Source organism: Ornithodoros turicata, unplaced genomic scaffold (assembly GCF_037126465.1).
Source record: "Ornithodoros turicata isolate Travis unplaced genomic scaffold, ASM3712646v1 ctg00000947.1, whole genome shotgun sequence".
Classification (NCBI taxonomy): Eukaryota; Metazoa; Arthropoda; class Arachnida; order Ixodida; family Argasidae; genus Ornithodoros; species Ornithodoros turicata.
Window position 1 is genome coordinate 302,791 of NW_026999423.1, and position 143,886 is coordinate 446,676.

Below are 143,886 nucleotides of genomic sequence, written 5' to 3' on the forward strand. Positions count from 1 at the left end.
CTCCACCTACGAGTGGCACGCCATCGCGCGTTTTCCATTTCACAGGGCCTTCGATCTCCCGCCGATGACACTTAGTCGTGGACATGTCCACGTCGGCATTCTTATTTACGTGCAACCCTTTCTTATATGCCGTTGCAGTGACTTTGAGTTGAGTACTGACTGACGTTATGTAGCCGAGTATAGCAACAACTTTTGAAACAGTTTTGCCAATGCTGCACATGGTGTCAATTTTTTAATGAAATTTAAATTTGGGAAGCGCTGCGAGTGGATGACTGCTGAAGGTGCCGTCTTTATTACAGCCGCAAGAAGAGGTAACACACTGCATGGGTATCGCGCCTTTGTCCGATGGAAATTATCGTGACATCTATTAGTGACATATATTAATAAAAAAGAATGAACGACGCGTTCTCACGACAAGGGTTCGCCTTGTCTAGCGTGGTGCAACCTTCCTCTTTATTGATCAAATCCTGTCTAAGTGACCAAATAATGAAGGGGCTCAGGGGATGCATATGCTACCTATGCAATGTAACCGGACAGTTTTTTGTTACTTCTTTTTGCAGCTGTAATAAACCTCAGTAAACAGCTGTAAAATAAACAGCTGTAATAAAGGCGGCACATCCAGCAATGGGCCACTTGGTAGCACTTCCTAGTACATAATTGTTTTAAAGCACACACCCTGTGCAGTATTAACAAAACTGCTGCAAAAGTTGTTGTTATACTCGGCTACATATCGCGAGTCAGTATTCCACTTCCAGTTGCTGCGGCATAATAACCAGACCACATCTGTTGGTCTCGCAACGGCATATAAAAGGGTTGCACGTAAATAAGAATGCCGACGTGGACATGTCCACAACTAAGTGTCATCGGCGGGAGATCGAAGGCCCTGTGAAATGGGAAACGCGCGATGGCGTGCCACTCGTAGGTGGAGTCGGAGTGAAGGCCGCAACGGCGAGACCAGGGCACAGAGAAAAATTCGATGCGTTCAGCCTATTAAAATAATGCAACATATTTTTGCAGCTGGATTTAGGGGACACGTTGGCCTTTGAGTAACCGCAAAATTATCGGAATAAGTATTGCAGGCGCTGAGGTATGCCAAACCAAACATCAGCAATTTTCTGCTCTCACCTAACTTTACTGACATTTGTTTCAGCAACAAAACGCGTTAGAATGGTTTTCTATATATTGAACGATAGAGGAAAGATTGCACATTAAAAGCGTACTTCATTTATGAATATGTGACTTGCCGTCGAGGAGCAATGAGCGCTAGAAAATATGCAATTTTTGTCATATCTGCTGATTTTGGCATTTTTTCTTCAGCGTCCCTTTAAAGTGGCACCGTTTTCACTCCGTAGAGGTATACTAGAGTGCCCAGAACTTACGTGTGCTAGCTATGAGGGCTGTGATGCGAATGAAGTGGCATCAGTAAGGCTGGAAAGTCGCGAGAAAAAATTACTTCGCGAAGACGGCGCCACCCTACCCCCTCTCCATCTGTGCACTGATTGATCGTAGGATGCCCCGGGAAACTGCTTTCGTCTTCACTGAAGGTCATTTACAATATATATTTTTTTCACTGAAATCAAAAAATGTCATCGGCGGACCTTGGTCAATTTAAAATGGAATTACCCAAATATGTAAGAGGCTTTGATTGACATGTCTTAAATATTTTTATTAGTGGCCAATGTAATAAAAAAAGCAGCTGGAAAACAAGACGCAAGTGAAACGGTGACCTTATGTTCGCCTTGAAAGTTACGAGCGTAAGCGTTTGTCCGGTGAGCTTTTGTCTGCGCCCAGGGAGATACACCGTATGAGCGGTGCAGTCCCTTGAGAAAGTTGTCTCATTTCAGGGAAAGAATCTGAACGCATCTGAACGCATTGTGTCGCCAAAATAGTTGTTCTTAGGCCAAACACCACAGCACGTTGTCCTCTCCTCTAGCATTACATGATAACTCATTGCAGTTATGCTCCTACATTTGACCCAAACCTGCAAACCATAAACTCCCAATTTGAGATTATCCCAGCCTTTTCTTCCAAGTTGATATGTTGTCCCTCGTTGAACCAAAAAGGAGGCCGTTAATTTTTCTTCCTACACCCTTAGAAAAATGGGTGGAGCAGCTACACCTTTTAGAAGGTAATAGTTGTCACTATATGTTGTGACTAAAAGGTTGCAAAGTTCTAGCTGCTACCTCACTCTCAAAACAACTTCAACGCATAGCACGTTTTCCCGCTTCTGATTCGGTCAGCCACGGGGGCGTACGACGTTTTGTAGTAATTTGGATAAATGATGATTTCATTTACGGCCACTTTTTACACCCTTTATTAGACGCCATGTTGACGTCGGTGTCAACTATAGAAGTTACCCCCTTTTCAAACCCTTCTTTGTTTCTTCTCCCTGATTTGAATGGGGAATGCATCGGAAAGTAAAACAACAGAAAAAAAGCAGTTATGAGGTTATCACATAGTTGTGCACGGCGTCGCTTCGTAGTTACACTTTGTCATCCTTGTTTCTTTCTACTTCTTCTCCTTCGAATAGGTACACTCTAAATAATTTTACACCTTAAAGGGTGTAAAAGAACATGTGCATGGCGCGCACCTTTTAAGGTGTAACGGAACACCCTCAAGACATCAAGGGTGTAATTGTGTGGAAGGGTGGAATGGGGGGGGGGGGGGGCGGTAACCTGCAAACCATAGAAGAGGCAGCTGGAAATTACCAAAGGGGGGAATATGTTTATTAAGAAAAAAAGAAAGGAAAGTTGAAATTACAGCTTCATTGCGAAAGTATACTGTTTCTAGTTTTTACAAAAGGCGCATACTTTGGAGTGTCATTGTGGCTATCTTGGCATCACTCTTCGATCACAGCCATGCAAAATATTCTTTAAAACGCCAAGAATATACTTTTCTCACACTGAACTTCCCAGGTATACTACTCAGCTGTACCCTGTGTGAAGTCAAAAATAGGACACTGCAGACATATGTTGCACAGCACACACATGTTATAGGTGATTAATGTGGGTATATGCGGGCATCATACATATGTGACACAATCACAGGAACTGAATAGTTATGCTTTTATTAGGTTGACATTATGCCATGCAGCATACATATCCTACATTACGTAGGCATGAATGTATTCAAACGTATCACTTAATACAGCAGTAATTTTATATTTTCCAGTCATCTAACCTTGAGGGGTTAGATGACAGTGTACCAAATGTTGAGTAACTGTGCATTTGGTCTTTATATCACAACTTGTATCACAAGCTTAAGTTCTGAGTACCACAAGCACTCCAACACTGCACAGGAACAGGAATACATTTAGCCTGTGTAATGGAGCCTGTCCCACCTCCAAATACACCCTCTGTTGCACCCTCATCACACCATCCTGACAATGTCTTATAAAAGGGTGTAGTTCACCATAGTTACACCCTCGAAAATTTTCAAGCCAAGGTTCTAGGGTGTAAAATAGGTGTAATACATGAGAATACACCAATTTTACACCTTTAAAGGTGTGAAAATATTTAGAGTGTAGTAAGCCACACGCGTGCTTTTTTTTCTGTCTAATGTAACATGTTGTGTTCACGTGGCTGTGTGTCATCCTTCCTTTTTTTTTTTTTCTAATAAATACATCCCAGTGTACGTGTCAATTGCGTATTCTGCGAATCCATTCACCACACAACAGTTTCTACGCTCTGTATAATCTGAATCCCTATCTCGGTCATGGCCATAATCTTAATTACGGTTGACGTCGAATTTTGTTTTAGTCATCCCAGGTGCACATGTGGCTGTGAACGCGTGCTTGCAAAGGAAATGCCATGTACAAGGTACTTACTGGAAAGTCAATTCTCGTCGAAGACTTTTCAGAAATCTCATTAAAAACTTACTGGAAGGGCTTACGAACAGAGATTTATGAAGGACAAAAGAAGCACATACACCTGTATGGAGTGTCCTATATAAAAGCCAGGCAGTTTCTGTAGTCTACACACATCTGAAATATCCTCTCTATACAGGTAAGCCCTTCTTTGAGAGATAACCGCTCTTTATTACTTCCTGTACTGGACTAGCATGGTTCTCTGTTTGCAGTGCTTTGCGTTGACTATTATGTGGTGTAATGCAATTGAATACATCTAATCACTTCATAACCACCTCTCCTTTGGCACAGTTCTAACCATACCACGTTTGTGATATGATAAGACGTCGGTCTGTTCCTCCCTTAAAATATCTCGACTCAAAGATGACTCTGAAAAACGAGGGCGTTGGAAAAAAGGCTCCTGTAATAGTGTCCATTTATCATCAGAAAACAGGCGAAAAGCGTATTTTCAACGTCAACGTCAAAGTTTTAGAACCCTAACCTTAGATGCGAAACGCGCAACTCATTTTTCACACGAAACAATTCATGTTCTGAGGCTGGAACACATATATAGAAGGACAAACACATACGTGTCTAATATTTCTTTCATCATTTTTCACTTTCGTTGAAACTGCACATGTCTGTATCGGAGGAAGTGAGGTTTCTACCAAAACTATTTCTGACGGCTTCAAACAAACAATCTCTTTTATTCTCTTTCTCCAGGAAAGTTTCAACGATCTCTTCGTGGACACAATGACGCCTCTACGTTTCGCTGTTGTCTTCGTCCTCCTCTTTGGTAATACTAATATGGGATCTAATATGGGATGTTGTGAAAGTCTGATCAAACCCAAAGCTTCGTTATGAGAGCTGCAGTTGTTTTCAACTGACAATTATTCTACTATAGCCGGATGAGATGTCCTAGGATAGCACAAGAACCAGTAATTTATCAAGACCTCCTGCACCCCCCCTAACACCCCCCAAATGTTCAGTGACACCCCCTAACTTTTTGACCTGTGTATCCCCTACAGAGGGTGCCCTTACGATTTCTGGTTTAGATACATGTCAGTGATGATATGTTATGATAACGTAACTATGATAATGACGCACCCCCACCCACTTTTTCCAACATCCCTCCACGCTTGGAATTCTGGGTAAACCACTGAAACGAACACACGGCGTTGGAAACATTGGCGGGTTCCGAACAACGGTTTTTGTCCCCGTCTTTTACCCCTAGCGTATCGCTCCAGGATAATTCAGCTTTAGTTAGGTTGAAACTTATGGCGAGCCGACTGAAAAACACCCATATACACCCCCCCCCCCATCTTTTCCTTTTCTTTTTCCTTGAACATGTCCTTCGCCCTAAGACAGCAGAAAGTTTTCTACACGAAGGCTTTCCTCGTCATTCGGTAACACGTTTAGAGAGATTAGGTAGTCACGTGAACAGGTGCTCAGGACGCGTAACAAGCTGTCGAAAGCGCGTGACGCAACAGCTCACCTGGTGGGATCCAAGTTTGGGGGGAACTTGAGAGTGCGAGAAACTAAAAATTCCCCTTTCTTTTTAAGGTGCATTTGTCGCCAGTGAAGCTGCACCTGAAGGACACGAGCTTGAACGTAAGGACTTTTGGAATTATTAACGATGTCACCGTATAGCCATCATTGTGAGGACGTTTCCCTTTGCAGGTCGTCAACTTGAGGTGGAACTCTGCGCTTGTCTTCCAAGTGTTACCGATTGCCCTACCAAAAGTTGCACAGTGGCGAGCGGATGTATGAAATGCGCCGATGCCTCGCTATGCCTTTGTATTGATGTCACTTGCCCTGGGAAAAGATGCACAACGGCAAGCAAGTGTAAGACATGCTCCGTCTAAGGATGAACAACATGGTTGACCGGCATCTCTTAACTACGAAATGATCAATTGCACGTATATGAAATAAGAGACCCTGGTCTTTTCTTTTACTAACATGGTCATAGGTGGCGGGAACTTTTAAGGGCAATAAATTGTACTAAGCAGCAGACATTGCGTTCGTTTATTTCTCTTTCGATTTTCTGTGCGACTGCATTTACATGGGATCCCGTGCGCCTGCACAACTGCACGCCGTGCAGCGATAACAACACGTGCAGTCTGAAAACCCAACTTTACTGCGTAACACTCTCGTCATCAACCATTTTGCCGAACGATACATTTATCGGTTCACAGAAGAGTGGAGCCTTTTTCTATGAATTATCGTATACAGTCAGATGGTCACGGAAAGGAACAAATCTACTGGAAAGAGGACAGTATCATATTCTGAACAACGATGATCCTGAGCGTAGTAAGGGCCAGTTCTCACTTGGCGACGCGGCGCACCCGTCGAGACTGATAATGTTACGTAAGGAGTGCCTATTTCACAAATTGGGGTGTGCGCCGGTTCATGTTGAATATGCACCCGTCGAGACTGACCAAGGTCAGGCCAGGACAACCTGTTAGGTATTTCACACGTTGGGGAGTGTTTGAGTTTATGTGGAATATGCACCCGTCGAGGCTGACAATGTTAAGTAAGGAGTGCCTTTTATCTATTTCACACGTTGGCGTGTGGGCCGGCTGATGTAGAATATGCACCCGTGAAGGCTGACAAAGGTTAGGTCAGGAGAGCCTTCACCTGACCTAACCTTGGTCAGTCTCGACGGGTGCATATTCTGCATGAAGTCACCAAATCCCCATCGTGTGAAATACATAAAAGGCTCTCCTGGCAAAACCTTCGCCACTCTCCACGGGTGCACAGTCTACATGAACTGACCCACTGCCACACGTCCAAATAACGTAAGAGTCTCTCATGACCTAAACCTTGGTCAATCTCGAGGGGTGCATATTCTACATGAACTGACCCACTCCGCAACGTGTCAAATATGTAAGAGGCTTCGATTGACCCGTCTTAAATATTTTTATTGGTGGCCAGTGCAATAAATAAAGCAGCTGGAAAACAAGAAGCGAGTAAAACGGTGACCTTATGTTCGCCTTCAAAGTTACGAGAGTAAGCGTTTGTCCGGTGAGCTTTTGTCTGCTCCCAGGGAGGTACACCGTACGAGCGGTGCAGTCCCTTGAGAAAGTTGTCTGATTTCAGGGAAGGAATCTGACCAAAACGCATTGTGTCGCCAAAATAGTTGTTCTTAAGTCAAACACCACAGCACGTTGTCCTCTCCTCTAGCATTACATGATAATAACTCATTGCAGTTATGCTCCCACATTTGACCCGAACCTGAAAACCATAAACTCCCAATTTAAAATTATCCCAGCATTTTCTTCCAAGTTGATATGTTATCTCTCGTTTCACCACAAGGGAGACCGTTAATTTTTCTCCCTACACTCTTAGAAAAATGGGTGAAGGGAATAGTTGTCACTATATGTTGTGACTAAAAGGTTGCAAAGTTCTGTCTGCTACCTCACTCTCAAAACAGAACTTCAACGCATAGCACGTTTTCCCGCTTCTGATTCGGTGAGCCACAGGGGCGTACACCTTTCTGTAGCAATCTGGATAAGTGATAATTTCATTTACCACCCATTTTTACACCCTTTATCAGATGCTATTTTGACGTAGGTTGCAGCCATAGAAGTTACCCCTTTTCCGTACCGTTCTTTCTTTCTTCCTATTTTGAATGGGGAACGTATCGGAAAGTACAACAACAGGAAACGAGAAACCGCAGTTATGAGGTTATCGCATAGTTTTGCACGGCGTCGCTTCGTATTTCTCACAGAGGAGCGATGAGCATCACCACCGCTAGCTTCGAAATGCGGCGCTGGGAAGCTTGACGGAAAGACAAAAGGCGCAGCGGAGGAGATCGCCTTGCGGGGAGTCCAAGAGTCAACGACTCAGGTTGCAGACGTTGCAAAATATAAGGAGGAGTAATGCTGAGCTGGTTAATCCGTACCCGTTTACCGAGCTCCCCACATTTCATGCGAGTAGTCTCCAGACATCGCGAGGAAACTGTAGGAAACGGTAAGTGCACTACATCTCGCCGCGTGTGGCTCGAAGGACGTGTTAGGACGAGTGTCGCAGTTTCCCAACTTGTTGCCGCTCAGTTTTTTGTACAGTGACCAGGGCCGCCGGGGATGGGGCCAGTGGCGTCGCCAGGGCACGCGTCACGCGATGCGGGAGCTCTTTACGTCACCCTCCGCCCCACCCATGTCCCATTAACGGATACCTTTCCGTACCAGGCGATCACCATCAATACACGTATTACACCACACTCAGAAAAAAAAAGCCTCGTAGAAGGCTCCTTATTTTGTTTTTGGCGTCATCGTGCCGCAGAGAATGGGAGGAAGCGGCAGTATTGGTACTGCGCGTCACCCCTTCCATCGCTTCACCCAGTGCGGACCGCACCCCCTGCACCCCCCTAGTGACGCCACTGGATGGGGCCCCAGGGACAGTTTAGGGGATTGGCGCAAAAAGATAAAGCACCGGCTTGGACACAAGGGGCAACAAACTTTACTCGAAACGTTCCGACGCGGGCATCCTCATCGGACAAACGCGAAACAAAATAGCACAGGTCCGAGCTCAGCTTTATGCCTTCGTCATGTCCCTGTAGCATTCCGGTAGGGGCCCATTGTGGCTGTTGCGACCACTGTTATCAGAATGAATATACCAAGATTTCAGAAATCCCCCCTCCACCTATGTTCACAACCTGCTAGATATTATAATGACCATGTCATAATCGGCCATCCCCATGAGGATCCCGTCCGCACGATCCGCTAGGGGCGCTACTAACCGGACCGCGAGATCTGCATCACGATTGGACGATGGAAATTTGAATTTTGAACGCGTAGAAGCGGACATAGGACTACCGTAGCAGACGACAGCGACAGCTCCTATGAAAACGCGTAGAATGATGACCATAATCAACCCCAGAATGAAACATCTTCTGTGGAATATCCACCGCTTGTGCAGAAATACTAAGGCAAGCTGAAGTACGAAGTATTGCACAAATTGAGGAAGCAAGAAGAGGACCGATGAGTAACACCACCGCTAGTTTCCAAATGCCGCGCTGGGAACAGGTGCCTACGACGTGGTACATGGTCGCTGTAATAAACCTCTACCCGAGAAACTTCTTCATGACGTTGGTAGACAAACCGAAACCAAAACAGATCGGAAGGGCAGAGCTGGGTTCCACGACTGGTCAATTGTACTCTGCCTCCTGTTGAAAGAAAAGTAGGAACGAAGGTCGCGTCCCTTTCAGTGACCATCGTAATCCCCTCAAGACCGATGGCTTTCGGGCACGACCGTTCGCCACTAGCTTTGAACGTAGTTGAACATTTTTTTTTTAAAAGGCGGCATTTTAAAATGGACACGTCGCAAAATTAAGGGTATTCACCTTCAGAGAGTTTTTGCCGTTGCGTGAGAACACTTTTACGAATTTTTCGCCATAGGAAATGTTGTTGCCGTTTTGTTGCCAACTTGTTGCCGTTCAGTTGTGTGCACTGTGACCGTGTGACGTTGGTTGTCCTCTGCTGTGGCAGTTGCGAGATGGACTTCTGCATGTGATTGAAAGGAGTGCATTTCGAGTAATACCACGAGTGCGACGAATGCCACAACGAACATGCATGGCTCGTGTGTGTGTGTGGGGGGGGGGGGGGAGAAACTGAATGGGCTCTGAATCTATTGGTGTCTCGTTCGCAAAACTCTGTCGCAAACATCGTGGCTGTGACAACTTTCACACAACTGAACTGCAAACTGTCGTTGTCTGCCCATGCCCCAACTCTACTTACTTCTCTTTACAGAACAACATGGCATTTAACGGCGCGGGAGACGCACGGGACTACGTTTCGAGCCACCCGGAAATCGCTGAGATCGCTCGACAAATTCCGTTCCTTGATTCCGCAACGGTGACATCAAGAATTTTCTCTGTGCGGAACGCCTTCAAACGAAAAGGCGTTGACATCGCAAAACCCTGTTCCAGGAGTAGTGAGGCAGGATGCTGGTTGCTTGAGCACGTGACATTCTGCAATCGAATCTTATTCTCCGTTGATGTTCCGCTCCACGAAAGTAAGCCAGGAGAGCTGAATGTCTCCCGAATACCATCAAATGATTGCACCTTATTATCTGAGGTTGCGTTGCTGGACTCTCTGTTCCTGATCTGCTGGCTCGTGAAACAACACCCCTGCATACAACGAATAGATCTGTACGAAACAAGCCTATTTGTCCACTTCCCGACGGCCCTTAAACTTGCCCTCGTGCACGGCTCTAACATTAAAAGCGTCAAAGCAGGCACGCGAGAGCTAAGCGCACACCACAACGTGTTTCTTGAGGGCATCAGACCCGAGAGCATGCTAGAGCATTTTGCTACCTCATGCTGGATATCGAGTCCGCGTCACGACTCTCGGAAGGACTCAAGAGGTCACCGCAGTTGAAATCTGTTGTCCTACAGTACTGTGGTGTCAGCAAAGAGGGGATGAAGCTCCTGTTGAAAGCACTTCAGCAGTGCAACCACTTGACGTCTCTGCAAATCCGTGATTACAGCTTCAAGAAAGCTGCCGCTGTGCATCTGGCGGAAATTGTGAAACGCAACAGATACCTGAAGGACCTCTTTCTGTATCACATGCCTGACGATGTATTGGAAATTATGGCGATTGCGCTCAGAGAGAACAGTTCGATCGAGAATTTGAAAATAAATGAATCTAATGATAGTGCTCGTAGTATGCCTCACATTTCTGAGGCCTTGAAGACGAACGGGACAATAAGAACGCTCGAGCTTAATAACTGTGGTGTGGGGGAAACTCGGTTCAGTTTGCTCAGGCTCTCAAAGTGAACGGAAAAATGGGTGGAGCAGTTACACCTTGCGGGTGGAAAAAAAAAAGTAAAAAAACGGTACGAAAATAATTGATTTGGACGTTCACAATTCGATTATATGTATAGGCTGTCATGACCAGGGTTGGGTACCGTAAACGCAAAAACGAGAAACGGTAATTACCGAAATTCAACAGGAAACGAAAATGGAAACGGAAACAAATTTTTTTTAGCTTCCCCTACCACAAGCCGAAACGGAAACGAAATTCAAAAGTGGTAACGTTAACGGAAACCAAATTCGCAGGACGTTTCCCAGAGTGTTTTGGCGTTACCATGAAAATTATAATTATCCGCACTATTCTTCCAGTCATCATTCATTCATTCATGGATGCGAAAGTTTTGGATGACGTGTTATTTTGGCGCACGAGCGGATACTTTTGAAACTTAAAGGCATGTATTTCCGCAACCTAGAAAGGCATCTACTAGCCAAAGAAGCCACTCATTTCACAAGTGAAGCGTGCACGCGGAAGCTCGCGACTTCCCATCCGTCCCTCTGCGCCCGCTGACCAGAATGTTTCAACAGTCCCCTCAAGTTGCATACGTAACCGCCGTAGTTATGCGGAGGCCGCCCGGCCCCGAGAGACGGATTTGCCTGCACAGGTGCAGCCCAACGCGATCCCAGCAGCCACTGGGAGTGACGGCCTCACTAGGTCTCTCTTGCCGTTGTTCCTATCTGCGCTGACTGCGATTGTAGCTGCCTTCCCTTCCCAGCTGGCTGAAGTGAGGGCCTTCCTAGCACTGAAGGACCTCTTTCCCTAGTAAGGATGGAGTTTTAAGTCGGCTACTTTCGTCCAGTGGAACGCACGCGGGCTTCGCAACAAGCTGCCCGATTTGAAACCTTTCCTCTTGAAGTACCAGACACCTGTGCTAGCTATCTGCGAAGCCTACATTCCTTCCAGCTTTCGTCTAAGTGGATACACTGTTTTTACGCTGGGCAAACCCTCTGGAAGTCGTACTATTTTGTGCGTCCGAGACGACTTTACTGCCGCCTTGGTGTTATCATATCATAACCCCTTCGATTACATTCAGTGCAAGGTACGTTTGGGAAGCACGGACTTCACAGTGGTGAGTGTATACATCCCCCCTTCCATTGCGGTGACGCCATCGCAGATCCGGGCGATCTTCACAGGCCTCATTTCTTGTTCTGGGCGATATAAATGCGCATCACCCATTGTGGGGCAGCAGGAAAACAGACAGTCGGGGGAAGATCTGGGCAGACGTTTTGGAGGACCTACTTTTGCATCTGCTTAATGATGGATCGCCCACTTTCCTCACCCGAACTTTTCATACTGATACCCTGGACGTTGCCGTCTGCTCCAGCGATGTTTTTCCACATCTCACATGGTCTCCTGGTCCTGATGGCCGAGGCAGCGATCACCTTCCCATCTTCATTTCGTTCGACGGTTGTGCAGGCCGTGCTCGCAGGCGGTGGGTCACTCTCATCAATTGGAAATCCTTCCGCAATGAATGTGCCATCCGCATGGGCGAGGACATGTCCTCGGAGGGCGTAACTTCTCTCCTTCAGGACGCCCTGCAGCGGTGCAGCTCACGTGTGAAAGTGATCCCTGGCCACCATGGAACGAGTCCCCGAGTTGAGAAGCTGAGGGCGTATAGGCGACGCGCAGAGCGCAAAGCTCGTAGATCTGGCATCCTCGAAGATATTCAAGAGGCCCGTCGTGCCGCAAAGCTTGTCTCCAAGGCCTTAGCGGCGCTGGATCGGCAGCGATGGAGGAAATTTTGTGCAAAGCTTACGCTTTTGTCAGTCCTGTAAAAGTATGGCGTGTGCTGCGGTCCCTCAAGGATGCACCTCCCTCGCGTAACCCATTGGGCGCCCTTGCTTTGGCGCAGCACAAAAGCGAAAAAGACGTTGCTCTCTCTTTTTGCCACCTTATAACAGCTGGGTCACAAGCAATGTCGACTACGGCGTTCCGGTGCTACGCATCTTCTATAACAGCGCAAGTTGCAGATGCCGCTCCAGTCAGTGATCCCGCCATGGACATGGACTTCTCGCTGACTGAACTTATGAACGCCCTTCATCTCTCTCGAGCCCGGTCTTCTCCTGGTCCTGACGACATATCATATCTGGCGCTCCGTAACTTGGATCAGCAGTCACGGGGGTGTCTTCTGTCAGCTTTGAATGCATCCTGGAGGGAAGGTAAATTGCCCGAAGCCTGGAAACGCGCACGCGTCGTTCCCTTGCTGAAACCAGGCAAGATCCCTTCACAATTGTCCTTATTTAGGCCGGTAAGCCTAACCAGTTCTGTCGGGAAGCTGTTGGAGCGCATGATACTTCACAGACTTGAATGGTGGCTCGAAAAAAGGTCCTTTTTTCCCAAAGAAATGTCGGGTTTCCGTCAGTACCGCTCAGCGCTGGATTCCATCATGGACTTAGTGTCCGCAGCACAGGAAGCAATGGTCCGCAAAAGGATAATGGTGGCTGTATTCCTCGATGTGAAACGGGCGTATGATACCGTCAGTCGCATTTTCATCCTATACATGCTTACTTGTGCTTCTTTGCCGTTAAGGGCCATGCGTTGGATCACGGATTTCCTTCGCGGTAGGTCCCTGTTCATCCGCACAGCTGAGGGAGATACTGCGCCTGTTCCATCAGACTACGGGGTGCCACAAGGAAGTGTGCTTAGCCCGCTTCTCTTCAACGTAGTTATGGCCGGTCTTAAGGACTGCATAGGGAGGAAAGTATATTTCTCTCTTTATGCTGACGACATCTGCATCTGGACCACTGGAAAATCTCGCCCCGCCATTCGGCGGCGACTGCAGTCAACCCTTAACTCCATACACCAATACCTGTTGACGGCAGGCTTAGATATCTCGTGGGAGAAGACAGACGTCATCGCCTTCACGCGAAAGAACATGCTTCCATATCGTCTTTCTGTGGCTGGACAGCAGCTCCAGTACTCCACCTCATGTAAGTTCTTGGGTGTAACGCTGGACTCCCGACTCTCGTGGAGAGGACACATAGCGGGCCTAGAGGCGAAACTCTCCAAAGGGATCGCCCTAATGCGACACATTGCTGGCCTTAGGTGGGGCTGCGATGCGCGATCTCTTTTGGCCATTCATCGAGCCTTGGTGCGTGGTCCACTCCTATACAGCCTTCCAGTATTACACGGGATTTCGCCATCCTCCGAGTCCGAGCTTCAATGTCTTTTGGCCCGTAGCCTTCGTGTGTGCCTGGGCGTGCCAAGAACAACGGATACTTGTTTAGTCATGGCAAAAGCGAGAGAGACTCCGCTTGCTATCCAGCGCTTTAATGAGACCAGCCGTCACTATCTCCGTTTGTTGGCTCATCACCGGCGGCACCCTTTACTGCTGAAGCTTTCCCGTCGCAGGAATAACAAGTTCAGGTCCTGTATTCAACAGCTAAAGCCTCACCTGCCACGTTTTCAAGTTGAACCCCAGGCGCGTTCAACTCCACCTTGGACGCTCCCTCTGCCATCTGTTTCACTATTCGTTCCCGGGCTGCAGAGAAAGGATGATGTCGCTGCAGGTGTGTCCAAGGCGCTCACACTGGATATGATGAGCGAGCTGTATGCAGGCTTTACTCCTGTTTTTACAGATGGCTCGTCCACAGAAGCCAGCTCTGCATGCGCCTATATTATTCCGTCCGAAGACATAACTGATATCTTCCGTCTCTCGCATCTGACGTCGTCAACATGTGCTGAGCTACATGCTTTGCTCTTTGCCATGCGCAAGATCCTGCAGTGTTCAGCTCGGCCATGGGTCTTCTACACAGACTCGAACGCTGCTATCCAATGCCTCGCAACAATGGGCATTCGAGGTTCTCTCATGCCCATTGTTGCTGACGTGCTTGAAACTTACAAGGAGCTGCTGGACCTGGACCACTGCATAGTATTACAGTGGGTACCTGGTCATGTCGGCGTACCCGGCAATGAAGAGGCCGACCGGGCGGCCCTGCGGGGTCATCATATAGCTTCAGCTCACTCTATCATCTTGCCCAAAGGTGATCGCCAGGCCCTCGTCCGTGCTCTCTCTGCAGACAAGACAAGATCACAGTGGCTGCATAACATTACACCCTACTCTCTGCTCCACGCAGTGGATCCTTCTCTTTCACTGTCGCTTCCTGATCGCCTTCCGCGACACTACGCATCCCTTCTTCACCGCATGCGGCTGAATGTTGCATTTACACCAGTTATGAGGCAACGTCTTGGCCGTGCGCCCTCGGACCTTTGTGCAGCATGCAGTGTGCGTGCAGACCAGCACCACCTACTTGTGGACTGCCCGGACTACCAGCAGGAGCGTGCGATCTTGCAGCACGAACTGCATGCGATCGATCATCGCCCATTTACCATAGGCAAGGTGCTGGGCCCATGGTCCAGTCCAGCTCATACACGCCAAGGTCTGCGTCACCTTTGGGACTTCCTGTCGTCAACATGCCTCTCCACCCTGCTTTGATTACCGGACCCTGATCATATCCATCATCATCTCTCATCACGTACAAGTGGCACTGGGGCAGCGCCCAGCCTGCTGGCCGGCATCAGCCCCATCTCATCATCGTATCTCTATTTGTGTGTGTGTGTGTGTGTGTGTGTGTACTAGCGGTGTATAAGATTCGTTACGAACTTTGCATTAAAGACCTTAGTGTTTGTGTTTGGTGTGGCTGTCCTTTTGCATCCATTATGTAACTAGAATATCTTACATGAAAAAGCCAAAACCAGACAGTACGAGTTCCGGATGAGGAACAGAAACCAGAAATTACCTCGGAAACGGAAACGAAATTCTTAAAAGGAAACGGAAACAGAAACTGCTACCGAAAATGAAACGGTAACAGAAACGGGAACGAAAAGCCAAGTTTTTCAGTTACCGAAACCGGAAAAAATAATATTTTCGGTAACAAACCCTGGTCATGACCAATGAAGTGGTGTCACGAGATTGGAAGCATTTTGAAAAGCTAATAGTTTGCAAACTATTCAAGAGTGCTGCTTAGATAGACGCCATGAACTGCAAGAACTTTCGCGATCGTCACACTGATCGAACCCCCCTCCCCCATATATTATGTTCTCCTCGGATTTGCACGATTTGCGTGGGTCGGTCCGTGGCAGGTAGGGGGGGCTCGAGCCCCCCCCCCCCCCGTGTTTTACACTTTGCCATCCTTGTTTCTTTCTCCTTGGAATATGGTAAGCAACACGCGTCTTTTTTTTTCTGTCTGATATAACATGCTGTGTGTCATCCTTTCTTTTTTTTTTGTTCTAAAAATACATCCCCTTGTACGTGTTAATTGCGTATTCTGCGCATCCATGCACCACGCAACGGTTTCTACGCTCTGTATAATCTGAATCCCTGTCTCGTTCATGGCCATAACCTTGTCATCTTATTTACGGTTGACGTCGAATTTTGTTTCAGTTTTTATATTCCCTGTGCACATGTGGTTGCGAACGCGTGCCAAATGCGAAATGCCAAGTAGAAGGTACTTGCTGGAAAGTCAATTCTCGTCGAAGACGTTTCAGAAATCCCATTGAAACAGAATTTATGAAGGACAAAGGAATCACGTAGCCTGTATGGAGTGTCCTATAAAAGCCAGGCAGTTCCTATAGTGTACACACATCTGAAATATCCTCCCTATACAGGTAAGCACCGAAATAACTGCTCTTTATCACTATTGCTGGCGTAACGCAATTGAGTACATCTAATCACTTCATAGCCACGGCTCCTTTGGCACAGTTCTAACTATACCAGGTTTGGGATACGATAAGTTCCTCCCACAAAGTATCGCTACTCAAAGATTACACTAAAAAACGACGGCGTTGAAAAAAAAAAAGGCTCCTGTAATAGTATCCACTTATCAACAGAAAAGCACAAGAGCCGAAAAACGTATTTTCAACGTCAACGTCAAAGTTTTAGAACCCTAACCTTCGATGCGAAACTCGCAATTCATTTTTCACACGAGACAATTCATGATCTGAGGTTGGAACACATATATAGAAGGACAAACACATACGAGTTCATCATTTCTTTCAGCCTTTTCCACTTTCGTTCAAACTGCACATGGCTATATCGGAGGAAGTGAGGTTTCTACCAAAACTGTTTCTGAGGACTTCAAACAAAGAAGCTCTTTTATTCTCTTTCTCCAGGAAAGTTTCAACGATCTCTTCGTGGACACAATGACGCCTCTACGTTTCGCTGTTGTCTTCGTCCTCCTCTTTGGTAACACTAATATGGGATCTAATATGAGATGTTGTGAAAGTTTGATCAAACCAAAAGCTTCACTTCTAGAGCCGCGGTAGTTTCCAACCCACTATGCTATCGCCGGAGAAGATGTCTTTGGATAGTACAAGAAACAGTAATTTATCCAGACTCCCTACACCCCCTAACTCCCCCCCCCCCAATGTTCAGTGACACCCCCTAACTTTTTGACCTGTGTATCCCCTACAGGGGGTGCCCTTACGATTCTGGTTTAGATACATGTCAGTGATATGACATGATTCAATGACGTAACTATAATAATGACACATCCCCTATTTTTTCCAACACCCTCTCACGCTTGGAATTCTGGGTAAACCACTGAGACTGCGACACACTGTCAACTCCTTCCTGCGTCGTCATCTGCGAGTGCATCCCTAACAGAGGCGACACAGGTAAACAGGTTTCAATTTATTTCGAGTAAATGTATTACTTTGAGCTGAAAATATTAGCAAATACGAATTATACAACTGAGGAGTCATTATTGAGGACACTCCGGATACAGCTTCACCACGCGACACACGCAAGGCCAATCACTGCACATGCAGATTTGAGGATAATCCAATAACGTCAAGTAGCAGAGGAGTAGTTGTAGTGTCCAGTCACTCCCTCGCATAAAAAGCGTTCCCCCGAGACTGGGGACACCAGCGATAGAACGTCGGACAGCCCCATCGGCGGCTGTATCATTGCACCCTTTCTCAAAAAACCCCTTCTCCTCGCAAGGCGGGACTAGTTGTAACTGCCGTAACGAACGTTTCTCAACTGTACCTGAAGCGTCAGTCACGAGAACATTTATTCATTAATAAAGCTAACGCTGTCTCGTGTAACAAACATCACAATCACATTTAGTCTCTCATACAACACACAACTGCCTCACAGTGATCGCTCAATAGATGTCATTCCACAGGCACTGGGTTTCCTTTGGGTTGAACTTCTGACATGCATCACTACCCAATCCAGCTTCAATCCAACTTTTTTTTAAACTCACTCAGTCTGTTCATGTGTGCGAGTTTCAAAATATTTAACAGAAATAAAATGTGGTGTCATACACCATTGCCCGTGTGCACTAGGATGTACTTGTTCCGGTGTCCGGGTAGAGGACAACGGAATTGACACTGGGACGGCTGCTTTCTTGCATAAATGCATGGTTTCTACCCCAAGTGCCTCATGGCCACTTGTCAGGCTTGAGGTTCACGCTCTCGCTGAGGAAACTGACGCTCTGCTGGCAGCTTGTTCTCTGGATAGTGTGTGTTTGTACTGTGGCTGAACCCAGCAGGACAGAGGTTGCATTTCTGTGGCTTCACGCCCATGGACGTCCGCCTCTAAAGCTGCAGGTTCGTGATGTGCCTCGAGTTTGCAAGACAGAGAATGCTCCTGTATGACTTCTCGTCCCACGCTGTGGCTGAATTCTGCGGGACAGAGGTCCCACTTTTATGGCTGCTCCCCCATGTGTGTCCGCTTGTGATGCTGTAGGTGCTTGCTCTGTCTGAACTGCGCAGGGTAGTCATGGCACTTGTATGGTTTCTCTCAAGTGTGTGTCCGTATGTGGTCCCGTAGGTACCTGCTCCGGCTGAACTTTGCAGGACAGACATCGCACTTGTATGGCTTCTCACCGGTGCGTGTCCTCTTATGGCGCTGCATGTCACTGCTCCGGCGGAACTTTGCAGGGCAGACGTCACACTTGTATGGCTTCTCCCCATTGTGTGTCCGCTTGTGAAGCCGTAGATGCGCATTCCGGTTGAACTGTGCAGGACAGAGATCGCACTTCCATGGATTCTCGCCAGTGTGCATCATCTTGTGGCGCTGCAGGTGCGTGCCCTGGATGAACTCTGCAGGACAGAGACCGCACATATATGTCTTCTCATCAGTACGCTTCGAAACGTGGCGTGGTTCTCGTGGCTGACAGACTGTGAGAATGCAGAGGGACACACGTCGCACCCGAAACCCTCCTCTCCCATCTGAACATTTGCTGGAGGAGTAGCAGGACACTTTTCAGACTCATTGAGACAGTGTGCAAACATGTGGTGTTTCGGTCTGGCTTTGAATGTGCATGCAAGTCCACATGACTTGCTCTTTTCTGGAGGTCGTTCCGTGGGTGGATCTTCCATAGTGACTACTGCAGTGTTGTTTAATCGAGCTTCAACTGTTGCTCTGCTGATCTCGAACCGCGCATTTGAGAAAGTGCAACCTGGAGATACTTGGTCACGAGTGCCTCTGGGCTTGTCCTTAATATGGAGGATACCGGTGCTTTCTCTTGCTCCTGAAATTTCAAAAATCGAACATCTCTAGTTCACAATAAAAAAAAACAGATGGCACCACGTTCGCTGTGCCTTTTCACGCTGTCCTCGTCAGGCTCCACAAATCATCCCCATTGTGCGCGATTGAAGGTGCAAGGTTAAAGTGGCTCCCCCTCTCTTACTTGCTGAAAGGTAAAGTGCCGGTCCTTCAAACACATGCCCTGAGCCCCATTCAGGAGAGTCATGGCCTTGTGTTTCCTTTCTTTTCGTGTATAAGTATCTTTTAGAAAAACCTGCTAGTAATTCATTAATTCACTTTCTGGACTTGGTGAAGCCCAGAGTAAGTGGAAAGGGGTATTTTGATTATCGCGACGCCCTACCACCCCCTTTTTCATTTCTTTATCCCAACAAGGGGTCAGCGGGGAGATTTCGAATGATTCGAGGAGATCTGGCAGATCGGAATGCCTTTACGATAACGGCAACAAAAATATGATAAGATAAGCACCCGATTCCTTTATAGTGATTGGATTCACGTTACTGGTCTTGAACATCACAACTTTGAGCGTGGTTCTTGTAAGGGGTGTCCGATGTGCGAGGCTGAATGATGATTACGTATAAGTGCTACGGAGGAACATTGGGTGTGAGCAACACATAGCAGAAGACGTGTGTGAGCTTTTCGAGCTGCTCATGTTTTCTCTCGTTCGCTCTTACATTGATGTCATGACAGTGTTAACGGAATTGCACCAGCACGCTTCTTTGTGTGACATAGGAGTAAACCGGTCTTCTGCTGTCTAGGAGATGTTGGTGAGCGATGTACAGATGTTCCCAGGTGCAGCGCGGACAGCAGAAGGGAGTGGGGCACAGGGGTTTGATGTGGGCACTGGGATGATTTCAGGGAGCAGTGCGCCGACATTCGGCGGAAAATTGTGGCACAGCCCATCGGTCGTTGGATTTGAACAGGCTGCTTCATAGAGTTACGCATGGCCTTTGCTATCGCCAACGAGCGGACACTCCTACCCGCTCTGTCATGCCTCTAGTCACTCAGTGTGCCACAACGCGCCTCACGTCATGTCGTCCACGTAGTCTGGCAACACGACTGCCACGGAGATACAGTGTAGGCCAGTGTCTCTCAAACTGAGAGTTCCAACCACCAGGGTGATCGTGACACATTCAGCGGAGGAGGTGGAGCGAATCGGCTCAGAAACAATAAGGAACAGAAAGATGTAAGAAAAGGTTAGCCAGCTGTAGGAGTCGAACCCACATCTTCTGGATTACCGGTCCAGGGCTCTACCAATTGAGCTAAGCTAACACCGCTTACCACTCGAAAATGTTGGAATTCCTCAAAAGTTTCGGGAGCACGGCCGGATACATTCGTTTCTCGCAGCGAGAGTGACGGGGACTCCGACAGTGCAAACTTTCATCATAGTGCAAACACGGCTGGATGATCGAGGAACATCATTGGCCAGATTCGAAACTGTCGGTTACGTGATTGCATCACTCGGCGCCTGACTGTCTGGGAAGAGAAATCTGTTGCATCGGGGAGCGATCCTATATTTTGGTCACATGACCAAGGTCAGTCCAGAGCGGGAAATGATCAGGGCACGGTCGGGAGACTACCTTATCTTCTCTTATGTTCTACCTCCTCAGTTCCCACACCGCTGGGAACCAGTCGGGCACTATCCCTCGTTCAGGAGCCGAAGCCCCCATTGCGTTCCCATTCTTTTCCCGAGGGTTCGTGCTGCCTGGGCTGTGTGCGTTCGAGTCATGTTGAATCGTTTGTTTGGGACCTGGCACTGTGCCGCACATTCATTTCATATCCTGTGTTGCATATCTTTGTGGCAAAAGTTTACGGAACACGATGAAAGATGAAAGTCACTGAAAAGGCTAGCCAGCTGTAGGACTCGAACCCACATCTTCTGGATTGCCGGTCTAGGGCTCTACCAATTGAGCTAAGCTAACACGCCTTCTCAGCGACTTCCAAAGGTGCGTCACCTGAAGGGACAAATCAACCACTCTCCCTCATCCATCCTCCTTTCACTCTTACATTTTTCTCAGTCATACACACAATCATACGACGGGACCGACGAAAGCGGCAACTGTTGAACATGAGAGAACTGACGTTCTGAGGCTGGAACAACATAGGGACAAATACATACAATGCCTCAAATTGACTAAGAAAGTAACGATGGAAAGAAGGTCCTATTTATTAAAATAACAACAACAACTTTATTTTCGACCTTGGAGAGTGGGGAGTTTCATCGCCACAGGCGATACTCTACCCCATTGCTGGATGGAATGGGGGGAATAAAATAACGAGCCCCTTCACAATAACGATCGAAGTCCGATGGTGTCCAGAAATGTCAGAAGAGCTTTGAGCGCAGAGCGTTGCTGGGCTGGATTGGGCCAGGGACCAAGCAATTTCGATAGGGAGAAAGGGCGAGAGTCCAGCTGACGAAGAGACTCGGAGAGTGTGGTTCGGGAAGGTTCGTAGTGAGGGCAATGAAGAAGAATGTGCTCCAGATCCTCAAGAGCACCACAGTGGCAGCAGGTGGGAGAGTCAACTTGTCTCAGCGGTAACGCCACTGAGCTGTAAAGGCCACATCGAGGCGCATTCAGTGGATTAATGCAGCATCTTGACGAGAGGTGTTTCGTGGCATGCGGAAAGCGAGCGTGGGATCAACTCTGTTCAACATAGAGGGGGGAAGAATGTCGGTTGTCCGTTGGCGGGAAGCCAGGGGTGTCCCTAGGCGTCGCAGAATGGAACGGCGGTCTCCTCTCAGCAGAACAATACGGGTCCGTTTCCGATGCGAGAGTGCTGCTTCTGCGGCGCTGTCGGCCTGCTCGTTCCCCACGACACCACAATGGGCTAGAACCCACTGGAGAACTAGCCTGTGGCCTGTGTAGCCTGTGCCATTATTAAAATAAGCGGCAAGTCAACTATAAATCACGCATTCAAAACCATCGGAAAAGACCGGTAACACTGAAATGGGGCGGCAATTAGATGGACAGTTTCTGTCACTGCTTTTGTAAATCACAATAACTTTGGATACTTACACGCTCTTGCCACTACGTAAACAGGTGGCTGGCTACTCCCATCGTTTTTAGTGCTTCAATTTCTGGACCCTATTTATCCCATTACCCTATTATCACTCTCAATTACAGAAGAATCCAGTATCGTCAAGTTTGTAGAGTAGTAGTTGTCCTAGTTGTAGTTCTAGTAGTTGCAGTATCCAGTCAAGCTTCTCGGCACACACACACACAAAAAAGACTGACTTCACAGTTTTTAATCTCTCATACCACACACGACTGTCTCCCTGTGATTTCTCCCGAGATGTCATTTACAAATTGTAACGCGTTCTACAATAGATGCTTGTCAAACAAAATGTGTTTGTCGGGATTCCTCTTACAAGTTGTCGGGTCTTATAGAAATATTTATCTTTTATTTCTTTGGGTTGATTTATTTGTTCATGTTATTGGTTGAAGAGATGTAAGGCTTAAAAGAAGTATTCATCATAATAAGGAGGAATAAAGAGAAAAAAAAGCAATAAAAGGCAAGGAATAAAGAGGCAAACAAGAAACAATGAAATGTATGTCGTTCATGGAAGTAAACCTTGGTTAGGAGTAGCATGGTCTGCCTGTACTTTGCACTGTTTTTCATTTTTTTACGTTTCACATGTGTCACCACCCAACCCAACTCTTTTTAGCCTCGGTCTGTTCATGCGTGCGAGTTACCAGAACCAGAAATAAAACACGGTGGGATACAGATTGCATCCATACAGCCTTCCCCCATGCACAGGCATTAGCATGTGCTTCTTCAGGCCTCTGGGTTCAGGACACACAACACCACAGCACTGGCACTCTTTCAAGTGTACTTGGTCCCTGCGCACTTCTATGGTCACTATCCCAAGTGTGTCCTGGCTACACGTTAAGCCACAAGTTCGTGCTCTGGCTGAACTAGCTCTAGCAGCAGCTTCTCTAACTTTGTTCCTGCTCCATATGAATTGTGCAGCACAGAGGTTGCACTTGTATGGCTTCGCTTTCATGTAAGTCTTCTTGCTACACTGCAGCTTTGTGTTGTGCCTCAGGTCTGCAGAACAGAGAACGTTCTTTTGTGGCTTCTCACCCCAGGGTGCCTGCTTGTGCTGTTCTGTGGGACAGAAACCGCACTTGCATCACACTGCAAGTTTGGGTTGTGGATAAACACTGCAGGGCAGAGGCTGCAATTTTATGGCTGCTCACCCGTGTGTGTTCGCTTGTGACGTGACAAGGTTACACGCTGTCTGAACACTGCAGGACAGAGATCGCACTTGTATGGCTTCTCGCCCGTGTGTGTCCGCTTGTGCTGCTGCAGGGTCCCGCTCTGGCTGAACTCTGCGTGGCAGACATCGCACTTTTATGGCTTCTTATATGTGTGTGTCCGCTTGTACTGCTGTAGTAGCTCACCTCGGCTAAACTCCGCAGAGCAGACATCGCACTTGTATGGCTTCTCACCTGTGTGTGTTCGCTTGTGCTGCCGTAGGTATCCGCCCTGACTGAACTCTGCAGGGCAGACATTGCACTTGTATGGCTTCTCACTTGCGTGTGCTCGCTTGTGACGTGACAGGGCTGCGCTCTGTCTGAACCCCGCAGGACAGAGACTGCACTTGTACGCCTTCTCGCCCGTGTGCGTCCGCTTGTGACAGTGTAAGTACCTCCTCTGGCTGAACGCCGCAGGACAGAGATCGCACTTGTACGCCTTCTCGCCCGTATGCGTCCGCTTGTGACGCTGTAAGTACCTCCTCTGGCTAAATGCTGCAGGACAGAGATCGCATTTGTATGGCTTCTTGCCGATGTGTGTTCGCCTGTGATGTGACAGGTTTGCGCTCTGTTTCAACTCTGCAGGACAGAGGTTGCACTTGTATGGCTTCTCGCAGGTGTGTGTCCGCCTGTGCTGCTGTAGGTGCCCACCCTGTCTGAACTCCGCAGGGCAGACATCGCACTTGTATGGCTTCTCACCCGTGTGTGTCCACTTGTGACGCTGTAGGTTCCCCCTCTGGCTGAACTCTGCAGGACAGAGGTCGCACTTGTATGACTTCTCGCCCGTGTGTGTCAGCTTGTGATGCTGCAGGTGAGAACTCCGGCTGAACTCCGCAGGGCAGACATCGCACTTGTATGGTTTCTTGCATGAATCTGTTTGCGTGTGCTGCTGTAGGTTCCCGCTCAGGCTGAACTCGGCAGGGCAGACATCGGTCTTGTATGGCCTCTTGTCAGTATGCTTCACCATGTGGTTCTCGTCACCTGCAGACCACGAGAATGCAGAGGAATAGATGTTGCACCCAGAACTCTTCTCTCCCATCTGAACATCCGTTGGAGGAGCGGTGGGAGACTTTTCAGACTCATTGTGAGAGTGTGCAAACATGTGGCATTCGAGGCTGGCTTTCGACATGCATGCAAGTGCACATGGCTTGCTCTCGTCTCGATGACGCTCAGCAGGTTGGTCATTCATAGTGAATAGTGCAGTGCTGTCGGGCTGCAGTTCAACTGTTGTGGTGGTGATCTTGAACTGCGCATTTGAAGAAATGCGCCCTGAGTATTCTTGTTCACAAGTGCCTCTGGGCTTGTTCATAATATGGTGCGTATCAGTACTTTTTCTTGTGTCTGAAATTTCATAAATAGGACATTCTGAGGGCATACCAGTCCAGGCGCATCTCTGATTCTCGATCTTTGAAAAATTAGATGGCACCACATTCGCAATGCCTTGTCACACTGTTCACGTTCCAACTCTACAAATAATCCCTATTGTGCACGATTGCACAATGCAGAAGCACAATGTACTGAATGTCGAGTGCAATAGGGGTGGACGGCATGTGTCTTATCAATGTTCTTTAGTTTGACGGGTCTGTGCAAGGCTTTCCACCTACCCGGCCACCCCCTTGCAATTCACTTTCAGAACATTGTGCTGTTTGGACTTGCACCACTCTCCAGTATTTGCGAGAGATTAAGTGTAGTTCAGACGGAACAAGCTGAACTCGATTGGGGACTCGTTTTTCTCGTATGAGTATTTTTGTTATTTTTGTTTTGGTGTCATATAATTGGGTTACGCTTATTTTTCTCGAGTCAGTGATGCCTGTACTCAGTTGTGCAATTTTTAGTATATCTTCATGTTGCTCGAATACCTCAAAGCTGTACAAGTGCATACTGTGTACTATGCTGGTGCACAAATGTTATCGCTTACTGCTGATGATAGTAACGGGCAATACACCCAGAGATGAAATTATGAAATAGGAGTCGCCATCTATGAGTCCGAGCGTTAGTCAAACGCCAACTGAAAATGCCATGAAAGGGTCATGGAGAAGTTATTACATACGATCAGAGCTCGCTTGTCAGGATGGTTTCTCGAAGGATGTCAACTTGCTGTCCTTGCGGTTCTATAACATGCGACGGCATGTTTTCAGATGCGCGTTTCAAGTGCACACACTAATACATAAAAGGGAAGTTGATCTCGCTCATTTTTTAAACCTATTCTTCAATTCGATCTTGATACAATTTGATATAAACTTTCGCACTCCTGTCACGGGCGAATTAATGGAAGTTCACTGTGTTATCAAGTTTGCTGCCAAAGTCGAATTAACTGAAGTTTATTGGGTTATCAAAGCCACTCGTCCTCATCCAGTTCCCCTTTCTTTACAAAGTATGGTATAGTTTTCCGAAGTCAGCTCAAAATTTAGCACATCTTACCACTTTTCCATTAAAGGTTCCACGCTGGGACCGCAACACCACAGCAAGAAACTGCAATTCACGGCAGAGCCATTTATGTTTGCATTAATAATCGAACTTTCCCGCCAGCAATTGCCTGCTGCTGTGTGGCAAATTGATTTATATGGCCAACAACATAGGGCACTGCTGAGCTCGCGTGTAACAGAGAGGGATCACTTAGTTGGGGTCATCCCGCGGTCGCGCATTGCGGGTACACCCGCATTTTACCCGCTGCGGTCGCGAATTCCTACCCGCAATTCATGACGATATGCGAGTAACTGCGGGTATCCTCGAGTATACTCGCACTCGCGCTCAGCTCTACATATTCTTTCCTGAACATGGTTTACACTGGTGGTGACAGTAAAGCAAATTTGAGCCTCGTCCCAAACGATTTGCGGTATGTTTTAAGTGCATGTAAGTGCATATTTCATACGTTGATGCATATTTCCCCCCCTCGTCCCATATGACATATCAATCTGAACCACATTTCGCATTGCAATCCGCCGATTAGACACTTGGCATCGTGACGTCTTCTTGAGATTCCGTCCCTGCTGAGTCCACGCCACTCTGATTGCGCTGAATGCAGACTGCGTCCTCTCTATCTGCAACAGAGAGTATGACGCGTTCTCTTGGCTCCTATCGTTCGTCCGTCGCTTTTACGTCGTTTCCTTACGATGCCAATACCTACGCCTTCAATTTCAGGCCTCTACAAGAGATGGACGACAGAGAATCCAGATTTGTGCACCGACGGAACGGCATTATTCCGCAGGATGTGCGAGAAGAAGGTAAGAAAGCATGGAACATTCAACTATATAGACGAGCAACACTTAAGTTTCATCCCTTAATGTTTACAAGGCATGGCTTTCATGCATTAGGGGGGATTACGAACGAGTATCTTTCGAGCAAATAAGCGTAAATGAGGCTCGCCTTGCTACACAATGTACGCGCAAAGACGTTTATTAACGACACAACATCAATGTCGTTCTTTAGTTTTTATTTGCTTCACAGAAATTCATTGTCACGGCTGGTTATGTTTCCTGACCCGATTCTTCCGTTATTTTTCTTTTTTTTCTGTCTCTTATAGGTCAGTGCAGAGAGGAAGTCCCAATTGGACCAGCATGTGAGGTCTCACATTTCTGAAAAAGCGAAGGGGAGCAGAACTTCAACAACTTCTACATCCCCACCCTGCGAGCTCGCGCCTTGAGAGTTTGACGAATTTTGTGCGGAAGACCTTTCTGAAGACTTTGTCGCATCTAATATATTCCGTGGTGCAAACTCGAAAATCCGATGTTAAGAAAATGCCTCGAGAAGTATACTCGCACGAAGATACCGGCAGAATCAACTCTCCGAAAGAAATACCTGCCTCGTTTGTACGAGAAAGCCGTGAATGAAACAAGGTCTTCCGTTGGGAACGGCCCAATGTGGCCTGCTGCGGATGAGACGACAGACGCCTGCGGTCGCTATGTAGCGCATCTGGTTGTTGGAAAACTTGACGATAATCAAAGGTCCAGAGGCCTTATCTGCTTGCGAGTTGAACACTCGAGAAAACAAACCACGGCACCGTAGCCAGATTTGTAAACGATGCTCTCAAGCTACTCTGGCCATATAGGGGGCGGAGAGAGAACTTTAGGATATTTTATGCAGGTGCAGCTGCGTACATGATAAAGGCTGCTGACACCACGAAAGTTTTCTATGCAAACGTCGTGCACGTAACATGTTTGGTGCACGGCCTCAAGCACATGGCAGAAAAAGTTAGGGGGCCAAAGAAGGTGTCAGTCGAGAAGAAAGTTTTTGTGAAGGCGACAAGTCAAAGAGTAACATACCGAGCAATGATGCCAGACGGTCCCCTGCTCCCTGAACATGTTCTGTCATAAGAAGGGGAACCTGGCTGGAGGCAGTAGATGTAGTGTAGATGAGTAGTGTTTCATTTCTTTTCACCGCATATGACGGAACGAGGCCATCGTTTCTCTTCTCATGTTATTACTAAGGTTGATGGGAGCTGTACTTCTAGTCGTTGCAGTCTCTGGTCCACCTTTCCGCACAAACCAACAAAAAAAAATGTTCTCGAGACTGACGTCACAGCCCTTACTCTCTCATACTATACACAATAATCCCTTGGTGATTTCTCCTGAGATTTCATTCAGAAACTGTTAACAAATTGCAACGCGTTCCACAACAGATGCTCGTAACACATATGCTTCACAAAGGAATTCATCTTACAAGTCATGACGTCTTGTAGAAATATTCTTTTATTTCTTTGGGTTGACTTATTCGTTTATGTCATCAGGTGAGGAGATGCAGGGCGTAAACGAAGCATTCATCATAAACAGAGGAAAGGAATAAAGACACAGAAAGGAACACAGAGGCAAAACGGAAGCAATGCAATGCATGTTTTTCATGGAAGTAAACACTGGTTAGCAGTTCAGAGCCATTGTATGGCTGTCCCTTCGTTGGTTGTTTGTTTACGTTTCACATGTGTCACCACCTCTTTTTACCCTCTGCCTGTTCGTGAGTGAGAGTTTCATAAATGTGAAAAACAAGTAAAATACGGCGGAATACAGATCGCATCGGAATAGCGTTCGCCTATCTGTGCATTAGCATGTGCTCCTTCAGATGTCTGCATCAAGGACATGCGACAGCCCAGGACTGGTGCACTTTAAAGTGTACGCGGCCTCTAAGCACTTGTATGGTCACCATCCCAAGTGTGTCGTGGCGTCATGTTAGGTCACAGATCATGCTCTGGCTGAACTAGCTCTAGCAGCGGCTTCTCTAACTTTGTGCGTTCGTGCTCTGCAGCACAGAGGTTGCACTTGTATGGCTTCACACCCATGTAGGTCTTCTTGTTTCACTGCAGGTTTGTGCTGTGGCTCAGCTTTGCAGAACAGAGAACGCTCCTTTGTGGTTTCTCACTGCAGGCTGTCTGCTTGTGATATTCTACACGACAGGGACTGCACATGTTTCACACCGCAAGTTTGGGTTGTGGATGAACACTGCAGGACAGAGGTTGCAATTTTATGGCTGCTCAGCCGTGTGTGTCCGCTTGTGCTGCTGTAGATTCCCGTTGTAACTAAACTTTGCGTGGCAAACGTCACACTTGTATGGCTTCTCCCCCGTGTGTGCCCGCTTGTGCTGCTGTAGGGGCCCGCTGCGGCTGAACTCTGCGTGGCAGAGGTGGCACTTGTATGGCTTCTCGCCCGTGTGTGCTCTCTTATGCCGCCGTAGGTTTCCGCCCCAACTGAACTCCGCAGGGCAGACATCACACTTGTATGGCTTCTCTTCAGTGTGTGCTCGCTTGTGCTGCCGTAGGTGCCCGCCCTGACTGAACTCCGCAGGGCAGACATCGCACTTGTATGGCTTCTCTCCCGTGTGTGCTCGCTTGTGCCGCCGTAGGTTCCCGCTATGACTGAACTCCGCAGGGCAGACATCGCACTTGTATGGCTTCTCTCCCGTGTGTGCTCGCTTGTGCTGCCGTAGGTTTCCGCCCCAACTGAACTCCGCAGAGCAGACATCGCACTTGTATGGCTTCTCTCCCGTGTGTGCTCGCTTGTGCTGCCGTAGGTTCGCGCCCTGACTGAATTCCGCAGGGCAGACATCGCACTTGTGTGGCTTTTCTCCCGTGTGTGCTCGCTTGTGCTGCCGTAGGTGCCCGCCCTGACTGAACTCTGCAGGGCAGACATCGCACTTGTATGGCTTCTCTCCCGTGTGTGCTCGCTTGTGCCGCCGTAGGTGCCCGCCCTGACTGAACTCCGCAGGGCAGACATCGCACTTGTATGGCCTCTTCTCAGTATGCTTCGCCACATGGTTGTCGTCACTTCGTGACCACGAGAATGCAGAGGGATAGATGTTGCACCCAGAACCCTTCTCTCCCATCTGTATATCCGTCGGAGGAGGAGTGGAACACTTTTCAGACTCATTGTGACACTCTGCAAACATGTGGCATTCGAGGCTGCTATTCGACATGCATGCGAGTGCACGTGGCTTGCTCTGGTCTCGATGTCGCTCAGCGGGTTGGTCATTCATAGTGAATAGTGCAGTGCCGTCGGGCTGCAGTTCAACTGCTGTTGTGTTGAACTGTGCACCTGAAGAAGCGCAACTAGAGTATTCTTGATCACAAGTGCCTTTAGGCTTGTCCTTAATATGGAGCGTATCAGTGTTCCCTCTTGCGTCTGAAATTTCACAAATCGGACATTACGACGGCATACCAGACAAGGAGCATCTCTGATTCTCGGTCTATGAAAAACTAGATGGCACCACATTCACAAAGCTTTGTCAGGCCGTTCACGTTCCGACTCCACAAATAATCCCCATTGCGTATGACTGAGGCCACGAGCTCAAAGCAACTCACACCACTCCGGTATTTGCCAAGGAGTGAAGTGTAGGACTATCGCACCGAACAATCTAAGCTCAATTCGAAACAGTCACAGCATTTTGTTTCTTTTCCTGCATGAATATTTTTGTTAATTTTTGTTTCAGTGTCGTATAATTAGGTTATGCTTAAATATGCACAGTTATATCTCCGCCATCATGTGACCCCGAATGTGCAGGAAGGGCTTCCGGGCCATTATGCGCATTTGACACAGCTAAGCCATTCCAGTGAAAACTAGCCAACGATGTACTAGCTCAACCGTTTCGAGTAGACTGGAAAAAGTCGTTCATATTTCGTTACTGGTGTGCACATGGAACATAAGTTTTCTTTTTCGCCACTCTCGCAGTAGTTTCGGCTGAATTGCATATTAAAATTAGAGGGTGGATATTTTCACCCACGTGGGTGTTTCAGAATCTGTTAGACGTTAAGTACGGCTTGCAACTAGGATGGTCCACTCAACCTGCCCTGTGCCCGCTTGTGCCCGAAATCACGATTTAAAAGTTAACCCCTTGAACGTTTTGAAAAATACCTAATTTTGTTCACTATATTTGTTTGTTTTTTTCCTTTGCAGTACGTGGCATTCCCTAGAAGCTGGCACAAAAATTTCTGCTCTATGTAAAGAGATGGCCGAGATGTTACATTCTGCAGAAAGGTGACAGAGAGAATACACAAATGTAGGAAGCCCAAAGTATTCGGTAAATTCATCAACACCCGAAATATAGAAATGCTTCACGAATGCCCCTGAGAATGAATGGGGACCAACGAAGAGCAGACGGCGGTACATTCTTTGTTGACAGAACACCAGTGATGGCTGCTTGCTAAACCAGCCACACAGACATCGTCTTCTTTGCCCGAAGAACTCAGACGCGTAGAACTCAGACTCATTTCGTTCTTCGACAGTTCGAGGAAAGAACGAGTGTTGAAAGCAGTCAGTCCTGCACCGGAATGCTTTGAGTGTGCTCTGATGGCTTAGCCGTGTTGATCTAGGTACATGCAGAGTGATGTAGTACTGATGATGAATTCGAAGTTGACCACTGAGTAATTGAAAAAAAAAAAAAAAGGAACTGCAGCCGATGGGTCTTTCCAGCTCTCCCAGCGGCATTAAGTTACACCGTGCGTAAACAGGAGTAACTGAGGTGTAACGACAGTACGACTTGAAAATAAAACGTAACGCTCTCCTTTGAACGGATTCAAGAAGTCGGATATATTCGCATTGGTGTAAGGGTCCCAGAATTTTTCACTATATTCCAAAATAAGACGGACTATCTGATAGCTGTTAACGCAGTATGAGCTGTGCACCGAGAGAGACTGAGAAGTACTGGCGTGTACTCCTTGTATTATACCGTTGTCAATGACACATTTTGTATAATTCCAGGACTATCCGTTGACTTGTATCGAGCCCGAATTCGCGAGTATTTTAGTGCACGACACTATCCAGATGGCAGCACACGTTCGATTCGCACCAAACTTTAATTTATCAGAACTCAACCCAACTTATGATGGTAGTTTAGGGCGTTCAAGTGTCTTGTGCGAACAAAATATACCCATAGATTTCTGAAGAAGTAATTTCCGCTTAATACAAATGATATTTCATTTGTTTCAGCGTTCGTCGACGCCGTTGTCATCGCCGCCATCTTGCAAACCCAGAAGCGGCAGTGCGAATAGCGAGACGGAGAGGGTGAAAGGAAGCCTCTGCACCAACCCTCCTTCAAGTGTGTGTAATCATGTTCGCGAACGGTAGACAAGTGCGTGCGTTGTTGATCTCTGTCACCGAGACTCACTTTGTCCACACCTGAGGGCGATCACAATGTCTGCCTAATCTCGATTAAGCGCGCGATGTGGATCCTGCGTCGGTGCGTTTTAGGTATCACACTTGATTCCTTCAGTCACATGCATGGTTACCTTTCGCAGTTAGAAACGCAACATATGCGGTGAAATTCTGCAAAAATTGCCGTAATGCGAAGTTGGATAAAGCATTGCCGTGTTTGCACAGCCAACTCTGCCAATTTTCCTCAGGAGAGAGCATCTTTGAGAGCTTAAAAGTTTACCCCATTTGATTACGATACTGACTGGTACACGAAATCTGATAGCTGTCGTCCATCAGAGCTGTCGTCCGAAACAAGCTTTGTGCAAAATCGCCAGTTCGGATCACATCGACGAACAACGGCACAGCTAGAACACTGTCAACGAAAAAGTAGAACATGCGCGCCTTTGTTAAGAGTGCAAAAGCATTTTGCCCAGCTCTAAAGCTGCATTTGAGCGGAGAGCTTTTTCCCAAGGACATCATACCCAGTGATTCAATGTAAGGCTCTCCATCCCACGCATCCTTTGAGATTGATGACTTCCTCCAGTACTCGTCATCCAATACCATAGACATCATCATTCTCACAGTCTGAACTGCATCGTCCAGAAGGACGCACCTCAACCGCGGACATTCCATTGACGCGCGTTTCGGCGGCGACACGCAACCGTCTGCCAACTCAAGTTTTGGAAGTCCTCAGAGTACGTGCAACTTCAGGTCTATCCTCGTTCTATTCCTCCGTAAAACACACCCGGGAACCACAGACGCCATTGTAGCACAAAGCGAACAAGAAAAAAAAAAAAAACGTAACAAAAAGCTTAAGGGGGATAGAACAATGTGGAGAGGGCCTGTACTTCTATCGAGCTCTATCTAACACCAGGCGGTCATGTGCCGATGTGTTTTACTGACGACCTACTAGATTATAACGACCACGTCATATGCACCCCTCCCCAGCGTCGCGTTTTTGGAAGGTAGCGGTAGCGCTGCTCATCGTCAAAGTTATTGCTTCCTGAAGTTCTACAATACTTTGTACATCAGCTTAACTTAGTATTTCTGTACAAGCGGTGGTTATTCCACAAATGTTTCATTCTGAAGTTGATTATCATCCTCAATCTACGTGTTTTCATAGTCTGCTACGGTAGTCGTTCGTACGCTTCTGCACGTTAAGAATTCAAATTTTCATCTTCCAATCGTGATGCAGATCTCGCGTGCCGGTGAGTAGTGCCCTAAGCGGGCGGGCTTCTCAACTATCAATTTAGTAGATCTTGGTTTTACTATCCATCGGGAGAACTCTGATCGATATATGCAGACATACACTTTCACGACTATCATTATATTGATGTCACGTTAACGTGTGCTCCAACGGGTGACATGACAGGAACCAGCAACTTGATCTTAATATTGGAGGTACCGTTATCTCAAAGATCATAACTGTAATAATTAATGAACGTAATAAGTAATCAACGTAACAATAAAAGGGGCTCAGCTCGTGTGCAACGAGCAGAAAACTGAAGGTGTTTCTGTTACATCCCTGTTTTTTGTCTGTATGACGCAATGCAGTTTGGGGTTGACTAATATTCCTGTCATATAGGCAGTCTTCAATCACCATTGTAGCCAATGGCCATTGGGATCATGTGCAGCGCCACCAACACATGGACTTTTCAAAGAGCATCGCATCTAACTGAATCTCAATGGCTGACTGGTTACACTTGGCGGCACTACACACAAGTTGAATGGCTGTTGGTTTCAATGGTTATTGAAGAGTGAAGACTGCCCATGTGTCACGGCCTGGGTTTATAAATGCCCTTGAGCACTTTGTATTTACCTTCAGGTATTGAATCACAGTTGCGTCCCATCTGGTCCAGCTCTGTTATGATTGCAACATTGTAAGGCTCTGTCTTCACTTCTATGATTGGATGTTCATTGGAAGATTCCTCTCGACGTTCTTCTTTAATGTGACACGTACCAGATGTCACTCCTGCAGTAAAACAAAAAACGGAATAAGTAAGTCATATTGCAAATCTCATGCGACGGTTTATCTCCATAATGAAGCTAATCACACTCCGTTGTAACCTGTCCGTGCACATTGCATTCAAAAACGTCGGTCGACAAAACCAGAAATACTCTGACTATATGGGGTGAGATAACCAGATGTATGACATCTTCCTAAGCCACGCTCACATGTGCCAGCTTTCGCTCCTAGTCACCAATGGGAGTCACGTGGCAATGCTCCTCTTGCGGATTGGTCGATTGGCACAACCAACTTTTGAAGTTTTTGCTCACTGACCGATCTCCACTAACTCAAGTTGATGGTCCCCACTCACTGCCGCCAGCTCTGAAGCTGGCCTGTGTGAGCGCTGCCTTACAAACATCTGTCATACTACTATTATAACAATAATATTCATAATAAAGTTGTACCTTTATATCGTAAGACAACTACGATAATGAGTAGAGCCCGGATTTTTAGAAAAAAAATTGTGTTCTGTTCAAAATCCTCATTTAGGCACGTGCCATTACAGGCACGGCATTATAAATTGATTTTTTTCTCACCGTAGCACTGAAAGCTCAAAAGGAAGCGAATAAACCTGTTTTATCCGCAGGAACAATATGGTAAATGGTAGCTGTGACTGTTTTCCTTATTTTTTGCTGCACGAAATGCAAAACTTTTTGGTCCTACTATGGTCACAAGACTTCTGTTCATTGCCACCTGTTCCACAACACTTCACAGAAGGACTTGCAGAATGTACCGTAATCCCAGCGTATTAGCCACAGCTTACACACATTTTTTATTTTTATTTTTGCTTGCAGGCGCTCTGCGGCTTATCCACTGGGACGACATCGAAATAGATCATGTAAGAATAAAACACTCAAAAATAACCCTACTTGCAAAATAAACTCTTCAATATAAATAATAAGAAAATCCACCCTGCTTAAATAAACTACGACAACTTTGAAGAATAAACACCTTCGAAATAAACCTTTTAAAATCCACCGTCCCTGATTGGTGGACAGCTGACGGCTCAACATCCCCCGCGGAAGGTAGCGTGCTCATCGTGCTTGGGACTACCCCGGGTAAGAAGTGTGAACGAGGATCTCGCTCCACTGGAAGTAGGTTGTCTGTCTGTATGTGACCCGTGGCCAGTGTTGCCAACTTAGAGGGCGATGCCGTCTGCTTTGGCAGCTGGCAAATTTTTTCCGTCGTGCATCTTGGCCAGCTTTATCTCTCTCTGTCTATCCTTTTCTTTCTGTGTATGTGCATGCTTTCTTGACATTTCTTTCCTTGACATGGTCCGCTGGATGGGGAAACGAGCATTTTGGAGCGATGTCCTGAGTGTGCTTCTCGGTGACAAATCGTCGCTCGTTACCGAGTAGGTGCTGGGGTTTTCGGATGAAATTATGTTTTTTTTACTTTGCAGCTGAAATTATCTATAAAGGCCCTGAATCCTACTTATGCCAACCGTATCAAACGAGCATGTGTGCTGCAATCCCTACAAAACTGCTGAGGCAGCCGTAGAGATTCAGATTCGAAGCGTTGTCTCCTGGCTTCAATTCACATTGGCACCATTTTAAATTCCGCTCCGTATAACAGATGGCATAATAGCATCCAGCGTGAATGACCGTCGCCGCGCAATCTGTCCACAACACCGCCATGGCTATGCTCTTTCCGCCATCCTCCCGAAGCTCGTTAGCCTAGTCCGCAGCTCAGCTGGCTCAAGGGTCAAGAGTTAGTGCCCGGTATTCATACGCGCATCGTCCTCATCACTTTAAGACTGAATATTTTGTGTAGCTGTTATGCAAATGTTATGAAATGTAATTGATAACAATACAAACACGAGACAGAAACATCACAATAGCAAGTTCTGGAAAAGGGAACATTGTATCGCCCATAAACTATCATACGGAATATTACCTTCCTACACCTAACCATGATTTATTTTAACTGCCTTTATTTTTAGAGCGTGTATTTTTAAGCGGTTTATTCTAAAAAATATTCTAAAGGGTGAAGTTTTAAGCGTTGATTCTTTAGTATTTTATTTCGAAATATTTATTTCGGTGTACAGCCAACCAACGGTATAGCGTACCTTATCACCATTTTTGCTCCGGAATTTTCCGCATAGAATGCCGGTTTTAACGAAAGGGCCGACACTGTCTCTGGAACAGCACCGCCCTGCCAATGCACGAACAACGCGTAACAGGGTCAAGACCACATTCGAGTAGACTGACCTTCCCCACGAGGCCACTGATCCCTCGATCCATGAGAAACCCCTTGCCCTTGTTACACGTTCCTCATGGATCGACGGGTGTATGCGTGTCTGAGCAACTTGTACTCCGCCATCAATTTGCTGGTGTCCTCACCCGGGTATGAACCCGCAACCTTGGGACCAGTAAGTGAATTATGATACCAACTGAGCCATCGTGGCCAGTGGTCTGAGCGGCATGTCTACAAGATCTTACTACCTTCAACGTATAGTTTATACGAGGATTTTACCATCAGCATCACCTCCTGGTGGAAGCTCGTTGCACTGCTGTTGCTGTACCTGGCCCTCTTCTGGCAGGCAGGCAAAATCGGGTGGTTCCGATTTCACTTTCACGATCTGACCACTGAACTCTGGTGAGAGCTGCATCTCTTCAGGTTGTGAATCCGAGGGGCTGGAGCTTGATCACTCGAGGACACAAGGATCTCTCGCCTCTTCCTTCGTGGGGAGTAAACTGTTGGCTGTCATCGTCCCACGTAAATTATGAGTAAAAGAACATTGGCTCCGGAAGTGAGCAGTCGCTGCAGGCTCAAACAAATGTGCGTATCAATTAAAGGTAATCGACTCACTGTTTGTCCCCAGAGGGCCTGTATTCAGGGGTCTTCAGAGAGGCCGTCTTCGAGGGTTCCGAGTCAGGACAGAGGACATGCCAGAGAGGGGTACCCTGTAGAGATTGTTTCTTAATAAAGAAGCATGATGCTAGTCGAAGAGTAACCCCGAGACGGAGGGACCACCACAAATCCTTTCAGGTTACTCCCAGCATCAGCGGATCAAACTTTTTCTCTCAACTTTTTACTCCCCGCTCGGGTCAGGTTACTCCCAGGTCGCTGCGGTTTTGACTCGCTTGAATATCGAAACTCAGGGATGGATGCCGTAAGGCGTGTTTCAGGATTCTCAATTTTAGGTAATTAGTATCGTAATTGCACTCTCTCTTCGACAGCATGTTCACCTGGCCATAGAACTCGGCCGCAAAAACGACGTTTGTACTGACCTCGTAGTTTTATTACGAAAATTTCAGTAAAGTAAGTTTTGTGACGATCTCACAGCTCAGTAAAAGAATAAGAAGGAAAAAGAACAACGGTTGTGATTAGGATCCAGGGAATCGAATCCACAAAGCTTATGAATCTCGAATCCTCTCTTTAAAAACCGTATCAAAAGCCTCGGGGAAAAAAGTACTTCTAATGAAGAATGTTTTCAAGCAGAGTTTAATATTTTTGTTCAATGAAGAGCTAATTCAATAATAGTTGACTTTCAGGGAAAAAAATATATCGCATACTCATAAATAATAATACTAATAAATAAATCGCCTATCGCATAAGTAAAACTGCATAAATTTTGCACTTGTAACGCAGGAGTTCTTGCCTAAACTGTTTCAGTGTGAAGCAATATAAACGGACAGACAAGAAAACATCCACTGGCCAATCAGGATTTGCGGCACACCCCTGATGTGAAAAAAAAAAAAAAAAAAGCAAACGCGGTTGGCGGATTCAAAAAATTCAAACTCTGTTTCTTGCCCTTGGGATTCGAGGATTCCGTTGGCCCATCCCTAGTTGTAAAGGAAACTGAAACGGAGGCAGTAAGGGAAACGAAAAACATTCCGTTAAATTCCCCCGGATGCTATCCACCTCATCTGCTGGTTCCATAATCACATATCATGTCTGTTGTCTACTGTTTAGCTCGTAATGAGTGTTTTAAAAAAAAGTATTTTCATGAGCTTGCGACCGTGTGTGCTTGGAGAGGTACTGTGGATTGTGTAGTACTAATTTAGGAATACTAGAATACTGCGATTGGTGGCTATAGGGGAAGACAGCCTGGCAAACACCTACACGAGGGTCGTCAAGGTCTTCCATGAAGGTGATGTTGCCGAGACAATACCACCTTCCTTGCCCTATGTGGACAGTTCTTCAAATTGTTTTCAGAGAATCGAGGTTCTTTTCTGTCGGTTATGCGGACGTTTTTACGCAGAGTATAAAAACTAAAACACTTGAGAACACGTTAGCATGCACACCTTACTGTTGATGCAGATCTTTTCCCTTATATATTCACACAAAGAAACCCAATCCTGATAGCTTTCCTTTCAAGGGTACATGTATTAAGGCTTCGTTGTAGTTTTGAAAACTAGCTTTCAAAAATTAGAACACACGTTGCAACATTTAATTATATCCGCAGGAGACATCACACGGCTACATAGAACTCACTGTTTTTTGAAGATGAAGCCTCGTTTTTCACACTTGCTTGTGCATGGGTGTCTGTGTCCTGTTCCTTGAGGTTGTTCTGTTCCAGGTGCTTCCCCAATTGTTGCTCGTCACAGAATATCCTGGATCAGTATGTTAGCACTGAACAAAATATTTCATCAATAATGACAACGAGGAGTATGTAGATTTATACGTTGAAAGCGATTTAAAAAAAAACGTGCCGGGAAACAACCAAAGGACGACACAACACACAGCGCAGCACACATGTAGATTTAAGCGCGTCATGTCAGTCAGTCAACAGTGAAGATTCCGATGTCATTTCCATTGACAGAGCCCCACATTGCTTTTGCCTCCAAGTGAACAGTAAAGGCTCCTTCTAAGTGACACTTGAAGCTACTTTGTCATTAATAGAAGCGTACTAGAAGCTATGGTGGGCTAGTACTCGTCCTCAACCTACAAGCTCGTGAGATATGGCCTGTCTTCTTACAATGGAAACAGACTGCCGATAAGAACGGGCACGCTTGCGATGCGTGCTTTGTGGATGCGCACCTTGAACACCATTCGATTAGATTCTTTCATCTGAAGCAGCCCTTCCGTACTATCTTCTTTGGCATGCGTAGCTGTGGCATTACGGGCCGCGCTTTCTAATGCTTGCGCCTTATCAATTGCCTTCTGAAATGTTAGGTTTTTGTCTTCCGTAAATAAAACCCTTTCAATTTGCACACGCTGTAGCCCACAAACAAACCTGTCCCAAAGGGACTCGTCCAAAAATGTGCCGAAATTACAAGTTTCAGCAAGCTTCCGTAATGCTGCAGCAAAATCCTTAATGCTTTCGCCGTCTAGCTGAGTACGTCTGTGGAATTTCGCTCGTTCACCAATGACAGAAGGCTTCGGGGTGTAGTGCTCCCGCAGTATCTCTTTAAACTTCTTTTTCGAAGGAGCGTCCGGGCTTGTGAGAGACTTCAAAAGTGCGTATGTTTTTTGCCCGATAATACTAACGACGGCGTCGACCTTGTTGTCATCCTCAATGCGGTTGACATTCAAATAGGACTGAAGTCTTTCTTCATACGCCGTCCAGTCACTAGTAGACTCATCAAAAGACTTCAGGGAACCTACTTGAGCAATGCGTGTTGCCTTATCCCTCGAAGTTGTTACTGTACTGCCGTGAGATTTCTTTCCGGAGATGGTTGATCGTACGTCCAGCTCGTCGCCAATATGTTGTGTCTAATCCACGAGACGGTGAGTAGCAGCAGAACATACTTTTATTCTGCTCATACCGAGCGCTCGACCCGGCAGCAGCATGAGTGAAGCACCGTCAACAAAAGACGCGCACACAGCAAAACAGGCAGCTTATCTATCTTCTGCGCGTGGGGGGGGGGGGGGGGGCAACATCACATGCCGGTGCTAACTTTGACTGTTATCACACAACAATAGTAAACTATGTCATACTTCTACATTATACTACCCTACCAGTTAAGCGACGATTTATGATTTACGTGCTTCTTGCACTTAGTGGTGTAACTCTATTCCTTCAGTCTTACTCTAAACCCACATTCCCACACCAGGAGGCGACACTTACTCACACGACAAACAAAGGCGCGGTGAAAGATAACGCCTTATCAGCCTTCCACGTAAGCAGGCTTCCCATATGCGTCGCTTCAGACTCCGCCAGGTGATCGATGGATCTCCATCTCTTCAACTGAACATCACTGGAAGTCCAGTGTAAGGTGAGATCCCCAATGCGAATATTTTTCACTGTTATTTATGTTGCGTTATAGCGTTTGAATGTGTGGTTGCGATTATTTTTACTGTTCTCACTGTGTTTGTAAATTGTTTTTTATGAACTGTATTAGCGTATTTTTAGAAGCGGGATTTTCTTGCGTCTGTCTTTGCGTATCCTGCTACTCCTCTGCGACTCATTATCTATTAATCTGTATCGTCACAGTAAATAACGTACGCTGCATCCGGAAAGGTGGTTCGTTAAATTCCCTAAGCATCACCGAAGCGCGTCCTTGCTTCTCCTTCGATTAATATAAAGCGTCACTCTCACCGATGGTCGCTCAGAATTCCCACCTATTTGTGCCGTCTGCCTTTTTCTTCCTTTCTCGGTGGTTGTGTTGGGGTTAATTGGAACGCTCGTCATTAATGCTACCATCCCTAAATAACTGCGTACTTCGCCCATCATTGTCACCATGTCGTCTCAACACGATTTGTTGCATTCGCAGTGGGGAACAATCTCACTTGTCATCCCTTCTCGTGTCTGGTGGTGTCTTTCTGAACAATTGCTGGCGACTTTTGCTCATAGTTTGTTATATAAAGTGCAAATTTAATGATGTCCTCGCTAGGAAAGGTCACCTTGGGTGGTCCGCAGGCAGAAAAACAACTGATAAGACGATAAGAACCCATGAAGGCATCACGTGAAGTACCCTCTCGAGCCTAGGAAAGAGATAATTATCTCTTTCCTAGTCACCGTGATGTGACTAGCTCACATAGGGCACATAGACGTTGTAATATATAATCTTTTCCCCTTCTAGCTTAATTGATACATATTATAATACACATTTTTATATTTGTGCAGTTTTGAAACCTATAGCTCCCGTTGATGGTCCTCTATTCGACAGAAAATAATTTTTTTTTTTGTTATGTTAAACCGGTAGGGCCCTGCTGTAGGTGAAACTAACCCTGAATGACATTACTGACATGCCATTTAAAAGTCAGACTACGGACACTTTATGAATACGTTGTGGAGGCGATCTTCAACACAACGCAGTGACGAGCATGGATTTATGAACGCCAATCGTTGTTAGAAAGCATGCAGCAAGCCCTGTATGGAATGTGAGACAACACAGTTTACACCACACTTGTGACCACACCATGCAAGATCACCATGAGAATGTCTCGTAAGTCACATGGCACATTGCAGGTGGGCCATGGGTCCGGCGTGGGAACATCGACGACGATCGTAACTGAAGTGTTCGGCGGAGCCAGGGCACGATGAGCGAAGGGTACAAAGACTGACACGTGATCTATCTGGTGCTTGAAAGAAGTACTGAAGAAAAAGGTTTGTAAGACTCGAATACTATTATACGCTCCATTGTGTGGTATTGCATTCAGCCAGATAACATAGTTGACGGGGACTATAGCCCGCATTGATTTACGTTTTCTTTTTTTACCGTAGCAAGTACTCGTTCAACCACCCGTCAACACGTGCCATCACAGCGAGGGCTCCCAGGGAGGTCACATTCTTGCACACGGTTGTAACGCCCAATAAGGTAAGTCCCGTCAGAGTATCCCACTTACCAGAAACGATCGATTCGCAAACAAACGCATTTGCTGGAATGTGTTCCGTATAATTTCAGGCTAGATAAACATTTTGAACGTAGAACAGATTCCTTAAAGGGACTTTCTAGACTCCACATGTGAAGTAAATAGGCCTCATCAGATGATCGTCATTCATATAGTAGTTTTCTTTATTTTTTATGAACCCAAGCGGAAAATATTTTACTCGTTGCATATGTTACTCGCAAATCGTTTATTTCAAGTTTCTTCGGTTATGTGACTGGTTGTTCGACATAATATTCTGAGTGTGAACAGATGTTGGAATATGTTTATTCGCGTCATCTTCTGCAAGCAACCGTTTCGATCCCTGCCATCTGGGAAGTGAGAGCTTCGGCCACGCTGATTGGTTTTCGCAAACTCGTGACCTTACCGGAAGTAGACGCGAACACTTCTTCGAAGGTGTCTTCAGTGATGTCACGGCTGGTTTAGTTGCGGTATTCTCGGTGCAAATTTTCCACGCGCAATTACCTTTAATTTCATTTGGTTATTATTTTTTTACAACTTGATGGAAAGAGAGATACATAACAAACGTAAATATACAGTGTAACACACTAGTGGGTAAATAACGCAGTATAGGCAGTATAAAGACTCGTTTGCTTCTATAGATTAACTGCAGACGGCTTCATCATTTGCAACGCTCATTTTACCTCAGATAGGCGACCTTTTGAATCACTATGTTTCCCGTGTGTGAACCACACTCTGAAAAACCCTCCTGCTTTACAGAGACGATGACGACCGTTGGGATACATAAATCAGCGCTGGAGCTCCACAAACTCCTTGAACGAGCAGTCCTTACGTCCTACTACGACAAATTCATCGAGATAGGTGAGCCAAAACGGAACTTCATATCACCGGGCATGTCATCCAGGGACGTGACACTTTCGCCGTCAACCACGCAGCGCCAACAGGTCGGGAGTGACCGCTGCCGAGGTCATGGGTTCGAAACTCTGTACCATGCGAGCAGGAGTCGCTCACGTCCTCCTCTGAGACTGTAGCCAAATACGCTGTCCCGTGCGATGGGGTTTAGCGAAGGTTGAGTAACAATCAGTATAGGACGAATGATAAGGTACTTCTTGACCAGAGTTCCCTTTCGAGGCAAACCCCGAAGTTATTAGAACGCCTATTTCCTTTCTACGACCGCGAAGAGGCAAAGGTCCCAGTACAAAACATCGCGTGCCAAGGTTGTCTACACTGAGGGATGTGTTTATATTGACGTAATTCGTTTGCAGAAATATGTTTCAAAGACAACTTTCACATTGGAATCGAACACCGGCTTAAATGGGTTGTCGGGTCCGGAAGCGCGTGCATAAGATCGATGGTGTAATTTTCTTCACCGCTTGATAGCTTCCTTGGTGAAGTTTCCCTCCCGAAAACAGCTTACATGTTAAATAAACGGGATTTAAAAACTCGCACACCCTCAGAAGTACCGAAAAAAATATCCCCAGATATAAATAGCATTGATCCCTTTAACATTTGGGGAAATATATTTTTCGTACGATTTTTTTTTCATGTTAAGTGAAACACCCTACAACAGAAGCCTCAAGTCCTGAGAACAAGTACTTTATATTACTAAGAGCAGCTACTTTCCAGTACTCTTTGCATATTCTCAAGTACAACGATGGTTGCCTCATGATCTAAAAACTAGGAATCAGAGGAAAATCTGTTGGAATATATATACACAATTACCTCAATACTATGCACTTTGGAGTACGGATCCACATGTCAGTGCATTGGCAAAACACAAGGCAACTGTTCCGTCCACAAAAAAAGAAAACACCGGTCCAGATAAATAAATCTTTGATATCGAAGATGAAGGCTGCAAACAATGACACTGGTATCTCTACAACGCATGGAGTCACGTGTCTTGATAAGGAATCTGTCCACCCTAACCTCACTTACGGATTTGCCCTTAGGCGGGGACAATGTGCAGCAGCTTCGTGACTCCAGCGGACACGATTTCCAGGAGTTGATCAACATGGTAGATATGGCCAGAAAGCCACCTCACGTCAAGAGGTTCAAGAAAGCCCTGGCAGAGTGGAAACCAGACACAGGTAAATCGAAAACCAAATTTGGAGAAAGGGCTGGATCTTCATGTACCGCGTGTTGGCACGCGTGTGCGGTACATAATGGCCGTACAGAAAGCCGGCGTTTCGTTGAACTTGGCCTCAAAGTCCGGCCTTACAAGCAGATCAGTTAACGGGCTATTTTCTGCAATCTCAGTAAGTCTTTCTAATGATTCTAATTGCGTGCACGAATCTCCTACATGGAAGCAACGATCGCGTAGGCCTTTGTGGGAACGTCCGGCTCTCCGTATCTGCATAACTTGGCAGAAGTGGAGGATAGTTAGGTAGAATTGCAAGCGGCTGCATTCCTCTCTAAAGAGCTTACTCAACCGACAGTTACGTTACCGCCACATTAGCCATTCAGTCGTTTCCGACGATGCAAAAGTGCGTCTCAATCTAAGAATAAAAACGACAGTTGCAGCAACGTCCACCCCAGCGGATGGAGCAGAAGGGGAGCTTCACAAGCTACTTGGAGGAGCGGATCTTCTCTCCTACCACGACAAGTTCATGGAGATAGGTGAGTCAGAATAGGCCGTGTCGATGCGTACGCGGAATACTAACGGAAGCTAGTCGTGCGTGTACATGTGCGGACAAGGGACGGTGGCCGCATGATTCAGAGCGTACCCGCGACCAATTAAGAGTTAATTTGGAGAAGAGAAAGGTACGGATTGTATTTAAGGAAACGAAAATCCGCTTAGCACGCAATACGTATTTTGACTCCCACCTTGTTTACAAGCATTGGGGAAGGAAAGAGAGGAGGAGCCCTACTGCTCCGAGAGGTGAAGCCGAGATTTGGGGCCACTCCAGGTGGCCCCGGTGGTCCTGGTAGCGACACACTTGGGTAGTTTCGGTGTCGCTTGAGTGTGCTCGAAACCGGGCGTCGGTCTGGGGTAGGTCCAGGGGTCCAAACCTCCAATTCTAGACTTGAACATAGGGTTCAAGGGACGTCACCACCGCGGAACCCTCGGTGTCTCTCCGTCCAGAAAACGTTGTACGCTGGTCTCATTTTATAGCGCGGTCAGCACCGCGTATCGCGGTTGACGCAACTCTTCGTGATATTCCTACACTCCAAGGAAAAAAGGAGTAAAACTGGGAGTAATTGCAGCTTCTACTCCCCTGGACTGCAATTACTCCCCATTTTAGTCCCTATGGCACGACATTTAGTCCCGACATTTACTCCCCAGGACTGCAAATTGTCATTGAACTTCGCGAATGTTCTCCTGAATGCAAGAGTCTATGTAGATATGTGCCCTTGTTAAATTGGATGGCATATAAGGCTGTATAACTCAGCCACCGCAGCAATTTTCCAGGCGCACAGAGTAAGAAACAGTTAGAGCGTTTTTCTTCGCAAATTGTGCCCTATGTATATGGCGCAAGATTGTGTATAACTCGATATGTCACGGTTTGGCGGCTTGCTTCAAAGCAATATTATGCATGCGCACGAATTATGTACCTGGGACTCTTACAACAGCGCGTGAAACACAGTCTCCATTCTGTGACATTCATTTACTCCCAAAAGGAACTACTTTTTGTGGCAATGCATTTAGTCCCCAAAAGAAGTAAAAGTGCTCCTTTTTTTCCTTAGAATGTAGGGTTCGCTCACCTTTCAACGTCTGCTGTACCACCTGTATCCGCACATAATCTCCATCAGTGTGTTTTAGTGGTACTTCTATAATGCATGGAGTCACGTGTCTTGGAACCGTAACCTAACCCTTTTGGAATTGTCTCTAGGCGGTGACAATGTTCAGCAGCTTTTTGACTCGACGGCGGGCGATTTCCAGGAAGTGATTGGCCTTGTTGATATGGTTACAAAGCCATTTCACATCAAGAGACTAAAGAAAGCACTGGGCCAGTGGACAGGACCGTCAGGTAAATGAAGAACCAAACGGGTAGAAAGGACTCCATCTTCGTGTATCCCGTATAAGCTTTCGGTACCGGTGTATAATGGCACCCTGAATGCCGGGAAGGCTTTCTTCGTTGGTTCACAAATGCAATATTACGAGCCAAGCAGATGACGACCTATTTTCTGCCATGTTCGCATGGAAGAACATTACAAATTGAAGCAGATGATCACATAGGCCATTTGGGGGTACCGGACTTCCTCATGCATGATTGCATAGAAATGTAGAATTGAGAGATAGAGGTACCGACAACGTACCCACAACTGACTCGATTCTCACACGCGCTGTCGCCACATCAATCACTCTGTAGTTTTATCTCTGAGTATCGTTAAATGAAGATAGTGATAGGAGTTTCACATTATCTTACAATTAATTATGATTTTCTGTGGATGTCGATCGATGGCTTAACAGTCGACATTGCTTTACAGTCGTGGTAGCGTCCAGTGCGGCTGACGAATCAGAAGGGGAAGTTCACGAATTACTTCGAGGAGCGGATCTTCTCTCCTACCACGACAAGTTCATCGAGCAAGGTGAGTTAAAAAGTGTGTCTGTGTGTACCGAATACTAGCGGGATCCAGGCAGGTTGTTGCATTTGCAAAGGCGTGTGTATCTGTGGGGCCGGTGGTGGTGAAAGGCGAAATATGAGAGAAAAGGGAGTGTTAAGATAGAGAGAGTTAAGCCGTCATCTAACGCTGTCTCGAAAGCTAGTTTTCTTCCTGCACTGAAGAAGCGCTAAATTTCAGCTCGTTGGTCCGTATGAGTGCGCCACAAAAATTCCACGCTTCGCTAATTGGCAGAGGGCGGGGCATGGCGGATGAACGCCAAAATGGGGCCTCAGGATGTTTTTCATATATTTTTACCATAGCCGTGTGAATGCAATTGGCCATCAAAAGGGCTTTATATACAGTTAGAATTATTATTACAAATAAATCTCGTTTGACAGATTGATAATTTCGGCATGCTGAGCTAAGACAGAAGATGTTAGAATGATGGGCCAGTTGTGTTGAAATTTTAAAATCGCCAATGGAAGGGAACACGAAAAGAAATGTTTAGTCCTGTTGTTTCGTGCTCCCTTGTATGCTGTTTCTTGCAATTCTTAGAAGTCATTTAAGAATTCTTATTTTAGAATGGGTTTCAATGTTTGCTGCATCCCCTGGAGAGAAAGAATGAAAAAAGACTGAAAATGGGGTCATTGGTATTGCAGAGGTTAACGAGCCCTATAGTATAGGTCATCACGAAACTATTTAATGCGAGACAAAGGCAAAAATTCGTATTCCAGGTCGGGTAGGGCTGCGTTAGGGATGTGTCTAATGTGTCTGAGGACACGTTACAAATGTTTAACCTCGGTATTGGATTTGTTCTCAGGCGCAGACAATGTGCAGCAGCTTTGTGACTCAACGGACGAAGAGTTCCAGACACTCACCGAGCACGTAGGCATGGCCAGAAAGCCCCTTCACGTGAAAAGATTGAAGAGCGCACTCAAACAGTGGTCAGGCCATTCAGGTAATTGGAGAAATCCCAGGTTCTGGTAAAACGACTCACTTTTCGTGTACATGCTACTGGCACTCCATGGTAGCATTCATACACGACGGTCCGTATTGGCCAAGGGGAATTCGGTTGTATACGTGGGGTGTTTTTTGATTCCCAGGTCATAGGCTGAGTATATACATAGTATCAAGGTGTTACTTGGCACTGTAAATCAGTTGTATTTTGCCATTACGTTTCCCTTACTTCAATCTCCGCCTGTTATGCCTCTAATTATTCCAGTCGTTCTCACGAACAATCCGCGATCCACAAAAAACATTACGGACCCTTCGGAGTACGTACAGGTTCAGGTTATTAAAGGCATGTGCCTCAACAGGGATTCTGAACTTGGGAGAGGAAATTTAGAGATTGAAATGGGGAAAGGACGCCACGCGGCACTCACTTCCGGTCGTCACTTGTGTAGTGTATCATTTGCAGGACATCTCCCTAGCTAGCTGTGCTTCGAGATTCGCACAAACGATGTAATACGCGTCTATTGCCCTTTGTTGTGTAACTCAGGATGCAGGTCCTCATCGTATTGGAGAACCTTCTCTTAAATACTTTCTCTTAAATATGCTAAACAGGGTGCCAAGTGTTACATCCCCTTCTACTTATGTTCTTCCTCTTTCTGGTCCAGTAAAGCTTACATATTCCTTTACGCTAGCAAGTCGATTTTATCTTATCTTAGCAGAAAATTTGAAATATTACTACTCAGACATATCGCTTACACTGAACTTCCTTTGCAGCCGTAATGACGTCCATTCCTTTAAACGAGTCGGAGCGTGAAGTTCACGAACTGCTTCACCGAGCGGATCTCCTCGCTTACTACGACAAGTTCATCGAGAAAGGTGAGCCAGAATGCGACTTCGTGTGACCAAATATAGCGAGCTTGCAGGTACTTCGGTTGTTTTTTTAACGATCAGGATGAATATTTTTCGACATGCTCGCTGAATGATTCGCCTAACAATTTTTCCGAAGTCAGCCTCGGTAGATCGGTGGTATATTGCGGCCACATGCCTCGGATTTGAAATGGCGCGAATGTTTATACGAGGCCTGTATGCCTTGTTACATCTAAGAGTTATTTGAATAATGTTCGACTTTCTGGAAAGACGATAGGGCAAAACGAGCCAAAGGGAAGTTAACTGTGAGCGGCATACGTTTACGGTGTCAACAGGTATACGATCTACGGTGTGCCGAGAGTAAAGAACACTACAATGGTACGTAGATGAAAAAGAAGGCCGTTGAAGACACACACCCCTGTATCTGTCCATCTCTCGTCGTCTCCTATAGTCTCGTGGGAGAGGGAGATATCTTCGTTAAAGTAGAGGTATCTAAATGTCGAATCTGTAACGATGTATAAGTGGTATTTCAAGAACACGTGATTCATCTAGCTGCTCAGTGTAAAGAACATGTTCCAAAAGCAACTCCAACCCTGCATAGCTGTATAAGGTTAGGATAACCACATATAGTGTTCCTGTTCGTGAAATAGCTAGTAATTGAATCAATTAGGGTGCCATAGAACCGTGATATGATCCACGCAAACAGAGATGGTCTGACCTCTGAAGACATGCGTTCAACTGGGATTCTTTACACTGTTTTCAATTTGTCTTTAATTCTGTCCACCCCAACCTCACTTATGGATTTGCCCTTAGGTGGGGACAATGTGCAGCAGCTTCGTGACTCCAGTGATCAAGATTTCGAGGAGTTGATCAACATGGTAGATATGGCCAGAAAGCCACCTCACGTCAAGAGGTTCAAGAAAGCACTGGCAGAGTGGAAACCAGGCCCAGGTAAATCGAAAACTAAATTTGAAGAAAGGGCTGGATCTTCAAGTACCAAGTGTTGGCATGCGTGCGCAGTACATATAATGGCCGTACAGAAAGCCGGCGTTTCGTTGAACTTGGCCTCAAAGTCCGGCCTCACAAGCAGATCAGTTAACGAGCTATTTTCTGCGATCTCCGCAAGTCTTTCTAATGATTCTGATTGCGTTCACGAAGCTCCTACATGGAAGCAACGATCGCGTAGGCCTTTGTGGGAACGCCCGGCTCTCCGTATATGCATAACTTGGCAGAAGTGGAGGATAGTTAGGTAGAATTGCAAGCGGCTGCATTCCTCTCTAAAGAGCTTACTCAACCGACAGTTACGTTACTGCCTCATTAGCCCTTCAGTCGTTTCCGACAATGAAAAAGTGCGTCTCGATCTAAGAATAAAAACGACAGTTGCAGCAACGTCCACTCCAGCGGATGGAGCAGAAGGGGAGCTTCACAGCCTACTTGGAGGAGCGGATCTTCTCTCCTACCACGACAAGTTCATGGAGATAGGTGAGTCAGAATAGGCCGTGTCGATTCATACACGGAATACTAACGGAAGCTAGTCGTGCGTGTACATGTGCGGACAAGGGACGGTGGCCGCATGATTCAGAGCGTACCTGCGACCAATTAAGCCTGTTTGGAGAAGAGAAAGATACGGATTGTATTTAAGGAAAAGCAAATCCGCTTAGCACGCAATACGTATTTTGAGTCACGCCTTGTTTACAAGCATTGGGGAAGGAAAGAGAGGAGGAGCCCTACTGCTCCGAGAGGTGAAGCCGAGACTTGGGAGCCACTCCAGGTGGCCCCGGTGGTCCTGGTGGCGACACACTACGGTAGTTTCGGTATCGCTTGAGTGTGCTCGAAACCAGACGGGGGTCTAGGTCCAGGAGGTCCAGGGGTCCAAAACTCCAATTCTAGACTTGAACATAAGGTTCAAGGGACGTCACCACCGCGGAACCCTCGGTGTCTCTCCGTCCAGAAAACGTTGTACGCTGGTCTCATTTTATAGCGCGGTCACCGTCATGTATCGCGGTTGACGCAACTCTTCGGGATATTCCTGCACTCCAAGAAGAAAAGGAGTGAAACTGGGAGTAATTGCAGCTTCTACTCCCCTGGACTGCAATTACTCACCGTTTTAGTCCCTATAACCCGACATTTAGTCCCGACATTTACTCCCCAGGACTGCAAATTGTCACTGAACTTCGCGAATGTTCTCCTGAATGCAACAGTCTATGTAGATATGTGCCCTTGTTCAATTTGATGGCATATCAGGCTGTATAAATCAGCCACCGCAGCAATTTTGCAGCCACACAGAGTAAGAAACAGTTAGCGCGTTTTTCTTCGCAAATTGTGCCCTATGTATATGGCGCAAGATTCTATATAACTCGATATGTCACGGTTTGGTGGCTTGCTTCAAGGTATTTTCATGCATGCACACGAATTATGTACCTAGGACTCTTACAACAGCGCGTGAAATACAGCCTCCACTCTGTGACATTCATTTACTCCCAAAAGAGACTACTTTTTGTGACAATGCATTTAGTCCTCAAAAGGAGTAAAAGTACTCCTTTTTTTTTCCTTAGAGTGTAAGGTTCGCTCACCTTTCAACGTCTGCTGCACCACCTGTGGCCGCACATAATCCCGATCAGTGTGTTTTAGTGGTACTTCTATAATGCATGGAGTGACGTGCCTTGGAACCTTACCCTAACCCTTTTGGAATTGTCCCTAGGCGGGGACAATGTTCAGCAGCTTTTTGACTCGACGACGGAGGATTTCCAGGAAGTGATTGACCTTGTTGATATGGCCAGAAAGCCATTTCACGTCAAGAGACTGAAGAAAGCACTGGGCCAGTGGACAGGACAGTCAGGTAAATGAAGAACCAAACTGGGAGAAAGGACTCCATCTTGCGTGTATCCCGTATAAGCTTTCGGTACCGGTGTATAATGGCACCTTGAATACCGGGAATTGTTGGCTCACAAATCCAGCATTACAAGCCAAGCATTAGACGACCTATTTTCTGCAATCTCCGCAATATACGTGTTCGATCTAATTGCATGGAAGACATTTCAAATTGAAGCAGATGATCACATACTTATATACCACACAGGTCATTTTGGGGGTACCGGAATTCTGCATGCATGATTGCGTAGAAATGTAGTATTGAGAGGTAGAGGTACCGACAACCTACACACAACTGACTCGATTCTCACACGCGCTGTCGCGACATCAATCAGTCTGTAGTCTTATCTCTGAGCATCGTTAAATGAAGATAGCGACAGGAGTTTCACGTAATCTTACAATGAATTATGATTTTGTGTGGATGTTGATCGATGGCTTAACACTCGACATTGCTTTACAGTCGCGGTAGCGTCCAGTGCGGCTGACGAATCAGAAGAGGAACTTCACGAATTACTTCGACTAGCGGATCTTCTCTCCTACCACGACAAGTTCATCGAACAAGGTGAGTCAAAAAGTGTGTCTGTGTGTATCGAATACTAGCGGGATCCAGGCAGGTTGTTGCATTTGCAAAGGCGTGTATATCTGTGGGGCCGGTGGTGGTGAAAGGCGAAATATGAGATAGGGGAGAGTGTTAAGATAGAGAGAGTTAAGCCGTCATCTAACGCTGTCCTGAAAGCTAGTTCTTCCTGCGCTGAAGGAGCGCCAAATTTCAGCTCGTAGGTCCGTGTGAGCGCGCCACAAAAATTCCACGCTTCGCTAATTGGCAGAGGGCGCGACATGGGGGTGAATTCCACCAGGCAAAACGGGGACTCCGGGTGTTTTGCATATATTTTTACCATAGCCGTGGGAATGCAACTAGCCATCAAAACGGCAAGCTTTCTATACCCAGTTAGAATTATTATTACAAATAAATCTCGTTCGACAGATTGATAAGTTCGGCATGCTGAGCTAAGACTGAAGATGTTAGAGTGATGGGCTGGTTGTGTTGAAATTCTAAAATCGCCAATGGAAGGGAACACGAAAAGAAACGTTTAGTCCTGTCGTTTCGTTCTCCCTTGTATGATGTTTCTTGCCATTCTAAGAAGTAATCGAAGAATACTTATTTTAGAATGGGTTTAAATGTTTTCAGCATCCCCTGGAGAGAAAGAACGACAAAGACTGAAAAGAGGGTCTTTGTGATTGCAGAGGTTATCGAACCCTATAGTATAGGTCATCATAAAACTATTTAATGCGAGACAAAGACAAAAATTCGTATTCCAGGTCGGGTAGGGCCTTCTGTGTTAGGGATGTGTCTAATGTGTCCGAGGACACGTTACGGATGTTTAACCTCGGTATTGGATTTGTTCTCAGGCGCAGACAGTGTGCAGCAGCTTTGTGACTCAACCGACGAAGAGTTCCAGACACTCGCCGAGCACGTAGGCATGGCCAGAAAGCCCCTTCACGTGAAAAGATTGAAGAACGCACTCAAACAGTGGTCATGCCATGCAGGTAATTGGAGAAATCCCGGGTTCTGGTAAAACGACTCACTTATCGTGTACATGCTCCTGGCACTCCATGGTAGTATTCGTACGCGATCCATATTGGCCAAGGGGAATTCGGTTGTACGTGCGTTATTCGTTGATTCCCAGGTCATACGCTGAGTATATACATAGTAGCAAGGTGTTATGTGGCATTCGAAATCAGTTGTATGTTGCTTTTAGTTTCCTTTACTTCAATCTCCGCGATGCCTCTAATTATTCCACGAACAAACCACAATCCACAAAAGATGTTACGGACCCTTCGGAGCACTTACAGGTTCAGGTTAGTAAAGGCATGTGCCTGAGCAAGGATTCTCAACTCGGGAGGGGAATTTGGGATTGAAATGGGGGAAGGACGCCACGCAGCATTCACTTCCGGTCGTCACGTCCGTAGTGTATCATTCGCAGGACATCTCCATCGCCAGGGACGCACCAAGTGTAGGGCATGGCAGTTTCTAGACGCACGTGTCTCATCAGTGCTAGCGGTAGGGTCGCTCGCGAGGAGCAATACAGACTCAAGAAACTCGGGAGAAGCAATAAGATACCTCGGAACTTATGCGCGTATTGCTTTGGAGTTATTATGAGCAGGGGATAGCGCCTTGATGGACGGTAAAACAGGTTCATACGTGAGCGAAAAGGTGTTGAGACCCGATGGCCGTAGTGAGGTGTCAAAGAAGATTCAGTCCTACGTCTCAAACCTCCAACTGCATTAGTAATTGTGTCCTTTTGTGACGGAGTGCTTCTCTGGAGCTTGCAAAAGAAATTCAGTGAAGGTAATAAAGTAAGTAAGACGGTGGCCGCACATGTTTCCTCGTCCATTTCTCACATCAGAGGAGGAAAAAAATCCTCAGCCCCTCCTATGATTTTATTATGTTGTCAATGAACAGCGCGATGGCCGTAGGTTGCTATAGGCCTGGTTCCCTTAAGGACGTGGACGTCAGCCGCGAGAGATATGCACGATGGCTCACAAACCCTCTTGACTGACGTGCCTCCGTCATTTCAGAGCCAGCTGCGTTTCGAGATTCGCACAAACGATGTAATACGCGTCTCTTACCCTTTGTTGTGAAACTCGGTATACAGGTCCTCATCGTATCGGAGAACCTTCTCTTAAATATGTACCACGTAACAGGGGACCAAGTGTTACATCCTCTTCTACCCATATTATTCCTCTTCCTGGTGCAGTATAGCTTACGTATTCCTTTATGCTAGCAAGTCGATTTTATCTTATCTTAAATGAAAATTTAAGATCTCATTGCCCGGACGTATGTGTCTGTATCGCCTACACCGATCTTCCTTTGCAGCCGTAATGACGTCCATTCCTTCAAACGAGTCGGAGCGTGAAGTTCACGAACTGCTTCAGCGAGCGGATCTCCTCGCCTACTACGACAAGTTCATCGAGAAAGGTGAGCCAGATTGCGACTTCGTGTCACCAAATATAGCGAGCTCACAGGTACTTCGGTTGTTTTTTTAACGACTAAGATAAATATTTTTTGGCATGCTCGCTGAACGATTTTTCTGAAGTCAGCCTCGGTGGATCAGTGGTATACTGCTGCCAAGTGCCTCGGATTTGAAATGGCGCGAATAATAATGAAATTAAATAGATATATCAAAAGGACAATTTCTCTCACTTGTAGAGCAGCGCCTTGCGTGGTCTATAGTGCATTTAGTAGATCGTCTTCATGAGACTTCGAATGTTGAAAGATGAAAGTCACTGAAAAGGTTAGTCAGCTGTAGGACTCGAACCCACATCTTCTGGATTACCGGTCCAGGGCTCTACCAATTGAGCTAAGCTAACACGCTTTCTCAGCGACTTCCAAGGGTGCGTCGTCTGAGGGGACAAACCAGTCACTCTCTCTCACTCGTCCTCCTTTCACTCATTCGGTAATCCAGAAGATGTGGGTTCGAGTCCTACAGCTGGCTAACCTTTTCAGTGACTTTCATCTTTCATCGTTAATTTCTTAGGTAATTTGAGGCTTTGTATGTATTTGTTGTTTGACACTGATGATTTGTCTCCTTTCAGAGTCCTATAAGTGCATGCGTAGGCAGTGCCACCTCCGTTACGTAATGCCCTTAAGCCGGCCTCTAACTAATGACCAATAAATAAATAAATCAAAACGACAATTTCTCTCGCTTGTAGAGCAGCGCTTCGTGTGGTCTACAGCGCATTTAGTAAATCGTCTTCATGAGACTTGGAACGTGTTGAACTTAAGTGTTGAACTTGACCCTAGGCTTAGACAATGTGCAGCAGCTTTCTGACTCGACGAAAGAAGAGTTCCAGGAGTTCATGGATCTTGTTGGCATGGCCGAATTCCCTTTTCACGTGATGAGGTTGAAGGACGAACTGGAACAGTGCACAGGGCATCCAGGTGAGCTACGCACCATTGAACTGAGACGCAGCACTCGGTCCTAGTGTACTCCACCTTGGCATTCCTGCGCGGAACATAATGAGGAACATAATGACTCGGAGAACGTCGATACATTTTTCTTCCTTGATTCAGAATTTACACGCTTACCAACTATTTTTTTGAATCTCCGCAATGCACCTACTGTCGTACTGACTAACGACGCAGACTGAACGAACGAATAACCCTATGGACCCGATGATGGACACACCTATATCCTAATACGCAGTTTAGTTGTTTTTTTTTCTCAATTTACATGCTTGGTAGTATGTTGTGTGCACAATGCAAACTAAGAACGTCTATCGAGGTCTCGCGACCCGTTTAGATACGTAGATCAGCAATCCACTGCTGTCTTTACACTTATGTACCACCATAATACCTATCGTATATTTTTTCTTTCTGTTTTTTTTTTTTCATTTAAATGGGCCCTGAAGAGGTTCGTGCTCTCTGTCTCATAGGATACTGGACGCAGTTGTATTCCGTATTGAATGGTTATTATTTTATTACACGCACAATGCAATGTAGGGAGTGTAAGATGTGCGCGCTATGTCGCTTAATATGAAGAAAGGATATATCGTGATGACGAAGTGTCCGACCTGCCTGCTTGGAGACCGCCTGTCTCTGTTCTACTCGTTAGCTCCACTCACAGACAATACTATACTGCAATTAGAGAATGCTGCTTCGAATGCGACCTTTGATGTCTTTTCGTTAGCTGGTATTTACCAGATCTTACTCTGCTTATTACGCCGAAATATCTCTATCATCCTTAATAGATGGTTATCGATGTGTCTGTAAAAAATACAGGGTGTTCAAAATTAAGCTTTCATTATCACTCTATAAATAGGCGAGCAAACGGAAACTGGTGCTATTTTCTCTGTTCCTTGAGTAAGAAACAGGTGCTACATAATTAGCAGCACCTGGGGTCGGATTCACAAACGCGATCGTAAGTTACGCTAAGATGCGCTAAGACGTCGTATCCTGCGACGCGCGTATGACGGCGTCGTAATCGCGATTCACAAAGCTATCGTAGTGGAGAGGGTACCCCCTTTGACGAGGAAGAGAAAGTTGCTCGCTTCCTGTCACGTGCGCCTCGGAGAGAAACAGCCAAAGGGTGCGAGACTATGTTTTCGCTATGGTAACGATGACGAAAATTTGTAATCGCACCAATAAGAGTCGTCCCATTAGAAGAAGGCGAAGTTTTTCGTCCCAAATGTTTTGTTACTGCACGTGCTCTCGGTCTTTCGGTAGCCAAGCCATATTGGATGCCATGCAATCACAGGCGAAACGCGTTCGATGACACAGCAAATATATTTCCAGTATGTTCGTCTCAGGGAGGGGGTGGGTGAGGGTGTTTTGTAAGCGGTGTGTGGCACCCAGTTTTGCTGCTTTTATGGCTTCTTTTGCCTTTCTTGCAGACAATTTGGAGGGGTGTTGAGGGTGTCTTACACTTCGTCGTAACTTTCCCGCACGACGGAGCACCGACGGAGATACGACAGATTCCGTCGCATGAGCTCTTTGTGAATCCGACCCCTGTTTCTTACACAAGTAGCGTAAAGTTATTCTTTAAAGTTATCCGGTTTCCTGTCAACGCTGTGTTTGCGTAGCGCTCGTGATAGCTTAATTTTGAACACCCTGTATATATATATATATATATATAGACAGCGTGCCCCAGCTAAATGCGAACATATTTTTTTATACAGTTGAACCTCTATATAACGAATTTGTAAATGCTGGCTCTTTGTTTCGTTAAATCGAGATATTCGTTAAATGGAACACGCCAAGTTAAACAAAGATGGCCGCCGGACTACCAGCGCCACGCGTACCGCAAAACGTCATTTGTCATAAAACAGGTACTAAGGCAAGAAGGGCACAAAATATCAAGCTTTATTCATTACATAACGCTAGGTAACGCGTAAATTGTGCACAATATCGTTCTGAGCATTCATAACCTTCGTAACTCCGGATGACCTCGACTGCTTTCTCCTACGCGATCGCGTATCGAAGTTTCTTGGTTGGTTCACTTGCACTCATGACGTCCGGAAAGAACAACCGTACACCGCCGAAAAGAACGAGAAACGGGTACATGTCACGTAGACGTCTGCGCCGATGGAACCTTGAATGGCAGCGGCATCATGCCCATTTTACCACCGTCAGCATCAGCGGCGCGAACAAAAACAAGTAATGAAAAGGCACAAAACCGCAACGTACTGTCGTCTTCATTAACACAAGCAAATTAGACTTCGCGAGATGTCAGCAATGCGTGTTTTCTTGTCCAAAAACAGGTGCGAAGAGACCCTCGCGCCGGTTTCGAAACAGCGTCGGCGCAACGATTACCGGCGGTGGAGACGCACATGTCGGCACGCTCGTGCCTACAGCACGTGACAACCGAAGTAACCAATGAAAACTCGCGTAAGGACAACAGAGAGGGAAGGTTTCTCCTCCTTTTCTTCGTGGTGAAGGGGAAAGACACGCGCAGAAGAGCCCAGAGATTTCGTTAAATAGAGGTGACCAAACGAATGTATTTCGTTAAATCGAATGCAAAAATACATTGGCGTCTATAGGGATGCGTTCGTGCAACGGAAATTTTTCGTTAAACAGAGGATTTCGTTAAATCGACGTTCGTTATTGAGAGGTTCAACTGTATATGTATATTAAAGAAAAACGTAAAGAAAGAAACATTAAAGCATGCAACTTCACAACCGTCTGATATGCCAACCACTTTCGCATGCGATGGCGCCTTTCCCGTTCTCCTATGTGTCTGCTTCATTCTCGTCGTAACAAAACCAATGCTTCGCGACGGCCGCTGTGACGACCACAAAAATGGTACCCATTGACGTGGCTTAGTTCAGTTCGGAACGCTGTTTTGTACGCAAGCACAGTAGTATAGTTTATTAAAAGCGCAATAGTCAACCCCAAAATAAGTGACTCGTTAAGGACCAACTACAAATTCACGTTAAGTATGTATTGATTACCTTAGCATCGTGTCGTTCTATTTCTGGATATATCATCAGTGCACACTGAGATCCCAGTGTTTGTGTTATACTGGGAGCATGCTGAGGGCGACATTTTTCCCCTGGTGGCGTGCGGGAGTATCTGGGCGACAGAGTTTGTCGCGAGAGGCGTTTTAGCTTGCAAAAAACCCTCCATGGGCGTCAGCCTTCAGACAACGTGATGATACAATAAAAGCGAGTGCCGCGATCCGGACGAAATGCCACACTTGATCAGTCTCTTTTACTTCGATGAATATGTGTTTAGGTTACTAATTTCTTTATGAAAATTACAGGAACTGATCCGGCAGCTCAATTTCATCTCCACATGGAAAGGTCGCAACAGTGGAAAGACGTCAGGAAGGAAATGCACGAAGCTATTGCGGCCAAAGATGAGGCTGGTGTTCGAAAGCGCCTGGATGCCGCGCCTGTATTGAAACTGTGGTTGGACCCTGTGAAAGATAAGTCAGCTCTTTACAAAGCAGTCGAAGAGAAAGCTTTGCGTATTCATGGTCTCTTAATCTCGCGCGAATGCGCCCTCAAAGACGACGAAGACTCATCGTGTTACGAAGGTCTCACACATGTTGAACGAGCTGAAATTCGTCGGCAACAATATTACACCACCAAATACGAGGACTCTTACATCGACTATCTGAAAAGCAAATCCCGGAGCGCCAGCGGATGTGATGACTTCGGTGTACGATTGGAGAAGACGTTTAAGCAGCTCTGCAGTGATGAAGTAAACAAGAGTATTCTGAAAGTTGTTGCAACAGCACCACACCTAGATATAGTGTTCGACTCTGTGGCTAAAAACGTTAAGAGGATTACTGGATCCGGCGGGTGTTCCACACGCGGTCTGACCTATCATCAAGAAGAAAGGGTTTATGTCTGCGGCAGCACAGAGAAGCGAGAAGTTTGGGGAACTCTCATTCATGAGTTGTCCCACATGGCACTGACCTTAGTTTACAAGAATGAGGGAAAGCCATATAACCGCGGCGATAAGGAGAAGGAACGTCAGTACCAAGAAATTCTGAACGACGTTAAAGGAAGGAAAAATAATGTGCATTTCCTTATCCAGAAAGCCTTCGACAATAATGAGGAAGAAGAGCTAATTGTACGGATTCCTCACATACTGACCGAATGTGACGAAGGAAATAGGATTCTGGAGCTTCAAGCACCGAAACTACTAAAGTTTTTCAAGGACACTGTCATGCCAGACATGCAGAGATACATTCTGAATGGAATCCCGTCCATAGATTCAACGGAAATCGAAAAAGAGAACATAAGACTTGGAAAAGCTTCCCATGTTGGCCAATTCAAAGTCAATTTCGAGAAGCCGCTGGGCCTGCGTGACCTGCAAAATATGCCTCTTCTCGTCCTTGCGGGTCCAGAATTGAGTCTCCTCGAAATAATGGTTTACAACACTGTGCAATCCACGGGGCAGCCATACTTGTTTTTCGAAGCAAACCAAATGGGCCCTACGCTGACGCATGTGTTACTGAACTACAAATGTCGATTTGTGCTTGTAACGGTTTATCCAAACGAAAACGTCCAAGAGATTATTGAACTTCTCAGCGAAGTATCCTCTGTGACTGGAACAAACGTCATCTTGGTTGTCGAAGACAGAGACAAAGAGTACTTGAAGGAACAAGTGGCAAAAGACAAATTCTTTGCTGGGAAACATGAAGTTCGCGATAACGTTGAAGCAGACATCGAGAATGTCACGCGCGACTGCAAAGAAGAATTGCTTAAAAATTCTTCGTTAAGCCTTCAGGGCGAATATATTTCAAAATTCCAGAATGTAATGCATACTGGTACTTTCTTACGCTGCTTAGACACTTCGGATTTCCTAAACCTGTGCCGATGTAAGACAATTGACCTGGGACCTCGTCTTCATGAACTTGAAGGTTCTGTCAAGGACTGTTATGTGGAGCGAGTGTTTACAAGGACTGTGCAAATTGACCTGAAAGCGTGCAGACTGGACGATGACAAGGAGGCTTTCGCACTTTTGGGGTGTCCGGATGATTGTGCTGCAAAACTTGTACCTGATGGCTACGAAGCAAAACATCAGGAAAATTTGACGCAGTTTGAAAAATTTGTGGTCCTTCAAGAGTTACGTGACTACGACGCTCTCCTAGACAATGATAAATACAGAGAGAAGGTAGTGCACCTGGTAAGGCTAAACGAATCTCATAATGGACTCTTGTGGACCAAATCAAATGGCCCTCTCAGTCACCTTCGAATGACTGGGAGTGAAGATTATACTACAGAGACGTTGCTGAACGTGCCCGAGAAGGTCGTTGTCGTCTCTGGAGCACCTGGTATGGGAAAGAGTGTGTTGGCATGTCGGTTGTGTACACAGTTAAAAGCTCAAGAGAAGAAGCGGTGGGTGCTCTACGTCCACCTTCCTCAGAGAATGGCATCTGTTAAAACTGCGTCGCCTAGTCTGGAATATCTAGCGGATCTGTGCCAAGTACAAAGAAGTGGTCTGGAGTTCGCTTTGTTCGAGGAAAGCTTGAAGAATGGTAGTCCTTTCCAGGTCGTAGTCATGTTGGATGGCTTCGATGAAGTCAATGAGAAATGTCGCAAGTGTGTGCTCGACCTTATACAGTTTCTAGCTAACAAAAAAGTTTACAAGGTGTACATTTTTACTCACCCTGTGTTTAAACCCCATGTACAAGGTACCTTGCACACTGTGTCATATGACCTAGTTCCTTTTTCTGATGAGAACCAGAATGAATTCCTCACAAGATATTGGGCCCAAAGAGAAACTCCGGCGACCAAGAATGACGCATTTTGGCAAAACTTCGAGCAAGTGTACGGGAAGCTGAAGAAGAAAGACAAGACAATCCTCGAAACCCCTCTCCTACTTCGTATGATGGCTCAGATGGAGAGCAGGGAAACTACGAGGTCGGACGATTACTCTTCACGTCTTAATGTTGCTGACATCTCCGGTGGGAGCAGTATATACACTGTACACATCTACAAGATGTTTGTCGAGTACAAGCACCTTGTGCACCGAAAAGAGAAGGTGAAGGAAGACATCTCCCGAAGTGCTGTGCGAGGGGACAACCATGACGCGAAGTCTCCATTCTACATAAACCATGGTCTCCTGGCTATGAAGTGTATATTTCCTCAGGAGATATTGAAGAATTTATTGAATGAAGACGAATTAGAGCAGTTAGATCCCGAAGGAAGTTTAATCACCGGCATGGATTCTTTCAAAGAAGGTTTTGTGAATAGAATTAACGATGGAGGAATTCCCGAGTTCGTTCATAAGACTTTTGCCGAATTTTTCGCAGCTCACTACCTGTTGGAAAGGGCAAAAGGAACAAAAGAATCCACTTTTAGGGAAAACGTCGTCGGATTGTATGGTAAAAGAGACTATGAAGCTGTAATGATGTTGTTCGATGAACTGGCGTCTTCGTCCTATCCGCTTCACTGTGCTGTAATAAACAACGACGCTTCATATTTTGAGCAACTCGTTATCCAAAGACACGATATGTTCGAAGTGGATGAGCTCAAAAGGACGCCATGGCACGTAGCAGCTCTGCATTCTGATGAAGCAACATTGAAGAAGCTTCCGATGGATGGTGAACTAATCAAGAATGATTTGTTTAATATGTCACCGTTGGGGTACATGGAACTTTTTTCCCCATGGATGGACCTTTTGTTGACTGGGACTTCGGCTGTGAGAAACAGACTCGACGTGTTATGCACTCGATGCACTGAGGAAGCAGTGAGACGTTCTACCGAAAATCTGCGCACATGTGAAACCTTGGAGCAAACGAGACATTTTCTCGAACGAGCAATATTCACGGCTGTGAGACATGACCTACGAGGCGTTTTAGACGTGTATCTGACCTATGTGTCCCCGAAAGAGAGTACCGTAATTCTAGACAGAGACACCATGGACCAATTAGAATCACGCAAGGAACGAAGCTTGAGATGTTCTGCAGAGCCTCAGGCAATTGAAGATCTCGATGATATCAGAGACGATGACAATAGAACTGTTCCTTTTTACGCAAAGTCTGGGGTTGTTTGTAAAATGCTCCTTGCTTACTGCGATATGGGAATTCTTGATCAGGATGGAAACACAATGTTGCACATTAGTGTGAAAGCAGGAAATCTGGAGACAACACAGTTTTACATTTACCTCGCACATTTATCCGTTAACAATAGAAATAGAAAATTTCAAACTCCTTTGCACTTGAGTGAAGATGCAGAGATTGTGAAGCTACTTCTTCCTCTTTATCCCTCAGTGAATGTTCTCGATTATCATGAAGAAACTCCGATAGATATATGTGCAAAGAGAGATGATTTGGAGGCCATGAAGTTGTTACTCCTTCGCACTCGAACATATGACACACATCACATCAGACTGAACACAACGCTTCATGTGGCTTCTGGCTCTCATTCCCTTCAAGCTGTGATGCTTCTTCTACCTCACACAAATGCGCACATGGTTAACTACAGAGGAGAAACGTGCTTAGACGTTTCTTGGACAAGTTGGGAATATCTGTGGAGTTCGGATTCCAACGTTATGAGGTGTCTCATCCCACACTCGCTCGTAAACTCACCTGAAACGTTCGCCTCATCACCGTTGTACGTCTGGGGGAGAGGCGGTCGAAGGGAATTGATGGAAACTCTATGGCCTTATTTGCGACACAGTGGTCCTAGGCGTGCACAGAGGATCAGCAGAAGCTATGTGTTTATGCGGATGGACAGGGACTTCCAACAAGAAATTTTGTGTCTGAAACTTCTCTTCCTCCATTTAGATGACATCGCTGGTGATCCTTGTAGCCGTAAACTGCTACATGATGTGGCCAAGGACAAGCTACGTGTGATAGAAGAAGAAAATTTCATTAATTACGTGAAGCTGTTACTGCCGCATTTAAATCTCAGTGAGCTGGATTATGTAGAACGTGGAGTAAAAAATGAGGACATCGTTACCTTATATCGGGGATGGTCGCACATGAATAACACCGATGATCCCCACATTCACGATGTCAACGCGGAAATGGTCGGCGCCGATGGCAATACGAAGTTGTTCATAGAAGCAGAGGAAGGTAATGTGGAAGCTGTTAAGATTCACCTCTCCCCTTCATCCGTGTGCTTTACAGATGAAAAAGAGAACACTGCATTGCACTTGAGCGCGAGGAATGGACACACAAATGTGGTGAAGCTTCTCATTCCTTTTTATACATCAGTGGACGTGATCAATGTGTATCGAAAAACGCCCATGCATGTGTGCGCCTTTAAAGGAGACTTGGACGTTGTGAAGTTGTTATTACTCCGCTCTAGAATGAGTTCCCGTGATGACGATGGAAGGACACCTCTTCACTTGGCCTGTGAAAGTGGTGACGTTGATATCGTGAACTTCCTTCTTCCACACTCATTCTCTAATATGCGCGACGTGTTGGGTTCCGCGTGCTGCGCTGTTTCCGCTGAAGGAAGGAAAATGAATGTTCTCAGATGCCTCATCCCTCACTCTCTTATACACTGTCGTAATTCAGTAGGCGAATCACCAACGAAAACCTGTGCACAACGTTATATGATAGGAATGCTGGTGACATTATTGCCATATTCCTGTGATTATGACGTTGCGAGTTTATTGACGACTCCCCCGCTGCCATTTAGTACGGACAATATCAGTATGGGAAAGACATCTTGTCTGAAACTGATGGTTCTCCACTCAGATGTCAGTGCAGTCGACGTGTGTTTTCGTGAAGCACTCAACGACATTGCATGGTCTTATGGAAAGAGTAATCCACACCTGCCTCTAGGAGAGACTAAGAGATCATGTTACTTGGATCATATTCCTCTCTTGCTTCCTCATACAAATGTTTCTGCTAAGGACGACGAACGCAAGAAACTATTACAAGACGTCATCTAAAGTAGTAAAGTTAGCTTGGTTCAGAAGGAGCGTAGCTTAGTTCAGAAGATGTTCAGCTTAGTTCAGAAGATGTTCAGCTTAGTTCAGAAGAGGTTCAGCTTCCGTCAGAAATGCACTCGCTTGAGTGACTTTCATTCATGATGCTGACGATTGTTTGCAGCTGTTGTGGTTAAGCACCAAGTGGCACCGAGCTGTCAATGGACACGAGCTCTGCAGACGATGTGGCAGTTTTAATAGAGGTATCAACAGCAGTATACTAAGTCCTTGCCTTCCTCCGTGAAAGAAAGAAAAAAAAAAACTTTTGCGATGGCCATGGCTACTCCCTTTATCTTTTTTTTCCTTCTTCATGTTATAGTGCTCTAGTCACCAGTTTCGCTACCAGGAAAGCTGGCTGGGTTAACTTTTTGAAGTATGTTCTTTCCATAGTATTTATTTTAATTTACCTTTGTATTTATTTAAACTAGATTGTTAAGTTTGTTACCTTTGTTTGGCGCTGTATGACGAAAGTTCCTTTGGTGCACTAAAAGCTGAATCATCATTATCATTCTTTATGTTACGAACCACTGTTCGGTAGAAGGTCCAGAAGATCATTCGGAAATGTGTAAACACATTTAAAAAATATTATTTAAATAATAATTTTTTTAAAAATTTAATTAGAACTCCTAACATGTTTAGTTATATGGTTAGCTATTTTATACAACAGTACCTGGGATTCTGTTTATGTAGTACACCTCATCTTTAGGGGAGATAACTGTAATACAGCGATTGTGCCCCACATTGTTTTCTTAAAAAAAAAAAGAGTCGCGCAGTGCTACACCTTTTAGGGTGGTAATGGCTTTTGTGACAATGTTAGTCCAAAAATGTGTGAAGTTCACCCTGTACCTGTCACCCTGGCCCACGTTCAACCCTGGACATATATGGGTCCGAACTTTACCACCCTGGGTGTCAAAATGTATATACCGAAATGTCTAAAAATGTAAATAAAATACATTGTTCTTTCGCACATTGGAGAAGGCTTAATTCAAATCATCTCGGAACTCTCGCTCACTTCGCTGCAGAGTTGTGTAAACTAAGTATTGTCGGTTATACACTCATTACAACCGAATAGATGCACGAGTTCCAGATTGCTTTGTCAGCTATGGTTACAGATTACGGAAGATATTACTTTGATGTAATCAAGGTCTGTGTAAAGGAACCACGTCTGGCTCAAAAATGCACGCCAAAAATTCCATTTGTGTGCGTGTGATTAGATGATTACGTGCAGTTGTCCTTAAAGTAATGTGTCCAGTTAGATGTCATCAAGAGATGCAGAAGGGAAGAAAATCCAGTAAAGAATATGACCGGGGAAGTGTCCAGAAGGAGAGCCGCCCATATTTCGAACAGAGACTGCTATTCCTCTGGGCCCTTCTTCTTGTCGTTGGAGATTCAGACACAAAAACTCAGACCAAAAGAACGCTACGTACTCTGTGACTTCCTCAGAAGGCATGGCGGTGCACGGAAATAAGATCGTGATAGACTCTTCGCAGTTGGACAGTTAATGTGACAATGATGTCAGCGAAGACCATGTCATGGAACGAATGGCGAGGCCAAAGAACCCAGGAGGATTTCATCTACAGCAAGAACATGTCCTGGAAGAGAGACGAAGAAACAAGACAGAAGAAACTGTTCCTATTATGTCAATTCTTCTAAAGGCGATGTGGCGGACCCCGTAAGCAGAACATGTCGTGGAACAGACGGCAAGACCGAGGCAGTGGGCCCAGGAATCTGTCATCAGCAAAACCTAAACGTATGGAACTGGGACTGTCTTCGTTTGACCGTAACATCCGGCTGAAACAGCGTAGAAAGTGCGGATCGCCCCAGTCAAGCCAGGAACTTTAACGTCTGCCACCACTGTGATTCTGCAACCAATGAACATCAAGGAGCATACACGTAGTTGAGTATTTCCTGTCCTTCTCTCGTGTGACTAAACTGAGACCAAAAGAACGCTACGTGCTCTGACTTCCTCAGAAGACATGGCGGTGCACGGAAATAAGATCGTGATAGACTCTTCGCAGTTGGACAGTGAATGTGACAAGGATGTCAGGGAAGACCATGTCGTGGAACGAATGGCGAGGCCAGAGAGTATGCCCAGGAGAATTTCATGAGCAAGGACGTCTCCTGGAACAGATAACAGGAAGACGTTGCGGCGGACACCGCAAGCGAAATATGCAAAGGGAAAAAAAAAAAAAGGGACGGCAAGATCCACGAACGCACTTAGGATTCTTTCATCTGCACAACCTGGAAAATATGCAACTCATCGTTTGAGCGAAGCACTCTGCTGTCGCAGCGAAGAAAATGCCGAACTCTTCAGTCAAGTTCAGACCATTGGAGCGACGTCTTCCACTGTAACCGCTGTGACCTTGCAACCAATAAAGATGAGAAAAAGACGATGTGTTTCAGACCCCCTTCGTTTCTCACGGGGTGCGCACGTTTAATCAAAGCGCGAGACAATTTAGTGTATGGGGTTAATTTACCAAGTACCCAAATAGTAGCAGCTGGGAAGTACCCAATGGTAGCAACTGGGAAGTGAACAGGTACGTTCAAGCTGCGATGGACTGGCGGCAACTGGAAAGTGAACTGGTACCAGTTCAAGCTGGGCTGGTGGCAACTGGAAAGTGAACTGGTAGCAACTGGAAGTGAGGTGGTGCCAATTCGAACTGGACCAGTTTACATATTTGGGGCAAGTTTCGGTTTCAGTGCCAGGACCTGCCCTACGTCGCAGGGCCACGGCGTGTCTCAGTAAATCTCCCAAGGCGATAGCTCGCGACAACAAGCCATTATGAATGTTTTTTTGTTTCCTTTTTTCCCGTTGTCGTGTTCCCAACGTCGTATGAATAAAGAAGAATGCAGGGGATAGGAAGGAGGCGAAAGTGTACTTGTATCGCTACACCGTCGCGCACTGCATTCATGGCGGAATGCTGTCTCGCCGGGACCGTCCCACCCCGTGCAGCCCACCGCTCGACCACGTTTCGTAGAACCGAAACCGTTGATGCGGAAGCAAGGTGTTCTAAACCTGTTCTAAGCTATAAGACGTTGTCCCAGTCTACGTTCCTCAGTACGCTGTATTCCAAAGAGAAAAATAATATAGCTACTAAAATGCTACTGTATTCTCGTACTGTAGTGTCGACTGTATTTGCTTGGCTGGTTGGTTATGTGTATCAAGCGTAAAACAACATCATAGAAACAAAGCACAACGAACCATTGCGCATCATTTGCCGCCATGCTTTTCACGGAGTCTGAGTTCCCGATTTTTCTGTTAGCGAAAAGAAGCAAAAAGACAGGAAATGGGGGAAGTCTATTTTTCCCTTTTTTACACGCGCCTTTCTACATACACAACTGCAGATTCGCGGAAACCCACCCAGGAACGTTTCCTAAGCGTTTTTGACGAGCGGTCGTTGCTCAAAACAAACGAGAGCAGCATGAAAAGTCTACTCAGCAGCTATAATACCGAAATCAGTTGAACCCTGGGGATATCGTCTGCGCTATAGTCTGCGAACGAAGTGCGGAAGTGAGGACAGCACTCTGCGGGCGATTTCAGCTGAATTCGTGCTTTCTCGGCGACGCATCGTGGTGGACGAACACAAACACGACAGACACGGACGGTGTTCAACTAGCAACCCAGCTAGGTTTATTTGACACAAATCCTCCCTACCGCTACCCGGAAGCGTGTTTCTCGACAAAGGTGACATCTTCCTTTGATGAGTTCCAACCAACATGCTCTTTACCTTCTCACGCATAGTGCTCCACGGCGCAGCGGATAGATCTGAAATGACCAGTGTGTAACCAGTGTAACAGTCCGTTACGCGAGACCTGGAAATAGACCACCTCACGGGAGATTGGCATCCACTGTGCTGCTGCAACCGGGTCAACGTGACACATGGCCGTAGGACGAACGACCGAGGAAAAACAACGAGAATGCGCACGCATTGACCTTACTTCGGTTGTTGTATCTCATTTCTCATTGTAAGAGAGAATCGCAGGGGAACGCAACAAAGCTGTTGTTTAGAGCTTGGCTCTTGAGTGTCTCTTCGCTTGTACTTCTGACATTCTTGCAAGGTTTCCACAGAGTAACATATTGGCTTTGGATCGAAACAACTGTTGTGTACAGAACTAAAAATCGTAGCATCCTATTTTTGCCCCTAGTAAGCAATGCCTGCGTGTACAATGAACGCTTGCGGCATTTCGTACAACACCTGTCTCGTTGCAATCTTTTCGCTACGCGACGGACAAGCATCCCTGCTGTCAAATGTCATAGAACTGTATCCGTTATTATTATAATACGTATCACAATGAAACTGCAATTATCACAATAGGCTCGAATCATAACAATTGCGCCCTTCGCTGCGCGAATCAACTTCGGTCTCCCAGTGCCCCTGACAACTTCTATGACAGCGAAGCCTGTTAGGGGCGGAAAGCAGGCTGTTACAAAACAATTGTCTGTGCTATGCGTGAATACTATTGCTCAGAGAGAAAAGAATATAAGCCAATCCCCTTCCCCAGAGCACGGGTCCCGGAAGAAATGTCACCGAAAAAAATTGTCTCGGGAAGAAATGTTCACTGGAAGAAACGTCCCCGGAAAAAATGTCCCCTGAGGAAAATTCACTTTTGGTACGCGTGGACTGGTTGACTTCGGACGTTGACTTTTTACTATATAGGACGGTGTGAATGTTTGGATTTTTGAGCACCGAAGCGAGTAATCGCATATCCTATTCCATTTCCTAATCAAATATGGAATTCAATGTTCGAATTCCAAGTCGAATTGATGCTTCTACTAAACTGAGTATATTTGAAGAGACCCGGCACATGGAGAACAAAAAAAGAGTAAGCGCTATAGTTACGCATACATATACGTACCGCACATGTTTGTATTCCAATATATGTTGTATATGTGTCCAATTACGGTTATTCAACGAGTAGCTTAATTTATTCACATTCAATTCCATTTTAAAATGACTATTCACACGTAGCATTTCTTTGCCTAGGTAGTCGCTGTGGATCAGTTTTAGTGAATTTACTTCCTTGTGTCTTGCAACAATGCGGCCTGTACAGTCATGGGGCTCCCGAGATCTGATACCGCTAGACATATTGAAATATATTTTTGTCTGTCAATTTTGTTGCTTTCCCCCCGCATTTTATTTCCCTCTTTACACATCACCGTGCACGTCGATCTGCGCACTTCTAAAAAAGAACTTGACATGCTCCTGGTCATTCCGAATGACGTCTTCTCTCCCGATTTGTTGAAACTGGACGTCGTACTACTTTCTGTGACACTTCTTCAGCAGCTCCTGTGGCTCAGTGGTTAGCGCTGGGAGGTACCCGGGTTCAAATCCCGGTGCCGGCTGTGCTGTCTGGGGTTTTTGTGGGTTTTCCTTAGACACTTTCAGACATATGTCGGCACAGTTCCTTTAGAAGTCGGCCCAGGACGCACATTCCCCCAGGGCGTCAGTCGTGACGTTGCCCACAAACGTGAGGCCGACGGCAAACCCTTTCACCACCACCACCTGTGACACTTCACATTTGTGCTAATTAGCAGAGAAAATGTTTTTCCGTGTTAGCGCTGCGAAGCAACTATTGCTGTACGCGGTGTACAGGCCTGGACAGAGGACAGCAGGAGGGTTCTGGGTTGACTTCAGGGCTAAGTGAGCCGACATTCGTCAGGAAAATCCGACAGAAAACCCAAGGAAAACCTCAGAGAGCACACCTGGTGACAGGATTCGAACCCGTGTCACGTTGTATCAACGAACGTGAAATTGATTGCAGTGTATTCCCTACGAGAAATCGCAAGTGAAAGTAGGTCGAGCTTTCAAAGTAAAATCCCTTAGTAAGTGGTTAGGAATTTTAGTATTTATTTTGAGCCGGAGGACTTCAAGACCTGCAATATCGCAACCGAAGATTTCGCAAAAATCCCACGTGTACCAAAAGTGGATGTTTCTCGAGGGCACATTTTTTCCGGGGGACATATTTTCCAGGGGACATTTCTTCCGGAGACATTTTTTTCGGGAACATTTTTTCCGGTCCCCCAGAGCTGGCGCGTCTTTGTCTCGTTCCTTTTTCTTTCCAACTAGTTCCTTTGTTTTCTAAATGTGGGGGAACTCAACGAAGAATCGGAGCATGGAAGGAGGGGCACCACGGTAAATGTTTATTATGTAGGCAAGGGGAAGGAGTGCTGTCGCATCCATTTTGCTACGAGGAATTTTTGTCGCACGATAACTATCTTGCAATGCAAATGCAATTTCTTGGATTGAACTCTGAAGTCTGAAGACGGATCTTCCGTTTACTCGGAAATACAACGATCGTCTCACGGCAAACTGTGGGCAATCAGCGTCGCATAATGCGATGGAGACGACTGAAACAAACTAGTGAAATGATGAAATGACCACATTTCGTGGCGAAACATCACACCTCTCGTCATCTCACAAAGCGATAACACGAATCGCAGCCAAAAAAATGGAAAAAAGTTATCTTCACCTACTAGTCACGGCCGCTACTATGCGGAATACGGACAGATTACATAGCGTATAATTGTCGACTTCCCTGTTTTACTTCGGTTATGCCATTCCCTTGATTCTTATCATTTTGTGTGCGTACTGTGAGTTGAACTTCTAGTTTCAACAGAAGTGGTAATTTCATAATTCATTTCAAGAAATCCTGTTTCTGTAAGCTGTATTGAGATAAAACTGCTACCGATCGGCTCGTGAACAGACCCTTCACAGCTGACTGCAATTATTTAGTATTTGCGTCTATTTTTTATGACGGTTGTTTGACCATTTGCATTTGAGATATATATTTTTATATATCTCAAATATATTATATTTTGCACAGTCTTCGTCACACGCTACGCGCGCGGCAGCTACCCCCGTGCTACTCGAACTGGATTCGCCCGCGTTCGTTTCTCCGAGGCGCCGACCCGTCTGACCGTTGTGTAGCTCGCGTCTACGTATGTGAGCAGGCGGTGATTTCGTTTCGTGGATTTCGAAGATCTTCGAGCCATGGACGAACGCCTGAATGAAAGGTAAGCAGACAAACGTATTATGCATGTCAGTGATCAGACGTTTAATACTGTCGCCTAACTGTGTGCATGGAGGTACGCCTTGCCCCGTATTACATCACTTTCTGCCGGTTATCAGTCATGATCTGGTTGATGATTCTGCGTTAGCTTTACTTGTTGCGTTTTGTTCCGCTATTTGAATGTGTCTGATGTTTAATACACTGGTGTGCATGAAAAAGAAAACAGCGTGCATCGCGTACGCAGGGCTCCTCCAATTTTGGCATTAGTCGACATTGGGCGCGTAACGCTGGCATGTCTTACAGAGCGTATTCAGCCAATTAACGTTGCCTGTGCTCGGGTTTACCATATTATTAACAGGTTCCCTTGTCTTTTTTTTTTCTTTTTCAATCAGACACCGACACCTGTTCGTGGCCCTGCGATCCGCGAGCATGTGGCCCCTGTCACCAGAAAATTCGACAGTTGTGCTGGGATGAAGCGGATGGCTTCTGCGACTCATCACGTGCTATATAATAATATCTACTTTCTCCAAACCGAATAGGTTCGCGGCAGCTCGCGGGCTGGCGGGATTCCTCGGCTCGGCAACACGTCACGATGACGTGTTGCTGAGCCGGCCGTGGTCGCGTCAAGTTACCCGTTGTGTCTCCGCTCGGCAGCTCCCCACGGCGCGGCGCCAGCTGTCCTCCCTTCGCCGCTCCGTTTAAATTCGCTCCCGAGAAGTCCGCTCGCGCGACGAAAGTAAAATTTCGGTTCTAGACTCAGAAAAATGTCTTCTTTCGAACGAAACGAAGAAAAAAATCGTTTCATAGTCCCTTTAAGGATAGTATAATATGATAGTCACGCTTTCTGTTGCTCGGCACTATTTATTCTCTATTTATTCTGCAGTATTCTGTAATAATCGTGTAGATTTACTTGCATTCAAATGTTGCTTCTTGTGTATATGTTTAACGTGTCAATAAATTTGTACATGTGAATTCCTTCGTCTTCTGGATTTTCATTTTCTGCTTCCCGATAATATTAGCAGATGGCCTCGCGAAGCCCTCGGAACAGGGGGGGGGGGGACAGAGAAGATGAGTGAGAGGGTGTGGAGAGGGCACGCAGCGCACATGCTCAGTTCGATCAGCCAGCGCACGCTTTTTGGCGCCATTTTCCGGCTATTTTGTCGTGATTCGTTACGGATGATCACGTGAGTAGTAGGGACCTATTACGCACAACGACATCCTTTTTCTAATCCAAGATGGCCGATTCTAATCCAATTCTAAGCCAAAATCCAGTTCTAAGCCAACACAATCCGCTTGTAATCCAACACAAGCCAAATCCAGAGCCAATCTGATTAGCCGCCATTAGCTCCGCCCACTTCACGTTGATTGGCCCATGCTAAGCCTACTGATCTTTGATTGGCTGACCGTAGCTCCGCTCCTTTATGCGAATTAGTTGGCTGGGCTCCGCCCAGTTCACGCTGAATGGCCCGTGCTAAGCCTTGACTGATCATTGATTGGTTGACTGTAGCTCCGCCCCTTTATGCTAATTACTCGGCTCTTCACGCTGATTGGTGCACGCTTAGCACGCCCCCGTTATGCTAATTAACTGGCTCCGCTGATTGGTGCATTCGAAGCCTACTGATCACTCTCCCAGATTATCTAAGCCCTCTGATTGGCCCCCGCCACCGATTGGCCCGTTCTAAGCACACTGACTAAGCCCGCTGAACATAGCCTACATTAGCGCCCGCAGGATGGCGGCGGCCCCACTGCGGCTTTATCTCAGATGTTCAAACTTACCTTGTGGTGTGCGCCCACTTCATGCTGATTGGTCCGATTCAGACGTCTAAGTCAAAGCCTACTAATCACCCTTCCAATGTAAGCCTGCCGATTGGCCCGTTCTAAGCCCACTGACACCAGATGGCGCAACTCCTTACCGGCTCCGCCCACTTTACGCTGATTGGCCCATTCTAAGCCTACCGATGGCTGGCCCTGATTGGTGCATGCTAAGCCTACTGAACGGTGATTGGCTTACCTGTCGCTCCTAAGCCAGGCAGCAGCTTCAGACAAGACACACGACAATTGTTGATTTCAACCTTTATTTGGTACAACAGCCTCCTGGTCCAGCTGTGGGTAGGTTCAGCTGCATCCGAGAGATCATTGGTCCCGGTCATCTCTCGCGCTCATTGCTCACTGAGCTCCCTCGGTAGATTCCAACTGTTATTGGTTCATCTAACTGCAAGTGGCCGCTCACCCAGCTTCTTATTGGTTATAGTTGGTCACAGCTCCCTCATAGGCTCCAACCCCGATTGGTCCATCTAACAGCAAGTGGTCACTCACCCACTGCTATTGATCCATTGAACTGCAAGCCACTCATTGGTCATTCACACTCATCTCTAGACGAGAGAAATTTAACTGTGGGAGATTGTAACTTTTACCATAAGATAACTTTAGCGGGGGCTGGTAGGCTCCAACTGCTATTGGCCCGTGCCTCCACCCTGCTGCTCATTGGTTCACAACGCGCATGCTCTGATGGCGCCGGAGAAGGTTCCCTACACATTTAATAGAAATTATGCTATTCGTCCAGCTGTGTCATAGGGCACGGCTTGGTTCTGCTGTGGCTGGCCCTGATTGGTCCATGCTACTTACCTCGTGGCGCAACTCTTTAATGGCTCCACCCACTTCGCGTTGATTGGTCCATTTTAAGCCTACTGACTTCTAAGCCAGTTCACGCTAAGCCTACTGATCACTCTACCAGCGCTCTGATTGGTCGCTACCGATTGGCCCTCGTTCTAAGTCCACTGACACCAGATGGCGCAACTCTTCACCAGATCTGCCTACTTCATGCTGATTGGTCCATTCTAGGCCTACTGACTTCTAAGCCGAACCACGCTAAGCCTACTGATTGTCCCTTCACACCAAGGCCTACCGATGTCTGGCCCTGATTGGTCCACGTTAAGCCTAATGAACAGTGATTGGCTAGCCTGTCGCTCCTAAACCACAATGCAACAGCTTCAGACAAGACACACGACAATTGTTTATTTCAACCTTTATTTGGTACAACAGCCTGCTGGTCCAGCTGTGGGTTGGTTCAACTGCATCAGAGAGATCCCGGTCATCTCTTGCGCTCATTGGTCACTCAGCTCCCTCGATAGACACCAACAGCTATCGGTTCATCTAACTGCAAGTGGTCATTGGCCCATCTGACTACAAGCCTCTCATTGGTCACTTATGTCTAGAGCTCCCTAACAGGCTCCAACTGCTATCGTCCCGTGCCTCCATCCGCGGCTGCTCACTGGTTCACAATGAAACTTTTTCACATGTTCTGCCCTACACAGACAAGAGATGGCGCCGCTTGTCTTTGCAAAGATGGACAGCTGCCATTGCATTGGTGACTCATTTCTATCCAACTGGGTCATACTTCTAGAGAGCCAGCGTTCTGAACAGCTTACATGCCGCCGCTGTTCACATAGGCACAGTTGGAAATGAAAAAAATTTTTTTTTTTCAGGGTACACATCTCAAAACACGCTTATGACAAGTAAAGTTGGCTTCCCCAGTTGCATGCGTGCGTTAGGTGAAGCCCACCCCCTGAAAACAAGCTTAGGATCGTTTAGGATGTGTGTGTGCTTTGCAGTTCAACCTAAAAATTGTTTCAATCAAGCAGATTGGCAAATGATGCATTGGAGCGCGTTCATTCTTGAAAACGAATTTTGTGACAGAACATAAACAAAACAAAACATTTCAATGTGCAAAAAACTCATCGTGATGCTAATCAGGGAAGCCAGCACGCGTTCGAAATAAGCAAGGAGAAGCACATGATCGAGAAAACAACGATAGTTGATGCTGTGCAGAGAAGCTGGTTTAAGGAAAAACAGCTTGTATGATCAATAAACCCTATAGAGCTTGGGCCTGTTTTTTTATTTTAGACAGCGCGCATTCAACACACGAAATTAAATAAATCGAGCAGAATGACAATAGCATAGTGGCGCTATGTGGTGAAGCGCAAGACGCACTGACACTCCAACGCTTATTAAACAATGCTATGCACGCACGTACTGAAGCTAAAAAAAAAGAAGACTCAACCCAAGCTGAGTATGAAGAAACACAATTGTTCCCCTCAGAATATTCTGTTCAAACATAGCCAGCGCACACGACACAGCTCGCACTCCTAGAAGCACTCTTAGAAATATAAGTTCAAGGCACAACGTCGCACAATGAACGAGTTCATCTCGGAAAAAAATGCGCTCACCTTCGTAGACGGGCAAATAGATTCACGAGCACCATGCAGCAATATCTGAAACGCGCCTGCAGCTCACGCGATTTTAGCCTCTCCATGTCCGCGTATATTGGAATTTTTCACCTGAGAGGCATGCACACGCCGTTATCACGTAACTATGAACACACACACACACACAATACAATTTTGAATGCGTAATCTGCGTATGATCGTGACGCATGGGCTCAACACGCGTCGATATAGACACATCAAACTGTCGCGCACCTTCCAGGTTTACAAATCTACATCACGCCCCAAACGTAGCCAGCGTACATTTCACGCGACACACCCACGCGTTCGCACGAGCACTACTGAACAGCAAGAAGCACTATTAGAAATATAAATTTAGGATGACCACACAAAAACGCACTCAATCTTAAAAAGCAGACTGAACTCAAGCCGAGTATGGAGAAACACAATTGCTCTCCCAGAACATTCTGGCAGCGCACGCAACACAACTCGCACTCCTGGAAGCACCATTATAAATATAAGCTCAGGACACAACGTCGCATTATGAACAACTTCATCTCGAAAAAAAAAAAAAAATAGATGTGCTCACCTTCGCAGACGGGCACATAGATTCACGAGCACCATGCAGCAATATCTGAAATACGAATTTCCGAAGGCGCGTGGGCAGCTCGCGCGACTTTAGCCTGCCCATGCAGTTTTAGACAGTGTGCGTTCAACATAAGAAATTATCTATATCAAGCAAAATGATAGAGCACAGTGATGCTATGTGATAAGGCTCTCACTGACGCCCCAACGCTTATTAAACAATGCTACGCGGTGAAGCTTCGCACGTACTCAATGTTAAAAACGGACACTCAACCCAAACTGAGTATGAAGAAACACAATTGCTCTCTCAGAACATTATGTGCAAACATAGCCAGCGCACGCAACCTAACTCGCACATCTACCTTCGAAACAGAGCGCAACTGGAAGCACCATTAGAAACATAAATATAGGATAATCGCATGGCGTCGCATTATGAACAAGTTCATCTCATACAAAAAAAAAAAAAAAAATATATGGGCTCACCTTAAGAGCGTCACTGACTGGCACATAGATTCATAAACTAGCGGTACAGCAGGGCGCGAATTTCGGCCGTGTGGACAGCTCACGCGACTTTAGTCTGCCCATGTCGGCGTATATTGCAGTTTTAGATAGATGGCGTTCAACATAAGCTATTAATTAAATCAAGCGGAATGACAAAAGCATAGTGATGCTATGTGGCGAGGCTCCAACGCTTATGAAACCGAAATTGGTTGGTGCTATGCACGCCCATACTGAACCCCTCGCACTATGAACAAGTTCATCAAGAAAATGGGCTCACCTCATCACATCCGTATGACGCACCTAGATTCTTGTCGCGCGACGCGGCACAGCCGGGTAGGGAAACACGGGCGCGCGGACAGCTCACACGATTTTAGCCCGCGCACACCTCACAACATGCGCCGACACACCAAAATGTGGCGCACCTTCCAGGCACACGGAAAACTTGATAGCCGAAACACAGGCGCGTAACACACCCCTCAGGTTGGGACCATCTCTTTTATATCAGTGCTCGCTCGTTTCCGCAAGGTTGCAAGCCCGAGAAATTGGGTCACCTTGAAGATGTGTTGGAGCCATCTGTTTTATATCAAAACGCACTTCATGGCCAAACTCTGCGGTGGACCCTAGCGGAAAAAAATGTTGCGTCAAGGTAATGTAAATAGGCTTTCTCCGAGAAACTGGGTCACCTCGTAAATCATGTTTTCCGAGGCCGCACGTATTAAAACCAGTGATCACACCACGCTATGCGAAGAAAAAAAATATCCCTATGAGCCCACCTGCTCATTGCCGAAACAAGCACCGAGAACAAAGGGTTCGCTTATGCAGTTTCCAAATGTCCTTCGCAGCTAACGGGCGCGATTGTGTAAACAAAATCGCGCCACCCTCCAAGGGCGCATTTGAGTTCCGTCCGACGGTCAAGCGCACGACGAGGAAAGTACGTCTCACTATATTGTCTTCAAGATGAGGAGGTAACAGTTGTTCTCATTTTCAGTTCATTCGGTGCGCGTAGAAACCGAGAAGTCATGTCACCTAAGCCAGTATCATCGTCTAAGCGAGTATAGTTTGTGGAGAGGTTACCACGCTTTCTTAAAGCAATTTTATACCATATCCCAAATGTTCTGCGCGATCAAACAAGTGAGAGCATTATGAAAAGGAGAACACCGCTTCACACATCACGGCGCGTGCATGCCGTAATACCATAGCTTGTTTCGGCTTGCTCAAACGAGTTCTGGCATTTAGTACTGTGCGTTGTGGTGAGGCGTGGGACACGTCGCGGTAAATGACGCGTATAATGGTGCCGATTTGTAGGAAACACTGAAGAGATTCAAGGATTATTCTCCGACATTTGTTTCGACATCTTCTTCTTCATTGTTTCCGCACAAATATCACGTAATCTCAATGAAGTCCTAAAGACGTCGGAATACGAAGACATTGTACCTGTAGATATATTTCAAGCTCTCCTTCTGCTATGCGTGCTGGTCAATCGGCGGAATCAATGTTGTTGTTTTATGATTTACGAAGCGAGCGGCTGGTTTATATTTCCAAGGATTTAGTGAAACAGCACAGGCAAATAAACGTTTATTTGCATAAAAAATCTATGGATGATTTCAATCTGGTGCGTGACTACTGGAAAAAGAACCACACGAGCTTGGACGTTACCGTCGTCGAGGGAAAGGAACGTGTTGTCTCCACTTTCCAACTGTGGCTATGTGAACAGCGGGAGGCAGCGGCATGTAAGCTGTTCAGAACGCTGGCTCTCTAGAAGTATGAACCAGTTGGATAGAACTGAGTCACGAATGCGATGGCAGCTGTCCATCTTTGCAAAGACAAGCGGTGCCATCTCTTGTCTGTGTAGGTCAGAGCATGTGAAAATTTTCATTGTGAACCAGTGAGCAGCCAGATGGGACGGGCTTCACCTAACGCACGCGTGCAACCGGGAGAAGCCAACTTTACTTGTGTAGAGTGTGTTTTGAGATGTGTACCCTGAAAATGTTTTTTTTTTCCCACTTCCAACTGTGTCTATGTGAACAGCGGGAGGCGGCGGCATGTTAGCTGTTCAGGACGCTGGCTCTCTAGAAGTATGACCCAGTTGGATAGAAATGAGTCACCAATGCAATGGCAGCTGTCCATCTTTGCAAGGACAAGCGGCGCCATCTCTTGTCTGTGTAGGACGGAGCATGTGAAAAAGTTTCATTGTGAACCAGTGACCAGCCGGATGGAGGCATGGGCCGATAGCAGTTGGAGCCTGTTAGGTAGCTCTAGACATAAGTAACCAATGAGAGGCTTGTAGTCAGATGGGCCAATGAGCAGACCACTTGCAGTTAGATGAACCGATAGCAGTTGGTGTCTATCGAGGGAGCTGAGTGACCAATGAGCGCAGGAGATGACCGGGATCTCTCTGATGCAGCTGAACCAACCCACAGCTGGACCAGCAGGCTGTTGTACCAAATAAAGGTTGAAATCAACAATTGTCGTGTGTCTTGTCTGAAGCTGCTGCATTGTGGTTTAGAAGCAACAGGCTAGCCAGTCACTGTTCAGTAGGCTTCACGTGGACCAATCAGGGTCAGACATCGGTAGGCTTTGGTGTGAAGGGACAATCAGTAGGCTTAGCGTGGTTCGGCTTAGAAGTCCGTAGGCTTAGAATGGACCAATCAGCATGAAGTAGGCAGAGCTGGTGAAGAGTTGCGCCATCTGGTGTCAGTGGACTTAGAACGAGGGCCAATCGGTAGCCGCCAATGAGAGCGCTCGTAGAGTAATCAGTAGGCTTAGCGTGGACTGGCTTAGAAGTCAGTAGGCTTAAAATGGACCAATAAATGCGAAGTGGGTGGAGTCATTAAAGAGTTGAGCCAGAAGGTAAGTAGCATGGACCAATCAGGGCCAGCCACAGCAGAACCAAGCCGTGCCCTATGACGCAGCTGGACCAATAGCATAATTTCTATTAAATGTGTAGGGAACCTTCTTCGGCACCGTCAGTGCATGCGCAGAAACGTTGTGAACCAATGAGCAGCAGGGTGGAGGCATGCGGTTAGCACGGGCCAATAGCAGTTGGAGCCTACCAGCCCCCACTAAAGTTATCTCATGGTAAAAGTTACAATCTCCCACAGTTAAATTTATCTCGTCTAGAGACAACTTGCTGTTAGATGGACCAATCAGGGTTGGAGCCTATGAGGGATCTGTGACCAACTAGAACCAATAAGGAGCTGGGTGAGCGGCCACTTGCAGTCAGATGAACTAATGAGCAGACCACTTGCAGTTAGATGAACCAACAACAGTTGGAATCTACCGAGGGAGCTGAGTGAGCGTGAGAGATGACCACATGGAATTATGGACCAATGATCTCTCTGATGCAGCTGAACCTACCCACAGCTGGAACAGGAGGCTGTTGTACCAAATAAAGGTTGAAATCAACAATTGTCGTGTGTCTTGTCTGAAGCTGCTTCCTAGCTTAGGAGCGACAGGTAAGCCAATCACCGTTCAGTAGGCTTAGCGTGGACCAATCAGGGCCAGCCATCGGTAGGCTTAGAATGGGCCAACGTGAAGTGGGCGGAGCCAGTAAAGGGTTGCACCATCTGGTGTCAGTGGGCTTACAACGGGCCAGCGAGGGCTAATCGGCAAGCTTACATTGGGAGGGTGATCAGTAGGCTTTGGCTTAGACGGTGGTGGTGGTGGTGATGGTGAAAGGGCTTGCCGTTGTCGGCCTCACGTATGTGGGCAACGTCACGACTGACGCCCTGGGGAAATGTGCGTCCTTGGCTTAGACGTCTGAATCAGTAGGCCTAGAATAGACCAATCAGCATGAAGTGGGCGGAAAGTTGCACACCACAAGGTAAGTTTAAACATCTGAGATAAAGCCGCAATGGGGCCGCTGCCATCTGGCGGGCGCTAACGAAGGCTATGTTCAGCGGGCTTAGTCAGTGCGCTTAGAACGGGCCAATCGGTGGGGACGGCTAATCAGAGGGCTTAGAAAGTGTGGAGAGTGATCAGTAGGCTTCGAATGGACCAATCAGCGGAGCCATTTAATCAGCATAAAGGGGCGGAGCCGTGCTCAGCGATACACATGCACATATAGTGTGACGGAGCCCCGCCATTCGATGGTAGAAAGAAATCCTCCGCTACGAGGAGCTACGAGCGTGAAGAGCTGTTTCTCGTTCACTGCTGTGCGTTATGTCAAAGTTTATGAAAAGCTAATCCCAAACTGAAGAATTCTACGAGCACCATATTACACCTATGTGATAAAAGAAGTTGTCGAATTTAAGTTTAGCTATGTGATGGCACTCTTTCCAAAGATGGATACGCGCATACGATACATACGATACGATGCATACGCGGAATGCTAACGGAAGCTAGTCGTGCGTGTACATGTGCGGACAAGGGACGGTGGCCGCATGATTCAGAGCGTACCCGCGACCAATTAAGAGTTAATTTGGAGAAGAGAAAGATACGGAATAAATTTATGAAAAAACAAATCCGCTTATCACGCAATACGTGTTTTGACTCCCACCTGGTTCGTAGGAGACGCCGCGCGACATGTCGTCACTGTTAGCGTTGCGTCTGGTGTAATAATGGCGACACAGAACACGATTGTCACGTTCTCACTGTAAAGGCCGACTTGCATTCTGAATAGTGACTCCTGGTGGACAGCTTGACAGACGAAGCAGGATTTCGAGCGACGTCAAATGTCGCTCGATTGCTTCTCTAAACGGGCGCTAAAATTCAAAAAGGAGTTGCTCTCATATGAAAGTCAGCGTTTGAATTGGTGTAATGCAAACACAGTGCGCATAGCGCTACCGCTACAGGAGAGGGCCACCAAATTGGGGTACCTACGAAATAAGCAACACAGTTAAGAATTTTTTTAATTGAGAAAGGAAATTGAGAATTGAGAAAGGAAGATTTCCATTTATGGAAGGAACCAAACAGGTCGTCCTACTTACAGAACACCACGATGGTCGCAACGGTTACTTCCCTCTAGTTTTGAAAGCCGTACGGTTCCACAGGTTGGGAGGACTGCTTTCGCATACTACTGTCTATACATGTAACATGTTTTACAGGATGTTTGCTGTAACGTGTTCCTAAAAAAATATATATATATACTTTTTAAAAAAATTACGAGGATGTCGCTCACTGCATTCGTCTTTGCGGAACTTTTTTCGCCAGGGAAGACTGATTTTGTCGTACTTCAACTGCGATAAATTGAATTTTTAAAACTGATCTCGCTAATTTACCGAGTCAACCCCACGTTTTTCCAACGGAAATTGAATGCGCATGTTCGATTTACCCCGAAACATCACTGAAGGCGTCCAGCACCACAGCGGGAACACATGAAAAAAAAAAAAGAACAAAGAAAAAAGACATGCAAAAAGGCGCCGTTTTGGGACTCCCACGTCGCTGGGCGCGAGTAGTTCAGCGCTATCTGGGCCGTCGTTGCTCCGCCCCTTCACAGTCCCTCGCCGCACAAAATTTGCTGCGTCACGCCTTCAGTTTCCCCTGACGCTTCCTGTCGTTCCAGGCATATCTCTTCCTGCCGAGTCCTAAAACGTTGCTTTTTGCATTTTTATTTTATGTGTTCCCGCTGTGGTGCTGGACGTCTTCAGCTATGTTTCGGAGTAAATCGAACATGCGCTTTCCATTTCCATTGGAAAAACGTGAGGTTGACTCGGCAGATTTGCGATTATCAACTTTAAAGCTCAGCTCCGCCGATTTTCGACTGCGACAAAATGGAGCCATGCTTGGGCTGTGCGTTCGTTTCCGCACAGGGAGCATACATGTGAAAAATTTTCACCCATTTATTTGTAGTTTTTAAGAAAACAATTTTTTAAATTTTCCTGGCACGGCGGTCCTGTGGTCGGCAAACCCTGACCAATCCCGGCTTCGTCCTCGCTTAGCCGCGCTCGTGGCTTGGCTAACGCCAAATCGTCGATGCGATGGCGGAGATCTATGGGCGAAGGTGAAAGTATTCGGTGTGTTCCATGATAATTGCTGTCGTTAATAGTCTCAAAGATAGTTTTGCCGGTCTTCTTTAACAAGCATTACAGGATGGCCTCGTTGTGCAACGACGGCCGTCGTGAGTGGACATTCTATGCCCGCACTGTGCTTCATGCTACCAACAAGACCTAACACCTAACGTGTGACGTACACTAACGTGTGACGTACGCATTCTCAATAGCTTTGGCAGCGCACTATGCGCGGACTTGCTGCGCGTGCAGAAAGCACCACCAAAGCTATTGAGAACGAGAACGTGCTCGAAGACGAAGTATTCCTTATAAGAAACATGATAAAACGGTGCGGTGGCCCCCGATAGCTCGTGACAGCTATTTCAGCACGATACAGCGGCCATGACGGAGTGTAAACACAAACTGGTTGCCAGGCAGAGCTGGCTAGGTGTGGCGATCCAATCCGCGCAGTTCCAAGTATGACGTCACAAGTGGAACTGCCGCCCGGTAGTTTTTCTCAAATTTCTCACGAAGGAGTATGGAAATTTGGAAAGCAATGTGCGTTTATGAATGAAGTTGGGACCACGGTTCTGAGTATCACAACGTCTTCATACTTTCGGAACAGCAGCGGAGCTGCACTTTAAAAATTCAATTTAATGCTGTTAAAATTTGACTAGTGACAAAAAAAAAAAGAAAACTGTGTCTTCCTGGTGAAAAAAGTGTCGCAATGACCAATGCAATAAGCTGCATCCTTGTACAATGGCTAGATTTTTTTATATAATTCATAGGCACTTTATAGGAAACATCCTGTATATTTCCAGTCTCCTTACTTGAACCTCATCCCATTGATGCCAGATAAAGTATTCGCAGCGGATTTTGAGCCCTGTTCGTCTTCCTGTTCTTGTGGATATTTCGTTCCCGTGGAGCTGAGGTGACTACAGGTGTTTTGTCGACAGCCCTAAATGATGTTTTCCTTCCTTTCTTTTTTCGGAGACTGCCACGTTTCAGTTGTTGATCTTCTATGTACAGGCCCCGACAAATATTTACGGAACACATAGCAGGTGCATTTTCTCCTGTGCGCGACAGCCTACCAGCGAGCGGAAACTGGCCCGTTTATTCTTTCAGAGATGTGAGGGAGTTCCCTGGTAGCGACACAGTGCGAGAGTTTCGTTATGGCTTTAATGTGCCCAAAGCAGGTGGAGATCTTGGGGGGGGGGGGGCACGCGTTCAGACCTGCCCTGAATTCCAGACTTGAACATAGTGTTAATGGCCCATATCCCCAAGCAGCACAATGTACTCAAAGTCGGGTGCAATAGGGGTTGGACTGGTAAGTGGAAGGCCTTGAACAGGCTTGTGAAACTAAAGAACATTGATGAAACACATACCGGCCACCCCTATTGCACTCGACTTTCAGTACATTGTGCTGCTTGGGTCAGAATGTACGTGGCACTTGTCCATAGGGACCCCCCTCCCTTTGGGAAATTCCTAGATCCGCCCCTGCTCGAAACATGGTTTGAATTGGTGTCGCTGCCGTCTCACTCCTCTACCCCTCTGAACGAGTGAACAATCCCACTTCCGCTTGCCGCTAGCCCAGGAAACCATATATATCCAGAAAACGTCTACAGGATATCCTATTTTGGACGTTGGGATATCCCACGGACTTTGCCACAGAGCCCATTTACATCCCCGAGACGTTTTGTGGACTGGCACTTCTTTGTCATTTGTAGATCCTGCGAATATCCCGGGAACGTCTTTTTAGGATATATGGACGTACGTGGGACATCATGCAAGCAGGTCCAAACATGCACTTGCTTTTAGTTGATACGTATCTGACATGACAACACCATTCCGATATATATGTAAATATATATGTATTTGCATACGTATTATGTACAATGTTAATTTTTACGTGTTGTGTAGTAATACATGCTTCGAACATCAACAACAGGTCAAAAATTCAGGGAATGTAGTAAGCCCCGCCAGCGTTCGACCAAACTCTGACGCACGGTCCCCCAAGGCTGACCATGTTACCGCACGTGCTTCCACCCTAAAAAGAGCAGGCTTCCTTTTTGTCCCCTCAAGGGAGCATTCACAACAGAGAGAGAGTGTATTGGCATCAAATGGAAGGCCGGCCACAGGGGCAGGCTTCCTGCAGCATCTCAAATAGACTCGAACAACATTCTGAATACCAACTCTCGCCCAGCGACTAAGGCTGGTCAGAGATTGCTATACGTGTCCGTTTCGCCATGCAACAGTCCATGACACTGGAAAGCTGCAAGTGGGAGAACAACACGAGGATGTGGACACCTCATAGGTTAACATGGAACTTGCCATTGTCCACCCTGAAGAGGATGTCAGAGGTCATCCAGCGACGGTGAAACTCAACTGCTCCAAGTACCGCACGCTCCCTGCAAAGAACTTTGCGAATACCGGCGTTAACTAGCCGAATCACCTCCTGCACACTGCGGCTGTCCTGCGCGTGCACTCGTCGACAACGTGAAATCCACACTTGGTAGTTGATTTCGACCACCAAGAGCACAAAATGCCGCCTATCCCGCTGCGAGACAGGGAGGGGGTACAGACCACGAACTGTGCTCCACTCAACATCCGTCAGGCTATAGAGGCCTGCTACACGATGCCACAGGGCACCCGGCAACAAACATAAACTGAAAGCATGTTCTGCTGACTCCCTGTACTCGCAGAAGGGACAGCCGGGTGACGTTACACCAAAACGGGAAAAACGCTCACGCAGCGGCAAGACGTCATGCGCTAAGCGCCACTGAAGACTGGCCCGACGGGCGTCCAACCAGCCAGCAGTGGTCGTACGCCATGCTATGTGGCGCTGAATACGCGTCGAGTTCGGGGGTGGCCGATTAAGCGCAAGAAGTGCCATGTAAAGGCGCCGCACGGGCCATGATGTTATGTCATCATCAGGGAAAGAAGCTCGCAGGCTGCGCATTGCCACAACGTATGCCTTCAGGTGGGGAGCCACGCACTCTGAGCGCGGGCGAGTGTGTGTCAGCTCAGAAAAAAAACGAATGTCGGGTCCTAACAGAAAAGTTAGTAGACCCTGAGCAGGATGCCGCTGCTCTAGGAGACCCTGAAAGATCGCGCGCAGACCTAAGGCAAGGCACTTCACTTTGAAATCGGGCACCAAAAGGCCGCCATCTACGCGAGGCCGATACATACGACCTCTTGATACCCATTCTACTGAACCGCCCCAGATAAACTGAAACGCCGCACGTGTAGCGGCCTGAAGAGTAGTCCGCGGAGGGATGGAGATATTGGCTAAATACCAATATTTACTCAGAAACCAAGACGCAGCAAGGCGCGCTCTGCAGGTAATGGGGAGTACGAGCTCTTTCAAGTCCCGGAGCACAGGAATACTACGCATATGGACACGTGCCCAGGTGCTGGGAGATATTCCTGAAGGCAGAAAATCATACCCAAGAACACGCACGGCATTCTTCACAGGAATACCAAAGGGTGCGGAGCACGACGGGGTGAGGTTGACGAAAAGTAGTGCGCTTTTATCTCTATTGATCTGTGCATTAGAAACCCTACCGTAGCTTTCAATTACCTGGAGAACATTCCCGATAGCTTCCTCGTCGGTCAGGATGAGAGACAGGTCGTCCGCATACGCAAAAAGCGGTAATGCAGATGTGCCCGGAAGGGCAAGCATCCGGGATGCAACCGAGGAGGCGAGGGACTCTAAAAGCGGGCCGAACACTAGGGCATACAGTGCCGGTGACAGGGGGCAGCCCTGGCGGACACCCACCCTCACAACAGTTTATGCTGACAAAATGCCCAGAGCTTATACTGAAATAAAGACCGTTGGGGCAAGTTCGTTACGTATTTGGACCGTGATACACCTGTAACGGTGAGGAGGTGCTTCTTTGCAATTAACCCGTGAATCTGCAGAGACATGGTATAACCAATAATGTTTCTGACATTCTTTCATGCCCGATACTGTGTTTTTAATTCAAGCTATTGTCTATAATGGGATTAGCTGCTGAGTGGAGCTATAAAAGTGATCAAATTCCACTGTTGCTTGACGATCGTTACGAATATAGATAAATACTTTCACGGCTAGCAGCACGCGAACGATAGAAATATATAACGATTTTGCTTGTTCCCGCCATCCAATTAACGTTTACAGAAGTTTTTGCTTGCTCTCAGCAGAACAAAAATATGGCTGTCGGAACAAGATGTCATAAACTTCACGTTCATTCGCATAGCTTCAGTCAACGTCCTGGCGACGTTCCTGTGACGTTCAACCAGTGCCCAAAATCTCGTATACTGGATCTTTCATGGGTATCCAAGGGATCTCCAGGCTTTTCCTCCATTCAAATGTCCAAAGCGAGATATCCTGCAGACGTACCTAGGACATCTGTGATTTACTCGATAAAATAAAAACGCGAATGTCGTTCTGGGACATCCCACAGATATTGGATGGATGTCCAGATATTCAGGACGTTCACGACCTTGTAAGGATGTCCTAGGGATATTAGTGGTTTACTGGGTAGGGTGTCGCACTGAGGTGGAAATATACCGGTGGCGTTTTCCGTAAACTTTTGCGGGGCCTGTACTTCTACTCTCGCGACAAAGAACGCCGTAAGCGGCACCGAAGGCCAAGCATCGCCGACGCTGGCCAAGGAACCGTCGAGAAATCACCGTGTGCAGGTGGGCTGAGCGGTTTTCTGACAGGCTGACGTCACCACCGCGGAACTCTGTGTCTTTCCGTCGAGAAAACGTTGTACGCGGGTTTCATTTTATAGCGCGGTCACCGCCATGTATCGCAGTCGGCGCTATTCTCCCGGATATTTCTAGGGTTCACTCACCATTCAACGTCTACTATCCACCCGTAGCCGCCCTTTCAGTTTGTTTTAGTGTTACTTCTATAATGCATGGAGTCACGTGTCTTGGAACCTTAACCTCAGTTTTGGAATTGTCTTTAGGCGGGGACAATGTTCAGCAGCTTCGTGACTCCGTGGGGAACGATTTCCAGGAAGTGATTGACCTTGTTGATATGGCCAGAAAGCCATATCACGTCAAGAGACTAAGGAAAGCACTGAGCCAGTGGACAGGACCGTCAGGTAAATGAAGAACCAAACGGGGAGAAAGAACTCCATCTTCCTGTATGCCGTATTGGCGTCCAGTATACCGGTGTATAATGGCACACTGAATGCCACGAAGGTATTCTTTGTTGGTTCATAAACCCAGCATTAGAAGCCAAGAAGTTGACGACCTATTTTCTGCCATCTCCCCAATATACCTAATCGATCTAGGATCTAATTGCATGGAAGAACATTTCAAATTGAAGCAGATGATCACATATGTCATTTGGGGGTACTGGACTTCCGCATGCATGATTGCATAGAAATGTAGAATTGAGAGATAGAGGTACCGACACGTACCCACAACTGACTCGATTCTCACACGCGCTGTCGCCACATCAATCACTCTGTAGTTTTATCTCTGAGCATCGTTAAATGAAGATAGTGACAGGAGTTCCACGTTATCTTACAATAAATAATGATTTTGTGTGGATGTCGATCGATGGCTTAACAGTCAACATTGCTTTACAGTCACGGTGACGTCCAGTGCAGCCAACGAATCAGAAGAGGAACTTCACGTATTACTTCGACTAGCGGATCTTCTCTCCTACCACGACAAGTTCATCCAACAAGGTGAGTTAAGAAAATGAAGTGTGTCTTTGTGTATCGAATACAAGCGGAATCCAGGCAGGTTGTTGCATTTGCAAAGTTGTGTGTATCTGTGGGGCTGGTGGCGGTGAAAGCCGAAATATGAGATAGAGGTGAGTGTTAAGATAGAGAGAGTTAAGCCGTCATCTACTGCTGTCCCGAATGCTAGGTCTTCTTCCTGCGCTGAAGAAGCGCTAAATTTCAGCTCGTAGACCTGTGTGAACGCGCCACAAAAATTCTACGCTTCGCTAATTGGCAGAGGGCGCGGCATGGTGGGTGGACGCCCCCAGCCAAAACGGGCCCTCGGGGTGTTTTTCATATACGTACTTTTACCATATAGCCGTGTGGATGCAACTAAACATTAAAAAGGCTAGCTCTCTATACAGTTACAATTATTATTACGAATAAATCTCCTTTGACAGATTGATAATTTCGGCATGCTGAGCTAAGACTGATGATGTTAGAATGATGGATTGGTTGTGTAGAAACTCGAAAATCGCCAATGGAGGGGAACACAAAAAGAAATGTTTAGTCCCGCCGTTTCGTACTCCCTTGTATGGTTTTTCTTGACATTCTTAGACATCATTTAAGAATACTTATTTTAGAATGGATTTAAATGTTTGCTGCATCCCCTGGAGTGAAAGAACGAAAAAGACTGAAAATAGGGTCTTTGGGATTGCAGAGGTTAAGGAGCCCTATAGTATAGGTTATCATAAAACTATTTAATGCGAGACAAAGACAAAAATTCGTATTTCAGGTCGGGTAAGGCCTTCTGCGTTAAGGATGTGTCTAATGTGTCCGAGGACACTTTACGGATGTTTAACCTCGGTATTGGATTTGTTTTCAGGCAAAGACAATGTGCAGCGGCTTTGTGACTCAAGCGACGAAGAGTTCCAGACACTCGTCGAGCACGTAGGCATGGCCAGAAAGCCCCTTCACGTGAAACGATTGAAGAACGCACTCAAACAGTGCTCAGGCCATGCAGGTAATTGGAGAAATCCCGGGTTCTGGTAAAACGTCTGACTTTTCGTGTACATGCTCCTCGCACTCCATGGTAGTATTCACACAGGGCAGTCCGCATTGGCCAAGGGGAATTCGGTTGTATACGTGCAGTGTTTTTTGATTCCCAGGTCATAGGTTGAGTATATACATAGTAGCAAGGTGTTACGTGGCACTGTAAATCAGTTGTATGTTGCTTTACGTTTCCTTTACTTCAGTCTCCGCTGTTATGCCTCTAATTATTCCAGTCATTCTCACGAACAATCCGCGATCCACAAAAGATGTTACGGACCCTTCGGAGCACTTACAGGTTCAGGTTATTAAAGGCATGTGCCTCAACAGGGATTCTGAACTTGGGAGGGGAAATTTGGGAATTGAAATGGGGGAAGGAAGCCACGCGGCACTCACTTCCGGTCGACACTTGTGTAGTGTATCATTCGCAGGACATCTCCCTCGTCAGGGACGCACCAAGTGTAGGTCATGGCCGTTTCTAGATGCGTGTGTCTTATCGCTGCTCGCGGTAGGGTCGCTCGCGAGATGCAATACAGCCTCAAGAAACTCGAAAGAAGCAATAAGATACCTCTGAACTTATGCGCGTATTGCTTTGGAGTTAATATGAGTAGAGGTCCCAATGGATAGCGCATGAATGAACGGCAAAACGGGTGCATGCATGAGCGAAAGGGTGTTGAGAACCGATCACGTAGAGAGGTACGAAGGGAGTTTCAGTCTCCCTAGGACTCCCTTGTCAAGGGGGCTCCAGTTACATCAGTCATTGTGTCCTTTTATGACCGAGTGCTTCTCTGGAGCTTGCAAAAGAAATACAGTGAAGGTAATAAAGTAAGTGAAACGGCGGCCCCAGATGCTTCCTCGTCCATTTCTCATGTCAGGGGAGCAAAATCATCAGTCCCTCCAATGGTTTTATTATCTTGTCAATGAACAGCGCGATGGCCGTAGGTTGCTATAGGTCTGGTTCCCTTAAGGACGTGGACGTCAGCCGCGAGAGATATGCACGATGGCTCACAAACCCTATTGACTGACATGTCTCCCGCATTTCAGAGCCAGCTGCGTTTCGAGATTCGCACAAACGATGTAATACGCGTCTCTTACCCTTTGTTGTGAAACTCGGTATACAGGCCCTCGTCGTATCGGAGAACCTTCGCTGAAATATGAACCGCGTAACAGGGGGTCAAGTGTTACATCCCCTTCTAATTATGTTCTTCCTCTTCCTGATCCAGTATAGCTTACGTATTCCTTTATGCTGGCAAGTCGATTTTATCTTATCTTAGCTGAAAATTTAAAATCTCACTGCTCGGACATATGTGCCTGTATCGCCTACAGTGAACTTCCTTTGCAGCCGTAATGACGTCCATTCCTTCAAACGAGTCGGAGCGTGAAGTTCACGAACTGCTTCAGCGAGCAGATCTCCTCGCCTACTACGACAAGTTCATCGAGAAAGGTGAGCCAGAATGCGTCTTCGTGTCACCAAATATAGCGAGCTCACAGGTACTTCGGTTGTTTTTTTTTAAGTGTTTTTTTTAAGGTCACTATTTTTCGGCATGCTTGCTGAACGATTTTTCTGAAGTCAGCCTCGGTGGATCAGTGGTATACTGCGGCCAAGTGCCTCGGATTTGAAATGGCGCGAATAATAATAAAAATAAATAAATGAATAAAAAGGACAATTTCTCTCACTCTTAGAGAGTACCTTAAAGAGTACCTTGCGTGGTCTACAGTGCATTTAGTAAATCGTCTTCATGAGACTTGGAACGTGTTTAACTTAAGTGTTGAACTTAAGTGTTGAACTTGACCCTAGGCGTAGACAATGTCCAGCAGCTTTTTGACTCGACGGCAGAAGAGTTCCAGGAGTTCATGGATCTTGTTGGCATGTCCGGATTTCCTTTTCAACTGATGAGGTTCCAGAACGAACTGGAACAGTGGACAGGACACCCAGGTGAGCTACACACCACTGAACTGAGGCATAGCACTCGGACCTCGTAGACTCCACCTTGGCATTCCTGCGCGGAACATAATGGCTTTGGCGAACATAATGACGCGGAACATAATGAATTTACACGCTCACCAACTATTTTTTAAATCTCCGCAATGCACCTAGTGTCCTACTGACTAACGACATAGACTGAAGGAACGAACGGGCGTATGGACCGCATGATGGACACGCCTATACCCTAATACGCCGTTCAGTTTTTTTCTCAATTTACACGCTGTGTAGAACGTCGTGTCCACAGTGCAAACTAATAACATCTATCGAGGTCTCGCAACCCGTTTAGATACGAAGATCAACAATCCACTGCTGTGTTTGTACTTATGTACCACATAATAGCCACCGTATTTCATTTAAATGGGCCCTAAAGATGGTCGTGTTTTGCGTCTCATAGGGTACTGGACGCAGGTGTATTCCGTATTGAATGGTTATTATGTTAATACACGCACAATGCAGCGTAGGAAGTGTCTTTGTTATTGCCGTTTGCATGCGCTGGTGCTATACATTTTCCTTTGAGATGTCGTTCCAATGCATACACAATGTATGTAAAGCATATAACGCAGATACGAGTTCAAATATCATTTTTTTTCCAGCGTGCCAACCAATCGCTTCTTTTTTTCAGTCGCAATGACGTCCGTTCCGGCAACAAAACCGAGACTCTCGGAGATTCACCACCTCCTTGAACCAGCGGGTCTCCTCTCTTACTGCGAGAAATTCGAGGAAATAGGTGAGTCTAATCGATTAGCACAGCTTGCACAGCACACAACACACAGAGCGCTTGTTGGTCTGTGCAGGCTATGGTAAGTGCATACTGAAAACCCTGTCTTTCCGTTCGAGCCAAAACGCACTCTGTCGCCTCATGCCATGGAACAACCGCATGAGTCAGTCAGAAGGGAAATACGCGAATCGTTATGGGTAATGATGATGAGTCCTTTCACTGAGTACATATTCCCAAATATGAGTCTTGGTGTTTTTCGAGTAACGGATACTCCCACAACATCAGGAACTTTATTTTAAGATGATGAATGGGGAGTTCCATCGCCACGTCACATACTCTACCTGGTGGAGATGTGGGAAATGAAATAATGATCCCCTTTAGTATAAGGATCGAAGTCCTATGGTGTCCAGGAAGGTGCAGAGAGCTTGGAGGGCAGAGCATTGGTGGGCTGCGGATGTCGCCAGGGACCAAGCAGTTTTCTGTGGAGAGGGGAGGATGGGCGAGAGTCCAGCTGACTAACGTTGGTAGTGTGGCCAAAGAAGAAGAATGTGACCACAGCGGCAACGTCTGGAAGGGTGAACTTCACTTTTACTGAATTGAGGCTTATTCGTGGAAGAAGCTGAGACACCATGCATTATCTTACGACGCGCAATGTTAATCATTTGATGTCACCTAATTTATAAATAGTCCTAACGTGCGAAAAAGAATATTTAATGTAATGTTTCAACGGGAACATTACATTAATTCGGAAATGCTCGTATACGAGCCCGTGGGATTTCACGCTTACGGTTTTAGTCTTGGTGTGACGGGCGACTACGTTTGGCAATTTGTTTAATCTCGACCACGCTCGACATCGCGGCCCTTAGAGGCTTAGTAAACACCACTATGCGCAACGAACGCTCTTGAGCAACTCGATGCGGATCGGATTCAACCCGCATTGAAAATGCCGCGCGAATTAGCGAATGTTTCTGTGAAGAGTTTGCTTTTGTTGCAGTGACATTCCTGCCACACATGAACACCATCTCATGGTCAGCAGCACTGCCTGCGACAATGCCACTGCTCATACACTGGGTCTCGATATTGGTTACAATCAGACCTGTAAAGTAATTAATTACAAGTAATTGAATTACTGTAATTAATTACTTTCTTTGTAATTAATTACTTCCGGAATTACATTAGGTTTTATGTAATTGTAACTGTAATTGAATTACTTTTACAAGTAACGCGTAACGCATTTTGAATTACTTTCGGAATTACTTTGAACGCTATCTGGGAAGGCCCAATGTTTAAAGTTTGGGTCAGTTCCAAACCGTTTTTTTCTTTTTTCACAGTGATTACCCAAAGACTCGATTCAGATCGGTGCATTTTTCGGTACCGATTTTTTTACATTTGAATGTGGAAGGAGAAAAACTCTTCCGCCATGGGAAAAGGAGTACGAATTGTGGGTATTGACCCGCACTTCAGAGTCGCTAGAGTGCTTGAAAGATCTTCCTTGTGTGCTCGAGGTGTTCATGAAGTACAATGTTGGGCTGCCCAGCAGTGCACCAGTGGAGTGTTTTCGGTTGGTGGTCTTGTTACGACAAGGAGACGTGGCAGCCTTACAGACTTTGCCCTAGAGAACTTTGAGAATACCTTACTCTTGAAAGCCAATGGACGTTACAAGCTGCACTCATGATCTGCACTTTGTTCACATGCCTGAAGAAAGAAAGCCTTTTGACTGTGGTGTTCGGTGTTTCTTTAACATGGCAAGGGCCTTGTCCTTGTGTAAGACTTCTCTAACCCCCGTATTCCCAACCAACCCTAAGGGCTCCCTATGTAACCTCTAGCCCTGAGGGAGACGAATTTTGTTTCCCAAAGCGCCCATATCTGCAAGGGGCGCCCCAAGGGCACGCGCCAGCCAAGTGAGCTCGCGAGCTCACTGTACGCTCCCTGAGGGACGCTCGCCTCGAAACAAACATGGATGACATGTGCATTTGTGGATCGCGTCGTGGGATTCGAGCGTTATACCCTCACGGTGGTATTGCCGTAGTGACGGTTCGACGAATTCGTGACTGGGAAAACTACCTTGTGCGGTACGACGAATATGAATTGAAAGAAAGATAAGTTGCGTGTGCATGAACACAACACTACAGACTATACTGAACATCAGGAGGGGCACGGACAATCCTGGCTTCCCTTGTCCGGCCATTCAGTGATCGTTACAATCTGGCCGTTTAATACAACACACACACACACATAAGGAGACGATGGTGAGATGTGTACATATCATATCCGCAATATCCAACAGTTGTACAACATCTGAATACTGACACGAAGTAGCCCACCATACATGAAGTTTGCAAGTCGAACGCGAACAGAACAGGAGAGATACCAAAGTAGCAGACGACAGCCATCGGAAGCGGAAATGAAGCGCGGTCCTGCGCATGCGCTTCTGCTTCGTTCTACGAGGAATCGGGCCGAATCCCCTTCGAGCCTCCCGACGGCCAGCCCTTCGCTGAGGGCGTGCACGTTTACGTTTGAGAAACGCATGCTGCCCTCAGGGGATGTTCGCCCTCAAGGGACCCTGGGCTAAGGGCGCCCTGAGGGCAAAGTTGCGGGTGGTTTGGGAATACGGCCCTAACTTGTTTTTCTACCACAACACAACTACCACCATCTTTCAGAACGTGTGCAATAAACGTGTACATCAAATCTTGCAGTTTGCACGTCGTTTGCCCGTTGCAATCAACTTTGTGAATGTAATTCAGTGTAATGCAATTACTTTTTTCAGTAATTGTAATTGTAATTGAATTACAACAGAAAATGAGTAATCGTAACTGTAATTTAATTACTTTTGTGAACACGTAATTATAATCGTAATTCAATTACTTTGGAAAAGTAATTTTTACAGGTCTGGTTACAATGTGGTCCATCGGTTACCAGGGGCGGATTTAAGGGTCTGTCATGGGGGGGGGGGGGGGTCTTAAGGAAATTTCGTGCTTTGCGGCGCAGCATCGTCCAGGAGATAGGGTTTTTACATAGGGAACACAACCGCATGGGGTCCCCCCCCCTTAAATCCGCCCCTGCCGGTGACCCTGATTGAAAATGATTGTGTACGGTTTGTTGCGTGATCACCTGTTCGAAGTCATCGATCGGGGTCATCGGGCTGAGTCTTGGGAAAACCCAGGGAAAACCTCAGACAGCACAGCCGGTGACAGGATTCGAACCCGTGTCACCTCCCAGTCTCGGCGTGGAAAGCGATCATGACTAACGATCATGACTGGTGACTGATGATCATATGACTAGTACACTCAAGGGGGGGGGGAAGGAGTGGAACGGAGATCAATAGCGGCTCCTTATAGTTCCTTAGACTGCTATTCCCTCCCCATTTTGGCGCCCTAACCCCGACGTTTATTCACTAGAACTGCAAATTGTTACTGACCTTCGTAAAATGACCTTCAGAATGCAATAGTCTACGTAAATGTGTGCTGTTGGTCAGTTTGGTGGTATAAAACTTTATAGTTGAGCCAACTTAGCGATATTCCACCCAGAGAGAGTAAGGAACTGTTAGCGCATCTTTCTTCTCAAATTGTACCCTATGTATGCCACGAGATTTTAGATCACTCCATTTTTTCTGTAATATGTACGAAGGTGGATATAACAACCTCCTGCGACGCATTCGTATAAACTGTGTTCATAAAGCCTCAGACGATTTTAACCCCAGTGTTGAAATTTCCCTTAGGCATGGACAATGTGCAGCAGCTTCGCGACTTGACTGACGAAAAGTTCCACGAGGTCATCAACCGGGTAGACATGGCCAGGAAGCCGTTTCATGTAAAGAAACTCAAGAAGGTACTCGAAGAATGGACGGGGCCCACAGGTAACAGAAAGGCCACCAAATCTGGGGGAAGGGTTCCATTTTCTCTCACATGATGTTACACACACTCGCACACGCCACGTTATTATTCCCTATAGACTCACTTCAGTGCTTGATGTCATGGTGATGCGGCGGCGCTGCTGTCGTGCTTGGTGGACTAAAACCGCGCGATCAGTAATTATGTGTTTTCGGTCACTATTAAGGGCATGCCGCAAAGTGGTGTAGCCACTGCATGTCCTTCGCGGTACAGAATGGACAAATACGTCGCATACATCGTGCGGTTTCCGACTCCATTTTCTCTACCAGGTACGTCTACTCTATGCGCGTGAGCGGGTGCCCCCTCTTGTTCACAAACTGAAGTGGGTCTATGCATTACACAATGCCAAATATATTTTCCTCCAGAGCTTGTTAGTTGATTGGCAGATCCCCTGCTAGGCTTCCAACTAGCATCTCTCGTGCGTTGTTTTCTTTCTTCGTTTCATTTCTAATCTCCCTAATTGCTGTGAAGGAGGCTATCCTTGATCACAGCCAACGGTCGCATATTCGCTGATGGGCAGCCCATTGGGCCAGCATGCATAAATTTCTACTATGGTAGGTGATGAGCAAGATGAGAAAGAAGCGACGTGGCGGCACTGCATGCCAGACTCACCGTGAGGTCATTACATCGGTCTTTGCGTTTTCTAAAAAGGAGCTGTAAAGTAAATGGCACACATGTACTTGGACGCTTCAGATGCCTAAAGTCTCTGCTGCAAATCCTCCTGCTTTTTCAGCAATTGAATTTCAAAAATTGCTTGCCAAGCAAAGGATGCCGATTCCGCTGCTACTCAGACGCGACAACCCTTACTCGACTAGAACGCCGTCTACCGAAAAGGCAAGCAAACACCCAATCGAGTTCGTGGCCGTATTCGCGAGTGCAGTGCACGCCTCATTATCGAAGGTGCAGGATTTGTGTTTCTCAGAATACAAGCCCGTAAGCCTGATATCCGTATGAACTATGAAGTGCTTGGATGCGAGTTTTCGGAGGCAGTGCTCAGCGATGCAGCGACACAGAGAGAGAGAGAAAGACCAACAGAGGGCGCGCACCGCGCACATACTCGAAAACTTCTGTTGCTTCACTTGTGTTCCGTCCTAGCATTGTTCTGAATTCATTAATCATTTGTACTGATCTTTTATCATAATATTATTGTTGCTTCACAATGCGTTGCAATCTTTAATCGTCCATATTGGCTTCCTCGTGCTGTTCCCATGCTCCTATTTTTTCATTAAGGAACTCACGTTACATACATGGCATTCCCTATCCCCGAGCCGTCCATGTGTATTTTTTCTCGTTATTCTGGTTCTGTGTTTTCCTCGCCATAAGTGTACTAATGCTTCATTGCTTGTTTGTATCTAGTCTTGTGTACTCGCATTTGTCTTGTTCTTTTGTGTCTACTTGTTTTCTACCTCTGTCTTCTTGCAAGGATATGATACGGTCGACGGCTATAAGGAAGCCGAACACTTCCATCCCCCTGTCTTCTGATATGTGCCGGATGAAACAAGCCTGTTCCCGTGAAATGACTGTCGTGGTCTCGAGAGTCAATTAACGAAACAAGCAGAGGTATCGATGAACACTGGAAACTCAAAGACACGAGACAACAACCTAAAATACAGCAGCAACGACATATCATTGCTGCTTTTATTATGCAGCGTGATCACAGAGCAAAAAAACAAGAGTCCCTGTAGCCACTGTTGCTTCGCGGCGCAAACACTGAAAAACGAGAGTCGAGGTCCAAACAAATTATCGCACTTCACCTGTTACTTGCATTTCAATTAGTGTTGCATACGTTCCTAAATTCCTCGTTAAAATTACAGGAATACCACGCTTCATCTCCAAGGACATGGCTTCGACACCTGAATTCGATCTCAACATGGAAAGGTCGCCACAGTGGGAAGACGTCAGGAAGGAAATGCACGAAGCCATTGCGGCGAAAGACGAGGCTCGTGTTCTAAAGTGCCTGGATGCCGTGCCTGCATTGAAACTGTGGTTGGACCCTGTGGAAGATAAGTCAGCTCGTTACAGAGCTGTTCAAAAGAAAGCCATCCGTATACATGGCCTCTTAGTCTCGCGTGGATGTGGACTCAAGAACAAGAAAGAATCATCGTGTTACAAAGGTCTCACACCCCTTGAAAAAGCTGAAATACGACGGCAACGACATTACACCACAGAATGCGATGGCTCTTACATCGACTATTTGAAAAGCAAATCAAGGCACGTCGGATGTGATGACTTCGAGGAGCGATTGGAGCAGATGTTCAGGGAACTTTCAACCGACCAATTAAACGAGAAAATATTGAAAGTTGTTGCCACAGCACCGCATCTGGATATACTATTCGACTACAACAGTGAAAACGTTCAGGGGATCACGGGTTGCAGCGGCAGCCGCGACCTCGGACTTGCTACCTGCGAAGAGCAAAGAATTTTTATCGGAGGTAGAGGAACGGAAGCCGAAGTCCGGGGCACGTTTATTCACGAATCTTGTCATTTGGCACTTCATCTGGTGTATAAAAATGATGGCAAGCCATATTTACGCGAAGATACAGAAGTGGAACTGCGATACAGAGCCATTCTGGATGACATAAAACGAAGAAAAAACGATGTGGATCTCTTGATACGGCTAGCTTTGAACACAAGTGAAGAACAAGAAGCGATTGTTCGTATCCCACACATACTAACTCAATATGGCAGCGATCATGGAAATAGGGTTCTCGAAAAGGAGGTACCAGAACTACGAAAGTTTTTCGAGGATACTGTCATCCCTGACATGCAGAAGTACATTCAAAATGGAATCCCATCGTTAGATGCGAGAATGATAGAAAAGGAAAACGCGAGACTCAACAAAGCTTTCAACATTGACAAACTCAATGTGAAATTCGAGAACCAACTGAAGAGCAGTGCCTGGGAAAACGGGTTGCTTCACGTAGTTACGAGCCCAGAACTGAGGCTTCTCGAAATAATGGTTCACAACGCTGTGCGATCTACGGGACTTCCGTACATGTTTTTCGATGCAAAACAGCTGGACTCCGCACTGGAGGATGTGTTACTAGACTACAAATATGCTTTTGCGCTTGTAACGGTCCATCCAAAGGAAGACGTCCAAAAGATGATTCAGCTATTCGGTGAAGTATCCTGTGTCACTGGATCGAAAGTCATCTTGCTCGTGGAAGACAGTGGTAAAGACAACTTGGTGAAGCAAGTGCAAGAAGATGCATTCTTTGGCGAGAGGCACAAAGTTCATAGGATCGACGAAGCAAGCTTTGCGCATGTCACGAATAGCTGCAAAAAATGGATTTTCGAAAATTCCCGCATAAAACTTCAGGGCCAAGACGTTTCTAAGCTTTCCGACGCAACGAATATAGATACCTTCTTACGCTGCGTAGACACTGCGGTTTTCCTAAAGCTATGTGAGTCGGGGAACATTGACCTGGGACCTCCTCTTCATGAACTAGAAGAACGTGTTAAAAACTATTATGTGGAAAGGGAGTGTAGAAGAGCCGTGGAAATTAACTTGAAAGAATGCAATCTAAAAGACGACAGTGAGGCATTCGCATTTCTGGGCTGTCCACACAATCAGGTCGCAACACTTCTACCTCGCGGTTGTGTGGCAAAGGCCAAGGAGGAATTAACGAAGTTCGAGAAATTCGTACTCCTCCAAGAGCCACGTGACTACGAAGCTCTCCTGGAAGATGGTCATTTCCGAGACAAAGTAGTGCACCTGCTAAAGTTCGACGAATCTCGTACTAGACCCTTGTGGTCCAAATCAAATGGTCGTCTCAGTCACCTTCCATTGACGGGAAGTGAGAGTTACACCGAGGACGCGTTGTTGAAAGTAGACGAGAAGGTTGTCATCGTCTCCGGTGTATCAGGAATGGGAAAGAGTACTCTAGCAAAGCGCTTGTGCAGAGAAGTAAAAAATCCAGATGAAAACCGGTGGGTGCTCTACGTCGACCTTCCTCAGAGAATGGCATCTGTTAAAACAACGTCGCCGAGAAAAACGGATATGTGCAAGTATCTAGCGGATCTATGCCAAGTACAAAAAGATGGTCTGGAGTTCACTTTGTTCGAGGAAAGTTTGAACGTCGGAAGCCCTTTCAAGATTGTCTTCATCTTGGATGCCTTCGATGAACTGAACGAGAGATGCCGCAATTGCGTCTTGGAGCTTACATCGTTTATATCTGAAAAGAAAGCTCACAAGATATATATGTTTACTCGTGCTGTATTTAAGTCCCATGCACAAGATGCTCTGCACACGGTGTCATATGAACTCCTTCCTTTCTCAGACGAAAACCAGGAGGAGTTCATTAGAAAATATGAGGAAACAGCTCATTCAAGCAATGAAAATACTGGAGTCTCCAAGCTGTTCCAGCGACTGCACATGTCGTTGAAGAAGACAAACAAGACAATCCTAGAAAACCCTCTCCTGCTTCGTATGATCCTTGAAATGAAGAATGGGGAGATTGCAGAGTCTGACGATTACTGCTCGTTACTTAAACGTGCAAACATTTCAGATGATAGAAACTTATACATTGTACACGTCTACAGGCTGTTTGTGTGGTACAAGTACCTTATATTCAGAATTGAAAAAAGAAAAGAAAATCTCCGTCTACACGCCGTGCAAGAGGAGGATGACGCCGCAGCGCTTCAATTTTACAAAAACCATGAACTCCTCGCTATGAAGTGTATATTTCCTCAGGAAACCTTGAAATACTTATTGAACAAAGACGAATTAGAGAAGTTAGAGCCCGAAGGACGTTTAATGAAAGACGCAGCTAATAACAGTCTCAAAGAAGGTTTTCTGAATGGTCTTAACAACGGAATTCCAGAGTTCGTTCATAAGACTTTCGCTGAATTCTTTGCAGCCGATTACCTACTGGAAAAGGCGAAAGTAAGACAAAATTTCGACGTGAGGGATGTCATTGTCAATCTGTACCGTGAAGAAGAATACGGCGGTGTAATGATGTTGTTCGACGCACTGGCATCGTACTCCTTTCCCCTTCACTCTGCTGTGATGAACAATGACGCTTCATATTTTGAGCGACGCGTTATCCAAAAACAGGATATGTTGAAAGTCGATAGGCTCGAAAGGACGCCACTGCACTTAGGAGCCCTGCATTCTGATGAAGCAACATTGAAGAAGCTTCAAATGGGTGATGAGCTAATCCAGAAGGATTTGTTTCAAATGTCACCGTTTGGATACGCAGAGCTGCGGTCTCCATGGGACGCAAAATACGCTAGGGAGTGGATGGAATGCTTGCGGACTGAGACTTCGGCTGCGGGAGACAGACTCAACGTGTTATGCGCTCGATACAGTGAGCAAGCAGTGAAACGTTCTACCGAAAATCTACGCACATGTGAAACCTTGGAGCAAAAGAGACAGTTTCTTGAACGAGCAATATTGACGGCTGTGATACACGACCTACGAGGCGTTTTAGACGTGTATCTGAGCTATGTGTCCCCGAGAGAGAGTACAGTAGATCTGCACAGAGACATCATGGACCAATTAGAATCACGCAAGGAACGAAGCTCGAAATGTTCTGCAGAGTCTTCGGTAATTAGAAACCTTGATAGTTTTACAGACAGTAGCAAGAGAACTGTCCCTTTTTACGCAAAGTCCGAGGCTGTTTGTAAAATGCTCCTTCCTTACTGCGATATGGGAATTCTTGATAGGGGTGGAAACACAATGTTGCACATTAGCGTGGAAGAAGGAAATCTGGAGACAACAAAGTTTTACGTCGCACATATATCTGTTCACAGTAGAAATATATACTCTCAAACTCCTTTGCACTTGAGTGGAGACGCAGAGATTGTGAAGCTACTTCTTCCTCGTTATCCCTCAGTGAATGTTCTCGATTGTGAGCAACACGCTCCGATGGATATATGTGCAGAGAGAGATGATTTGGAGGTCATGAAGTTGTTACTCCTTCGCACTCAAACATATGCCACAGATCACAACAAATTGGAAACAACGCTTCATGTGGCTTCTGCCTCTCTTTCCCTTAAAGCTGTGACGTTTCTTCTACCTCACACAAATGCGCACGTGCTTAGCTACAAAGGAGAAACGTGCTTAGACGTTGTTTGGACAAGTTGGACATATGGGAAGAGTTCGGAGTCCAACGTTGTGAGGTGTCTCATCCCACACTCGCTCGTGAACTCACCTGAAACGTTCGGCTCATCACCGTTGTACGTCTGGGCGAAACGTGGTGGAACGAAAGTGATACAAACTCTATGGCCTTATTTGCGACTCTGTGACCCTAGGCATGCACAGAGGATCAGCAGAAGCGGTGTGTTTGTGTGGATGAAGGAGGATTTCCAAGAAGAACATTGGTGTCTGAAACTTCTCTTCCTCCATTTAGATGACATCGCTGGTGATCGTTATAGCCGTAAACTGCTACATTATGTGGCCAAGGATAAGCTATGTAGAATACAAGAAGTAAATTACATTAATTACATGAAGCTGTTACTGCCACATTTAAATCTCCGTGAGCAGGATTATGTAAAATATAGCGTAGGAAATGATGACATTGTTGCCGTATATCGGAGGTGGTCATACATGAATAACACCGATGATCCCCACTTTGACGATGTGGACACGGAAATGATCGATGACGATTGCAATAAGTTGCTAACCGGCGCACGGGAAGGTAATGTGGAAGCTGTGGAACTTCATCTCTCACATTCATCCGTGTGCTTTACAGATGAAGAAGGGAACACTGCATTGTACTTGTGCGCGTGGAAGGGACACACAAATATGGTGAAGCTTCTCATTCCTTTTTATACATCAGTGGACGTGATCAATGTGAATCGAATGACGCCCATGCATGTCTGTGTCTGGAATGGACAGCTGGACGTTGTAAAGTTATTATTACTCCGCTCTAGAATGAGTTCCCGTGACGTATTTGGAAGGACACCTCTTCACTGGGCCTGTGAAAGTGATGCCGTTGATATCGTGAACTTCCTTCTTCCGCACTCGTTCCCTAATATGCGTGACGGGTTGGGTTCCACATGCTGCGCTGTTTCCGCTAAAAGTAGCAAAATGATTGTTCTCAGATGCCTCATCCCACACACTCTTATGAACTGTCCTCATTGCATAGGCGATTCACAAGAGCGAATCCTTCCAAAACGTTATACGAGAGAAGGGTTGGTGACATTATTGCCATATTCTTGTGATTATGACGTTGCGAGATTATTGACGCCTCCCTCACTGCTTTATGGAAGTTGTACTATGGAAGCTACGTCTTGTCTGAAACTGATGGTACTCCACTCAGATGTCAAGGCAGTAGATAAGCGTTTCTGTGCAACACTCAGCCGCATTCGAAAGTATTATGTAGAGAGTGATTCATTCCGGCATCCAACAGAGACTGAGATATCACTACTCCTGAAATATGTTCCTCTCTTGCTTCCGCATACAAATGTTTCTGCTAAGGACGATGAAGACAAGAAACTATTACAAGAAGCCCTCCGAAGTAGCCAAGATCCCGAATTGGGTAGCTTCCTTCAGAAATGGACTCGCTTGAGTGACTTTCATTCATGATGCTGACGATTGTTGGCAACGGTTGTGGTTAAGCATTAAGTGGCACCGAGCTGTCAATGGACACGAGCTCTGCAGACGATATAGCAGTTTTAATAGAGGTATCAACACAGTATACTGAGTCCTTGCCTTCACCCGAGAAAGCACAAATATTCATCCAGTGTCAAAAATGAAAGAAAAAGAATCACGCCTGTGATTTTTTGTGATTGTGATTATGACTAATGCATTTTGTTTCTTCTTGTTCCTTATGTTACAAAGTAGCGTTCCGTAGTAGGTTCGTAAGGTGATTTGAAAATGTGTAAAAAATGTGTCTGTTCCTAATGTGCTAGTTATATGGTTAGCTATGATATGCCACAGTATTAGAATACGGCTGCGTGCGATTATGTTTGGTGTCAAATGTATATACCCAAATGTCAAATGTAAATGAAATTAGGTGTTTTTCGCACATTGGAGAAGGCTTAATTCAAATTATTTTGGAACTCTCGCTCACTTCGCTGCAGAGTTGTGTAAAGTAACTATTGTCGAGCGAAACACATGTGTGATACAGTCGTACTTTTATTACGACCGAATAAATGTATGGGTTCCAAATTGCTTTTCCAGTTATCGTTACAGATTACGGAACATATTACTTCGAAGTAATCAAGGTTCGTATAAAGGAACCTCGACTGACTCAAATATGCCTGTTACAAATTGGATTTGTGTACGTGCTATTAAATGATTATATGCAGTTGTCCTTGGAAGTAATGTGTCCACTTAGATGTCATCAAGAGATGCAGATGGGGAGAAAATTCAGTGAACCGGTAAGCAAAGATAAAGGGAAGTGTCCCAGGAGGAGAGCCGCCCATATATTTCGAACAGAGACTGCTATTCCTCTTCATCATGAGCGAGAATCAGAATTTGCGGCTCGCACACAGCGCAGGACATGTCCTAGGGCCTCATAGCAGCCACAAGGATACGTGTTTCGAGGGGACGCAAGTTATAGTTATGGCCAAGCTTGTGAAAGCTCGGGATGCGTGCTTTAGTTGTTATTACAGTTACTTTTGGGGATTCTAACTACTCGAGCAGCACACAATATTGGCACTGTCTCTGTTCTAGTGAGCCTAATGGGGGCCAATCAAGCCAATGAAGAGCAATAAGTGGTGTTATCTTGGCTCACTCTCACCACTGTGCTACCCATGGCAGTGTTTCAGTACCTACCCAGGTAAACATAAGAAAAAAGACGAAAAAGAGAAAAAAATAATGCATTGTACTGTGATGCCTTCCCGTTGTCGTGCTGCCATTCAAACCAATTAAAACTAGACCAGAGTGGCAGCTACTATAGCTACAGGGCATTCGTATTCTTCATTGGCTCACCACGGGCTTGCAACATTGGACCAATATTGGCAGTTTTGATTGGCGTATTACCAGACCTTTGTTGCACGGCCTATATACTGGACCAACGTAACTTATATTGGCTGCCAATTTTGGACCGATGTGGGACCATTGATGGCGTGCTGTTTTTAGAGTTATGTTTAGAGTTACCAAATTAAATTTTCGCAGCCATCTTGTGCTCCCACCACATCACTTTCATAGCTGCTTTCATACCGTGCATTCGTGCTGCCCGAACTCGAATACGCATCGGCCATATGGGATCCCCATCAAGAGTACTTAATTCAAGCATTAGAGTCAGTTCAAAATGTGCTTCATTACATCCAACTATTCCAGAGATGCGAGTGTTTCACGTATAAAGAAAAACCTCGACGTTGATCTTCAAGTCAAGATGGTTGATAGCCAGCCGGTGTCTCTTCCATAAAATGTATCACAACACAAACGCTGGCGATCGTCTCCTAGACCCTGCTAACTAGATTTCTAAAAGCGATAAAACTCCAGTGCAGGGAACACAGACAGACAAAACAGACGACGCAAGTTCTATCGCTTTTTAACTACATTTCATCTCGTCTGAACGACATCCATGTGATTAAGCTTCCCCATTGTAATATCACTTCCTTTCTGAAATAATTCTTTCCTAACGATATTAGTGATTGGAATCTTCAGCCTGAACATGTTGCTTGTACACCCGACACTCCGAGGTGGAAAATATCTGCAAGTGGAACCACTTGCAAGTTGTTCATGAAACAAATACCCCTTTGAGAAACCATTTGGAAGTTGTCCACTTTAAAATCCACTTGGAAGCCGTTCCACTTTGGAAACCACTTGGTAGTGGTTCCACTTCGGAAATCACTTACATATGCTTTTCCACTTTGGGGCCTATTTGCAAATGGTTCCACTTGCTATGTGAGTCCACTTCAGTTTCCAGCTTACACTCTACGCCCAGTAACGGTTACGTACCACACGAACATCAGCTTCATTATCTTCTTCTTTCTATGATTCAAGATGTACGGCTAACGTGATAAAATATGAAGTACCGCGCACATACCATTTCGTGCATGAGGTACACATGCGATACGATGCGCCTTCGCCACGTACGAACGAGACCAGAAAAACGTCAAACATTGTCAGTTCTCATTTCAAGCTTCCAACCTGACATGGACAAGGGAATCATGCCGCCAGCGAAGTCCAAACTGAAACAGTCGGAAATCACACATATTCAAGATAGGGCAAGCAGTCATTTTGATCCTGGGAACGAGGCCAACCGGAAGTCGCACGTACGCTAGTAATGAATTACGCTGTAATTTGCAAATTTTATAGTGAGGTTAGGTTAGGTCAGTACATTTTTCACGCGCGGTGGGGGGGTATCCCCCCCCCCCCGCAGTTGTTCGAGACTGTGCTCACCTCCGTCTAGGCCTCGTTCCCAGGGTTTGATCTGAGTGTGCCCTCACTCACAGGGTGTATGCTATACAAGGTCAGTCACATTTCCGTGCGTGGCGCGAAATTTACCTGACAGATAGACTTCTGCTGCCGCAGAGTGAAGAAGTTACGTCAAGAAACCCTACAAAAAAATCGTCGAAATCAGGCACAAAATAAATACGGGCACGCAAACTTTCGTCTTCATGCATTTCCTATGCGCTATACAGGTTCAGGTTGTGCCTTTCCCCTTTAAATCGGGGCAGGTCTCCTCAATGGATCCACTGGCACTAAAAAATAATAAAACAACAATAAAATAGGGCACTGGTCAGTTTTGGTATGGTGGTCGTCGATGGGCTTGACGCAGGAGGCTTCTTGTCTGTTTCTCCCAGTTGGTGAGGTGGCGCTTCGTTCCTTCGATGATGTTGCCGATGTCGCTCTCGTCTGTTCTGTTTGTGGGAGTGTTGAGTCCAAGTGCGGTGGCGACCTCTTCGCACTCTGGGCGGGTGTTTCTGGTGGTTGCGCATCGAAACATGACGTGCTCTAGATCTTCTCGTTCCTCACCGCATAGGATGCATTTTTGGTCGTTCTGGGGTCCGAACAGCTCTGCCAGCCGTTTACGTGTCAGGAGGGCGTCAGTCCTTGCTTGAAATATCAGACCGCTTTGGTGGTCGCCGCTGTGGTAGGCTGAGGGCGGTGGTTCTTCCTTGTGTTGAAGGTATAATTTCATGCTGTGTTTTTTGCTTGTTCGTTGTCTCCAGTAGTCCTTTTCGATTTGGCTCATTTCCTTGTGTATCGTCTTGTTCCATTCTGTTGCGTTTTTTGCTTTGTGTCGGCTTGTTCCCTTACTGTATTTGGAGTCGATATGTCCCATTCGTTTTGTCCATTCCGTTTTCACGCCTTTGTACCCAATATGGTGGAATATTTTCTTTGCTATTCTGTTTGTAGGCAGATGAATAAGTCTTCCCAGATATCGTGTTTTGGACCTTGCCTCTCGGTACTCGAAAGTAGACCAGCCGATCTCTCCGTCTATTGCTGCATTCGCTGTGGCCAGGTTTCCGCCCAATATCCACTTCCCTATTTCTCTCTGTTGACGTTCCAATGCTGCCATAGTTGCAGAGTCGTAGCATAGGGCCTCGTTTGCGTATGTTGCCCGTGGAACTGCTACGGTTTTCCAAAGAATTCTCCCTACGACGTATGTATTGTAGGAGTGCCGGGCCAAGTGCCATGTGTGGCCTTTCTTTTTGTTTGCAGCGGTGATCAAATTCTTTTTGTGGCTTTCCAGGTAGTCTGTGTTGTTTTCGAGGAGTACGCCGAGGTATTTGTATTGGTCAGTTTTAGCGATCTCGAAATTTTGTATTGAGAAGGTCAGTTCGCTTGTGTTGTCAGTGTTGCCCTTCCCGATCTTCATCCACTTTGTTTTTTCCCTACTAAATTTCATCCCTTTCAATGTCGCTTCTTCTGTGCATATATTCAGCAGGTCCTGGAGGTCATTCGGCGATTTTGCAAGGAGCAGGACGTCATCCGCGAAAGCGATGACAGGGATGCTTGTTGTCTCTTGGTTGCCTCTTGTGTCCACTGTTGTTATCTCTATTCCTCTGTTGCTGGCTTCTAATTTTTCGAGTAGCTCGTTCAGGAAAAAATTGAACAGGGTGGGTGAGAGTGGGCATCCTTGTTTCAGACCGATCGGTTGGCTGATTTCCTTCGATTTGAAGTCTTCTAGGTGGTATGTGGTGGTGCAGTCCGTGTACATGTTTCGCACCAGTTTGAGCACCTCCGTGGGTAGGCCCATTTTTTGTAGTGTCGCCCATAATGTGCGGTGTGGAACCGCGTCATATGCCTTCTCCAAGTCTAGGAAAGCTAGGTACATGTCCTCTCCTGTCTTTAGCGTCAGTTCGATGAGTTGGGTGATTATGAATAAATTGTCGCTTCCTCGTCTGTCTTTCCTGAACCCATTTTGGCTTTCGTTTAGTGCGTCGTGTTGCTTTGTAGAGTGATTGGGCGATACGAGTTGCCTTGCCCTTTGTATAGGAGCTTGACTGTGGTGCGCTTCCATTCTTCGGGAATTACTTGCGTCTCTAGGATGGTGTTAAAGATTTCTCGCCCTCGATTGTGGTTCTAAGGCCTTCAGAAATTCATTTGGGATCCTGTCGGGGCCTTTCCCTTTGCTAGTTTCTTTATATGTCTCGTTAGTTCCACATCTGTTATTGGGTAGAGTATCTCGACCTGTCCCGTTTGGGGTTGGCCGGGTGGCTGTTGGTCATTTCCTTGATTGCTCAGGCTTGTTCTTCTCAGGAGATCTTTCTGCTGCTGCTCATAGAAGTTAGTCATGAACTTTTCGATCTCGCTTCTTGATCTGAGCGTTTCTCGTCTCTCCGGGTTATAAAGTTCGATCTTTGTTATTGCCTGCTCCTCCTGGTGTGTCATATTTTCTATGTATTTCCAGAATTTCTTCCCATTTTTTCTCCCTGCTGTCATTATATCCTCCTCTATATTGGCGTGGTATTGTCGTACTTTTGTGGCTATTAGTTGCTTAGTTCGACTCTGTTGGTCTTCGTAGGCTTGTTTTTCCACTTGGCTGTCTGCATTTTTCTTTGCTGCTCGTCGCCATATTTTGCATAGCCTTTTCTTGTCGGCTATCGCGTCCGCTACCTCCTCATCGAACCATGGCTTCTGACTGTTTCTGGGTTGGCCTCCCTCCTGTTTTCGCTAGTGTTTGTGTTGCTGCAGCTTCCATTTGATATATGAAGTTCCCGTAGTTTGGACTCTCTGCTTCCTTTACTTTTTCTTCGAAATTTGTCCTATTCGTTCCTTGTCTTCCATCTTGGTTCCCGTTTGCGGCCGTGGTGGTTCCGCTGGGCCGTTCTGTTGCTCATCGTAGTTGTTATTTTGATCCTGTTGTGGTCGCTCCCACAACTCCATTCCTGGTCCTCGTCAATGTGGACTTCTTGGATAGTGAAGGGGGCTCGCATAGCGCATAATCTATGCTGGACTGTTGAGCTCCTCTAGTCCAGGTAACGCGTCCCGTGCACTTGTTGTGTAAATTTAGGATGTCTAAGTCGTGTCTTTTGGCTATTTTCCGCAGGTGTTCCGACCTGTTTTCCTTGCCGTCTAATTCGGTGATGTGACAGTTGAAGTCTCCCACCACCATCAGTGGGGCGTCCGGTCTTGCTTGTGTAATTTCTGTCATGTCTTCAGGGATGCACTGGGTTATGTTTTGGTTCCACTCGGGCTTCTCCCCTGCTGTTGCCATGTACACTATCCCAACATTAACAACGTATTGTTGGAATACTTTGAATTCTGCCCACATGTGTTCCTTGCATTTTCTTTGTGATATCAGCTCTACGCTTTCTTTGCGGTACATGAAACCAACTCCTCCTCCTTTCTTCTCTGATTTTTCCCTATTTGTTCCGATCCAGCCCCACTTCTGTTCGAACAAAGGCTTTTCCTGGTTTCGTAGGTGTGTCTCCGACACCGCGTATATGTGGATGTCTTCCATTCCAATTCTATCCACTTCACTCTGTTCCCTCCTTGTAGGTTTAGCGTAGCGATTTTTAAGTATTTTGTGCTACTGCGGTGCCGGTTTCTTTTCCTGTGTCGTGTCAGTACCGGCTTGTGTACTGTCCTCGTTGACGGCAACCATGGAGGTCGTTGCCATCTGGCTGTCCGTCGAGGGGGCTCTGGCATCCAGTTGTGGAAATACTCGTTGGGTGGGACAGAGTAGGGTTTGCTGGGCTCTTGGTTCCTTCTCAATGCATATCTTTGTTCCTCAAAAAAATGTCGACCTTTTCGGCAATTTGGTGGGCGACAACTTCACTGCCGTCGGGTGAAAAGTGGATATCCACGATACCTGATGCTGGTGTTCTTCTAAGCCTATGGTAGCTGTTTAGGAAGTGCATGCGAGGATTTTGTTGGCATGCTGCCTGGATGTCCCTGTTCACCGTCCTTATCCTGTTTTGGGTTTCTGGACCTCTCTCTCTTGTCTACGGTATGGAACAGATTCCCATTGTGTGGTTCGGGTGATTGAAGAGCCAGTCTGTCGCTTTACTGAGCAGGTTTGTTGAGATTTCTTTTGGTTCTGTCTCGTTTAGCGTGTCGTTTAGACCTGCCATCAATATCACGAGCCTCTCTTCTTGTTCACGGTGAGTGTCCTTTTCCAGTTCTTGGAATATGTCTTCCAATGTGGCCCCGGGAAGCGCGGTTATGGTTACCCGCCTGTCATTCGCTATCTTCCTTAAGAGCGGTCTTTTTACGCGGTTTAGGTTTGAATCGCCGATGACTGTTATCTTCTTAAACGCGTGGGGGGTTGTCCCGGTGTCGTCACATCCGCACTGCAACGGTGGCGAGTGCCCTCATTGGCCCGCATGTTGAAATCACGTGGTTTAGCAGACGACAGAACTCGAAGACGGGCGACCGCGACGCGCGTGATCCAAGTATCTCCGCTCTCTCTCTCTCTTTCCCCTCCACTCCCTTGTTCCTCCTGCCCTCCTCCCCCTTCCCATCTATTTTCCCTCCCCTCTATTCTGCCTGAGGCCTTGTGCCCACCCTGTTCTCAAAGGGGCTAGGCAACACGGAACCTGAACCGGAACCTAAAACCGCTAGATTCCTAGCAATCATGTTCGGGTGGCAACGGTCACGTGATTCAGCTCGGTCGCCGGCCTAGCAATTTCCGAGCGCTCGGCCGTGTTGCTACGAAATGACCACCCGAATTCGCTAAAAGTCTCGCAAAACCGAAACTTTAGAGAGGATCACGTGGTGGACAGGACGTAATGGCGATTTTGACCCGAGCGACCGCTAGGGGGCAGCTACGCCAGTCTGGAGGGAAGTGCCGCTCCTGGTGTTTCCTTCCTCCACGAATACTATCCCAGCGTGAAAGAGATGTAGACGCCTGAAACTCAACTCAAACTCGTGTCCTGATCGGCGATGATGGAATAGAAGCGTAAGATGTGCTGGAGAGCTCCTGGGTCCAGGAGTAAAGATCCACCAGGACAATCACATGAACGACATCCTAAAGAAGCATTTGGTCTCTTGGATCAATCTCCATTCTCGGTAACGAACCATACGTGTTTCAACGAGACTCGGCGCTAGCTTACAAAGCAACGATGGTGCATGGCTGGTGCAGAAGAAGTCTCACTGATTTCATCTCGGCACAGGAGTGATCCCCCATACACTCCTCATCCCAATCACTCTGTCTGCGGAGTAGTAATAAGCAAGGACATGTGGTACTCCTGACTGCAGACTCCTTCGAGTCTCATTTGACGAAGGCGTGGGACAAAATGGATGACTAATACCTGCCACACGCTGTCAACTCCTTCCTGCGTCGTCATCTGCGAGTGCATCCCTAACAGAGGCGATACAGTTCAACGGGTTTACATTTATTTCGAGTAAATGTATTACTTTGAGCTGAAAATATTAGAAAAGACGAATTATACAACTGAGGAGTCATTATTGAGTAGAATCCGGATACAGCTTTACCACATGACACACGCAAGGCCAATCACAGACCTGAGGATAATCCAATAACGTCAAGTAGCAGGGGGGTATAGTTGTAGTGTCCAGTCACTCCCTCGCATAAAAAAGCGTTCCCCGAGACTGGGGACACCACTGTAACGATAGAAAGTCTGAGAGCCCCATCGGAAGCTGTGTCATTGCACCCTTTCTCAAAAAACCCGTTCTCCTCGGAAGGCGGGACTAGTTGTAACTGCCGTAACGAACGTTTCTCAACTGTACCTGAAGCGTCAGTCACGAGAACATTTATTCATTAATAAAGCTAACGCTGCCTCATGTAAAAAACATCACAACCACATTTAATCTCTCATACAACACAGAACTGCCTCACAGTGATCTCTCCATAGATGTCATTCCACAGGCACTGGGTTTCCTTTGGGTTGAACTTCCGACATGCATCACCACCCAATCCAGCTTCAATCCACCTTTTTTTTAAACTCACTGAGTCTGTTCATGTGTGCGAGTTTCAAAACATCGAACAGAAACAAAATGTAGTGTGATACAGATTGCGTCTGTACAGGATTGCCTCTCTGTTCATTAGGGTGTACTTGTACAAGTGTTCGGGTAGAGGACAACGACACTGGACAGACAAGAGACACTGAGACGGCTCCTTTCCTGCATAAATGCATGGTTTCTATCCCAAGTGCCTCATGGCTACTTTTCAAGCTTTAGGTTCATGCTCTCGCTGAACAAGCTGACGCTCTGCTAACAGCGTGTTCTCTAGGTAGCGTGTGTTTGTACTGTGGCTGAATCGAGCAGGACAGAGGTTGCATTTCTGTGGCTTCACGCCTATGAATGTCCGCTTATAAGGCTGCAGGTTCTTGGTCTGCCTCGTGTTCGCAAAACAGAGAATGCTCCTGTACGACTTCTCGCTCCACGCCGTGGCTTAGTTCTGCGGGACAGAGGTCCCACTATTATGGCTGCTCCCCCATGTGTGTCCGCTTGTGATGCTCTAGGTGCCTGCTCTGGCTGAACTACGCAGGGCAGACATTGCACTTGTATGGTTTCTCTCAGGTGTGAGTCCGCTTGTGGTCCCGTAGGTACTCGCTCCGGCTGAACTTTGCAGGACAGGCATCGCACTTGTATGGCTTCTCACCGGTGTGTGTTCTCTTATGGCGCTGCAGGTCACTGCTCCGGCTGAACTTTGCAGGGCAGGCATCACACTTGTATGGCTTCTCGCCCGTGTGCGTCCTCTTGTGACGCTGCATGTTCGTGCTCTGGATGAACTCTGCAGGACAGAGATCACACTTGTATGGCTTCTCGCCCGTGTGTGTCTTTTTATGACGCTGCAGGTGTGAGCGCTGGATGAACTCTGCAGGACAGACATAGCACTTGTATGGCTTCTTGCCCATGTGTTTATTCTTGTGATGCTGCAGGTGCGTGCTCTGGATGAACTCTGCAGAACAGAGGTCACAATTGTATGACTTCTCGCCAGTGTGTGTCCTCTTGTGGTCCCGTAGGTGCCCGCCCTGGCTGAACTTTGCAGGACAGACGTCGCACTTGTATGGCTTCTCACCGGTGTGTGTCCTCTTATGGCGCTGCAGGTCACTGCTCCGGCTGAACTTTGCAGGGCAGACATCACACTTGTATGGCTTCTCCCCCTTGTGTGTCCACTTGTGAAGCCGTAGATGCGCATTCCGGTTGACCTCTGCAGGACAGAGATCGCACCTGTATGTTTTCTCATGAGTACGCTTCCACACGTGGTTCTCGTGACTGATAGACTGTGAGAATGCAGAGGGACATACGTCGCACCCAAAGCCCTCCTCTCCCATCTGAACATTTGATGGAGGAGTAGCAGGACACTCAAACTCACTGTGACAGTGTGCAAACATATGATGTTGCAGTCTGGCTTTGGACGTGCATGCAAGCCCACATGACTTGCTCTTTTCTGTAGGTCGTTCCTTGGGCGGATCTTCCATAGTGACTACTGCAAAGTTGTTTAATAGCTCTTCAACCGTTGCTGTGCCGATCTTGAACTGCGCATTTGAGAAAATGCAACCTGGAGATACTTGGTCACAAGCGCATCTGGGCTTGTCCTTGATATGGAGTGTACCGGTGCTTTCTCTTGCTCCTGAAATTTCAAAAATCGAACATTCAGAGGGCGAACCAGTCCAACCGCATCTCTAGTTCAAAATTTTTGAAAATCCAGATGGCACCACGTTCGCTGTGCCTTTTCACGCTGTCCTCGTCAGACTCCGCAAATCATCCCCATTGTGCAAGATTGAAGTTGCAAGTTTAAAGTGGCTCGCCCCCCTCTCGTATTTGCTGAAAGGTCAAGTGCCTTCAAGGTCAAGGTCCTTCAACCAGATGCCCTGAGACCCATTCAGGACAGTCATTCCCTTCTGTTTTTCTTTTCGTGTATAAGTATTTTTTTAAATGTGTTACCAATTCTTAATTCACTTCCTGGACTTTGTGAAGCATAGCGTAAGTGGAAAGGGTTGCTTTGTTTCTTGTGATCCGCTATCACCACCGCTTCGTTTCTTTATCGCAACCAGGGGTCAGTGGGGAGATTTTGAATGATTAGAGGAGATCTGGGAGATCGGAAGGCCTTTACGATAATGGCTCCAAAAATATGATAAGCCAAGCACCCGATTCCTTTATAGTGATTGGATTCACGTTACTGGTCTCGAACATCACAACTTAGGGCGTGGTTCTTGTAAGGGGTGTCCGACGCGCAAGGATCAATAATGGGTGCTTCTTTGTGGTTACGTACTAGTGCAACGGAGGAACATTGCGTGTGAGCAACACATAGCAGAAGGCCTGTGTGAGCTTTTCGATCTGCTGATGTTTTCTCTTGTTCGCTCTTTCATTGATGTCATGGCAGCGTTAACAGAATTGTACCAGCACGCTTATTTGTGTGACATAGGAGTACGCAGGCCTTCTGCTATCTAGGAGATGCTGGTGCGAGCGGCGTACAGATGTTCGCAGATGCACCGGGGACAGCACAAAGGAATGGGGCACGGGGGTTTGATGTGGGCACTGGGATGATTTCAGGGAGAAGTGCTAGAGAAGTGCTAGAGAAGTGCTAGAAGTGAGAACTAGAGTTCCAACCACCAGGGTTTTTTCGTGACACATTCAGCGGAGGGGGGGAAGCGAATCGGCTCAGAAACAATAAGGAACAGAAAGATGTAAGTCACTGAAAAGGTTAGCCAGCTGTAGGAGTCGAACCCACATCTTCTGGATTACCGGTCCAGGGCTCTACCAATAGACCTCTACCTGTTTGTAAACAAATGACGTCATAATGTTCGACAGCGCCACGAGTTTGGTAGAGTTGAACTACGTTCAAAACTAGTGGCGAACAAGGTCGCGCCTGAAAGCCACGGTCTTGAGGGGATTACGATGGTCTCTGAAAGGGACGCGACTTTCGGTCCTACTTTCTTTCAGCGAACAATTGCTCATTCGTGGAACCCAGCTTTCCCCTTCCGATCTGTTTTGGTTTCGGTCTGTCTACCAACGTCATGATGACGTTTGTCGGGTAGAGGTCTATTGAGCTAAGCTAACACACCTCCCCAGCGACTTCCAAGGGCACGTCATCTGAAGGGAAAAATCAACCACTCTCTCTCATTCATCCTCCTTTCACTCTTACATTTTTCCTCACTCATACACACAATCATACGACGGGATCGACGCAAGCGACAACTGTTGAACATAAGAGAACCGATGTTCCGAGGCTGGAACAACATAGAAAGGACAAATACATACAATGCCTCAAATTGCCTAAGAAATTAACGATGGAGAGAAGGTCCTATTTATTAAAATAAGCGGCAAGTCATCTATAAATCACGCATTCAAAACCCTCGGAAAAGACCGGTAACACTGAAATGGGGCGGTAATTAGATGGACAGTTTCTGTCACTGCTTTTGTAAATCACAATAACCTTGGATACTTGCATGCTCTTGCCACTACGTAAACAGGTGGCTGGCTACTCCCATCGTTTTTAGTGCCGGAATTTCTGGACCCTATTTATCCTATTACCCTATTATCACTCTCAATTGGACAAGAATCCAGTATCGTCAAATTTGTAGAGCAGTAGTTGTCCTAGTTGTAGTTCTAGCAGTTTCAGTGTCCAAGTCAACCCTCTCGGCACAAAAAAAGAAAACGTTCTGGTCACCGTTTTTTCTCTCATACCACACACGATTGTCTCTCCATGATTTCTCCTGAGATGTCATTCACAAATTGTTACACACTGTAACGCATTGTACAATAGCTGCTCATCAAATAAAACGTGACTGTCAGGATTGCTCTTACAAGTTGTCGGGTCTTGTAGAAATATTTTTCTTTTGTGTCTTTGGGTTGATTTATTTGTTCATGTTATCAGTTGAAGAGATGTAATGCATAAAAGAAGCATTCATGATCATAATAAAGAGGAATAAAGAAAAAAATGAATAAAAGGCAAAGGAATAAAGAGGCAAACAGGAAACAATGCAATGCATGTTGTTCATGGAAGTAACCCTTGGTTAGCAGTTGAAAGTCACTGTATGGATGTCCCATCATGGTCTGTTTGTTTCTTTGCACTGTTCTTTTTTTCTAAGTTTCACATTTGTCACCACCCAACCATCCGCCGGAAGCTGCCGTTTACGCAATGGTCCAGGGAAAATGGCGGGCGCCCAAACCACGTGATCTCGAGGAGCCACTCACAGCGTCCCCGAGCTGCAGCGTGGGAAAAAAGCTGGGGCCCAGTGCGCATGTGCAGACCGACCTCCTTTCCCAACCTCCTTCCCCTTCTCTCCTCGGGTTTTTAGTCTCTCCTCTCGTCCCCCCTCCCCCCCCCCAGCCTCGTTCGTTTGTCTTCGGCGCTTGCTGTCTTGCCGTAGAGCAACGATCATGCTGTCCCGAAGCAGACAATCAAAAAGCGATGGTGCATCACAAATCAACTTTATTTGTCCTCGGGAACTGCCTCGAAAAAGCTACAGTACATATTTTTTTACGTCTTGTAACAGGCTTCAGTGGAGCTTTAGGTGCTTCCACATCGAAGGGCAGTTCAAAAGCCTTTCTTTTCGGTTTTTTTTCAGTTTCTTTTCAGTTCAAAAGCCAAAAAAACTTTGTGTTCCTGCTCTACATGAACTCTGCAGTACAGAGGTTGCATCTGTATGGCTTCACAACCATGTAGGTCTTCTTGTTACACTGCAGGTTTGTGCTGTGCCTCAGGTCTGCAGAACAGAGAATGCTCTTCTATGGCTTCTCACCTCAGGGTGTCTGCTTGTGATATTCTGCACGACAGAGACTGCACATGTTTCACACCACAAGCTGGTGTTGTGGATGAACACTGCAGGACAGAGGTTGCAATTTTATGGCTGCTCACCCGTGTGTGTTCGCTTGTGACGCGACAAGGTTGCACTCTGTCTAAAGCCTGCAGGGCAGAGATCGCACTTGTATGGCTTGTCGCCCATATGTGTCCGCATATGCTGCTTTAGGTACCAGCCCCTGCTGAACTTCGCAGGGCATCGCACTCGTATGGCTTCTCACCCGTGTGTGTCCGCTTGTGCTGCTGTAGGTGCCCAATCAGGCTGAACTCTGCATGGCAGACATCGCACTTGTATGGCTTCTCGCCCGCGTGTGTGCACTTGTGTCGCTGTAGGTGCCCAGACATCGCACTCGTATGGCTTCTCACCCGTGTGTGTCCGCTTGTGCTGCTGTAGGTGCCCAATCAGGCTGAACTCTGCATGGCAGACATCGCACTTGTATGGCTTCTCGCCCGTGTGTGTGCACTTGTGACGCTGCAGGTTCCCGCGCTGGCTGAACACTGCAGGGCAGACATCGCACTCGTATGGCTTCTCACCCGTGTGTGTCCACTTGTGCTGCTGTAAGTGCCCAATCAGGCTGAACTCTGCATGGCAGACATCGCACTTGTATGGCTTCTCGCCCGTGTGTGTGCACTTGTGACGCTGCAGGTTCCCGCGCTGGCTGAACACTGCAGGGCAGACATCGCACTCGTATGGCTTCTCACCCGTGTGTGTCCACTTGTGCTGCTGTAAGTGCCCAATCAGGCTGAACTCTGCATGGCAGACATCGCACTTGTATGGCTTCTCGCCCGCGTGTGTGCACTTGTGTCGCTGTAGGTGCCCAGACATCGCACTCGTATGGCTTCTCACCCGTGTGTGTCCGCTTGTGCTGCTGTAGGTGCCCAATCAGGCTGAACTCTGCATGGCAGACATCGCACTTGTATGGCTTCTCGCCCGTGTGTGTGCACTTGTGACGCTGCAGGTTCCCGCGCTGGCTGAACACTGCAGGGCAGACATCGCACTCGTATGGCTTCTCACCCGTGTGTGTCCACTTGTGCTGCTGTAAGTGCCCAATCAGGCTGAACTCTGCATGGCAGACATCGCACTTGTATGGCTTCTCGCCCGCGTGTGTGCACTTGTGTCGCTGTAGGTGCCCAGACATCGCACTCGTATGGCTTCTCACCCGTGTGTGTCCGCTTGTGCTGCTGTAGGTGCCCAATCAGGCTGAACTCTGCATGGCAGACATCGCACTTGTATGGCTTCTCTCCCGTGTGTGTGCACTTGTGACGCTGTAGGTTCCCGGGCTGGCTGAACTCAGCAGGGCAGACATTGCACTTGTATGGCTTATCGCCTGTGTGTGCCCGCTTGTGCTGCTCCAGGTGAGCATTCCGGGTGAAGTCCACAGGGCAGACATCGCACGTGTATGGCTTCTTGGATGAATATGTCCTCGTGTGCTGCTGTAGATTCCGGCTCATGCTTAACTCTGAAGCCACGTGGTTCTTGTCATCTGCAGACCACGAGAATGCAGAGGAACAGGTGTTGCACCCAGAACCCATCCCTCCCATTTGAACATCCGATGGAGGAGTAGTGGAACACTTTTCAGACTCGTTGTGACAGTGTGCAAACATGTGGCATTCTAGGCTGGCTTTCGACATGCATGCAAGTGCCCGTGGCTTGCTCTGGTCTCTATGTTGCCCAGCGTGTCGATCGTTCGTAGTGACTAATGCAGTGCTGTCGAGCTGCAGTTCAACTGTTGTTGTGCTGATTTTGAACTGTGCATATGAAGAAGTGTAACCTGAGTATTCTTGTACACAAGTGCGTCTGGACTTGTCCTTAATGTGGAGCATATCAGTGCTGTCTCTTGCACCTGAAATTTCACAAATCGGACATTACGAGGGCATACCAGACGAGGAGCATATCTGACTCCGGACTTTTGAAAAACTAGGTGGCGCCACATTCACAAAGCACCGTCACGCCGTTTGCGTTCCAACTCCACAAATAATCCCCATTGTGCATGATTGAGGCCACAAGCTCAAAGCAGCTCGCACCATACTCCGGCATTTGCCAAGAAGTGAAGAGTAGGACTTTCAGAGGGAACCACTTGAGCTTAATTCGAGACAGTCGGAGCGTTTTGTTTTTCTTTTTCCGTATGAGAATTTTTGTTTCATTGTCATATAATTAGGTTATGCTTAAATATGCACGGCTTATCTCCGCCATCATGTGACTGTGAACGTGCAGGAAGGGCTTCCGAGACATTATGCTAATTTGACACAGCTGAGTCATTCCAGCCAACGATGTACTAGCTCAGCCCTTTAGAGCAGACTGAAAAAAAAAGAAGAAGAAATTGTTCATATTTCGTTACTGGCATGCACGCGGAACGTAAGCTCTCTTTTTCACCATACTAACATGGCTTCGGCTCATTTGCATATCAAAATTCGAGGACGCTTATTCTTACGCACATGCGTGTTTCAGGATATGTTAGACTTTAAGTATGGCTTGCAACTAGGATGGTCCACTCAACCTGCCCTGCCGCTTGTGCCCGAAATCCCGATTAAAAAGTTAACCCCTCGAACGTTTTGAAGAATACCTAATTTTGTTCACTAAATTGATATTTTTTTTCTTTGCAGTACGTGGCATTCCATAGAGGCTGGCGCAAATATTTCTGTTCTATGTAAAGAGATGGCGGAGATGTTACATTCTGCAGAAAGGTGACAGAGAGAATACAAAAATGTAGGAAGCTCAAAGTATTCGGTAAATTCATCAACACCCGAAATATAGAAATGCTTCGCGAATGCCCCGAGAATGAATGGAGACCAACGAAGAGCAGACGGCGGGACATTCTTTGTTGACATAACACCAGTGATGGCTGCTTGCTAAACCAGCCACACTGTCATCGTCCTGCTTGCCCGAAGAACTCAGACGCTCCAAATCACCGCTTTCATCTCTGCTTCCCGGACACATATCGCTGGTGTCAATGCCCGCGTCCTCACAAATCTCGTGGTAACTGTTTTTGTGACAAACGCAATGCATGAGAGGTTTAAAAACTGTTTAAAAACCTGAGCTGCCAGCTCACGTTTTTATCTTCAAACGGCGACACGAAGCTCACTCCGAGACATACAGTGCTGCCCCCTACACCCTTGCAGAACCAGACCGTCGTGTGGACGAGTCACAATTTTCCAAAGCAATCAAACGAAGGCTGTTTTCCTGAAGACAAGTGACGCTCGCACAAAGCAGTTAGGGGGTCGAACTTCGAGAACGAGTCAGGGACGTTCGACCATCACCAGTCAGGACTCAGGTAGAGAGACATCACCTCCTCTACAGGCACGAATAATCTCGGGCTCCTACGAGAATGTTAACCGACCAAAAATGTGCTCTGTCCTTAAAGGAAGACTTCGGAAGGATTAAAAAAAATTAGGTGAGCATCATACCGAACACTGACCGCTCCCTTAATACTGAATACAACATTCGCATTCATTTTGTGCGAGTAGTTAATTCGTAAATGATGAAAATACCAAACCAAAACCAACATGCAAATCACACAGCGTTCCGCCTGGAGGAAGATACTGTGACGTTACCCGGCATTGTCGTCTGCTATGAAGCTCACATTCTTCCATACAGGATGACGTCGGCAGTGTTGCTTTCAGCGTCCTTTTGCTTCACAGAGGCGAAGCGCTCACTTCGTAATAATTAGTTGGAATAAAGCGTGCGCACTTTAGGAACGCAATATTTCGTACGTACGTTCCTGACACCGCAAGGGTTACTGCTGTGTCACAATCGTTGTGGTAAATTTTGTTGCAGAGTCCCACTTTAAGCTCTTACCACGCCACCCGAGTTGTACCCATTTGTTGTGCCCTTCGAGAAGATAGACGGACCCTTCCACTTCGACGCTTCCAACACCAGGCAAAGAAAATGCAGCCACGCCACCTACACGTCACGAGGACGTGCAGGACGAGCAACACTTTTTCACGTTTTTTGGTGCCCCCAATGTTCGAGAAAATTAAACCTTAACGGGGGCTTATATCCCACATACGCAGCACTACATTTTATTTTTACTTATGGAGTACTACAAACCCTAAAAGGGTCCAAGTAGGAGGGGTCGCAGAAATTCCAAAATAATTTACAACGAGGCACATATATCGCATCATGTAACCGCGTTAGGCCTTTCACAAATGCCGTGACAGAGAATTCCATTCTTCGACGGTTCGAGGAAAGAACGAGTGTTGAAAGCAGTCAGTCCTCCACCGGAACGCTTTGAGTGTGCTCTGATGGCTTTGCCGTGTTGATCTGGGTACATGCGGAGTGATGTAGTCCTGATGATGAATTCGAAATTGACCACCGAGAAACTGAAAAAAGGAACTGGAGCCGATGGGTCTTTCTATGCTCTTCCAGCGGTATTAAGCCACTCCGTGCGTAAAGAGGAGTAATTGAGGTGTGACGACAGAACGTAACGCTCTGCTTTGAATGGATTCAATAAGTCGGATATATTCGCAATGGTGTAAAGGTCCTAAACATTATCACTATGTCCCAAAATAGGATGGACTAATGTACTGAATGCTGTTAACTTAGTACGAGTTGTGCATTCACGAAGATGACGTTTTAGAAACCATAATTTCTTGTTAGCCTTCTTCGTTATGTATTGGATGTGCGTATTGCAGCGCAAGTCTGATGTAAGAAAAACGCCCAGATATTTGTATTCGGAGACCCTTGAGAGATTCATTGAGTTAATACAATAATTGAACGTGAGCAGCCGGAAGCCGGGCAGCCGAGAGAATGAATCTCCGCGCGACACCCACACTTCGTCACGTATCACTATCCCCCCCGTGGAGGTATTGATCATCCTGATCAATGATTGGGACTGTGGTATGGCTTCATGCGCGACACGTGTACGACGTCTTCTTTTGAAGCCCTGTGAGTTCGGCGTTGCGCGCTGTCAGCCATGCGGACGACATAGTTTACGGGCGAAGATTGGCGAAGCACTTCGTATGGGCCAAAGTACCGTCGCATGAGTTTCTCGGAAAGCCCAACCTTACGGTCCGGTTTCCACACCCAGACGAGGTCGGGGGTTTCTGGACACCATCGGACTTGGATCGTTATTGTGAAGGGGCTCGTTATTTTATTCCCCACATTCCCACCAGCAATGGGGTAGAATATCGCCTCTGGCGATGAAACTCCCCATTCTCCAAGGTCAAAAATAAGGTTGTTGTTGAACGTGAGCGGTTTCCTTTCGCGAGTGACACTCATGACCACACGCTTGTTTATGTTAAAGTAGCACACAAGGCATTTTTAACACCCTGTTGTCTTCCTATAAAACTGTTAAGTTGGCCAGTAAGATGCACCATGCGAAGTAATTCACACCACAAAGTCATAATTATCGCAGTAACTGATTTCACGTTCTTGATCTTGGTTTTTCATTTGCAGCCCTCTGGTGAAAACTTTCCACAACACCCCCTAAGTTTCAAATTAAAAGGAAACACTGGCCCAGGATGTCTCGTTGAAAGATATTCACATAAATACCAATGATATATCATCTGTCTCTTCGTTTGTCGATGTTGTTTTCTTAGTGGGGCCGCTGTCATCGCTGCCATCTTGCCAAGCCGGAAGCGGCAGTGAGAATAGCGAGAAAGAGAGGGTGAAAGGAAGCCAACCCTCCTTCAAGTGTGTGTAATCACGTTTCCAAATGGTGGACAAGTGTGTGCGTTGTTGATCACTGTCACCGAGACTCGCTTTGTCCGCACCTGAGGGCGATCACAATAGCTGCCAAATCACGATTGCGCGCGATGTGGATCCTGCATCAGTGCGTTTTGGGTATCACACTTGATTCCTTCGGTCACAAGCATGGTTACCTTTCGCAGTTAGAAACACAACATATGCGGTGCAATTCCACACAAATTGCCATAACGCGAAGTTGGATAAAGGACCTCCGTGTCTGCAGAGCCAACTCTGCCAATTTTCCACACAACAAAGCATCTGCTTAAGTTTACCCAATTTGATTACGATACTGACTGGTACACAAAATCTGATGGCTGTATACAAGAGTTGACGTCCAAAACAAGCTTTTTGCAAAATCGCCAGTTCGGATCACGTCAACGAAGAACGGCACAGGTAAGACACTGTCAACGAAAAAGTAGAACGTGCGCGCCTTCGTTATGAGTGCAAAAGCATTTTACCCGGCTCTAAAGCTGGACTTGAGCCCAAAGCTTTTTCCCCCAGTACATGATACCTTACATTTCATGTAAGGCTCTCCATCCCACGCATCCTTTGAGACTGACGACTTCGTCCAGTACTCGTCATCCAATGCCATAGACGTCATCATTCTCACTATCGGAACCGCATCATCCAGAAGGACGCACCTCAACCGCGGACAATCCGTTGACGCGCGTTTCGGTGGCGATGCGCAACTGTCTGCCAACTCAAGTTCTGGAAGTCCTCCGAGTACGTGCAACTTCAGGTCGATCAGCAATATTTTCCTCAGTAAAACACACCCGGGAACGAGACACTGTTGTAGCACAGAGCGAACAAGAAAAAAAAAACGAAACAAAAAGCTTAAGGGGGATAGAACAATGTGGAGAGGGAACATCTTCCTCTACTTCTATCGAGCCCTATCTAACACCAGGCGGTCATGCGCGGATACGTTTTACTCACGACCTACTAGATTACAACGACCATGTCAGAGACATCCCTTCCCAGCGCCGCATCTTTGAAAGGTAGCGGTGGCGCTACTTATCGTCCCAATTATTGCGTCCTCAACTTCTACAATACAGTAAAAGCTCGTTAATTCACACCTCGTTAATTCGAATTTCTCGATAATTCAAACAAGTCATCGCGGTCCCGCCAAGCTCTCATACATATCAATGTATAAGGCAGCCCGTTAATTCGCACACAAATTTACGTGGTTATGGATAATTCGAACCACTCGGCTGCACCCACGTGCTGCCGCTGGCAACCCTGGCGTCCTTCCAGGCCACTGATCTCTATGTATAAAGGCTGGATCGCGCATGGGAGAGGGGCTCGTGGGGGAGAGGCGTGCCTTCGGGCCGCCATGTTGGTGGGCCCTAAAGTGCTGTGTGTGCCCATAGAAAACAATGGGAGGCAACAGAGATTGTGAGTATTTATTGCGCTGCTAGCATTGATCGTTGTTTGTCATCACACAATTTTGTAAGGTGCCAGTATACTGATGTATCCTAACAGTGTTTCACAGGTGTCCTGCCGTTCGATTCTTAATTACGTTATGTTTTGCATTCCGAAACTAGACCGTCACTGCAGTGCAGCGCTGGGGATTGTACTACAGCACGTTTCCCAGCCAATATTTCAATAAGAAACGACTTGAGGTTAACAACAACCATGTATATAATATCCCGTACTGCGTTCTGGACAAAAATTGTTACAACGGTCCGGGAAAAGATATACTCGCATGGCAGAAAGATCGTTCTGTAGAATCACAGCCGTTGTTTTAGCCGTGTATGCGTTTAGTATGATTTATATCAAGCATCGCCTTAGAAAGAGTCTTCTAGTAAACGACAGCGGTGCTTTGCCTCGCAAATATGGACACACCGAAGCAGCCCAAATAATTACTTCACGCAATTAGATCACACTCGTTAGGACAGTTAATCAGGTAGTGATGTAAGCTTAATCAATTAAGTTACTTAGAAAGTGGTAACACCTCCTTGAGACACAGGACTTCTCTTTTTGAAGTACAGCCCTTCTATGTTTGTTTGCTTCTTTCTTTATTTCTTCTGATTATTTGCAGGCACGGTTGTGCCAAACTGAATGTCCTTCTCCAGCACTCACATGCTTTTGTTGAATACAACTGCAGCATGAGAAAAGCTGCTTGGGGACGGGGTCCTGCTATCCAGCGCTGACTTTGTCATGCTTGTTATGTGGAGCATGTTCCAAAAAATGCAGCTCCACGTATGGTCATCAAATTGCAACAGGACTATTTGGAGCTTGAAACAGCTGTGATTTTGTCATTTTGGCCCTCGTGTACCCAGTCTGTGAAACGCAAACAAAAAAGTCTAACACGATACGCTTTTGTAATGAAGATCACTGATGATGAGTAAAGAGAATATACGAGTTCAAGTTTATTCAATATTTTATATCATTCATTATATTATTCAACATTTTATGTAAAGTTTATACAACATCAAGTTTATTCAAGCTCAAGATTTATTTCTTGCACTTATGTGTTTCAGGATACAATGAACGTGCAGGGAGGTCGCAAAAGACTACATTTATTGTTTTGTGACCTTCCTACAATGACAATATATATTTTAGGAACAACAATGGTCAGGTACGCTCTCGAAGTTTGTAGCACTCAATTTTAGGTTGGAATGAGCAATGAATAGCAACCTCCCTCCTGATATTTTCTCATATATGCTAAATTTTAAAGTTAATGTGATCGAATATGTGATAATATAATAATAACATATAAGAATATAATATGTGATAAATGAATGTGATCAGCAGTAGATGTAAACAACATGAGTAGCCAGAAAAGTGCATTCTCAATAAATAATTTTCTTCTTATAGCGTGTATGTGCATGCCTATTAACTGAAACAATTATCACAGTTCCCTGACAAGTTTCAATTTCTGAGAGTGTACTGTAGAGGCTGCTTAGATCTACAACAGTTCATACAAGGTATTATATACTGTGAATGCCTTTAGAAGTCCCATGTGACACATATGCCTTTACTTTCTGGAGATGCTGTGGTTGTCAAAGTTTGTGGGCATTACGCAGGTTCTGCACTCATTTCTTGAGTATGTCGAGGCAGCTGTGAAGTAACCTGCATTGATGATGATTATTCCAATTTTTTATGGTGCATCGACAACAAAGGAAATAATACATCAGAACATTGATTTGGGTACAACCAGTTAAAAATGAATATGTTGTTTAATAAATGCATTGGACAAATGCTAAAACATCAGTTTAAAACATGGTTTACAATCCCTGTATCTTCTAAAAATTAAAAAGATTAAAAACTAGTCTGAAAAGAATATGGGGAACTCTTCTAAAAAAAAATTATAATCTCTAATTATTATATTGCTGGGTGAAGGAGCCTAAAGTGTAAGGTGTGTTTCTGATGTGAACATGTAAGAAAATATGCAAAACTGAGAGAGGCTAACCACAGTGCGTGCACTGAGGTTGTTCCTTCCTGTAAAGTAGAAACCAGTGGATGAGGAACGTGATACTTACCTGTACACCCAGCCGTATCACACTGCACAGATTATTCACTGGGTAGCTCTCATGACGAAACCTGTATTGAGAGACCACTTTTGCCTTAAAACTGCTACAAATAGCACGACACGCTACAAATTATTACTATCGTAACAAGCTGACGTACAGCTCAGACACAAAGGCGTTATTCAAGTCGCGCCACACCACCGTTACAAAGGATTCTTTGTCACAAATCAAACCAAGGCACAAAACAATACCAATAGATGAAAAATTGTGACAATCGTGGTCTCATTATGACGTAATACCGAGCTTGTGCGCGAAGGTAATTCAAAGAAATGAATGTGGCACTTGCCTCCGCAAAGAACACCGCGTACCATGCTAGCAATGCATGCAAAAAAGCGCTCGAGTGCTCGCACATATATTGATGACAACACTACCTGTGTAGTGTAACGTGTTCTTTCAAGCATATTATGCACTCAAACTGTATTTGCCGCCGGGTAAAATGCAAGTGTGCTCGATTGAACGTCGGAAGAGCGATCAAGCAACCTGCATCCAGTGCTCGTTTTGGGCAAAAAAACACTTCATAATGGTCAACTAAATATACAGAATGGACGCCTATTTATTCCTTGATGAAGAGTGACTCACCTGTATAAATTTAGGCCCTGTAAACTTGCCAGTACGGTTGGTACGACCGTAATTGCAAGAAGTTGCCATGATCGCTGCGGCGACTGTTGTGGGTACAGTAAGATGGCGGCCGGTTTCTTCACGCTCGCGCTCCCAATCCGCGATCCAGCCTTTTACAATCGAGATCAGTGGTGTCCACGAAGAGATCGTTGAAACTTTCCTGGAGAAAGAAATAAAATTGTTCCAGCCTCAGAACACCAGTTTCTCTCTTGTAAAAGAGCTTGTTTGTTTGAAGTCGTCAGAAATAGTTTTGGTAGAAACCTCGCTTCCTCCGTGTGAAAGTGAAAAATGATAAAAGAAATGATAAACACGTTTGTGTTTGTCCTTCTAGACATGTGTTCCAGCCTCAGAACATGAACTGTCTCGTGTAAAAAACTTAGTTGCGAGTTTCGCATTAGGCTTCGAGTTAGGCTTCTAAAACTTTGACGTTGACGCTGAAAATACGCTTTTCGGCTGTTGTGCTTTTCTGATGATAAATTGATACTATTACAGGGGTCTTTTTTTTTCCAACGCCCTCGTTTTTCAGAGTCATCTTTGAGTCAAGATATTTTGAGGGAGGAACAGACTGACGTCTTATCATATCACAAACGTGGTATGGTTAGAACTGTGCCAAAGGAGCCGTGGTTATGAAGTGATTAGATGTACTCAATTGCATTACACCACATAATAATCAACGCAAAGCACTGCAAACAGAGAACCATGCTAGTCCAGTACAGGAAGTAATAAAGAGCGGTTATCTCTCAAAGAAGTGCTTACCTGTATAGAGAGGATATTTCAGATGTGTGTAGACTACAGAAACTGCCTGGCTTTCATAGGACACTCCATACAGGCGTACGTGATTCCATTGTCCTTCATAAATCTGTTTGTGAACCGTTACAGTGAGTTTTTAATGAGATTTCTGAAAAGTCTTCGACGAGAATTGACTTTCCAGTAAGTACCTTGTACATGGCATTTCCTTTGCAAGCACGCGTTCACAGCCACATGTGCACGTGGGATGTAAAAACTAAAACAAAATTCGACGTCAACCGTAATTAAGATTATGGCCATGACCGACATAGGGATTCAGATTATACAGAGCGTGGAAACTGTTGTGTGCTGCATGGATTCGCAGAATACGCAATCAACACGTACACGAACAAAAAAAAAGAAGGGATGACACACAGCCACGTGAACACAACATGTTACATTAGGCAGAAAAAAAAAAGACGCGTGTTGCTTACTACGTATTCCAAAGAGAAGAAGAAAAAGTAGAAAGAAACAAGGATGGCAAAGTGTAAAATACGAAGCGACGCCGTGCAAAACTATGCGATAACCTCATAACTGAGGTTTCTCGTTTCCTGTTGTTGTACTTTCCGATGCATTCCCCATTCAAATCAGGGAGAAGAAAGAAAGAAGGGTTTGAAAAGGGGGTAACTTCTATAGTTGACATCGACGTCAACATGGCGTCTAATAAAGGGTGTAAAAAGTGGTGGTAAATGAAATCATCATTTATCCAAAATACTGCAGAAAGGAGTAACGCCCCCATGGCTGACCGAATTAGAAGCGGGAAAACGTGCTATGCGTTGAAGTTCTGTTTTGAGAGTGAGGTAGCAGCTAGAACTTTACAACCTTTCAGTCACAACATATAGTGAAAAGTATTACCTTCTAAAAGGTGTAACTGCTCCACCAATTTTTCTAAGAGTGTAGGGAGAAAAATTAACGGTCTCCCTTGTGGTGCAACGAGGGATAACATATCAACGTGGAAGAAAATGCTGGGGTAATTTTAAATTGGGAGTATATTGTTTTCACGTTCGGGTCAAATGTAGGAGCATAACTGCAATGAGTTATCATGTAATGCTAGAAGAGAGGACAACGTGCTGTGGTGTTTGGCCTAAGTACAACTATTTCGGCGACACAATGCGTTGTGGTCCCGCTCCTTCCCTGAAATCAGGCAACTTTCTCAAGGGACTGCACCGCTCGTACGGTGTATCTCCCGACAAAAGCCCACCGGACAAACGCTTACGCTCGTAACTTTGAGGGCGAACATAAGGTCACAGTTTTACTTGCGTCTTGTTTTCTAGCTGCTTTATTTATTACACGAGATAAACTGATGTTCTGAGGCTGGAACAACATAGAAGGGACAGATACACACAAAGCCTCAAATTGCCTAAGAAATCAACGGTGAAAGTCACTGAAAAGGATAGCCAGCTGTAGGGATCGAACCCACATCTTCTGGATTGCCGGTCCAGGGCTCTACCAATTGAGTTAAGCTAACACGGCTCTCCAGCGACTTTCGGGGTGCGTCATCTGAAGGGACGACAAACCAGCCACTCACTCTCACTCACCCTCCTTTCACTCGTACATTTTTGCTCACTCATACACACATTCATACGACGGAAATCTTTCATCTTTCATTATTTATTACATTGGCCACTCATAAAAATATTTAGGACAGGTCAATGAAAGCCTCTTACATATTTGGGTAATTGCATTTTAAATTGACCAAGGTCCGTCGATTACATTTTTTTATTTGAAAAAAAAAAAAGAAACATGTTGTAAGTGACCTTACGTGAAGACGAAAGCAGGTTCCCGGAGCTTCCTACGATCAACCAGTGCACAGATGGAGAGTGGGTAAGGTGGCGCCCTCTACGCGACGTAATTTTTCTCGCGACTTTCCAGTCTTACTGATACCACTTCATTCGCATCACGGCCCTCACAGCTAGCACACGTAAAGTCTGAGCACCCTAGTATACCTGTACGGAGTTTAAACGATGTCACTTTAAAGGGACGTTGAAGAAAAAATGCCAAAATCAGCAGATATGACAAAATTTTTTCACGTTTTGTAGCGCTCATTGCTCCTCGACGGCAATCTACATATTCATAAATGAAGCACGCTTTTAATGTGCAATCTTTCCTCTATCGTTCAATATATGGAAAACTAGGGGTGTGCGAATCCGAATATTTTAAGTCTAATCGAATATCGAATCGAATGGGGGAAAAAATTCCGAATACGGAATCGAATGTCGAATATTCGTGCAAAATTTACAATATGTGACTTTCGCACTAAAAGTTTCCATTTTGTAGCCCATGGCTTTAGTGCTTTTAGCTTTTTTTTTTTTCTGGCATTAACTGTCACAAGAGAGACATATGCCATTCTTCTGTTTAAAGCCCCTACTCTTTTAATTTTACGTGAGAGTGCTTCCTGCTTTTCAGGTGAGCCTACACTTACTGGAGTACTGGAGTGGTTACCGTCATTTCAAAATTTTATGCCAGGCAGTAGCATGTTATATGGATGAGGCTGTAATTGTTTCAGACAACCACAGGCCATTTGTGAAACAAACGCCTCCTGCCTCAGCTTTGCCATGAACACCTTTTAGTTTCTTTGCACTCGCCCTAGGAAGTTGCACTACTGAAATTTTAGACGTAAAGGACATCTTTGAGACACCCTTCTTGTCCGTGGGCTGTAGTCATTATTCGAGAGTCCTAACTTTTTGAAGGCAACCTCACAGACATCAAATTAAAGTCGCTCGTCGGCACCGCTAAACTGCATGTGGGAGGGGCGCCGCCCCTTCCACAGACGATGTCTACAAACCTAACTTTGGATAACGTTATCTTAAACTAAACACCGTCTCGCCTGTGTTAGTCCTGCAGCTAGGGCAATTTCGTAAAGCAGGCTTCACCTCATGCACGGGAGCATCAGGTGAAGCCCACTTTTGGGTTGTGTCGTTCATATTCGTGGAATAGTCGAATATTCGAAAAACCGAATATTGGATATTCGATTCGCGAATGGAATAGTTCGAGCGTTTGATATTCGATTCAAATTCGAGAATTCGAATATTCGCACACCCCTATAGAAAACCATTCTAACACGTTTTTTTGCCGAAAGAAATCAGTCAGTAAATTTAGGTAAGAGCAGAAAATTGCCGATGTTTGGTATGGCATACCTCAGCGCCCGCAATACTTATTCCAATAATTTTGCGGTTACTCAAAGGCCAACGTATCCCCTAAATCCAGCAGCAAAAATATGTTGCATTTTTTTAATAGGCTGAACGCAGCGAATTTTTCTCTGTGCCCAGGTCTCGCCGTTGCGGCCTTCACTCCGACGGCACTTTCGAGTGGCACGCCATCGCGTGTTTCCCATTTCACAGGGCCTTCGATCTCCCTCCGATGACATTTAGTTGTGGACATGTCCACGTCGGGATTCTTATTTACGTGCAACCCTTTGGGAATGCATCGGAAAGTACAACAACAGGAAACGAGGATCCGCAGTTATGAGGTTACCGCATAGTTTTGCACGGCGTCGCTTCGTATTTTACACTTTGCCATCCTTGTTTCTTTCTACTTGTTCTTATCCTTGGAATACGTAGTAAGCAACACGCGTCTCTTTTTTTTTTTTCCTGTCTAACATGCTGTGTTTCATCCTTCCTTTTTTTTTTCTTGTTCTAGTAAATACATCACCCCGTACGTGTTAATTGCGTATTCTCCGAATCATGCACCACGCAACAGTTTCTACGCTCTGTATAATCTGAATCCCTGTCTCGTTCATGGCCATAACCTTGTCACCTTAATTACGGTCGACGTCGAATTTTGTTTTAGTTTTTATGTTTCACGTGCACATGTGGTTGTGAACGCGTGGTTGCCAAGGAAATAACGCACCTCTCGTGTAGGACGCTTTCGGCCTTCCACTACTTTGTGGAAATATAATCTCTGGCAGCCTTGACACACTGACACACAGCTACTGACGCATTCGCAGCGTGCCTTCTCACCGATTACACAGTAGCTACAACGAACACGTACTGGGGGTCTTCCCTGGAACTTAGATATCGTGGAAATGAATGCCATGTACAACCCATGTAACACATACGCTAGTATACGTCTAAAAATGGGCTAACTTGAGACTTTAGGGATACCGATACATTTAGACGTCTAGAAGCTGTCCATAACGTTATACGTTATTTCGACGTCTACCGTTAGAAGTCTAAGACCATGTCACATGTTGGCGACATTTAGTCTTGCATGACAAATTTATATAAAGGAGCTATAAGGACAGCGGCCGTGTGGCACACTAGTCCGAGCTTTTTCAGCAGTCAGCTTTCGTCATATTTGGAACATTTCGTGGACAAGTGAAATAAATATTCTATTCAGGAGCTATAACACAACGTTGCCTCTGTGCTCTGCGAAAAATTGTCAAAGTATTTTGTTTTTGCCGCTGTCATGATAGAGCGACTAAAAACTGTGTGCAATTTCCAACCGTGAGGTTCAATATGATTGAATTCAATTTTTACTTGCACTGACACCGCGAACAACCTCGTCCGAACAATTTTAAAGATTGTTACAACAGGCAAAAGAAAGTACGACTGCCCAAGAGTCCTACAATGAGACGAAAACATAAGTGCGAAGAAGCCTTCATTCGGCCCTCGGTGCGCCAGTTTGGAAACGGCGTCGGCGGAGGGTGTCGCAAGTGGCGCACCGCAGCGGTCGGTCAGTGTCATATTCTACATAAACTGATACACTCCCCCAACACGTCAAATACATAGCAGGCTCTCCTGACTTAACCTTGGTCAATCCCGACGGGTGCATATTCTACATGAACTGACCCGCTCCGCAACATATCAAATGCGTAATCGGCTCCGCTAACATAACCTTGGTCACTCTCGACGTGTGCATATTCTACATAAACTAAAACATTCCCCAAAGTGTAAAATACATAACAGGTTCTCCTGACCTAACCTTGGTCAATCTCCAGGGGTGCATATTCTACATGAACTGACCCGCTCCGCAACATATCAAATGCGTAATCGGCTCCGCTAACATAACCTTGGTCACTCTCGACGTGTGCATATTCTACATAAACTAAAACATTCCCCAAAGTGTAAAATACATAACAGGTTCTCCTGACCTAACCTTGGTCAATCTCCAGGGGTGCATATTCTACATGAACTGACCCGCTCCGCAACATATCAAATGCGTAATCGGCTCCGCTAACATAACCTTGGTCACTCTCGACGTGTGCATATTCTACGTAAACTAAAACACTCCCCAAAGTGTAAAATACATAACAGGTTCTCCTGACCTAACCTTGGTCAATCTCCAGGGGTGCATATTCTACATGAACTGACCCGCTCCGCAACATATCAAATGCGTAATCGGCTGCGCTAACATGACCTTGGTCACTCTCGACGTGTGCATATTCTACGTAAACTAAAACATTCCCCAAAGTGTAAAATACATAACAGGTTCTCCTGACCTAACCTTGGTCAATCTCCAGGGGTGCATATTCTACATGAACTGACCCGCCCCGCAACATATCAAATGCGTAATCGGCTCCGCTAACATAACCTTGGTCACTCTCGACGTGTGCATATTCTACGTAAACTAAAACATTCCCCAAAGTGTAAAATACATAACAGGTTCTCCTGACCTAACCTTGGTCAATCTCCAGGGGTGCATATTCTACATGAACAGACCCGCTCCGCAACATATCAAATGCGTAATCGGCTCCGCTAACATAACCTTGGTCACTCTCGACGTGTGCATATTCTACGTAAATTAAAACATTCCCCAAAGTGTAAAATACATAACAGGTTCTCCTGACCTAACCTTGGTCAATCTCCAGGGGTGCATATTCTACATGAACTGACCCGCTCCGCAACATATCAAATGCGTAATCGGCTCCGCTAACATGACCTTGGTCACTCTCGACGTGTGCATATTCTACGTAAACTAAAACATTCCCCAAAGTGTAAAATACATAACAGGTTCTCCTGACCTAACCTTGGTCAATCTCCAGGGGTGCATATTCTACATGAACTGACCCGCTCCGCAACATATCAAATGCGTAATCGGCTCCGCTAACATAACCTTGGTCACTCTCGACGTGTGCATATTCTACGTAAACTAAAACATTCCCCAAAGTGTAAAATACATAACAGGTTCTCCTGACCTAACCTTGGTCAATCTCCAGGGGTGCATATTCTACATGAACTGACCCGCTCCGCAACATATCAAATGCGTAATCGGCTCCGCTAACATGACCTTGGTCACTCTCGACGTGTGCATATTCTACGTATAACTAAAACATTCCCCAAAGTGTAAAATACATAACAGGTTCTCCTGACCTAACCTTGGTCAGTCTCCAGAGGTGCATATTCTACATGAACTGACCCGCTCCGCAACGTATCAAATACGTAAAAGGCTTCCCTAAGATAACATTGGTCATTCTCGACGTGTGCATATTCCACATAAACTGAGCATTCTCCAAAGTGTAAAATACATAACAGGTTCTCCTGACCTAACCTTGGTCAATCTCCAGGGGTGCATATCCTACATGAACTGACCCGCTCCGCAACGTATCAAATGCGTAAGTCTCCCCTAACATAACTTTGGTCAGTCTCGACGTGTGCATATTCTACATAAACTGAAACATTCCCCAAAGTGTAAAATGCATAATAGGTTCTCCTGACCTAACCTTGGTCAATCTCCAGAGGTACATATCCTACATGAACTGACCCGCTCCGCAACCCATCAAATACGTAAAGGGCTCCCCTAACAAAACCTTAGTCAGTCTCGACGGGTGCATATTCTACATAAACTGATACACTCCCAACACGTCAAATACATAGCAGGCTCTCCTGACTTAACCTTGGTCAATCCCGACGGGTGCATATTCTACATGAACTGACCCACTCCCCAACGTGTCAAATATGTAAAAGGCTTTGATTGGCCTGTCTTAATTATTTTTATTAGTGGCCAATGTAATAAATAAAGCAGCTGGAAAACAAGAACCAAGTAAGACGGTGACCTTACGTTCGCCTTCAAAGTTACGAGCGTAAGCGTTTGTCCGGTCAGCTCTTGTCGGGAGATACACCGTACGAGCGGTGCAGTCCCTTGACAAAATTGCCTGATTTCAGGGAAGGAGCGAGATCACAACGCATTGTGTCGCCAAAATGGTTGTACTTAGGCCAAACACCACAGCATGTTGTTCTCTCCTCTAGCATTACATGATAACTGACTGCAGTTATGCTCCTACATTTGACACGAACCTGAAAACATAAGCACCCAATTTAAGATTATTCCAGCATTTTCTTCCAAGTTGATATGTTATCCCTCGATGCACCACAAGGAAGACCATTAATTTTTCTCCCTACACTCTTAGAAAAATTGGTGGAGCAGTTACACTTTTTAGAAGGTAATAGTCGTCACTGTATGTTTTGCCTAAAAGGTTGTAAAGTTCTAGCTGCTACCTCACTCTCAAAACAGAACGTCAACGCATAGCACGTTTTCCCGCTTCTGATTCGGTCACCCGCGGGGAATTACGCCTTTCTGCAGTATTTTGGATAAATTATGATTTCATTTACCACCACTTTTTACGCCCTTTATTAGACGCCATGTTGACGTCGATGTCAACTATAGAAGTTACCCCCTTTTCAAACCCTTCTTTCTTTCTTCTCCCTGATTTGAATGGGGAATGCATCGGAAAGTACAAAGAAGAAACGAGAAACCGCAGTTATGAGGTTACCGCATAGTTTTGCACGGCGTCGCTTCGTATTTTACACTTTGCCATCCTTGTTTCTTTCTACTTGTTCTTATCCTTGGAATACGTAGTAAGCAACACGCGTCTCTTTTTTTTTCCTGTCTAACATGCTGTGTTTCATCCTTCCTTTTTTTTCTTGTTCTAGTAAATACATCCCCCCCCCCGTACGTGTTAATTGCGTATTCTCCGAAACCATGCACCACGCAACAGTTTCTACGCTCTGTACAATCTGACTCCCTGTCTCGTTCATGGCCATAACCTTGTCATCTTATTTACGGTCGACGTCGAATTTTGTTTTAGTTTTTATGTTTCACGTGCACATGTGGTTGTGAACGCGTGGTTGCCAAGGAAATAACGCACCTCTCGTGTATGACGCTTTCGGCCTTCCACTACTTTGTGGAAATATAATCTCTGGCAGCCTTGACACACTTTAAATGACAGTGCAAGCTACTGACGCATTCGCAGCGTGCCTTGTCACCGATTACGCAGTAGCTACAACGAACACGTACTGGGGGTCTTCCCTGGAACTTAGATATCGGGAAATGAATGCCATGTACAACCCATGTAACACATACGCTAGTATACGTCTAAAAATGGGCTAACTTGAGACTTTAGGGATACCGACAAATTTAGACGTCTAGAAGCTGTCCATAACGTTATACGTTATTTAGACGTCTAACAAGGGGTGGTCTACGAGACGTGGACGAGATGTTTCGCAGTAGACGTCTACCGTTAGAAGTCTAAGACCATGTCACATGTTGGCGACATTTAGTCTTGCTTGACAAATTTATGTAAAGGAGCTATAAGGACAGCGGCCGTCCGAGCTTTTTCAGCAGTCAGCTTTCGCCATATTTGGAACATTTCGTAGACAAGTGAAATAAATATTCTATTCAGGAGCTATAACACAGCGTTGCCTCTGTGCTCTGCGAAAAATTGTCAAAGTATTTTGTTTTTGCTGCTGTCATGATAGAGCGACTAAAAACTGTGTGCAATTTCCAACCGTGAGGTTCAGTATGATTGAATTCAATTTCTACTTGCACTCACACCGCGAACAACCTCGTCCGAACAATTTTAAAGATTGTTACAACAGGCAAAAGAAAGTACGACTGCCCAAGAGTCCTACAATGAGACGAAAACATAAGTGCGAAGAAGCCTTCATTCGGCCCTCGGTGCGCCAGTTTGGAAACGGCGTCGGCGGAGGGTGTCGCAAGTGGCGCACTGCAACGGTCGGTCAGTGTCATATTCTACATAAACTGATACACTCCCCAACACGTCAAATACATAGCATGCTCTCCTGACTTAACCTTGGTCAATCCCGAGGGGTGCATATTCTACATAAACTGATACACTCCCCAACACGTCAAATACATAGCATGCTCTCCTGACTTAACCTTGGTCAATCCCGAGGGGTGCATATTCTACATAAACTGATACACTCCCCAACACGTCAAATACATAGCAGGCTCTCCTGACTTAACCTTGGTCAATCCCGAGGGGTGCATATTCTACATAAACTGATACACTCCCCAACACGTCAAATACATAGCAGGCTCTCCTGACTTAACCTTGGTCAATCCCGAGGGGTGCATATTCTACATAAACTAAAACATTCACCAAAGTGTAAAATACATAACAGGTTCTCCTGACCTAACCTTGGTCAATCTCCAGGGGTGCATATTCTACATGAACTGACCCACTCCGCGACGTATCAAATACGTAAAAGGCTCCCCTAACATAACCTTGGTCATTCTCGAAGTGTACATATTCTACATAAACTGAGCATTCTTCAAAGTGTAAAATACACAACAGGTTCTCCTGACCTAATATTGGTCAATCTCCAGGGGTGCATATTCTACATGAACTGACCCGCTCCGCAACATATCAAATGCGTAATCGGCTCCGCTAACATAACCTTGGTCACTCTCGACGTGTGCATATTCTACATAAACTAAAACATTCCCCAAAGTGTAAAATACATAACAGGTTCTCCTGACCTAAACTTGGTCAATCTCCAGGGGTGCATATTCTACATGAACTGACCCGCTCCCCAACATATCAAATGCGTAATCGGCTCCGCTAACATAACCTTGGTCACTCTCGACGTGTGCATATTCTACATAAACTAAAACATTCCCCAAAGTGTAAAATACATAACAGGTTCTCCTGACCTAACCTTGGTCAATCTCCAGGGGTGCATATTCTACATGAACTGACCCGCTCCGCAACATATCAAATGCGTAATCGGCTCCGCTAACATAACCTTGGTCACTCTCGACGTGTGCATATTCTACATAAACTAAAACATTCCCCAAAGTGTAAAATACATAACAGGTTCTCCTGACCTAACCTTGGTCAATCTCCAGGGGTGCATATTCTACATGAACTGACCCGCTCCCCAACATATCAAATGCGTAATCGGCTCCGCTAACATAACCTTGGTCACTCTCGACGTGTGCATATTCTACATAAACTAAAACATTCACCAAAGTGTAAAATACATAACAGGTTCTCCTGACCTAACCTTGGTCAATCTCCAGGGGTGCAAATTCTACATGAACTGACCCGCTCCCCAACATATCAAATGCGTAATCGGCTCCGCTAACATAACCTTGGTCACTCTCGACGTGTGCATATTCTACATAAACTAAAACATTCCCCAAAGTGTAAAATACATAACAGGTTCTCCTGACCTAAACTTGGTCAATCTCCAGGGGTGCATATTCTACATGAACTGACCCGCTCCGCAACATATCAAATGCGTAATCGGCTCCGCTAACATAACCTTGGTCACTCTCGACGTGTGCATATTCTACATAAACTAAAACATTCACCAAAGTGTAAAATACATAACAGGTTCTCCTGACCTAACCTTGGTCAATCTCCAGGGGTGCAAATTCTACATGAACTGACCCGCTCCCCAACATATCAAATGCGTAATCGGCTCCGCTAACATAACCTTGGTCACTCTCGACGTGTGCATATTCTACATAAACTAAAACATTCACCAAAGTGTAAAATACATAACAGGTTCTCCTGACCTAACCTTGGTCAATCTCCAGGGGTGCATATTCTACATGAACTGACCCGCTCCGCAACATATCAAATGCGTAATCGGCTCCGCTAACATAACCTTGGTCACTCTCGACGTGTGCATATTCTACATAAACTAAAACATTCACCAAAGTGTAAAATACATAACAGGTTCTCCTGACCTAACCTTGGTCAATCTCCAGGGGTGCATATTCTACATGAACTGACCCGCTCCGCAACGTATCAAATGCGTAAAAGGCTCCCCTAACAAAACCTTGGTCAGTCTCGAAGTGTGAATATTCTACCTAAAGTGAAACATTCTCAAACGTGTGAAATACATGACAGGTTCTCCTGAGTTAACCTTGGTCAATCCCCAGGGGTGCATATTCTACATGAGCTGACCCTGTCAAATATGTAAAAGGCTTTGATTGGCCTGTCTTAATTATTTTTATTAGTGGCCAGTGTAATAAATAAAGCAGCTAGAAAACAAGAACCAAGTAAAACGGTGACCTTATGTTCGCCTTCAAGGTTACGAGCGTAAGCGTTTGTGCGGTGAGCTTTTCTCGGGAGATACACCGTACGAGCGGTGCAGTCCCATGACAAAATTGCCTGAGGGAAGGAGCGGGACCACAAGCCATTGTGTCGCCAAAATAGTTGTACTTAGGCCAAACACCACAGCACGTTGTCCTCTCCTCTAGCATTACATGATAACTGACTGCAGTTATGCTCCTACATTTGACACGAACCTGAAAACCATAAGCACCCAATTTAAGATTATTCCAGCATTTTCTTCCAAGTTGATATGTTATCCCTCGATGCACCACAAGGAAGACCGTTAAATTTTCTCCCTACACTCTTAGAAAAATTGGTGGAGCAGTTACACTTTTTAGGAGGTAATAGTCGTCACCGTATGTTTTGCCTAAAAGGTTGTAAAGTTCTAGCTGCTACCTCACTCTCAAAACAGAACGTCAACGCATAGCACGTTTTCCCGCTTCTGATTCGGTCAGCCGCGGGGAATTACGCCTTTCTGTAGTAATTTGTCGGTGTCAACTATAGAAGTTACCCCCTTTTCACACCCTTGTTTCGTTCTTCTCCCTAATTTGAATGGGGAATGCATCGGAAAGTAAAACAACAGGAAACGAGAAACCGCAGTTATGAGGTTACCGCATAGTTTTGCACGGCATCGCTTCGTATTTAGTAGTTGTTTCATAGTTTCGTAGTTACACTTTGCCATCCTTGTTTCTTTCTAATTCTTCTTCTCCTTGGAATAGGTAGTAAGCAACACGCGTCTTTTTTTTTCTGTCTAATGTAACATGTTGTGTTCACGTGGCTGTGTGTAATCCTTCCTTTTTTTTTCTAATAAATACATCCCCGTGTACGTGTTAATTGCGTATTCTGCGAATCCATGCACCACACAACAGTTTCTGCGCTCTGTATAATCTGAATCCCTATGTCGGTCATGGCCATAATCTTAATTACGGTTGACGTCGAATTTTGTTTTAGTTTTTATATCCCACGTGCACATGTGGCTGTGAACGCGTGCTTGCAAAGGAAATGCCATGTAGAAGGAACTTACTGGAAAGTCAATTCTCGTCCAGGACTTTTCAGAAATCTCATTAAAAACTGACTGGAACGGTTCACGTACAGAGATTTATGAAGGACAATGGAACCACGTACGCCTGTATGGAGTGTCCTATAAAAGCCAGGCAGTTTCTGTAGTCTACACAATCTGAAATATCCTCTCGATACAGGTAAGCACTTTGAGAGATAACCACTCTTTATTACTTCCTGTACTGGACTAGCATGGTTCTCTGTTTGCAGTGCTTTGCGTTGATTATTATGTGGTGTAATGCAATTGAGTACATCTAATCGCTTCATAACCACGGCTCCTTTGGCAGTTCTAACCATACCACGTTTGTGATATGATAAGACGTCGGTCTGCTCCTCCCTCAAAATATCTCGACTCAATGGTGACTCTGAAAAACGAGGGCGTTGGAAAAAAAGGCTCCTGTAATAGTATCCATTTATCGTCAGACAAGCGTATTTTCAGCGTCAACGTCAAAGTTTTAGAAGCCCTAACCTTAAATGCTAAACTCGCAACTCATTTTTCACACGAGACAGTTCATGTTCTGAGGCTGGAACACATGTCTAGAAGGACAAACACATACGAGTTCATCATTTCTTTCATAATTTTTCACTTTCGTTCAAACTACACACGGCTGTATCGGAGGAAGTGAGGTTTTTACCAAAACTGTTTCTGAGGACTTCAAACAAACAAGCCTGTCTTTTATTCTCTTTCTCCAGGAAAGTTTCAACGATCTCTTCGTGGACACAATGACGCCTCTACGTTTCGCTGTTGTCTTCGTCCTCCTCTTTGGTAATACTAATATGGGATCTAATATAGGATATTGTGAAAGTTTGATGAAACCAAAAGCTCCATTTTGAGAGCTGCGGTTGTTTTCAACTGACAAGTATTCTACTATAGCCGGAGGAGATGTCCTAGGATAGCACAAGAACCAGTAATTTATCCAGACTCCCTACACCCCCCTAACACCTCCCCCGCAAATGTTCAGTGACACCCCCTAACATATTGACCTGTGTACCCCTACAGGAGGTGCCCTTACGATTTCTGGTATAGATACATGTCAGTGATGATATGTTATGATAACGTAACTATAATAATGACGCACACCCCATTTTTCCAACACCCCTCTACGCTTGGAATTCTGGGTAAACCACTGAAAAGAACACAAGGAATGGAAACATTGGCGGGTTCCGAACTACGGTTTTTGTCCCAGTCTTTTACACCTAGAGGATCACTCCAGGATAATTGAGCTTTAGTTACATTGGAGCTTATGGCGAACAGACTGAAAAAACGGCGATATACACACCCCCTATCCTTTCCTTTTTCCTTGAACATGTCCTTCGCCCAAAGACAGCAGAAAGTTTTCTACACGGAGGCTTTCTTCGTTATTCGGTGACACGTTTAGAGAGATGAGGTAGTCACGTGAACAGGTGCTCAGGACGCATAACAAGCTGTCGAAAGCGCGTGACGCAACAGCTCACCTGGTGGGATCCAAGTTTGGGGGGAACTTGAGAGTGCGAGAAACTCAAAATTTCCCTTTCTTTTTAAGGTGTATCTGTCGCCAGTGAAGCTGCACCTGAAGGACACGAGCTTGAACGTAAGGACCTTTGGAATTATTAACGACGTTACCGTATAGCCATCATTGTGAGGACATTTCCCTTTGCAGGTCGTCAAATTGACATCGAGCTCTGCGTTTGTGTTCCGATTGTTACCAATTGCAATGGCAAATGTACAAGGAAAAGCGACTGCTTGGACTGCTACCTTGGATGAACAACATGGCTGACCGGCAACCTTTAACTACGAAATGATCATTCGCACGTATACGAAATAAGAGACCCTGGTATTCTCTTTTACCAACATGATCTTGGGTGGCGGGAACTTTTGGGGGAAATAAATTGTACTAAGCAGCAGACATTTTCGTCGTTCGTTTATTTCTCTTTCGATTTTCTGTACGACTGCATTTACATCGTATCCCGTGCGCCTGCACAAATGCACGCCGTGCAGCGATAACAACACATGGGGTCTGAAAACCCAACCTTACTGCGTAACACAGGGGTGACACAAACCCGCCATTGTTGTAACTACCCTCAAGCGGGTGCTTTTGGCAAAACTGCCATCTTGTCCTGGTCGCACGTCATAGAAAACGTCATTTTCAGGTCACGTGACTTTGTTTATACGTCGTTTTGCCGCTTACCGACATATTTTCGCCGTCATAACACCAAGAGATTATCGCATTTTGCTAGCGTAGACTATGCGGTGCTTCTTCCGCAACATGGTAGCCCATTTCTCCTTAGTTTAAGTACATGGCAACGACTCGGTAAATCTTAACGCGCAGTCGTCATCACATCTTTGGAAGTCAACAATACGAGGCTTTGTGTGCAAAACTGCGCGTTTTACTGCGAGATTATCGGATAAAAATAATTACCGTGATCGAAAAACATCCAAAACGTCGTCCAGAAACAACAACCGCACTGTTTACAAACGGTTTGGCCGCCGATCACGGGCACCGCCATCTTTAAGGTCACGTGCGCCTTGACGTTTGCTGTGACGTGCGACCAGGGCCTGTCCAGGGTGCATTGCGTTCGCCCAGCACGCTTTCGTCTACGGAGGAATACATTGGATGCCACCCCTGTGCTGCGTAACACTCTCGCCATCAACCATTCAGCCGAACGATGCATTTATCGATTCACAGAAGAGTGGAGCCTTTTTCTAGGAGTTATCGTATACATCCAGATTGTCGCGGAAAGGCGCGTGCAAATCTCGAGAAAGAATAAATCTACTGCAAAGAGGACAATATCATATTCTGAACAACGATGATCTTGAGCGTACTAAGGGCCAGTTTTCTTTCACTTGGCGACACGCCGCATCCGTCGAGACTGACAATGTTATGTAAGGAGTGCCTGTTTCACAAGTTGGGGTGTGGGCCGCTTCATGTAGAATATGCAACCGTGAAGGCTGACAAAGGTTAGGTCAGGAGAACCTTCACCTGACCTAGCCTTGGTCAGTCTCGACGGGTGCATATTCTGCATGAACTCACCCAATTCCCAACGTGCGAAATGCATAAAAGCCCCCCCCCCTGACCTAACCTTGGTCAGTCTCTATGTGTTCATATCCGTACATAAACTGACCCACTCTCGAAAGTGTAAAAAATTCATAAAAGGCAGTCCTTACCTGACCTTGGCCAATCTCGACGGGTGCATATGTTCTACATGAACCGACCCACCCCGAGAGTGCGAAATACGTAATAGGGTGTACAGGCATAAACTCTGTTCACTCTCAACGAGTGCATATCCCACGTGAAGTGACCCACTCTACAACGCATGAAAAATATAGAAGGCTCTCCTAACCTACCCTTGGTCAGTCTAGACGGGTGCATAGTCTACGTGGACTGACCACCTCCACGACGTCTGAAATACACAAAAGGCTCCGAAAGGCTCTACACGAACTGACCCACTACCACACGTGTAACTAACGACCCAGCACACCATTAATCAGATTCCTACAGCTTGGGACAAAAGTTTACGCAACACCTGTGTGCAGAATTTCTCCAATGGAGCGACAACCTAGCAGCAAGCAGGAGTAGGCACACATACTGAGAGATGGATGTAATAGCCGGCCACCCGTTTCTTATTCGACCTCTTCGTGATTGCTCACTTGGGGACGCTCCTATGAAGAAATGGGTAGGCGCCGTGTTCCGTAAACTTTTGCCACAAAGCTGTGCAACAACAGAGGATATGAAATGAATCTGCGGCACAGTGCCAGGTCCCGATTCGACATGAGTCGATCACACACAGGCAGAGTTGTACATGTTACTCGAAAAAAGTAATTGATTTCAATTACTGTTACTACTGCGCGAAAAGTACCGTAATTCTTTACCGTTAATTACCGGTAATTCTTTACCGTTACAAATTATTTCATCAAAAATGTAACCGTTACCGATTAGAAATGTAACGCGTTACTTTTCCCGTTACTTTTAAATTGTCTCGCCTCCTGTCCCAGATGAGAACGACCGTATAGGCGTTGAAACATCCGCTTCGTTTTGTTACTATTGTTACTGTTGCTCCAGTAGGTCGCGGTTGTAAGGAATTATCGTATTACTGTGGTCCGCATGGGACATGTGAGGACTAGAGATGGCCGTCACAGTGACCTCTGCGTCATTGCTTCAGTCGAAGATCGGGCTTGCTGAAAAGAGTTGCCATTGTTGACAGAAGGTTAAAAAAGTAATCGATTACTCAGTAATTGATTACCGAAAATTGTAATCAGATTACTTGGAAAATTACTTGCTCACAAAATTAATTGATTACGTTAAAATTTACTGAAGTAATTGATTACTAGTAACGCAATTACTAGTAACGCGCTACGTACAACTCTGCACACAGGAGACTAAAATAACTGATCGTG

General features: G+C 46.0%; 6 protein-coding genes, 2 long non-coding RNA genes and 1 other non-coding gene across 9 annotated transcripts; 4 read left to right on the forward strand and 5 right to left on the reverse strand.

Moving 5' to 3' along the window:
- The first annotated feature begins 3,981 nt into the window (after positions 1-3,981).
- On the forward strand, positions 3,982-5,855 carry LOC135375826 (uncharacterized). The gene is made up of 4 exons (XR_010417405.1): positions 3,982-4,004; positions 4,568-4,640; positions 5,408-5,455; positions 5,525-5,855. It is a non-coding gene; the product is annotated as an uncharacterized LOC135375826 (long non-coding RNA).
- Positions 5,856-18,198: 12,343 nt separating this feature from the next.
- On the reverse strand, positions 18,199-18,984 carry LOC135375838 (zinc finger protein 263-like). The gene is made up of 3 exons (XM_064608482.1): positions 18,948-18,984; positions 18,438-18,705; positions 18,199-18,367 (listed from the first exon to the last, which is right to left on the reverse strand). The coding sequence occupies exons 1-3, from the start codon at positions 18,982-18,984 to the stop codon at positions 18,199-18,201; spliced, it is 474 nt and encodes a 157-aa protein (XP_064464552.1).
- A 20-nt stretch (positions 18,985-19,004) lies between these two features.
- LOC135375840 (zinc finger protein 501-like) lies at positions 19,005-24,718 on the reverse strand. Its single transcript, XM_064608483.1, has 4 exons — positions 23,557-24,718; positions 23,353-23,484; positions 23,094-23,260; positions 19,005-19,136 (listed from the first exon to the last, which is right to left on the reverse strand). Exons 1-4 carry the CDS (start codon positions 24,716-24,718, stop codon positions 19,005-19,007), a joined length of 1,593 nt encoding a protein of 530 aa, XP_064464553.1.
- Positions 24,719-28,079: 3,361 nt separating this feature from the next.
- Positions 28,080-36,946, reverse strand: LOC135375854 (zinc finger protein 664-like). Its single transcript, XM_064608498.1, has 4 exons — positions 36,841-36,946; positions 36,505-36,732; positions 33,841-33,993; positions 28,080-30,014 (listed from the first exon to the last, which is right to left on the reverse strand). The coding sequence occupies exons 2-4, from the start codon at positions 36,638-36,640 to the stop codon at positions 28,861-28,863; spliced, it is 1,443 nt and encodes a 480-aa protein (XP_064464568.1). The 5' UTR covers positions 36,641-36,732; positions 36,841-36,946; the 3' UTR covers positions 28,080-28,860.
- A 3,853-nt stretch (positions 36,947-40,799) lies between these two features.
- On the forward strand, positions 40,800-101,618 carry LOC135375841 (uncharacterized). The gene is made up of 14 exons (XM_064608484.1): positions 40,800-41,527; positions 41,645-41,738; positions 42,529-42,630; positions 43,719-43,856; positions 44,284-44,385; positions 45,600-45,737; positions 87,737-87,838; positions 88,701-88,838; positions 90,207-90,308; positions 90,663-90,800; positions 91,474-91,578; positions 95,288-95,425; positions 97,274-101,007; positions 101,505-101,618. Exons 3-14 carry the CDS (start codon positions 42,534-42,536, stop codon positions 101,616-101,618), a joined length of 5,046 nt encoding a protein of 1,681 aa, XP_064464554.1. The 5' UTR covers positions 40,800-41,527; positions 41,645-41,738; positions 42,529-42,533.
- Positions 48,930-63,564, forward strand: LOC135375859 (uncharacterized). The gene is made up of 9 exons (XM_064608501.1): positions 48,930-49,083; positions 49,534-49,614; positions 50,834-50,971; positions 51,464-51,565; positions 52,324-52,551; positions 53,882-53,983; positions 54,809-54,946; positions 58,266-63,387; positions 63,486-63,564. Exons 1-9 carry the CDS (start codon positions 48,930-48,932, stop codon positions 63,562-63,564), a joined length of 6,144 nt encoding a protein of 2,047 aa, XP_064464571.1.
- On the reverse strand, positions 54,303-54,375 carry Trnat-ggu (transfer RNA threonine (anticodon GGU)). Its single transcript has one exon. It is a non-coding gene; the product is annotated as a tRNA-Thr (tRNA).
- A 10,671-nt stretch (positions 101,619-112,289) lies between the features above and the next one.
- Positions 112,290-122,811, reverse strand: LOC135375842 (zinc finger protein 431-like). The gene is made up of 6 exons (XM_064608485.1): positions 122,727-122,811; positions 117,608-118,368; positions 117,372-117,561; positions 116,891-117,274; positions 116,698-116,793; positions 112,290-113,350 (listed from the first exon to the last, which is right to left on the reverse strand). Exons 1-6 carry the CDS (start codon positions 122,809-122,811, stop codon positions 112,290-112,292), a joined length of 2,577 nt encoding a protein of 858 aa, XP_064464555.1.
- A 16,820-nt stretch (positions 122,812-139,631) lies between these two features.
- LOC135375825 (uncharacterized) lies at positions 139,632-141,397 on the forward strand. Its single transcript, XR_010417404.1, has 4 exons — positions 139,632-139,651; positions 140,205-140,277; positions 141,035-141,082; positions 141,152-141,397. It is a non-coding gene; the product is annotated as an uncharacterized LOC135375825 (long non-coding RNA).
- Positions 141,398-143,886: the final 2,489 nt, after the last annotated feature.

Coding starts and splice junctions, on each gene's coding strand:
- LOC135375838 (XM_064608482.1), bottom strand. CDS start 18,984: ATGGAAGATCCACCCACGGAACGACCTCCAGAAAAGA. Junction 18,706..18,947: donor GGAACGACCTCCAGAAAAGA/GCAAGTCATGTG, acceptor TCTGTCCTGCAG/AGTTCATCCAGGGCACGCAC. Junction 18,368..18,437: donor GCAAAGTTCAGCCGGAGCAG/GTACCTACGGGA, acceptor TACCCTGCGCAG/TTCAGACAGAGCAAGCACCT.
- LOC135375840 (XM_064608483.1), bottom strand. CDS start 24,718: ATGAACAAGCCCAGAGGCACTTGTGAACAAGAATACTCAGGGCGCATT. Junction 23,485..23,556: donor CTCTGCGGAGTTTAGCCGAG/GTGAGCTACTAC, acceptor TCTGCCACGCAG/AGTTCAGCCAGAGCGGGACC. Junction 23,261..23,352: donor TCACAAGCGAACACACACGG/GTGAGCAGCCAT, acceptor TCTGTCCCACAG/AACAGCACAAGCAGGCACCC.
- LOC135375854 (XM_064608498.1), bottom strand. CDS start 36,640: ATGCAGCTCTCACCAGAGTTCAGTGGTCAGATCGTGAAAGTGAAATCG. Junction 33,994..36,504: donor ACCAGGAGGTGATGCTGATG/GTAAAATCCTCG, acceptor GTTTTACTGCAG/GAGTGACATCTGGTACGTGT. Junction 30,015..33,840: donor CTGTGATTCAATACCTGAAG/GTAAATACAAAG, acceptor GTGAAATTTCAG/ACGCAAGAGGGAACACTGAT.
- LOC135375841 (XM_064608484.1), top strand. CDS start 42,534: ATGACGACCGTTGGGATACATAAATCAGCGCTGGAGCTCCACAAACTC. Junction 43,857..44,283: donor AGAGTGGAAACCAGACACAG/GTAAATCGAAAA, acceptor TAAAAACGACAG/TTGCAGCAACGTCCACCCCA. Junction 44,386..45,599: donor CGACAAGTTCATGGAGATAG/GTGAGTCAGAAT, acceptor AATTGTCTCTAG/GCGGTGACAATGTTCAGCAG.
- LOC135375859 (XM_064608501.1), top strand. CDS start 48,930: ATGGATTTGCCCTTAGGTGGGGACAATGTGCAGCAGCTTCGTGACTCC. Junction 52,552..53,881: donor ACAGTGGTCATGCCATGCAG/GTAATTGGAGAA, acceptor CTTCCTTTGCAG/CCGTAATGACGTCCATTCCT. Junction 53,984..54,808: donor CGACAAGTTCATCGAGAAAG/GTGAGCCAGATT, acceptor ACTTGACCCTAG/GCTTAGACAATGTGCAGCAG.
- LOC135375842 (XM_064608485.1), bottom strand. CDS start 122,811: ATGACGTCTATGGCATTGGATGACGAGTACTGGACGAAGTCGTCAGTC. Junction 118,369..122,726: donor TGGAGAGCCTTACATGAAAT/GTAAGGTATCAT, acceptor GTGAAATTTCAG/GTGCAAGAGACAGCACTGAT. Junction 116,794..116,890: donor GCACAAGCGGACACACACGG/GTGAGAAGCCAT, acceptor TCTGCCATGCAG/AGTTCAGCCTGATTGGGCAC.